This window comes from Scardinius erythrophthalmus (assembly GCF_964197995.2).
Source record: "Scardinius erythrophthalmus genome assembly, chromosome: 5".
Lineage (NCBI taxonomy): Eukaryota > Metazoa > Chordata > Actinopteri > Cypriniformes > Leuciscidae > Scardinius > Scardinius erythrophthalmus.
The window spans coordinates 14900548-15025019 of NC_138225.1; the positions used below are offsets into that span (position 1 = coordinate 14900548).

Sequence of the window (124472 nt, forward strand, 5' to 3'; positions counted from 1 at the left end):
TCCGGAAAGGACACCAAAGTCTCCGAAACAGACACCATCGTCTCTGGCATGGACACCAACGTCTCAGGAGGATATATAAATATATTCATTGTGCGCTAGTGACGACAGGAGAAAAAAAAACTTTCACCACCCACCGTCTCCAGCACAGACACCAAAGTCTCCGGCACGGACACCAAAGTTTAAACGTTTAAATGTAGGCTAAGTACTGAGTTTCAACTTACACAAATATCTAATGATACAAATGTAAAAACAAAACCAAACAAAAAAACCTTTAAGCCGTTCAAATGTTGACTTAAATGCTATAGGCCTATAGCTTATATGGACTGTGAACATATTTAGAAAGTTTGTGAACCCTGTTTTTTTTTTTCAGACAGTTTAATATAACTTTCAAAAAGTATATTAGCCCTATATATACACAGCTTATATTTCCAACAATGTAACATGCATTTAAGAGAAATACAAATGTTTCACATATAATGCTCTAAAGAACTGCATAGCATCATAAAACATTAATAAAATATTAAACATCAGCTATTGTACACTATATAATGAACGTTAAGGATAACATTCATAACAAAAACATTAAAGAAAAATTTATTCACATATTAAAGAGGAGGAAGAAAGAATAGAGAGGAAAAAAAGATAACAGAAAAGGGTATATGTGTATAGTCAAAATAAAAAAAGGAATTTAATTATTTGTAAATGTCCATAACTCTGGTTGCTTTATGACTTGAAAGACCTTGTAAGGTTTCATAATAAATCTTTATGTCAGCCTTAGATGATATTGGGTATCCGTTCAGAACATTTACATTTGTTTATGTGAAACTTACCAAGTATATTATAAGATTTAACATAAAAATGTGATTCTTGTCTATATCTTTTTTTTTGTCATAATAAAAAAATATATATTTTTCATTTTAATTCCACTGAACGTATTAAATAAATATTCCACATCAGTCCAAAAGAAACTAACATACATACAGTACATACATAAAGATCAGTTTTAGGCCTATATCTTTTTAGGTTTGTTGGATAAATTATTTTAAAGTATATTTCATTAACTTCTTTATTGATACAGTATTTGTTATTATAAGTCCAAATCAATCTCCAATTAATATTCTCAAAATGGTTATTCCAAAAGTATTTATTAGCTATGAAATGTTGCAGGGCAATGAATTAAACGTCTGAAAAAGGATTACTGCATTTGCTATAGTTAATTTGAAGACCTCCTTTTTAAATGTTGATTGCTATTTCACTGATGCCTTGCAAAAGTCTTAAAAAACCTCCTGGTTTTGCTTCAAATAATGCTAGCCTATATTCCCGAGGAGATATTGAAATATGGAATGTCTCTAAAAAATTCAGTATAATAAATAGCCCTCACCATTTATAATTTGTAAAAACATTGAAATATACATTTTTACCCAATTATTGTCATAGAACATTTATTTATTCTTATATATTTAACATTTTTATTATTCCATATTATGTTTTACATTTTTAACTGGATTAAACTTGATTAAACATTATATAAAGCATAAAGACAAACTGTATACCATTGCTTATCTTTATGCTTTATATAATGTTTATTCCAGTTCAACTTGAAAATCGTATTCGATCTCCAACAAAATCAAGTCATTCAACTCTCTCATTATAAGAATTACATAAAATATTTATATTTAAATAGTGAGGCTTTTCTTTCCATATGAAGTTGAATAAAGTGTAACCAATTATTTTAAACAAAAGATTTTGTTACATGATACATCAAATACTTCCGAAAGGACACAGCTTTGTTTTGCCAATCGTGACATCATCGCGATCGCTGACCTGAGCGCATGACTGTGACATCACTCCAGTGGTTTGGAGAAGCCGGAAGTGAATACGGGGAAATTACAACAAACAGAGCGAGGACAGTTACTGATCCACACGAATAGCTCGGGGGAATCAAACAAGACTGAAAACTATTCCCGTCTAATCTTCACACTTCATCAAGTGGAACCAGGATGTCGAACATGGAGAGTATCCTTGCGGACCGCGGGGGTCGGGCCCGATCCAGATTCACTTCACTATGGCTTGGACCGTAAACACTTCTAATTAAGAGTAATTTTTGGGTTGAACTCGGTCGTGGCAACATTTTGTTGTTTACGAATAGGTCGGGTCACATTCTAGCCGTAAAATCTAATCGCACTTTCGGGATTTCTGTTCGCGTCACTGAAGGTAGAAATTGAATTAGAGTGAATTTTGGTTTCTAGAGTAGAAAACGATTTAAAGTGATACGCTACATAAGTTGGTGAACTCACCGTGCTGTTTATATTTTTGTACGTTTATGAAGTTTCAAATGCTTATTTTGATAGTTTCGTGCTCTAAAACATCGTCAAATCCGCCCAGGTAGGACTGTGACGTAGAATTACGTAATGTCGCCACCTAACGTTATATGTATCTAGGTAAACTCTCAATCCAGCCGGTCAGACTAGTTTGTCAAGTTTCGAGACGATTTTGGTCAACATTGTTGTTTATATTCTATTGTAATCGGCTTTGTTACATTGTTTAGGCTTGTTTTGTGGCATTTTATTAAAGGTATCAGATAACTTTTACAGACATGATCAAATCTTTTCCTTGACTTTTGACTTCAGAGCAGTTGTTTAACCTCAAGTTTGCAGCTAAAGAACTTCAGCGGAGCTCCAAGAAATGCGACAAAGAAGAGAAAGCAGAGAAGGTCAAGGTCAAGAAGGTAAACAAACCATTGATATTGGCATTTGGAGACTCCATTCATAGGAAGTAACATTGACCTGTGCAATAGCATCTTCACCCAACAGCTTCGCTTGAACGCTGAAGTTTTCTGAGCTACTTTATGAGTATTATGTTTCTCTGTCTAGATATATCTGCATAGTAAAAAGTATTACTTTTTACTATGACTTAAATATACTTTTTACTATGACTTCTATTTGTTTTCTAATAAATAGACTTAAGTCGATATATATATATATATATGAAGAGTTCAGATGCAAAAGCCTCTAAATGCCATCTGAAATTTTCTTATCAAGCTTGTATATTTAAATTCAATAATTTCACTTAAATGGCAATGAGGGTTACCTATTAATTGTCATTTAAGTGAAATTACTGAACTTAAATATACAAGCTTGATAAAAATGATAATTTTATAAGAAAATTTCAGATGGCATTTAGAGGCTTTTGCATCTGAACTCTTCATATATACATTGTCAAAAAATTATACTAATCTAAATGTCAAAGTATATCCAAAAACACAATTGAGAATGTTGAGTCACATTAGATTGTACTTTATTATTTTAAAAGTAAATGTTCCATAATTACAGCACATTTAATCGGTCAACGTTGATGTGATGTTATGAAGCTCACTGCTTATGTTTTGGTTACTTTAGGCGATCCAGAAGGGCAATATGGAGGTTGCACGGATACATGCAGAAAACGCTATCCGCCAGAAGAACCAATCGGTGAACTTCCTTAGAATGAGCGCGAGAGTGGATGCAGTGGCTGCACGAGTACAGACGGCTGTCACCATGAACAAGGTACACAAATGGCTTTCTCCTTTTAAACTAGATACACTCAAGTAGTTATCCAAATATATTTAATGGTTAACTTTTGATTTTTATTCTCCAGGTCACCAAGTCTATGGCTGGGGTGGTGAAGGGCATGGATGCAACCCTGAAGAGCATGAACCTTGAGAAGGTGAGAGGGAGAGAGAGGAAGACTTCTCTTTGACATAAACAGTTGAAGTGCTTTGATTTGTCTTCTATATTTGGCTCTATGTTTATTCTCTTTGTTCTGATTCGTCAGATTTCAGGTCTGATGGATAAGTTTGAGCGTCAGTTTGAAACTCTGGACGTACAGACGGCTCAAATGGAGGACACGATGAGCAGCACCACAACACTGACCACACCACAGGTCATACATGCACTCACGTACTACAATGTCTGCACCGTAGGCCATAAATACACTGACGTAGTAGTTGTTTTGCCTTTACTGACACTGTGGTGTGTTTTAGGGTCAAGTCGATTCTCTGATGATGGAAATGGCGGATGAGGCCGGGTAAGAACATTTTAAATGCTGAAATTTGTTATTCTTGTTATGCTCACCAAGGCTGCATTTATTTGATTAAAATACATTTAATGTTGTGAAATATACATTTTATTACACTTTTATAATAACTTTTCTATTTGAATATATTGTAAAATGTAATGTATTCCTGTAATGGCAAAGCTGAATTTTCAGCATCATTACTCCCAGGGCTTGACATCAACTTTTTAGCTCACCAGCCACTGTGGCTAGTGGTTTTTCAAAGTTACTATCCACTCAGCATTTCGAATAGCATGAGGAACAACAGCCATATAGATATTTTTAATAATATCTCATAACTTGGCAGCAGGTTTATTAGGCTGCTGTCACTTTAAGACCTGACGCACGGATCCATTATACTGTTACACGTGTTTTCTTTCTCAACTACATTCACTTAAAATGTGAATACTCGCCAAGATCGATATTTTGGCATTATTTTGTGTCTATTTGACCGCTTAAGCGCAATAAGCAGTGGGGGAAAAAAAATCTATTTAGTACTGAGAGGCGGCTTTATGTACGCGTACTTTGGGTAGGAGCACAAAATCTGCGGGAATTAGTAAAATTATGCGCAAATTGTGCAATCCCACGCCAAAATCCAAGCTCTTTAACAGCAACAATATTCATCCGGAGCAAATTAAACGAGTGAGAGAGGGGAGGCGGGTTTGTGTGTCAACTCACTGTCGGAGAGATGAGAGCGTGAGAAAGCGCAGCTGGTTCATATATTTCAGTATCGATATGTTTAATAAATCGAGTTTTTTTACAACACTGCATTGCACTTAGTTTATTATTTTAGATGCCTTTGTAAAAGACTAAGATTGAAAAATGTGTATACTATATATAAAATTTTATAATAATGTTTTGCGTGTGTTAATGTCAAGCCCTGATTACTTCATGATCCTGCAGAAATCATTCTAATATGCTGATTTGGTGCTCACGAAACATTTCTTATTATTATCAATGTTGAAAACAGATATGCTTTTTGTGGAAACAAAGATACATTTCTTCAGGATTATTTGATGAACAAAATGGGAAAGAACAACAATTATTTTACATAACTTTTATACCATGATTAATGTCTTTACTGTCACTTATGATCAAATCAATGCATTCTTGCTGAATAAAAAAAAAAAAATATATATATATATATATATATATATATATATATATATATATATATATATATATATATGATTAAACTGAAAAAATGTCTTTAATTTAAGATTAAAACAAACAGTGTCTGTTCTTGTGTGTTTAGGCTGGACCTCAATATGGAGCTTCCTCAAGGTCAGTCAGGATCAGTGGGAACCAGCGTAGCATCTGCGGAACAGGTATTTAACACAAACATGAGTACAGACATGCTAACAAAAATATAACTGATATGTACTACAATGATTTTATCTTTCTCACCATAGGACGAGCTCTCTCAGAGACTGGCCAAACTCAGAGACCAGGTTTAAGGAAGAACCCGGTGTGTGTGTGTGAGAGAGAGATTGTGAATGTGCCAGTGTGTGAGAAACATATCCCCTGTTTACTGACCCCTGGAAATATCAGCCTCATTGTTTAATTGTTTAGTTCAGTTTATTCATTTGAGGGGTGTGTGCAGATGTTTGAGGGTGTGCAGCTTTCCTTATCCACTAGAACACACCAAAACCAAACTGTAATGACACGCTGGAAACTGAATTAGACAAAATTAGATTTGTTATTTGGTAACGCTGCCGTCATCAGGATTGTTCTGGGGTCCTGCTCTCACTCAGTCCATAATAATTGGTATAAAGATTATAATATTGCTTGCAACATTTCTTTGTAATATTCCTCATTTTATTTAAGATGTTTTAAATACTTGCTTGTCTCTCATATACATTTTATGCCAATGTAGCTACATTAACCTATACCAGCATTAGTATCAAACAGCTGTTGGGAAAAAATTGTGACATGTTTTTTTTCTTGCTGCACACGTTTTTGCCTCTGCTTCAATGGATTGTGGGAATTTGTACCGTAAAATGCATGTGATCAAGATGCAAGATGATTTGAATAAAATCTTTTCATTTTGTCCAAGGCAGTAAAATCCCCAGTATATCAGCCCTAAGTCTTTACAGAAACTCTGATCTTTTTCTGATGTGGTCTATCCGAAATGTATAAAACATTATAATAAACTTCCTTTGGCGATGTACATCTCAATCAGCTGGCTCAGATGAGAATATATATATGTTTGTGTGTATATAAATAAATATTTTGCAAATTTCTATGTTCTTGAATGTAAATAATTTATTCAATTCACATTTATTTGTATATTGGGAAAATCTTTTTTTCTTCAGAGAATCGGTGTCTGTTGGCATTATAATACTAGTTTTCAGACTTGTACAATGACTGTGATCGGCCTGTTGGGCCTAGAGTTACAACAGGATTGGGTTTTGATTGGTCCATTGGGCTCAAGATTTCGAAGAGTGATAGGTTTTGATTGGTCCGTTGGGTTCAGAGTTAGCAGAGCTGAGCAGCTGCTACTGATGCGCTGGCTCATGAGTCCAAGGAGAAATGTGCTGCTTAAAAACCAAAACCAATTTATATATTCATATAATTTCCCATTGGAGTCTTACCTGATTTTATGTGTGCCCACCTGGAGTCATTTAGATGACAGATCTGAGTGTTCTTCCCTCAAAAACAATATTTTATCATGAATTTTATTGAAGTAAGACAGAATAAAAAAAAATTCTGTCAAGTCAAACAAAAAGTTTAAAAAACATATAAATATCAGACATGTGATTAAAGAAATATTTGTACTTCTATAATTTAATTTGTAACATTCCAGGACCATAAAAGTGAACAGCTAGAAGGTGATTAAAGCTCTGAAAAATGTTTTAAAATTAGCATTCCCTATATATACATCCATATACATTTCCGCTTAAAAGTTTGGGGTAAAATTCTATATATAAAATTAATTAAAAAAGAATAATTATAATATACTTTACATGTATATATATGTATATAATTCATTTTTTAAGAAGATTTATATTTTCTCTTATACATCCACTTGCACTGTTCAAAAGTTTAGGGACAGTAGGGATTTTTTTTAAGAAATTAATATTTGTATTTTACGGAGCTCCTAAAGTCCCTTTAGGGCCTCTGTAGTATTTAGCAAGGATGCATGATATTGGTCAAAAATTACAAAAGATTTCAATCTTCAAATATATGCTGTTCTTTGAACTTTCTATTTATTAAAGAATCCTGAAATGTATCACAGTTTACAACTGTTCAGCTTTGCCATCACAGGAATAAATTACATTTGAAAATATTTTAAAATAGAAAACAGTTCTTGTAAATTGTAATAATATTTCACAATTCTGCTGTTTTACTGTATTTTTTATAGAATAAATGCATCCTTGGAAAGTATAACAGAGTTTTTTTACTGACCCCAAACTTTTGACCAGTAGTGTACATTATAACATGGTCATGAAAAAAGCTCATGTCCATTTTATTTGCAACTATACTGTTCATGCAAATGTCACTAATTTATGTGACCACAATAATTTTCTCCTCCCATTCTCTCCTGCCCTGCCCCTTCATACCCCGCCTTTTTTGCTGGAGTGTCTTTTACTCTAGAGATGAGAAAGACAGATGTATTGACTGATCATGGCATTATTCCATTTAAGCACAGGAAGAGAACTTTGCGTTTTTAGACTAGTATGAAGATCAGAAACACACTTTGTGTGTTTCTTGTTGAGTATAAGGATGTAATATGGACCACCATTCTAGATTTTTTTGGGATCCTGAAGAGGAGCAGCTGAAGGTGAGTCAGGGAATTTGTCTCACACATGCATGCAGGTTCATACATACATGTTTATAATATACAGATTTTTAATAACAATGAGGTACAACTGTTTAATTCTTTAATGTTATTTTGAATGATGTATAATAATATAATATTCACATATTCACTAATACATAATACATATTCACTATTATATTTATAATATGTTATATCATAATATTAATTGTGTGTGTGTGTGCATGTGCGTGTGATGTTTTTGGAAAATGTAACATTGCGAGTACTTTCTGAGATGGGTAGGGGTAGGGTTAGGGGATAGAATATACAGTTTGTACAGTATAAAAATCATTATGTCTATGGGATGTCCTCATAAAACATGAAAACCTAATGTGTGTGTCTGTGTCAGAGGAATGGTTGTTAGCAACCATGATTTCTCATGAGACATTAGCTCTGTGTGTTTGTCCTCTGGGAAGACAGTTGTGTGTCACTCTGTGTTCTGTGTTTCTTTAATGATGAGCCAATTACCAAAAACATTGTTAACATTCATCTAGACACGGCACTATCCATCCATCCGTCTGTTGAACCATCCATCCATCAGTCCCTAAAGCCGTTCCCTTATTAACCATGAGATCATCCTTCAGTTTAGATCTTGGGCTGTGGTTTTTAAATCTCCCCCTGTTGCATCTATGTCTTACGGTAATCTGAGGTGATTGTCATAGTGACCACATTCCCAGGCGAGAAGTGTTTGCTGATAACTCCCCTGACCTGCTGTCCCTCTGCATTTCATCCACAATGTCTTTGACATGTACTGCTGAGAAGTTTGAAGGGCTAAGTTGTACTGAAAATGGAATGTAATTTAATTTGTCAATAAAAATGAGTTAATTCTGACAAAACCTCACTTTGGGCACATTCAAATTTGGAAAAACAATCGAAAAATTTGATAAATATATTTTAAATTAATATAAATAAATAATTTATTATTTTTTAGATGCAGTGTTTTGTTTAAGGGTTAGCATTTAGTAATTTTCCCATGCTAACAGGGAAGGTTCTAAGAACCTTGTGAGAGTTCTCTCACAAACGTTCTTCCAGTAACATTATGTTTGTCCAAAGTTATCTGGTCTTAACATTATCAAAACATTAGCACAAAAATTGTTGTTTACACATTATTCAGGAAAGGGTTTTCTGAAACATTTATATTGGACATAGTTTTTAAACTTTACTACTTTTTTGAGATGGGTTAAAGAACATTGACTTCCCCATAATACTTGCAAAATGATGCAAAATTTGCATATAACAAGAAAAGAAAAGTTTTTAAAACATTTTAGAAACTGGGCGTTTTGAATGTTCTGAGAACGTTCAGAAATAACGTTTTCACAGCTTAACGAGAATGCTGGGAAAGCGTTCTTGGAACATATTTTTGAGAGCTGGGATTTATATAAAAAAAACATCCAACGTCCTCCAACTACCCTTACAAAAAATAAGTATTCAAGTTAATTTTATTACCCTACTTAAGTAAAGTTTTTGTAATACTAACATCACTGTAAGTGTACTCTTTCAATACTTGGGACTAAATTGGCTCACTTTTTATAAAAGTATACTTTTAAGTATAACCGTAGCCTAGTAAACTTTGAGTACACAACTAGTTTACAACTGAGTTTTTCATTTGTACTGCAACTATACTACAAGTGAACTTATACTGATGTAGTCAAATACTTGTAGCACATGTTTTAGAGAAGTAGCCTACATAAAATATACTTCTGAGAAGTACATAAAAAGTAGACTGAAAGAATACTTTTTTATTTTTTAGTTTAAAAGAAGTATACTATTACATTTTAATAAACTTCTTTTTCATAAGGGTAAGTGATCGTGTGTGTTTGTGTGTACAGTATGACGGGCCAGTCGGCCGTTGAGGGATCTCCCTGCTCTCATCGTCTCTCTGTGCAAACTCAAGAGGATGAGCAGGACCGAGCAGAGAGTGTGCTCAGCAGGTCGGTGATTTTGTGTTTGTGTGTGGTCTGTTTTCAGTCTATGCAAGGACCAAATTTCCTCACAATGATAGTAAAACCAATTTGGTGAGCTTGGTCCTCAGAAGTGTCACAAAAGGACGAAACACACTTTTCCAAACTGGTTTGATAATTACGTAAAGACCAAAAAATCCAAACTTGAGGGGTCAGTAAGATTTTTAAAAATGTTCTCGAAATAAGTATTGTATGTTCACCAAATACAGTAAAAACACTAATACTGTGAAATATTATTACAATTTAAAAGAACTGTTTTCTATTTGAGTACATTTTAAAATGTAATGCATTCGATGGCAAAGCAAAATTTTCACCAGCCATTTCTTCAGTCTTCAGTGTCACATGATCCTTCAGAAATCATTATAATGTGCTGATTTGGTGCTCAAGAAACATTTCTTATTATCAATGTTGAAAACAGTTTATTTTCTAATAACCATACATTTTTTTCAGGATTCTTTGATGAATAGAAAGCTCAAAAGCACAGCATTTATTTGAAATAGAATTCTTTGGTGTCACTTTTGATAAATTTAAAGCATCCTTGATGAAGGTATTAATACTATTAATTTCTTTCAAAAATAAAAATAAAATCTTACTTACCCCAAACCTTTGAGTGGTAGTGTAATACTTTTTTTGTTTTGTTTTTTTAAATCCACATCCTAAAGGGATAGTTCACCTAAAAATGAAAATGATGTCATCATATACTCAACCTCATGTTGTTCTAAACCTGTATGAATTTCTTTCTTCTGCTGAACACAAAAGACGACATTTTGAAGAATGTCTGTAACCAAACAGATGCTGATCCCCATTGACTTCCATAGTATGAAAAATAAAAATAGGCTACTAAGTCAACGGGGACCAGAAACTGTTTGGTTACAGACATTCTTCAAAATATCTTCTTTTGTGTTCAGCAGAAGAAAGAGATTCATACAGGTTTAAAATCCCTCTAAGTCATTTTTAGCATAAAACACTTCAAGAACAACAGAATTCTATTTGAGTTAACCATGATGGTATAAAACATGTGTGATTTCAACTCATTTCTCATTTCCTGCTCATATGTTCTGTCTTCATCCATTCGTTGCTCTCTCAGGTCTCAGTCTGCGTGTGACGACACCTCGTCTGAGCTGCAGCGAGTAGCTGCTCTAGAGCCCCAAGATACGCCATCAAGAAACTCCTTTAGAGGAAGAGGAGCTCTATCCAGGTTTAGGATCCATACAAATATGCACATACACATTCTCACATGTGCCACAGCAAGTCTGGATAAATATTTTCTCTCTTGTGTTGCCAGGTTGGTGACTCTGGTGGTGACTCTGAGAGACTGGGCACACAGGAGTCTGATAGAGGAAGAAGAGAGACCCGATTCCTTCCTAGAGAGATTCCGGGGACCCGAAGTACGAGCCCCACCCAGTCGAAGGAGCAACAACCAACCAGACGCCAATGGAAATACTAAGGAAAATACAAAGTAATGTGACACATTTCTTTTTCTTTGACTTATGGGCATGAAACCTAGTCTGCATACAGAGAGGATAAATTTGATTACATTTGTTACATGTGTGTGTTTTTTCCACAGGAAACAATGGGAGACATTTATAGTTTCTCCATCTGATGATATTTACTACTACTGGCTCTTCTTCATCGCCGCTGCTGTGCTCTATAACTGGGTTCTTCTTGTAGCCAGGTGTGACTTTTCACCTAGTCTTTCTTCTTTACATATTCATCACTATACCCTTTGTTAATGTGCTCCTGATAAACACAGTTCCCTGTGCTGGCGGTTTGTTTCTGGCGTAACTAATTGTTACGATGCACTGAGGCTCTTTCGTTACGCCTGTCACTCTTCCACAATGAGAACAGTCCTTTGAGACAACTGCTTGACTAACTGTACAGATGCGTGTGTCTGCAGGTTGTCTAAATATTTGTGGTTCTCATGTTCTTTCTCTTTCTGTCTTTGTGTGAATAGAGCATGTTTTGATCAGCTTCAGACTGAGAATCCTATTGTCTGGCTGGTTTTTGACTATATTTGTGACATTGTCTACATACTGGATTCATGTATGCGGCTAAGGACAGGTATAGACACACACATACTCAAAATTCCTGACTTGCACCAAATTTTAAAGTTAATTATCCCAATGACTGAATTCATGAAGTGCCTTCACTCATTACAGAAACACTATATGGAAATCATGTTATATATTATCATCACAAAATCTTGGCTAATTCCCTGAATTGAACCTATAACCTTGGCATTTCCTGCACCGTGCTTGACTGTATAAAGCTACAGGAGTGGTTTATATTTCTTTGTGGACAGCAAGTACAAAAATCAGTTCTGAACACAACCATATTAGTTGCATTTTATTTGTTGCATAACTAATTGTGCATAGTTTAAATTAATAAAATAAATAGCCGTATTAACTTTTAAAAGAAAACACTTCCCATATCTTTTGTTGTTGACCCCGTGTTTGTTCCATGAGATAGGCTGCAAAATCACAGTTATGATGTTGTTTATGTATTTACAAAGTCAGTTTTTCTATTCGGGCAAAGTCATATTAAAACATTTGCATATTTCATGTTAAAGGTAGGGTAGGTAGGATTTTTATAAAAAACTTTTTTTCAAATTTGTTTAAACTGTCTTTATATACCAATACATAATTAAAATGTAAGTGCTCTGAAAAAGAGAGTATAAAAATCGAATGACTGTAGACCTTTTAATCTGCAATAAACACAGCTCATTATTTCCATTCGGGACGAAACCATTGATTGGTTTGGGCGACTGTCACTCACTCTCGCAACCATGGCTACCACCCCTGTTGCTAGATCTGCCCATATGCGTGCGCACCCGTTTGATTTGAGGAGTGCAAGAGGCGCGGAACCTACGAAGAGTAAAATTATGGCAGAGAAAGAGCATTCAAAATTCAAAGCACCTGCATATGCAGTCAGCGAAGGCAAACAAGGCAAAAACTACTTCCTCGGACCCAGGTTGCCCGCACTCTTGAACGACCTCCTCTGCTTTGCCCTCGACCCCGGACCTGTCCTCGAACCGACGAAGCGGTACTTGTCTCCGGAGTGTAGTCCTCATTAGAGTCAACAATGTTTTCATCATGGAACCTCTTACATTGCAAAACACCGTATATGTTATGAATCTTACACGAAATTCACCTTCATCACAGTGTAACTGATGGTAATGGAAAAACGTGTATCAATGCAACCTGTTTTTAGCTTTGCCTTATAAATATAGCTTGTTACCTATAAATATAGCTTGTTACCGAATCAAACAAAGTAGGCTATATTTTAAACTTTACCAGTATCAATATGCTAGCTTGATAGTCTCAGGTTGCGCGTTCATGTGTTTTGGGGGCGTGGCTTTGGAAGGAGCTCAGAAGGGAGGGGGTGGAGTAAATGGAAATAATTTGCTGTGTTTACAACAGTCGTGAGAGGTCTACAGACACTCTATTTTTATACTCTCTTTTTCAGAGTACTTACATTTTAATTATGTATTGGTGTATAAAGACAGTTTAAACAAATTTGGAATGTTTTTTTTTTTTGAAAAATCCTACCTACCCTGCAAGTTATAAATTTCATTAATTTATAACCGTAATGAAATAAAAAATTCATCTATTTTCTAATTGCATGCTATTGATTTTATTGTAAACGTTTCATACATGCATGTTTTATTCTTTTTTTTTTAACGACAGACTTCTCTCTGGTGACATATGCCAGACTTCTCCAATAATTTTGTCTGCTTTAACCCCGCCCCTTTCTTACACATCTGCCTCCATCCATTAAAAAACTGACAGACAGAACCAATAGTCGGGGAGCCAAAGTCTCAAAAATGGGTTGAACCTGACATGGTCTGCCATACTTTTTATTTGTGTTTTTTCTGTTAACTTTGACCCTAAGAACCAATAATTGGAGGGTCTGCTCTGCCGGAAATATAGCGAAAAACAATTGTGGCAATTTTAGTGTAAGCACCCTTTATTTTTTATCAGAAAAATGTGAAAAAAAAACATTTTTTTCCTCAAATCCTCAGTGGGTTGGGTAGGCTGTCAATAAATGCATTCCAGATACACAGAACACGTGCTGACAACATCCACTGAAAAAAGAACTCTTAAAACACATTTCTACATGATTTTGCATCAATTTAATGCAAAAAAATAGGCGTTTTCTCACTTTTTTTCCAATATTTCCATCTTTACTTCATTGGCAATCAACTTTTCCCCCAAGTTATGACATCAGTCAATATGTCATTCTTTTCACCAAACAGAATACACATTCCACAGAAAAAATAAAAAAAATCCAACCAAAATCAATGGATCTGTGATGATTTCACTACTAGTTGATCAACAGGCTCAGAACCTCAATAGAATTTTAGGCTACTCTCAAAATTCCGAAAGACATGCTGGATATTTGACATCATGGCACACTTATGCACACACACATGATCTTAATAATATGAATGAGTTTGTTTGGAGCAACCAACCAACGGGAACCAACGGTTACCAACGGACTTCGAAGTTGCTCATCATTGTCTGTGGTAAGTGACTTAAGTGAACACCGGTAGGTCTGACCCAGCGTTTTGGGAAAAGAATGGTAATATGGATATTGTAATGGTAATTAACTGAAAGGACCATGCCAGTTTTCAAACAAGTATATTTCTGATGATTCCTCATCCCAAAAACTAAATCAAAATTTGCTGTCAAAATGAATATGCTGTAACCCACAGAAAGGATGATGTCTCATACAGACTTGACAATCAGCTGAAAGCCAGAGGGAATAGATCCCCCATTTTGATCGCCACTTATGACAGACAGAATGCAGTATGGGAAAAAGCAAACAAACTTGAAGATGAAGAGATACTACACAAGATTCATGGTCCTGATGGAAACAGGTGTACTGATATGATTGTTGAGGACTTCCGATACCACAAGGAATGCATGACCAACTAACCTGACAAAGCGTCTTCGTTCACAGGATAAGACTAGTACTGCCACCACTCCATATGATGCTGCACTGAACCAACTCATATCTCTGATAGATGAGCCCCTTTTTTAAAGTGAATGCCATATTCTTCGTTACAGCTTTGAGGGATGAATTCCGTAAATACTTGGAAAGCCATGGATTTCACAATGTTACCTCATATTGATGTTAGTCCTTGATTGCCTGATGACACCAGATGACACCATAGTCTCTTCCTACAACACTGCAAAGAGTGTTTTAACACTAACAAAAGTGTTCAAACACACAAAAAAGTGACTGGAAGGAGCTCCAGGACCAACGTAAGCAGGCCCTGAAGGAAACGAGAAGCCAGAACAGCTCAAGCCGGTGGAAGTTACCAGATGCCTGGAAGTATGACTGAAGACCCGTCACTGCAGCTAGAGATATCATACCTAGAGGCATCCCGAAGAGTGAGCTCTAACCTGTATAACCACCTGGCATGGATGATAACAGATGCATCTCCGGACTTAGGTGAGGACGGCCGGGTGAAAGTCAGTCCTAAGCAGCAAGAACAAATTCTCAACCTTGCCCAGGATGACCCCACACCAACAGTTAGTTTACCTCTACTGAAAACCCACCAACCAGCCATGGAATCTTCTCAGCCTTTTTAAACCAAGGAAAGCCACCTCAGTCTAAAAGATTGTCAAAAGAGTCGCTCCCCGGTTGGAGTTGAAACAGAGCCTAAGCTTCCTGTGTGTCTAGCAGAACCTCTTGACCACCTGAGCATCCTCTGGCATTAAGTGCATAGCTGCCCTACTGTACTATTGGAGGACCTGAAACCAAATTGTGCTGCTCCAACATGGAGTTCATTCCAAACATTTCTCATCCCAGATACCATCCCTGCAACTTTGATCAGCTATGGTCCCTTCTACCCAAAGTCACCAACAAACCCTGATGTGGTTCAACAGTCTGTTCAGTACTGCATGGATGTGTCGAGAAAACATGGTCAAGAGTATGCCATCATCACATGTGACCAAGCAATCTATGAGGTGGTTCTGAGTCTGCAAAAGAAGAACAAAGAGAAGTATGCCAAACTTATCTTGCGCATGGGTGGCTTCCATATTGCTCAGAATTTCCTTGGAGCCATTGGGCATTTGATGCAGTCCACTGATATCGAAGACATCATGGTCGAAGCTGATGTCTCCGTGGAACAGCAAACAAAATCATCAGCGGGAAAGACTACTAAGCAATGCTGCATGCCCACACTATGGTGTATGCAGCCATGTTTGCCCTACACTGGGAAGCATTTGCCAGACCTGGAGTACATGTGTGTGCTTAGCAACAATGTCCAGCTGCTCCTAGATGCCCTGTCAGAAGAGGATGTAGAGAAGGCAACTTATGCGTGTCTCGATGCAACTGCCGGATCCAGGCCGTATCCAGATCTGACGAAGGACTTTCGCCTGGACCCAATGACAACGCAGTGCTGAAGTGCCAACTAGTCTCTCCCTATGGAGGATCCCTTTACCACTCTACAGATAAAGTGTTGTCGGGAAAATTCGTTTCGCGTACCTACCCTGAAGTGACAAAATAAAATTCTGTATCAAAATTTATAAGGAAAGACCAGTACTTTGTTTAGGCTTGGTTTGTAGGGAATTACAAACCTGCGCACATATATTCAAATGCACATAACTATAGAACCAATTCTTAATGCGCATGTGAACGCCATCAGCATTTATCACAGGTTCGCGTTTAAAATCTGTGTAGAGAGAATGGTGTCGTCTTAGCGGCCCCTAATTTAATAACAAATGATCGTTGCGACGGAAGCGAATCAATCAAAACTAACTTTAGCTGGAAAATAAATTTATTAAAGAACCGCTATAAAGCCAAAACAATCTCTGTTACCTGAAATTATATGTTTATCTCTGTAAAGCTGCTTTGAAACAATCCACATTGTTAAAAGCATTAAATGAAGATGACTTGACTTGACTTGACCAACTGAAAAAGCTGACATGTTTGATGGCTGAGTTTGATGAAGCACGTACCTCACCTACCACAGAGCTATGGCTAATGTACATGGATATGGTGATGATTCTTAGACGGTTCATCCATGCCGAGCGTGCAGGTCTGTGGGAGGAACACCTGGCTGAAGTGGAAAAGATGTTACCATACCTTGTAGCTGCTGGCTACTACAAGTACATATCCTGCCTGGCCCACTACCTAGAAGCTATGAGAAGTTTGCCTACACTGGTGCCAAACGTCTTTAGGGAATTCAAGGATGGGAAGTTCATTGTACGTCAAACAGAAGGACGGTTCAATGGTGTCTGGACAGACATGGCACTTGAAAAAACCTACAACCGGGATGCCAAGACAAAACTCTTCACTGGCATCAGTCAGCAGCCAGCGGCCATGGAGGAATACTTGAAAGCTCTTCCAGTTCTGACAGCTGTGTCAGAGCAGACAAAGGCTATGGCACACCTGGATGCGGATGACACCAAACACCACGAGGACAAGGACAGCCAAGGTGCAAAGGAGGCAGAAGGTGTAAGGAAAATAACAGATATCATCAACAACCAGATGATCAATCCTTTCACATGTGAAGAACAGGAGCTGATCAACATTACAACAGGCCACAAAGCCACATCTGCTGACTTGATCTGCGCTCGTGAAAAAGGACTGGAGGCACAGGCTGCAGCAAGAAGAACAGACAGTGAGAAAGTAGCCCAAATTAAACTTTCAAACTTTGATGACTACCGCCGTCTGACAAAACTGTTGTAATGGTAGTAGATGCCATGGCGTTCATTCAACGTTACCAACATCTTGGGAGCAGCACCTTCCATGAACTGCAAGGAAAGTACCTGAGACAGCTCCTTGGAATCCTCCCAGACAAGTGTGACTGCATCCACTTTGTTGGTGATCGATATGATGTCTCCCCTGCTGAAAGTCTGAAAGGTGAGGAACGAGAGAAGAGGATGAAGACCTGCCCCAGCAAAATGAAGGAGTACAAGCCACATGATACTCTCCCTATACCTGAATGGAAAGGCTTCATTCACAATCTACTGAATAAAGCTAATCTGTTATACTGCATGGGGGAAGCATGGGCAGCTCAGAACAAGTCACTTCCTGCAGGATGCACACTTATTCTTGGTGGAATCTTTTGTGATCCTGGTCGCACTGTCCTCTTGTCAGTGGATTGTCAGGTTGAGCTTCCAGAATTTTCCTGTAAGAAACATGAAGATGCAGATACCAGGATGTTTGCTCACATCGCATACTCAGTACAAATTCTACACCACAAACGGGCTGTAGTGGTTGCAACTGACACAGATGTGATCATGATGTGCATGTACTACATCACACACATGGATGGGCTGCAGGAACTGTGGGTGAAGACGATGGATATCTTCCTACCTGTTCATGCCAGCACAGAAGCTCTGGCGGGGAAGTATGATGTTGCAGCTTCAGATCTATTCTATTTCTTGTGTGACACATTTCCATTGGGAGAACAGGGTTATGTTGAAATTAAAAAGATGCCTAGGTCATGATGCTTAATAATGTGGACATTAAAAACCATATATCCAGTTTTATATATGCCACAGACAATGATGAGCAGCTTCGAAGTCCGTTGGTAACCATTGGTTACCGTTGGTTGGTTGTTCCAAACAAACTCATTCATATTATTAAGATCATGTGTGTGTGTGCATAAGTGTGCCATGATGTCAAATATCCAGCATGTCTTTCGGAATTTTGAGAGTAGCCTAAAATTCTATTGAGGTTCTGAGCCTGTTGATCAACTAGTAGTGAAATCATCACAGATCCATTGATTTTGGTTGGATTTTTATTATTTTTTTCTGTGGAATGCGTATTCTGTTTGGTGAAAAGAATGACATATTGACTGATGTCATAACTTGAGGGAAAAGTTGATTGCCAATGAAGTAAAGATGAAAATACTGGAAAAAAGTGAAAAAACACCTAATTTTTTTTTGCATTAAATTAATGCAAAATCATGTAGAAATGTGTTTTAAGAGTTATTTTTTCAGTGGATGTTGTCAGCACATGTGTTCTGTGTATCTGGAATGCATTTATTGACAGCCTACCCAACCCACTGAGGATTTGAGGGAAAAAATATTTTTTCACATTTTTCTGATAAAAAATAAGGGGTGCTTACACAAAAATGGGCAAAAAAATTTTTCGCGATATTTCCGGCAGAGCAGACCCTCCAATTATTGGTTCTTAGGGTCAAAGTTAACAGAAAAAACACGAATAAAGCACTTTTGAGACTTTGGCTCCCTGACTACAAGTTCTCGTCCTACATTTTTTCTTTTCCGTTTCACTCAGATGTACAACACAATATGGAAGATTGATCTGTCACCACTTCAGTTTCATCAAGACTTTTTTTTATTTTCATTCAGCAACTTGGAAGCAGAACAATGTGCAGATTTTTGTATTCTTTGTGTTACTGAACGAACTATAAAGCATTTTTATGCTCTTCCAGGTTACCTGGAGCAAGGACTTCTGGTGAAGGACCTAGCGAAACTCAGAGACAGCTACATTCATACATTTCAGTTCAAAATGGACGTTATCTCCATCCTTCCCACGGACCTGGCGTACATCATCGTGGGCATCAACACACCACAGGTCCGCTTCAACCGCCTCCTGCGCTTCTCTCGTATGTTTGAGTTCTTTAATCGTACTGAGACGAGAACCAACTACCCAAACATCTTCCGCATCTGGAACTTAGTGCTCTACATTCTAGTTATTATCCACTGGAATGCCTGCATCTTCTATGCCATCTCAAAGTCACTTGGTTTTGGATCAGATCAATGGGTTTATCCCAACATCTCATCCACAGAGGAAGGAGGTCTGAGACGGAGTTACGTATACTGCTTCTACTGGTCCACACTGACGCTGACCACCATTGGAGAGATGCCACCACCCGTACGGGACGAGGAATATGTGTTCGTGGTGTTTGATTTTCTTGTCGGAGTGCTCATTTTTGCCACCATTGTGGGTAATGTGGGTTCTATGATTTCCAATATGAACGCCACACGGGCAGAGTTCCAGGGACGGATTGATGCTATTAAACATTACATGCACTTCCGCAAAGTCAGTCGCCATCTTGAGACACGTGTCATCAAATGGTTTGACTACCTGTGGACAAATCAGAAAGCGGTGGATGAGCAGGAAGTCTTAAAGAATCTTCCTGACAAGCTACGTGCAGAAATTGCCATCAACGTTCATTTATCTACTCTGAAGAAAGTTCGCATCTTTCAAGACTGTGAGGCCGGACTGTTAGTAGAACTGGTTTTAAAACTGCGCCCTCAAGTGTACAGTCCTGGCGACTACATTTGCCGAAAAGGAGACATTGGAAAAGAGATGTATATAATTAAAGAGGGAAAATTAGCAGTTGTTGCTGATGATGGGGTGACACAGTTTGCATTGCTAACAGCTGGAGGTTGTTTTGGTGAGATTAGCATTCTTAACATTCAGGGTAGTAAAATGGGAAACCGTCGGACAGCTAACATTCGTAGCATCGGCTACTCTGACCTCTTCTGCCTTTCAAAGGACGACCTAATGGAGGCCGTAACCGAATACCCAGACGCTCAGAAGGTTCTGGAAGAGCGTGGGAGGGAGATTCTGAGGAAGCAGGGGCTTCTGGATGAAAGCACCGCACAGGCAGGCTTGCTTGTCATGGATACAGATGAGAAGGTTAAACATCTGGAGGGCTCACTGGATGTTCTACAAGCACGTTTCGCACGGTTGCTCGGGGAGTTCACAGTGACTCAAAGCAGTCTGAAGCAAAGAATCACAGCGCTTGAGAGACAACTGTGTCATACAGGCCTTGGGCTTGTTTCAGATCAAGAGATGGACTTTGAGAGTAATGCTAACACACCACGAGCCAATTCAACTGCATAGATATGCGCATTTGCACCATGAAGATTGTGTGCCTCTATGTCACATGCAGGATTAGCCTATATTTCTAGATGCACATTTACAGTCACAAACATTTGCTTTTTCAAACATGTTCCAGCAGCCTCCAGCGTTTAGACTTGGTTTTTCAAGTATTTTTTCAGGAAAGACGGCATATTTAATTTTCCCTAAATGAAAATGTGTGAGAGATAGATGTAGTCCTTCAATATATCATCAGTGTTGTTATTGTTAACTATTTTTAATTGAAAAAAAGCTGAAAGAAAATATAAATTCTTCTATCCATCAATTCTCCAAACCACGTGTCCATGTAAAGACTATTAGGAAATGTAAAGAATATTAGGTAATTATAATTGTTTTAAATCAAATGAAAATGAGAAAAGTTGGCAACTAATTGAAATGAAAGTTGATGTAGCTATACTAAAATGACAAATTAAAACTGAAATATAAATGAATTAAAGATAAATTAATTAATAAAATTACAAATGCACTTAACAAAATTTAAATGAAAGCTAATTCAAAATATTAATATCAATTAATATTAATAAAGGCTCGTTTTCATTTGAGAAACATTTAATATGGCGCCCTATGTGAAAACAGTCCATACCAAGGACAAATGCTGCTGAGTCAAAATGTGTATTGATAGGCTACTTGTAACATATTGGGTCCATACATTAATTCGCTTTTTCGCAATAATCTAATGTAAGCAGAAAATAACCAAATGTATATTCTGCATTATTACTGTGATCAGAATGTATACTGTTTGCAACTCGCTCATTTCCGTGCAAAAATAAAGCTGACATTGCCCATCCTCAGTCGTCTCCACGTGTGGTTATGACGAAATCCTATGAAGTAATTACGTCATCACCTTACGTCAGTCACGGTCACAGCGTAGTTTCCGGTGCGCCATTTTAGGCTGCATGGCGCAAGTTCCACTGGGAAGATGGCGGGTGAAACTGGCTTGTGGTTCGTTTTTTCTTTTGGACAATTATAAGTTTTATGCCGATAATTGGTAAACGCATCTCTGCTGTTGGTTGTGCTAAATGCTCGGCGGTGTGTTGAACCACCGCGCGTGAGGAAGCGATGTCTACTGAAGTCCTGAGGTAAGGAAATTTTCTTTTCCACTGCTAACGTGCACACTGTTGTGTTTGTTAATATTCCTCGACAATACATCAATTAAATCCAGTCGCTGTTTGAATTAAATCTCTGCTCTTTAATCTCCCTTACATAAAGGAATGTTAGGTTTTACGTTTTGACTTTGCAGTTTTGGTCTAACGTTATCTGCACCAGCCGAACAAAGAGTCGGTGCTCCTCTGAGGAAGATCTATAAACCCTATTTAAGTCTTATTAAACGTAAACCTCACATATTCCTGTCAGACTGAAGCCTGAGATATGGTTATGTCTATTAGAAACTCTCTGTGGCTGTGTGTAGTGTGGTTTTAGGTTTATAAGGGCTATTCGGTGTATTTAAATGTATCATGAGGGATTCCAGCGGGAGGCAGTTGCCATGGAGATGAGCTGTGTCTTGTCTTTGCAGACCCAGGCCGGTGGCCGGTGGAGGAAGTAAGTTAGGTGAGCTGATTGGGAAGCTCCATGAGTACCTTTCGGCATCTACGGAAGACAAAAATGAACCTACTTTACCCGGACACTGGAATGGTGAGTACAGTAGGGAAAATATATTGCTCATTACAGTCACAACTGACCAGAACCAAAAATAAACTCATTAATGGAGCAGTTATAGTTCAATTTCTATCATGTCTCGTTGACAGGAACTACGGCCAAAGAATACCTGGAGCAGCAGGCTCTTGTCCAGACCGCAGAGGAGGTAGAGTGTTTCTAGAGTGCTGCAGGGATGAGATGATCTTCACAAATGAAAACAACTTGCATACCTAAGCCTAAATACAATTGTATCAGAAAGTTAAAGTTAGGCTATAAACGAACCTCACCACAGTCGCATGACTTTAACGTCACCACCTCTAAGCTTCAGATGACACTTTCCATCTTTATTTAAAAATCTACAATTTGGAAAGTTTAATTTAGAATAGTTTGCAAGAGCTCTAGTCTCATTTAGCCACAGGTTAGCAACTGCCTTTTTCAAGACACATAAAAACTTAAAGAAATCACAAGTGGGTTATTGGTGATGTATTTTATGTAGTAGAATAACGAAAATATCTTGAGCTTGTAGTAACCATAGATGTTATTTGATGCATTTAAACAAAAACCCATTGACTTTGGGATGATGGAACCAGAAGGTTAAAAATGCTAACTTGTTTCTGGGCTTTAGGTCCTGTGGCACTCTATTGTAAAGATTAACAAGAACTCTCATTGTAATTTAAGTTGGCTGAAATTTAGTTGAGATTTATTTGTTTTTAAAATGTTTTTTTCTTTTCAGCCCAGCGGTCCCTCAGAAGTGGGAATGTTTTCGTCGGCTCGTTCAAGAAGGTTTGTCAATTAAGGATGAACCACATCTGGAGACCCTTTGTGCACTGACTTGATTAACTCATTTGTAAACTGTTACTCTTACAGGAAACCGACTGTTGTCACCAAACACAGCGGGATAAACGAGTCGGACGCTTCGTCTGAGAGTGGAGCAGAGGATGTGATGTCTGTCCACTCCAACGACCATGACACTAACTTTCTACCCAAAGGTGCTACTCCCATTCTCGTATTCACTTGGCTGATTCAGATGATCATGCCTGTGTGATGTATTTTATGTTATGGTTTCTGTTATTGAATACATTAGGATATTGAGCCCCTTTATTATCTGACACAGGAACGGCGTTTGTGCTGCCAGAGCCGGTCTTTAATGAAGCTCGTGATGATTTCCGTGGTCCAGAATTCCGCAGTAGGCGTGTTTACAAGCAGCACAGAGATGGTGACAGACGCAGAGGTAAGAGAGAGGCACAACGTTAAGCTTTAAATAGGGCTGGCCGATATATATATATATTCTGGCGACAATGTGTGTATAGAGATTTTGCTGTATCATTTATTGAACTGCTTGAAGTTATTGACTTGTTAGATCAATAAAGAAACATGCAAAATGAGAAAACAAAGCATAGGACATGCTTAATGTTAAAAAGATTAAGTGTAATAAGTTGCAAAAAACTAAACAAAACAATGCTGTACTTGTGCTGTCTGACACCTGAAGCTGGAGCAAGTGCACAAAAAGCCGCCATTCAGAAAGCATGCTATCCTGAATTCAGTTCTCTTTCACAGCTTATTGCACTTCATTGATACAAATGAAATAACAGCACAATCTTGGTGAGAATTCACATAAACATGGTGCGTTGTCTCTTACTTGAGCGTAAATGGATAGGGAAGAATTTGGATGTGTCAGTACATTAGAACTGTGCACAGCAGTGTAATATACCTGCTTCCTGTGTCCTTAATGTTAATCAAACAGCAAAAGACAGAAAATCAATCACTCCTCTTTAGTGAATAACTTAAATGGGTGGTTGATTATGATTTCACTTTTCTACCTTTAGTTTGTGTGTAATGTTGCTGTTTGAGCACAAACAACATCTGCAAAGTTACCACGCTCAAAGTTCAAAGCTAAGGGAGATATTTTCTTTTAAAGAAATTGCTTTTCAAGGACTACAACAAATGGCTGGTAAGGACTACATGACATTCCTCCCGGGTTAGTGACATCACCAACCCTAAAATGTACATAAACCCCGCCCTCGGAACACGATTTATAGATCATCAATACAGAATATGCTAATCAATGACTAGGAGATAACTACACATAAGTTACATAAATTCGTCAACTAACCATTCAGGGATGTTGTCTACATGTTGTCACTTCTTCTTGAGTCTCTCTATCTTTCTGACTCCGGTTTGAACATAAAAGGCTAAACGTTTTTGAAATTTTCAGTGCATGCCTGTGTAAGGTAATCGAAGCTCCTAAGGACAAGAGCTCTTGTAGCTCCACCCCCCTGTGCTGTGAGCAGCAGCTCATTTGCATTTAAAGGGACAGACACAAAACGAATCGTTTTTGCTCACCCTCAAGAAGTGACCATTTTAACATGCTATATACAAATATCTGTGGGCTATTTTGAGCTAAAACTTCACATATACACTCTGGGGACATCAGAGATTTATTTTACATCTTGTGAAAAGGGCATTATTCCACCCCTTTAAGTGGCTTAAATAAGGGTTAAATGTGTATTTGTTTCATACACTGAAAGCACTGTTTGTTTGTTTTTTTGTTCATTGTATTTGTTCTTTTGTCGTTTGCATCTTTGATCTTTTTATTAACAAAGATAACTTAAAATAAATAATTCAGGGCTCAACACTAAAGATTTTTTTCTACTGGCCCAGTTTTTTTTGACCCATGTAACCTTGTATTGTAATAAATAAGGTTATGGCACCAAAATTTTAGATAATGATTTCATTTCACAATTTTGATAATACAGCAAAAACTGCTTGCCTAAAACGAAGATGGTTTTTAAACATCTAAATTACATGATGTGCCGATTAATTAATATATAAACAGAACTTTCGTTTTGGCAAACTATCCCCAAATAGGAAATTGTTTTTCAATTAAATTATTTAAATAAGTAACTAAAACCACCAGTAGGTGGTGGTAAATGTCTAGATAAGTAAGTTGAGTCATTCGTTTGATTTGTTTCAATGAAGCAGCGCTGTGCAGACTGCTCTGTGTTAGAGAAGCAGAGGTCTACTAAGGAGTACATGCATTTCCTGGAAAACCCTTTGGATGTTTTGACGGTTATCTCTTTCCGATAAAATGGTGTCCCGAGCGACTTCAACATGCTGTGTGTCAGAGACAATAATGTACATAATTGACTCTTATAAACATAGCTTTGGGAACTTGACCATAATCAAACTACATTTGATAAAAATTGCCTACCGTCTCAGTTGTTAAAAAGATTAAGGCAATTATCAGAGTAATTGATAAAAGACGTTACATTCTTACATGATTTGTTACATGTAATTTCTCCTTAGCAGAATTTGACTATATCATGACACATAAGGGTTTGGTTATATTGCCCACCCCAATCTTTAATTAATAATATCCCTTTATTAAATTAAAAATTTCAAACTGATGGTGATGCTTTTGTTATTGTTAGAGCTCCCGGGACAGAAGACTAACAGCCACCTCAAATCCTATCAGAGAGGTTCCCAAGCACCCAATCTCAAAACACTGTTTTGTAGCACACATAAAACAAAGAATTCAGTGTTCATGCCAGAAACAGTTTATCAGCTAAACTTGAAAGATAGTTTGTCACCCAATCTTACACAAAATAACTTTCCTCACAATGGGGAATTCAGACCATTTTCTGTGGCGCTTTTAGCTGTGTGTGTCAGGCTATGAGGGTAAACTCTTCTGATTTGTGTTTGTGTGTGTTAGGAGGATATGAGTTGGAGAGGGTAAACTGCACAGCGTGCGGTCAGCAGGTGAATCATTTCCAACGTGACTCAGTCTACAGACACCCTATGCTTAAAGTGCTTATTTGCAAGGTATGTAAATGTGAGCCTCTGCAGTAATCTGTGTAATGTTTGTTTATGCATATGAAAGTTAACAGGAGAGTTAAAATCAACGCTACTTTCTCATACCTGCATTGTTTTTAGAGCATGTTTGACAACTAGTGAAATCTTCCACAGAGTTTTATAAGAATCTGTTTGTTTTCTTGTAGAGTTGCTTTAAATATTATATGAGTGATGACATCAGCAAAGATTCAGAGGGGATGGACGAGCAATGCAGGTACGTTTGTGATTGTCAAAAAATTTAGTTTTTTTTTTGTCTAGAGAGAATTTTATAAAGCAGATTAGGATCATACATGATTAACTAATATGTGTGGGTTAATATCTCCTGTACCTTCATTTATAAAATGATACATTTATGATACATATATTTAGGATTTAAGAAAATGTGGCTTGTTTTAGCAAAACATCAGTTTTTTAGGATTTAAATCAGCATACATTCAATAAATACTGCTATGTATACATGGTTATTTTTCCTCCCCCTTTTTAAACAAATATTCTTTACAAATAAAATGTCATTAAAATAGCAAAAAAAAGTTTCTTAAAATAGACACTCTTCCTTTTGCTTTTCATTTTTTTCATCTGACCCACACATTTCTCAAGTTTAACCCTCTGGAGTCTGAGCGGTTTTCTGGGCCCTTGAGATGTTCTGACATGCCCTGACATTTGTGCTTTTTTCAGTTGCTTATAAACATATTAATGGCAAAGGTGTAAATTCACTCAATAAAGCACAAACAGGGCTACCATAATATGTGAGCCACGTGTATGTACATGTTTTAATTTTTGAGAGAATAATGTTTATGCGTGGATATTGAAAAAACTAAAAACTAAAATTTCTGAAATAAGGCCACAAAACACATAGTAAATATGTGTCAATAAGACTTTTGACCAATGGATGTCGTCGCCTATAGTTTTTTTCTTCAAAATTATGTGAAAATAGTCTTGCTTTATCGTTCAAATAAAACCATACATTGATTTAAATTGATGTAAAACAGGTTTTGCTTGGAAAGCCAATATGCGAGGGGGCGTGAACGAGGAGTGGTTTTCACCTGAATTACCACCCACTCTGCATAATGATGAGCCATTCACACAGGTGTGAAACTGGCTGAGCCACAATGCTTGGACAAAAGATATTTAGAAGAAGACTTATATTGACCATTTAAGATTTTGCTTACATCTATCTTGTACATATGTTGTGCTATTTTATTAAAAAGGTTACAATTACAACAATAATTACAATTTCAACAATATTTCAAGTGTACTCTTTCTTTGTAAAAAAAAAAAGAAAGATTATAGGCCTACATTTTATCTATGTATTCATTACTTTGAATATAGCCAACATTGGAACAGCTAACATCTTAGTTGATGACTTTATTTTTGACAAAAATATTAGGCTATTTTATATATAGAAATTGCTAAACAAAAGCTTATTTGACGAGGCAGTATATTCTACAGTAAGAACTGTACCCAAATCTACTAAACAAAATGTTGTCTTTCATATTTCGCCTGACTGTAAAGTTGTTTTCATGAAATATTAGGGCATATAAATGTTAATTTGCAGTTTACGTTGCTTATACAAATAGCCAACATTTTATTTCAACATATTTCAGTCGATTTTTACTCATCTCAGTATAGCAATACAGTTTGCTAAAACATCATCATTCGTTGACGATAGGCTTATTTACTTTAAATCCAGGAAAGTTGTTAATGAAAAAATTATTAAAATTAAGATACAATTGATACAAAACGAAATTCGTTTTAAAGAAAGGATTTGTACTTTCTGTTTTGAGGTCTCTGTGAAAGTTTGAAAGTCTTTTAGTGTTTTTTTTTTAGAGCTCGCGTCCATAATGGAGAAAAAAAACAGAGCGCATGCCGTTCATTCGTCAATAAACAGAAACCCGAGAAGGAAAAACTTACTAGTATTCCTCAGCTCCTATTCCTCGTATTCCTCATTATTCCTCACAGCGCTGCAAGACGGTGTAAGCAAGTAATGTTCTGAATAAACTTGTGTTTTGGTTTTCTCGAGCTGATGGGGGCGTTCACAGGATTGCGCGGATTACCTCAGCCATTTGCGTTTGAATAGCGTGCGCTCTCCGTGGGCGGAGTCACATTACATTTGAATTAGCTCTAATTAGGTCGACTGGAATCGCTCTCTTTTAATACAGATTTCACAAGATGAGAATATTTGTTTTTTATATAAATTACTTCATTTAAAAGAAGAGATTTCAAGCTTCATAAAGACATATATCACGTGTATGTGTGAGAAGTATTCACTGAGTTATGGTTCATTTTCGGACGCGTTTCAGAATGGACTACACGGACAGAGAGAAGGCAGAACTCGCTTCGTGTTTATTTTTCTTTATTTGTCGAAAAGCACAACACTATGTTTTTATTGTGAGTATACACAAAAATAATACACATTTAACAGAATCGATTGATGTATGGAACTCCTATGGAAAATCAAAGTCAACAGAGTATTCATGAGTTTCTTTTACACTGATAAAAAAAAAGCAAGCTGGTATCGCCGGCGATACCGTCGACCTCAGGGGGTTAAGAGATTCACTTGTGCAGAAGGCAGCCTAAGATTCACCATTATCATAGGTACATGATGATGAAAGTCAGAGCAGCTGACATCATCTCAATTAATAGATAGGGTTTGCAGTTGATGTATTCACTTATTTGTGGGTTTGTAAAACAAGTGCTCTAAATCCCTGTTCATTCAGGTGGTGTGCAGAGGGAGGCAGTCTGATTGGCTGTGATTACTGCAGTAACGCCTTCTGTAAGAAATGTGTCCTGCGTAACCTGGGGAGGAAGGAGCTGTCCACCATCCTGGAGGAGGAGAGGAAGTGGTACTGTTATGTGTGCAGTCCCGAGCCACTGGTGGAGCTGGTGTTGGCCTGCGACTCTGTTCTAGAGAGCTTGGAGCAGGCTCAAAAACGAGTCTCCCGTACCGACCCAAACTCGGTCAGGGGGAGGGCGAACAAGGGTCGTAGTGCGTCCTATCTGATGGGGGCTGGAGGTGGAACGGTGCCCTCTGCAGGCCTTTATCAGCGAATGCAGCGGTTTGTAGATGTCACAACATCTTTGAGTCATTCCTTCAAGGCAGTTGTTCAAAGTGAAAGAGAGGAGGATGGAAACCAAGAAGAGAAGATAGAGAGAATTGGGCAGTTACGGATGTTCCGCGCTGTACTGGATGATCTGCAAGCAGCCAACAGTGCATTACAGGTAAAAGAAGTTACCAGTTTTTACTAATTAAACTAAGAAGAATGCTTACAATAAAAGAACCATACAATTTTGATTAGGGATGCACAGATAAGCCGGTAATTATTATTTCCATGTGAAGACTGATAGCGATACTTGTCTGATTTTAAAATTAACAATTAAAAAAACACTAAAACCTAAAATCAATCATTTTAAATGCTAGTTTAAGTTGAATTTAGACATCTTATGTTAAACTATGGCAGATATAACATTTGACCAAAGATTTATTCTGAAATATTACAATTTAAAATAACTAATTTAAATGTAAATTATTCCTGTGATAGCAATGCTGAAATTGCAGTCGTTTCTCCAGTTTTCGGTGTCACTAAAATCATCTAATATGCTAATTTGGTGCTCAAGTAACTTTTCTTATCAATGTTTAAAACAGTTGTTGCTTCTAAATATATTTGTGGAAACCATAATACTTTTTTGCAGTTTGTTCATATGAATGTATTACAACAACATCTAATTTGTAATTGCAGGAAGCCCTGGACCATGAGCTGACTGGGCCCAAATGTGCCAGTAGAAGTGCTTTAGATAATAAATCAAAAGGGAGACGTAGACCGAAGAAGGCCATGTCATCACGGAGCCCTGGACTCACTAAAGAGCTGGTGGTCAAACTTACTCCCGTACCAGTCAGCCCACAGCCCATCAGCAGCAACTTTCCTTCTGTTGATCCATCACCTGACAGACAAAACGTAAACATTGGAGTGACTGATGGAACACTGGAAGAAAGTGAAGCAAAGGTGGAGATGGAGAAAGGGATCGAGATGGAGGGAATGACTGAGAGAGATCGACACGTGGAGAATTTTTGTGGTAATAATGAAGTGGAAGAGAAAGAGGAAGAGGAGGAGGAGGAAGAAGAGGAGGAGGAGGAGGAGGAGGAGGGTCAAACTGACCCAAAAAGTTTGTCTTTATCAGAGGAGAATAAACGTTCTCCACGTGTAAAAACCACACCGCGCCGTCGGCGGACAAACACAAACCCCTCTGCCGAGCATGCTGGTTTAGCTGAGGATGACTCTGATTCTGACGAGGTGCCTGAAGTGCTGCTCCAGACCGCTGCTGCCATGGCGAATAGTGAGGAAGAGGGTTTGGTAGGTAGCACTTGGGACGGGGATGAGGTAAACCAGCATGTCAGAAAGCAGCGGCTCTTTGGGCTGGTAAAAACCACCCCTCCCGACAGAGGCTCTCGTAAGCGGAATCTCAAGGAGAGATCTTCATCGTCCTCGTCATCCTCTTCTGCGTCTTCAAGGAGGGGCTCCCAAGACCAGGGGTCTGCGGTCAGAATGACCAGAGGAAGAGCCCACAAAGTTGCCAGGATGACAGGACAGAGCGGTAGTTCATCAAGTGAGGTGGGAGGACAGGAACTGGAGAGTGGTCCGAGCAGCGACTCCGACGATCAGAGGATCAAACCGCTGACAGAGGGCGTCACATTGCTGGGCTCTGGAAATTTCCAGCAGTCTTCCGGTAAGTTTGTGTGTGGGTGCAAAAAGTCAACATTTTCTTTATACAGTAATACCAGGAACATGTTTTTCTTAAGAAAAAAAAATGTAAACATAAAAGTGTTTGTAATCTAAATGTAAAAAATCTGACATGAAGAGAGCACTTTTCATAATCTGATCTTTTCATTTTTTTTTTCAGTTTCCATTTTGTTTTTTTATATTTCAGAAGCATTTTGTTTCTAATTTTAATCATTCTTATTATTCTCTGTCTATCGCTAGGTGATGAGATGGACATCCAGCCAGGTCCGTCTTTGTCTGTGGAGGACGATGATTTAGAAAATAGGTACGATTCTGACTACACCAGGGCCACACACACTTTCCCAGCACAGGCCTTCTCCACTGGACTCCGACTGTCCCAAACCCACTACAGCGAGAGCTTTGATCCAAATCTCATTTAAAAGCACGCAAGCTTCCCTTCCATTCACATGCACAGCCGCTAGACAGGGCTTTTGTACATGTCTCTCACCCAAACACGCTTTTTTGGCTCGATCAACACTGTCCGATTTTTATTTCCCCACAGTTTCTTCCACACGCAGTAGAGAGAATCTGTAGCCGTAGGCACACACCGCCCGTCAGTGGGGAAGCTCTGAGCCTGCACTGTCTAACGGAAGTCAGTGAATCATCTCCGGAGAAGCTCCTGTGTTTGAATTTTACTTCACTGACACAGACCATTGCATGTCTTTAGCAGAACTCCTGAAAGCCACACTGTCCTCTTTACTGTCTGTGCTGCTAATAAAGATTTTAAGAGGGTAGAAAGACTCTAAACCTCGGATCTGATGGATCCTGTGCTCAGTAAGACAGACAACTTCTTGTGTGTGTGTTTGTGTTTTAGGGCTCAGCTTCCCGGTTCTCACGCTGTAATGTTTTCGGTCAGTCAAAACAAAGGCTGTGTGGTTTGCTAACGGTAGGTGTTAGTTTCATATAACACTTTTGTTATTGACAGTAAAATGTCATTGTTGGTGGAATTCAAGTGAACACGTTTCTTAGGTAGAGTGAAACGCAGTCGTACAGTATTAGCATTTATGTTAAACGCGGTTGTGTTTGTTCTTTTTCAGGAGATTAATCCTGCGACAGACAACTGAATTTTCTACATTTAGGAGCTTAAACTGAAGATTTGTTTATCCCTTTGTCTGAACTGCCTTTGTTAAATAAGTTAACGTTGTTTTTTTTACGTTGTTACCTGCGGTTTTTTTTATTATTATTATTGGTCCAGTATTACATTTTCAAATCATTTACACAGAATTTATGTCCTCGTAAATTGGTGAGAAGGTCAAAAGTTTATCCTGTTAATGATTGTTCATTTTAGCAGAAGTTGATGGATGTCAGGGATTGGAAATTTGAGGGAACAGAAAACTTGACTCCAGCACGTTAAAGTTTTTGAGTTGGTGGTTTAAATGGTAGTTTAGATTGGAGCCATGGCCTCGCAGGTGGTGCATGCGCTCTAACTCATTGATTAATGGCAGACTTGTTATTTCCCCCTCGCTCCCACCCTTTTTTAATATTCATATAAATAAAATCGGTTAGAAGGCTGAACCAACCCAAATGTGAAACGATTGCTTTGGTTGACGTGGCTTCAGTTTGTGTTCAAATGTTCATGGGGCAGCAGCAGGTGGCAGTGATGATGCTCTTTCAGGCCCAACATGCAAACTGTAAGCTTGTGTGTAGTCAGTCGCTAAAAGCAGCGCGTGATCGAGTGTAGTCTTCACTCTCACATGAGTGGTTTCTGTGTGTTATTTGCATGGTTCTTATGGAGAGGCAATAAACACTTATTCTTTCTCTTGTTCTCTGTTCTTTCCCCGTTTCGTCTCTTTTTCTGTAGCTTAACAGGGTTCCCACGCATCCTGGAAAACCTGGAAAACTTTGAATTTTGTAATGCGATTTTCCAATAATGGAAAAATCATGGGAAATGTACCTCAGTATCTTGGAAAATGTGTTTACTGTAACCTTTTAATCAAACTGGTTCACCGTATCACTGACAACGTTTTCATAAAATGAAGAAATCCTGGAACCCATCGGGATTTGGAACTGGGGTCAGTTCTCATGTATTCTGGCATGAATGACATCGCAGAATCATATCGTTTTGTTTTTTCGTTTACGTTTGCCTGTGTATTGTCATGAGCAGGAATACGTCATAGTCTCTGCACACTCACCGTCATTTCTGTTCTCCGCACAGAAATCACTCATTGATATCAACTGACATTGATACCATACATATTTCAATACATTATTATTTCTATTATTATTTTCCAAAGGATAGTTACTATATCAGGTTCATTCGAGTGGACAGTTCGAATCTTCCGGAGGCTTCTTTTGTCACTCAAATGAAAGGCCAATTCACATTAGCTGTGCATATTGAACCATGCCAATAACCACGATACCTCAGTGGCTATGTTACCTGTAAACATTAAATGATTCACAAAAATATTTGTTTTGCTTAAGTGTGCCTGTAGAAAATATAATTATTAGATTTCTGAAGATTCTTCCAAAATTATAATCAAGATTAAATCCAGCGGAATCAGAATCTGTGGCATGCTGTCAATTACCATGGAAAACTAGCTTGACTCGTCTCCATAACCATTGAACATTACATGTTTAACATGACACTGGTGCTATCGAATCAGAATGTGACCAAATTCTGATTAATATCTTCTGTGTTTGTGTTAAGTGTTTCTTAACTCAGTCAATCAGATTTGAACGTTACAGTTCAAATGGCAAACATTTTTACTGGAGAATTCATGTAAAATAAACCTTTGTATTTCTGCCTTTAAACTCTCAAGCCTACAAAACTTCCATTGTAAGTGCAGTACTGCAAAAATGTTTTTTCATTTTTGCAATCTAATGGACGTCAACTTTAATTTTCTAAGGCAAACAACAGCAGGCCACAGATGTTGATTAAATATTAGAGATGTGCGTCACATAAAATGGCTTGAAGAAATATATATCTTGGACCAAGTGGGAACCCTGCCTGACCTTAACATGCATTAACATTAACATGCTTCTGATAATAATCAATTTTTTCACCCATCTTTCAAAGTGTTCTTTTTTCTGTTTGTTGTCTTTACTTTCTTGTAGAATCCTCTCACTTTCATTGGATTTCATTGCATTTCAAAAACCCTAAGAGCTCAAATATTTATTGCATGCTAATGTCCTTTTGTTTGGAAGTATTTATTACTGCTATTGTTTTATTAAAATGTTTTATGCAGAAACAGCCTTTTCGTTATTTTCACCAGAAAGAAGCATGCATTATTTTGCATCTGAGAAGAGAAAATGTAAATAACTGTGTAAGAACTGTATATGAATTGTAGTTGTAATAAAAGTTTATACCCCAGCCACAACAGCCTCTGTGCATTTTGTATTATATATATTTGGTTATTGTTATTTAGTTTTTGGGGGTGTTGCATTCAGTTTGTCATATTCAGAGGTTCAGAATGCCTCATCTACATTTCTTGTCTGACTTTTTACGTTTCACTCATAAATTAAGGGTTTTTATATTTGTGAAACTAACAGACCACTTTATAGCCCATTTGATATTTTTCATTGTTTAGTAACCTGTTATTTAAATGTTGGTATGTCCTTTATATTTACGTCCTTGCTAATTTAAATGAAAAAAAGAGAAAAGAATAGAAACTACTTCTGTTCTTCTGAATTGTTTCTGTGTAACAAAACATGCAATATTGCTACTATTTAAGTGCACTTTTGAGAAATTACAATGAAAGAGGTTGGAGGAAGATGCATTGTTTAATGAGTCTGAATCCATTGGTCACCCACCTCACATTTTGTCCCTCTTTTCTCTTCATCCCTTTTCTCTCTCTATTCTCTTTACTGCTTCATCCCATCATTTGTTTTATGAAGAATTGCGAGGCAGATTCTGCTGGCTCAGATCAGAGCTAACCTCTCTGATTCTGAGCTGGACGCCAGCTCAGATGAGCAATCAGAGAGCACGAGAGGAGAGGATGAGAAGGAGAAAAAGAAGAAGAGCAAGAGCGAAGCATCTGAGACAACAGATGAGGAAGGTGAGTGAAGGCCAATACCACTGGTACCATGGAGAACAGACCTTGCAACTACTTTTGCATCTTAATGTATATGGCATTTCTGATGAAAACAACAAACAGCATCTGAAACTGATTTAACTTCACTGTATTGTATGTAGCTTTACAACACTTTATAATATCTTTTATTAACATATGCAGCAGATCCTTCGAATACTTAAAATATTATTAGACGATATTCTTGTATTTTATTTTTGCGTGAACAAAAATAGTTTCTCTTCAGACAATGATGGCTCAGATTCCAGTGGGTCAAAGTCAGGGTCACGGCACCGCCACCGATTGTTGCGACATGGTCTTACCTTATCAGAGGGAGAAGCAAAAAGTCAAAAGCAAGGGGAGAAAAAGAAGAAGAAGAGTAAAAGAGAAGTCCAAGATTTAGGATGCGTTGTTGGTGAGTTAAACAGTTGCACAGGTTTTTTTTTTTTTACTCTTAAAAATAATGTAACGTTCTGATTATTTGTTCGGACCTGGTGTTATTTAGATTTTTTTCCATTTTAATCCTAGTGAGCAGCAGTGATGAAACGGTTGACTCTGCCCAATATGAGGACCTCAGCCTTTCAGAGTCTGAGGAAATAGGGTAAAGCTCAAGATATCATATTAATCAACCGGAGTCTGTAATGGACATCAAACACTTGAATAAAAAAGCACATTTTCAATTAGTACCTACCATTTTTTCCCAATGTATTCATTTTTGTAGGTCCCAGTCACCCACTCATAATGAGAAGCTTCAAAGTCCATCACGCACACCTGACAAGACCACCGCTGCTGATGTGTGTGTTTGTTCCTTCTATATCATAGATGCTGTGAATGTGGATTCTTCAATTATTTATTTATTTATTAATTTTATTTTTTTGGGGTGGTCGATATGTAGGATGATGTCTCTCCAACCACCGAGGAAAGTTTGAGGAGCACCCCTCGAGGGAGAAGGCAGATCAGACGGCTTCTAGAGGTGGGTCAGCTGGCCCGGGAGACACAGAGCGCTCTGAAAGAAGAGGAGGAGCGCAGGAAGAGATTAGCAGAGAGAGAAAAACAAAGACTGGAACGTGAAAGGAGAGAACGGGAAGAAGCAGACCCAGAGGTGATGAACTGCATAGTGTCTTATTATGTTACATTTTTAAATATTAAAGAGATTTAAGATATTGAAATTCTGTCCTCATTTACTCTTTTTCATGTCAAGATGTTGTGGGATTTTTATTTATTTATTTTGTCCATATAGTTTTGGGCAAAATATCTTTAATGTTCCACAAAAGAAAGTCATACAGGTTTTGATTGACATGAGGGTGATTTAAGTCATGACAGAATTTTCATTATTAACTATTCCTTCAGTGTTTTTTAATGTTCATTATTAATGACATGCTTTTAACCTGAATGATAAATTTAGTGTTTTGTCTATCATTTGTAAAAAAAAATTCTCCTCTCACCTACTTTAGGTCATCTTAGTTTCTGAGAGACAGGCCACACCATTGGTTCTTGAGCAAGATGATGTAACGCAAAAGCCTATGTTGCAAGTGCACATGGGCTTTCTGAATAAACTTAAACCACACCAGCGAGAGGGTGAGAAAATTTGCCTTTGTACAGTGTTAATACAGTAAGTTGCACGAGGCACATTAGATGATTCACAAAAAATATTTGTTTTAACATGGTTATTATTTATTTTGCTTAAGTGTGCCTGTAGAAAATATAATTATTTGATTTCTGAAGATTCTTCTTGCAAATATTGTAATAATACAGTGAGATATTTGTGTGAGCAAAAATCCTGCAACAGAGATCTGATCTCACCATCATCGAGTCAGTCTAGTATTGCATAAAGAGACAGCCTAAATCATGGGGTTAACCACTAATATTTGATGTAATGGTTTTGAAAAATACTAACATAGTCATTTGCGGGTGTGGGTCAGGAGTCAATATGCAGGAGTGGACTGTGGGTCAAATTGCCAAGGCAATTTTTATGTGTCAAATAATGTTCATTGTATTATTTTACTTACACATTTTATGCTTTTCAAATTTATTAACTCACCTCTGTCTGTCATTATGACATGTAATAACTGTGCAGTACAGGAGCTCTCCAAAACTCTTTTTTATTTTTTTTGTCTTCCTGGTGTATAATTTTATCCAATTATAAAGTCCATTGAAGAACTGTGGCAGACTCAAAAGGATAAATAAAAACATAGTTTTTTAATCAATTGAATGCATCCTTACTGAATAAAAGTATTAATTACTTCTTTTTTTTAAACAAACTTTTAAGGCTACATTAGAGGATATGCCCTATGACATTTTCCTAACGATTACAACAGTAGAAATTAGTCAGAACATGACTGTTTTTCATCTGTTTTAATATTCACATGCATTTATGAAGCAGCATGAACGAAATGAAAGCCAGTGATGTGACCTAGTGACAGTTTGTGGTGGAGATGGTTCATGTAGTGCATATGTATTTGTTGTTAGGTGTGCGGTTCATGTGGGACTGCTGTTGTGAGTCTGTTCAGAGTGTGAAGTCGTCTCCAGGCTCCGGATGTATTCTGGCCCATTGCATGGGCCTGGGCAAGACCTTTCAGGTAAGGGGCACATGAATATTCTCCTTTTCTTTGAAAAATCAGAAAGTGGAAGTTTCACAGACAGTATCTGTGTCTGTGTGTGTTTCAGGTCATCGTGTTCCTTCACACAGTGCTGTTGTGTAAAGAGTTGCCACTGAAGACGGCTCTGGTGGTGTGTCCTCTCAACACGGTGCTGAACTGGAAGAGTGAGTTTGACCAGTGGCAGAGGGGCTTAAGACCACACAGACTGAGGGTCGGTAGAATTATTTCACTTCTTGTGTTGATCAAGTAAAATAACTGTTTTCTATTTTAATGTATTTTAAAATGTAATTTATTCCTGTGATGGCAAAGCTGAATTTTCAGCATCATTACTCCAGTCTTCAGTGTCACATGATTCTTCAGAAAGAATTTGAATATGCTGATTTGGTTCTCAAGAAACATTTCTTATCAATGTTAAAAATGCTTGTGCTGCTTAATATTTTTGTGGAAACTGCGATATGTTCTTTGATGAATACAGAGTTCAAAAGAACAGCATTTATTTGAAATGGAAGTCTTTTGTAACATTATAAATGTTATTACTGTCACTTTTAATCTTTACTGTATAAAATAAGTTTCTTTAAAAAACAAAGATTTTACCCCAAACTTGAATGGAAGTGTAAGTTAGAAAGTTGCAGAACTAGCTAACATAGGGGCTTTTTTCAGATCTGAATCTCTCCTTATATGTGTTGCATTTATTCATCTTTAATTTTGTGTTTCTAATGTAAAGCTATCACATGACTTCAGAAGACTTGGAATAAAGCGCTCAAGCAATGTTTAGGCTTTTTAAACTACACATAATGTAACCCTTTTTTAACCCGAGGTTAAGGCCACTTTCAATCTGAACTTAAACATTGACAGTGCAAAAGGGATAATAAGGCTAACTCAGGGTTACATTAATCCAGGGATAAAATTAAAATTGTCATCATTTACTCACCCTCATGTTGTTCCAAACCTTTATGAGTTTCTTTCTTCTGTTGAACACAAAATATTTTTGAAGAATGTTGGTAAGACAGTTGACTGTAGCCATTGACTTCCATAGTAGGAAAAAAATACAATGGAAGACAAGTCAATGGGGTACATCAACTGTTTGGTTCCCAACATTCTTCAAAATATCATCTTTTATGTTCAACAGAAGACCGAAACTCATACAGGTTTGGAACAACTTGAGGGTGAGTAAATTATGTAAATTTGATGACATCATTTTTGAGTGAACTATCCCTTTAAGATCACTGACCTGGAATCACTGAACCTAGAAAAATCTGTTAAGAATAATCTTTTTTTGTGTTGCATAAAAAAAAAAAGTCTTGTTTTCTTGCCTGTTTGTTGAATATAGACTTTTGACCACATCACTGATATTTTTTTCTGATCATCTCTGCCTTTTTTCTTGGGTCTGCCTCACACAGGTGGCAGAGCTGGCTACGGTGAAGTCTTTGGCTGTTCGCGTTGAGCTGTTGACTGAATGGTTTAAGAATGGTGGCGTGATAATCATGGGTTATGAGGTTTTTCGTGTTCTGACGAACACAGATAGTGCAAAATACAGCAAACACAAAGAAAGCTTCCGCTCAATTCTCCTGGATCCGGGTAAATTCTTCTGAATAATCCATCTTCAAATACTGAGTACAGTTAAAATGTTTTTTAAATTATTTTAAAACCTGTGTGTGTTAGGCCCTGATCTGGTGGTGTGTGACGAGGGCCATGTCCTTAGGAATGCAGACTCCAGCATCTCAAAAGCCATGCGAGCTATACGTACACGTAGGAGAGTCATTTTGACGGGAACACCGCTTCAAAACAACCTCACTGAGTGTAATCACTTTTCATCTCCATTTCTATAAAAATCTGCTTGTGAAAAATTACTTATGTTTTTAATATTAAATTCAATCAATCTTTTTGAGGTTGTCTGACTTTAAAGGCAAAGTGTGTCAATTTTTTTGTTTATTGTTCTAGATCACTGCATGGTAAACTTCATTAAGGAGAACCTGCTGGGTTCTCTAAAGGAGTTCCGAAACCGTTTTATTAATCCAATCCAGAACGGCCAGTGCGCAGACTCCACCCCTGCTGATGTCAGACTGATGAAGAATAGATCGCACGTCCTCCATCAGATGATGTCAGGATTCATACAGGTGAAAGAGAGAGAATAAATAGAGCTAGAGGCTGTGGAAAAAAAGGCTAAATGTTTTGTATTTGATGATTTGTGTTTGTGTTGCAGAGGCGGGACTATGCAGTTTTGACGTCCTGTTTGCCACCCAAGCGCGAGTATGTGCTGTCAGTCCGGATGACACCTCTGCAGTGTCGGTTATACACACACTATCTGCAAAACTACAAAGGTCAGAGTCTCACAAGCACACACTAGAGCTGGACTAGTACTGTGACAGTAGAAAAGTGTCAACCTGTAGAGATAAAGCTAATATTTGTTATCATGGTATGGCTCATATTGAAATTCTATACTTGTTTTTTTTTTCTAAATAAATTCAAAATAAAACCCTAAAAACTAAAATCAGTCATTTAAAATGCTTAGTTTAAACATCATGGCATTATAATGTACCAAAATATATATTTTGAGATTTAACACTGTTATTAAATTGTTGTATAGATGAATTTTAAGTCAGTTTTAGATTGTGTAAAATATCATCTAAATGTAAAAATTGGATAAATGAGCAATTAATACAATTAAGATTAAATATCCAATATCGGCTGATATTTTAATCCAGTATTGCATAAAAATAGCCTTAGATACTAACATGGATTTAAAATTGCTATATGGGTGATGTGATAAAAACGTTTTTATTTTATTTTAATTTCAAACATTGTATTAATTTTGTCATACCATTTAATTCTAACACACACTGCGCTAAAAGACTGATAGCATGGAAATGATAACAGTGTCTTTATTTTAGGGCAAGGAGCAGGTGTGAACAGTTTGTTTCAGGATCTTCATGTTCTGAGTTTGATTTGGACTCATCCCTGGTGTCTTAAACTTGCTCAGCTGAGCAGGAATAAGGTATACACCCCCTCATCCAGATACACTACTGTTCAAAAGTTTGGGGCCAGTAAGATTTTTTTAATAAAGAAATTATTACTTTTATTCAGCAAGGTGGCATAAAATTGATCAAAAGACAGTTAAGACTTTCGCATTGTTAAAAATTGTATTTCAAACTAATTCTGTTCTTTTGAACTTTCTATTCATCAAAGAATCCTTAAAAAAAAATCTCAAATGTTAGGCTGCACAAGTGATTTCAACATTTATAGAAAATAAGAAACGTTTCTTGAGCAGCAAATCAGCATATTAGAATGATTTCTGAAGGATCATGTGACACTGAAGACTGGAGTAATGATGCTGAAAACTCAGCTTTGCCATCACAGAAGTAAATGACATTTTAAAATCTATTCAACTTATTAACAGTCTATTCAAAACTTATTTTAAATGATTATATTTCACAATGTTACTGTTTTTACTGTCGTTCTGATCAAATAAATGTAGCCTTGGTGAGAATGAGAAGATTTTGAATGGTAGTGTACATGCATCATGACTCCTTTTTACAAACATCCTATCAGTTGTCACTGATTTTTCTCCATCACCTTATATATTTCTGTGTGATGCAGGGGAAAGAGCAAGAGCCTGCTCCTGTCTTCACAGGGCTGGATGCAGGTTTGGAGAGAGATTCTCCTAAGCCAAATGGCTCTGAAAGGTATGTTGTGTCATATCAGATTTCAGTCTTTTCTATACCAATAATGTTTCTCATGCTTTTGTAAAATATCACACATTAATGCTAGAGTGACTTTGAATAGAAGAGTAATTTGAGAACATTTTGTTTTGGAAACAATTGGTAAATGAAAGACTGCTGCTTGAATGACACAATCACAACCGACCAGAACATATTTTATTTTATTTGTAATAAACAGTTATGTAGAACAGTTGAGAGATCTGCTAGAAGTCAAATTTTGCACAAGACCAGGTTTGCTCTGATGTTTCCACCATCTGTCTCATAGGAGAGATGCAAAGATCACAGGTTTAGTGGGTGATGGAGAGGGAGATACTGATCCAGTCTCCTCAGTCTGTGGGTCCAATCAAAAGCAAGATGTCACAAACAAACCCACAATGGAAATTCCTGGTGGGGAAGCTGGTACATGTACACTCTCTCTCTCTCTCTCTCTCTCTCTCTCTCTCTCTCTCTCTCTCTCTCTCTCTCTCTCTCTCTCTCTCTCTCTCTCTCTTTGAATCTGTCTCTCTTTGTCTGTATGTCTGTCTCACTTTTAGTGTCTCTGTCTATTGTTCAGGATTTATTATGGATAGCAGGACATCTGCGGACTGGTATCTGCCGTTTGTAACAGCAGCTGATGCCAAGGTGCTGGAGCATTCTGGGAAATTACAGTTGCTACTGGAGATTTTACACTGGGCAGAGGAGCTACAAGACAAAGTGTGAGGAACTCGTGCTTGAATAGAAGTAGCACTTGTTATAAGCTTTGTTTTGGTTCATATTCATATTTGGTTCATTGAAAGAAATCAAACAAGAATGCTTAAAATGGTGACAGTAAAAGTCACAGTAAAGACTGTTATAAAAACTTTCTATTTCAAATAAATGTTGTTCTTTTGAACTCTATTCATTCAAGAATCCTGAAAAACATATCACAATTTCCATACAAAAATTAAGCAGAACAACCATTTTAACATTGATTATAATTAGAAATAAGAAATGTTTCTTGAGCACCAAATCAGCTTAGTAGAATGATTTCTGAAGGATCATGTGACACTGAAGACTGGAGTAATTCAGCTTTGCCATTACAGGAATAAATTACATTTTTAAATAAATTAAAACAGAAATCACGTTAAATTGTAATATTTCACAATATTACTGTTTTTACTGTATTTTTAAACGATATTGTGGATTAAACGGTTGTGTGTTAAATGTTCAGAGTGACTAAGTTGGACACATGAATGAATGCTGTTTGCTTTTGTTCAGGTTGGTGTTCAGTCAATCTCTGATATCACTGGACCTTATTGAGAGTTTCCTCCTGTATGCAGATGAGACCAGCGGGAAGGAAGGGTGTCCATACAAGGGTAAAAACAGTTTCTACAGGGGATTGTCATTTGAGCTGTCATTTGTTCATTGTATACAATAGTGTTTTTTTGTGTGTGTATTGGCAGGAAAGAAATCGTGGGTAAAAAATAAAGATTATTATCGTTTGGACGGCAACACTAGTGCTTGTGCTCGCAAGAGATGGGCTCAAGAGTTTAACAACACTAAAAACATAAGGTACTGCACACAAAATGCTCATAAACATTACATTTAAGTTTTCTGGATTTCTTGTCCTGACTCTTGGTGTTTCCTCTGTGTCAGAGGGAGGTTGTTTCTGATCTCAACCCGTGCGGGGTCTCTAGGAATCAATCTGGTTGCTGCAAACCGAGTCGTGGTGTTTGACGCTTGCTGGAATCCATCATATGACATCCAGAGCATCTTCAGAGTCTATCGCTTTGGGCAGAAAAAAACTGTAGCTGTGTATCGTTTTCTGGCTCAGGTATGCACATAGAATCACACATACTTGGGCGGACTTCTCATATTTAAGAAATTTTTTTATTAAAATGATTTTATTAAAATTTATTAAAATGTTTCAGTAAACATTTTAATATTCTGAAATATTACAATTTGAAATAATTGTATTCTATTTTAATAAATTTTTTTTAAAAAAATGTATTCCTGTGAAAAAGAAAAAGTATTAGTTTCCACAAAAATGTTAAGCATAGCAGCACAGCTACTTTCAACATTGATAACAATAAAACAATCAGACAGTAATGATGCTGAAAATTCAGCTTTGCCATCACAGGAATATTACATTTTAAAACATAAATAGAATTTATTTTAAATTGTAATAATATTTTGCAATATTACTGTTTTTACTGTATTTTTATTCAAATAAATGCAGCATTGGTGAGCATAAGAGACTTCTTTCAAAAACATTAACTTTGTTATTATTATCATTAAATATTTCCAAACTTTTGACAGGTACTGTATATTTTATAATATTTTTATATATACATTTTTAATGTGTTTGTTCTTTTTTGTGTGTGTGTAGGGGACGATGGAACAGAACATTTATGAGCGGCAGGTTGCTAAGCAGTCTCTGTCCTCCCGTGTTCTGGACCAGCAGCAGATTCAGAGACACTTCACACACAGTCAGCTGAACGAGCTGTACCACTTCCAGCCAGACCTACGGCCCAGTAAACACACAGAAACGCCTGCGGTAAACACGCATACATGGACCTGCTGTTGTACAACACACAGATGTGGGTACGTGAGATAATTATGACCACAAGGCTTTATCTTCTTTTTGTCATCCTTTATCAGGATGAGGTGTTGGTCCGGCTGCTGCAGAGCTGTGAGCAGCTCATAGTAAGTTATCATGAGCACAACTCATTGTTAGACCACCGGGAGGAAGAGGAGCTGAGTGAGGAAGAGCGCAGAGCAGCCTGGGATGAATACCGTGCAGAAAAGAAGGTGCATACTGCTAGTCTGTGGTTTTAAACTGTGGTACAGAGTGCCCCCAGGTGGTACATCACAACCCTGGTAATTTACACTTTTAGAGCACGAATGTCCAATCCTGCTCCTGGTGGGCCACTGTCCTGCAGAGTTTAGCTCTGACCCCAATTAAAAACACCTGAACCAGCTATTCAAGGTCTTACCAGGCATCCTAGAAACTTCTAGGCAAAAATTTTATTTCTGTGCAAAAAAGAGAGTGACCAAAAACTGAGACAGCAATTATTGTGTTTTCTGTGAGCTTTATCTTCTTAAGGCAGTTTTAAAGATTGGGGTTGCCCAAACCTGGGTTACACGACCCTGACCTTTATGTGAAAATAAAAATTGTCTGTCACTAGCCTTCATTCTGCATGTCACATTTGTTCAACAGCTCAGTCATGATTTGTCTCTTTCAGGCCGCTGTACAGATCTCCAATGAAGCCGCCTCCAGACAAGCCAATCGGGATCTACAGGTACAGTTTAATCGCTAACATTTAAGGATTCTGTATTTGTGTGTGTATTAAACAGAAATTCTGCAGCTGTAGACTGCAGTACTAAAAATCTATCTCTTTCTCTCAGCAGGCTGTGGCTTTACGAAATGTTGGCTATACAACCAAGAGCGTTCCTCCAACTTCACTTGCTGTCAAACAAGGCAATGCCCAACATTCTGCTGCTTTGGATGTTTATAACAACCCCAACATCACCTTCCAGCTGCAACCCAAAGTGGTTTACTCCGTTTCAAAAGCAAATACATAGCCTGATATTGACTTGATATAACAAAGGTCCAAGATCTATTGCTTTTCGAACTACCTCAAAACCAGTATGAATATGCTGAAATGTATCTCCTTTTGGGCACAATGGGGTTCAGAAGCCTGTATACAAAAAGACAGTTGTTAAGTGTCTTTGCTAACACTTTTTATGTTTAAATATAAAGAAATTAGTTTTCAAAAGGTCTTAAAAGTCGGCTCAATCTGTCTTATGACGTGAGGATTGTTCTCTGTTCAACTGCTTTGTAGATGTAATAAGATAAAAGAAATAAAGATACACTTGCTTGATAGAAAAAAACCCACTTGCTTGCTGTGTCCTGTGCAGGCGCTGTTTCTCTTATTACTGTGCTTCATACCATGGACTGGTCACTCCAGTCACAGATGCTTCATAGACTCGCGTCTCACGCTGGTCTCGCGCCGGTCACCCTGATGCTTCTGCCCGCGTGTCTGCGCCGCTGCGCGCGGCTGCTATACTGGATCCCTGTTACGATCATTATCGTGGTTGTGATGTGGTCATACTACGCCTATGTCGTGCACTTCAGTTGGAGTGAGTAATATTTTTGCAAAATTATTAAAGTTAGTTTAATGACGCAGATTTCGTGGGATTAAAAGGCCATACGTGATATTAAAATGTTGAAGAGACCGAAGTTCATGTAACATTTTGTTTTAGCGTCTGTGTAACTCGGTGTTTTTTGTTGTTTCTCAACTTTTATAAGATGCTCCTGTATTTGACTGCTACAGATTAAGTATCACTTATCTGTTATTTAATGTCAGTTACAACTATATTGCTGAGGTGGGTTTTAAGACTATCTTAAATCATGGACGTCAATTTTATATATATATATATATATATATATATATATATATATATATATAAAAAATATGTAATGAATTTGAGTGCAAAATGCTAAACGAATAGAAAACATTTTAATTCAAAACGGCAATCAATCAATCAAAAAAAAAAAAAAAGTATAGATTGTGTGTGTATTAGTCAAACGACTGGTCGTTGTGGGTCCATTAGAAGTGCATTGGTGGTCAAGTATTGTAGTGATTTCAGCCTTGCAGCTCATGTCATATTGGTTAAATTGTGGCTGTTGCACTCCCCGGTCTCCCTCTTATTTTGGAAATTCATTGAGCACCAGTTATAAATCTAAATATTTAAAACTGTTCAGTAAAGTAGATATGGCATCAGATGTTATAACTGATGAATGACTCTGTTCATATTTGTGTGCCAGTCCTGCTTACCTGTGCAACGCAGAGAGGTATGAAATATTTGTGGTGTTATAAATAGTTATTGTGTGAAAATATGCAGTTCTAAAGTTTGAATGAACAAATTTGGCATTTGCTTCCTGCTATTTTGATTGATAATTGTATATGTACTTATTCTCTCAGTGGTGTTCCTTTGCCTGTTCCACGTGTGTTTTGGGATGTTCTCGTGGTCATTTTGGAAAGCAGTGTCTACTCCACCATCCTCTCCTTCTGTGGAGGTACAGTAGCATTAGAAATGTATAGTTCTTAACCAAAAAAAACATAACCAAAAAAAAAGTTCCTCCCCTGGACCTTCTGGAGAATGGACGTCTATGGCTTTTTGGAAATGGTACAATCGTGACGGCATGTTTTTTGTACACATCATAGAAAAGACTTTTGATGTACCTATCTTGGAGTACTATGTAAATACTATAGTATATAAATTAAGGACAATAGTATGACTATCTTATACCATTGCTGCAGGACTGTAACCACCATAGACATTGAGGGGGACAAGTCCCCCCAATAATCAGATATGGTCAAATTGTTATTAGGATAATAAAAAGTTTTAAAAGTTAACATTTTTAGGCTGGTCTGCCTTAGTGATCTAATAGCACTTGTCAGTGTCAAAATGATTGAGATGGCCAATCGAATCAAAGAAGGCAGGCTTTACTGACCACAGAAGCAGAACATGAATTACAGTGTGATTTAAAAAAAAAAAAAAAAAATTATTTGATAGAGTGCGATGTAAGTAGCTAAATATTTAATGTTTGACTTATTTTTTTACTATAGAAATGTTGAATGGCCAACAGTAATATTCAGTGATGCAAACTACTTGACTTTTATGCCAAATTGTACTGTTTGAATAAAAAAAATACAGGATTTCACATGATTCATGCAACTCATAATTAAACGTGACAAGACAAGGAAAAAAAATGTTCAAGACATGGTTACAGGCTTGCATCAATGTACTATAGTACACCTGCAGCCAGTACTTTCTTTGCAAGGGGAATTTAAACTCTTCACCATTTCTGCTGGCTTTAACCTCACAGTTAGAAGAGATGAGTAAACTTGGGCTCTTACGGGGGTCAGCCCATCCACTTGCAAGTTATTCAAGTCAGGCATGTCATATGTGACAAATGAGCGTAAAAGAAACCCCTCTCCCTCTCAGAGCACCGCTATCTAATTTACTAATTGTGTTTGTGTGTGCTTGGGTGTCTGTGTTCAGTTTCAGCTCTCCTCTTCAGACTCAATGCTCTTTGAGCAGGAACGTGGCGGTATGGAGAAGAGTCAGATTCTTCTGGAAATCTCCCAGAAGCTTCCAGTTCATACACGTACAGCAGCCGGAGGTCAGGAAACCTGTCAGTGCTATAATGGAGAGACATGACAATGTAAAGTAAATCAAATCTCCAAACTAAACTGGACCCGCTCCAAATGTAACTCGATTCACACTGAACCTGTAAACATTAACCTGCTCCATCAGCATCGTGTAATTGAGGGAAGACACTGAACTCTAGATTACTCTAGACACACTGAACCTGCAATTAGTGCATTTTGAATGGCTTTCAGTGAAAAGCATCTGCATCATGTTAGAAGGTTCACTGCATCAGTGTTCCCTTCACTGCTTTGTAGAGAGGGGAATCTGATGCCTGTACTGAATACTCAGCACTGTGGCAAAAGAAATTATATTCCAGGTCTGTGTCTTGGGTTTGCAGTCTGATTCACAAACAATGACTATTATGTGTCCGTTCTTTTTAGTGAATCAAAAAAAAAAAAAGAAAGAAATGCAGCTGTATCAGTGTAGCTCAGATCCTGAAACAAATGGCGCTTATTATACAAAAAGACAAGTTTCCATTTTAATCAATATCAAACGCTGCCTTCATTTTCAGCTTTAGTAGAGAGAGAATTTCTACCATATAGATGCAAAATGGAGATTAAAACTGAAATACACCCAAATTAATTGGAAATTTGGAATCAGATCTGTATCAATACCCAGTCCCACAACAGACTGACAAACAAAATTATGTTACTTGCTGAAAATCTGAACAATAATGATGCCGACTAACTGAACACAGTCATACTGAGTCATGCTGGTTTGGTGCAATGTAAGGATAAGAAAATTTTTAAATTCATTTTACTTTAATGCAAAGTAGACAATTTGACAAGTGATCAATAACACCAATGAAAAAAAAATGTAACTTAATCTTTTAAGTTTAACTTTAACTTAAATTTTTTTTTAATTGGTTTTGTTGGCTGTTGACAGCAAACAAAACCAATAAACAATTTTTTTTTTAAGAATAATAAAATAAATTCCAGCTCACTAACCAATCAATATGGTAACACTTTAGTTTAGGGTCCAATTCTCACAATTAACTAGTTGGTTATTGGCATGCATATTACTAGGATATTGGCTGTTTATTAGTACTTATAAAGCACATATTAATGCCTTAATCTGCATGACCATATTCTACATACTATAATTCACCCAATACCTAACTTAAAAACTACCTTACTAACTATTAATAAGCAGTAATTAGGAGTTTGAGGCAAAAGTCGTAGTTAATAGTTAGGTAACAGTGAGAATTGGAACCTAAAATGAAGTGTGACCTACAATATATATATATATATGCTCATATATCAAAAGCATATATATATATATATATATATATATATATATATATATATATATATATATAATATGCTTTTGATAGAAGTCCGAATCCTCCAAGATTTTTTGTTAACTAATCTAAAATGATCTTCTATTATAAGATATAAAACATAATGAAAACATAACAGTCTCTTATCAAAAAGGAATTCTATTTTCCTAAACGTTGGAGAAAATGTTATTTATTAATTTGATTGCTTGTGTGTGTGTGTTCATCTCAGCTATCAGGTTCTGTCATCACTGCCAATTGATAAAACCAGATCGCTGCCATCACTGTTCTGTCTGCCAAATGTAAGAATTGTTCTCTCTCTCTCCATTTCTGTGTGCGTATCAGTGCATCTCCCACTCATCTACACACTCTTCCCTTAATGAAAGGGAGAGACGCTGAAATGTGATCTGTGTGTGAGTGTGTGTGTGATAATTACAGGATGTTGTTGTAGCGCTTGGTCACATTTATTTGAGCGGACACAGTGAATCTTCTCAAATGAGTTTCAGCTCCGTGTCAATATCAGGTTCCCTGCCTTTGATTAAAGTCCAGGTCTGAGTGTCTGTGTGAGAGCGAGTGAGTGCAATGGAGAAAAAGAATGACTATGTGTGTTTGTGGAGATTTTGAATGTGTGTGTGTTTGTGTGTGTGTCTGATTACACTAGGGTTTTTATTATTATTTAATGAGAATAGTTCCTGTGGCCTGTGCACTTCACTCCTGCGGTCTGTCTCTCTCTCTCTTTTTGTAGGTGTGTACTGAAAATGGATCATCATTGCCCCTGGTTTGTAAACTAAATTAAAATTAACCCTATTTACTTTCTAAATTCTTGTTTCTGTTTATTGTGAATGACTTATTGGTGTATTTTATACTAAAGAATAAATAATCTTTGTAATCTATAGTTTAGTAATGGTTAATCAAAGTTAGTAACTTACCCTTCCTGTAAACATCTTTTATTTTCAGCTGTTGTTGCTTAGTCTGTGCAGGCTATTGGATTTTTGAAGACAAATAGCTACTTAGATATTTAATTAGCTTTCCTTGAGGAAGTAAAATGGTTATTTACGTACACTGACAAGACTTAACATGTTACATTTTGTTTAAATGAGTAATGTTGCCATTTTTAAAAAGTGACACTTATTCTCCTCTTCCGTGTGTATGTTGTGTGTTGTTGTGAGCATGTTCAGGCTGAATAACTGTATTGGGTTCTCCAACTATAAGTTCTTCATGCTCTTCCTCCTCTACTCGCTCCTGTACTGCCTCCTCATCGTTGCAACGGTTACACCGACCTTCATCCAACTGTGGCTGGTGGGTGACTCTTTTTTTTTAGCAAGATTTACATGCACTTTGAGTGGTAGTGAGTCTCAGCCTCATATGGCACGTCCACAGATTTTAAATATGAATGAAATATTATTAAAATATTTTAAATACACTCAGAATTTTACACACATTCTACAATTCTAATTAACTGGCAAAAGTACAAAGAAAAGAGTTTCAATGTTTTCACTGACCAAGTGAATTGTATTCTGTAAAGATGAACAAGTTTTGATTTTGATGGCTGCAACACACTCCAAAAATAAAAGTTAAAAGATGATCAAATATCCAAGTTAAACTTTTGAAACAGCCCACAATAAGCTGGTGAATTGGTAATAGCTGAAGGTATCTTGATTGGGTATAAAAGGAGCATCTCAGTCTTTGCTAGCAAAGATGTGTAATGGCTTACCACTCTGTGCCAAGTTCATGAGAGAACTGTCAAACAATTAAAAAAAAATCACATTTCAAAATCAAAGATTGCAAACAATTTGTCTTCCACCATCTACCATACATAATACTGTGAAAAGATTCTGGGAATCCAGAGTAATCTGAGGCTGTGTAGGGCAAGGAAAGAAAACCTCTGTTGGTTGTGCGTCACCTTCAAGCCCTCAGATGGCACTGCATGAGAAACTGTTAAATACAGCCACATGGGCTCGGGAGTACTTTGGAAAACTGTTTTCACACGGTCTGCTGCTGCATCAAGAAATGCTTGAATCTCTGTTACACAAGGAGAAATACATCAGTTCAATGCAGAGATGCTGGTGAGTTCTCTGGACCCGAGCTCATCTCAGATGGTCTAGAAGACTGTGGAAATGTGTGCTGTGGTTTGATGAGTCCATGTTTCAGCTTGTTTTTGGAAGAAACGGACATTGGGATCTCAGTCCCAAGGACAAAAGGGACCATCCAGACTTTCATCAGCAACAGGTGCAAAAGCAAACATCTGTCATGGTATGGAGGCGCATCAGTGCAAATGGCAGGGGTGACTTGCATGTGTGTGAAGGTATCACTGACGTGGAGGGGTATATTGGGATTGTACAAAGACATACACTGCCATCAAGATGACATCTTTCCTGGGAAGCAAGACAATACCAGGCCTTATTCAGCACATGCTTCATCAGAGTGGTTTCTAAACACCATAGAGTGGATGTGCCGGACAGTCCAGAAGATCTGTCTCTTATTGAAAATGTATGGCCCATCAAGAAAAGGAGAATCAGACAACGACGACCATGGACTGTTGCGCAGCTGTCTCGTATCAGGCGAGATTGGGCAAAAATTCCACTTGCAGAAGTTAGTATTCTCAGTTCCCGAACAATTAAAAAGTGAAATTAAAAGGAAAGGTGAAGTGACACAGTGGTAAACATGCCTCTGTCCCAACTTATTTGGAGTGTGTTTCAGCCATCAAAATCCAAATGTGTTTATATTTACAAAATACAATTAAGTTTATCAGTGAAAACATTGGAAATCTTTTCTTTGTACTTTTGTCAGAAAAATAAAGGTTAAAGAGAATTAACAAATCACAGATTCTTAATTTTATTGCATTTAACAAAATGTCCCAACTTTTCTGGAAATGTGGTTGTAATAAAGTGTATTGCTTAAGTCGCTTTGGATAAAAGTACCCACCACATGTGTAAATATAATTTAAGTGATTGTGAGTAAATTTGATATACAACGTACTTTTATCTTTTGCAGTATAATGAATTCTTATTTATATAATAATTTGGTAACACTTACAATAAGTTTTCATGTGTTAACATTAGATACTAGCCTGGTTAAAACCAGACCATTCTCAGTAGTAACTGAGTTATGGTCTGGCAAAGCTTCATTAATAACTCATTTCCAAAGGGGCGTCACCAACGGACGTCGCTCAAATGCCTCTGGGCGCAATTGGATAGGCCTGATCAGAGCGATCGTCATCGTGTAAAGCCATATCCTGCTGCGTCCCAATTCGCCTAAGTTACACTACGCCATAAAAGTATGTACTCTTTTTGTGAAGAAAAGGTATTTACTTTTGAATGTGTAGCAAAAAAGTAGGCAAGCTTTGGGACATACTACTTCGTCATCTTTGTCGGACGGATCTGTCGCGTGCATCCTGTCACGTAAACTGCCCTGTCAATCATCTTGTCACAGTTAAATTCCTCTATTAAATCTAATTTAATTTCCTACCGTTTCGGAGAGAATCTGCCAGTGGGTCTTTCATGGAGACTGTCCTCTCATGTGTTTGCAATTTTAATATAATAATGCATTTAAAAGTTGAACGGACGTCTCTCAAATGCCTCTGGGCGCAATTGGATAGACCTAAAACCAATCAGAGCGATCATCATTGTGTAAAGCCCGCCTCAACGTTTCTGATGGTGCCGCGATTTGGACGGATTAGAAATGGGCTTGAATGAGCTCTTTGCCATACATCTACAGGAATTTTTAAACTTAGTTGATGTTAATTTCTACATTTACTAACACATTTTTAAAATCAAAACTTGTATGTTAACATTAGTTAATTTGCTGTAAACAAACAATGAACTTTTTTTTTTTTTTAAGAAATGCTGTGAAAAGTATATTGCTCATTGTTAGTTCGTTAGCTTCTGCATTTACTAATATTAATGGGACCTCTCTCTCTCTTTCTCTCTCAGGGCAAACTGTTTGATAGTTGTGTTAAACTGCATGTCTTGTTCTTGACACTGGTGTCGGCCATGTTTGCGGTTACCCTCTGTTTTTTGCTCTTCTTCCACATCTGGCTGCTCGCCAGCAACAAAACTACTCTTGGTAAAACCTACATTTCACATATGCTCAGTATTCAAATGAGGTTTTGTAGACATCATAACATCTCTGGCTCTCTTTCTCTCAGAGTGGTTGTCAGTCCCCTTTTTTGCGGATGGACCAGGAAGTGAAGCATTTGATGTGGGTGTCAGGGCAAACTTCTTACAGGTGTTTGGAAAGAAAAAGAGACACTGGCCATTTCCAGTGTTTAGCAGGTCAGTATTTAGCAGTAATCACCATTGATGGCACACATAAACAGCCTTCAGATTATAAACACTATTTTTTTGCAGAATAATTAAAAAGTGACAGTGAAGCTTTTACAATGCAACAAAAGATTTCTATTTCAAATAATTTTTTTTTTCTATTAATAAAAGATTCCTGAAAAAATGCGCCACGGTTTCTACAAAATATCAAGCAGAACAATTGTTTCGATAATAAAAATGACTCTTCAGCACCAAATCAGCATAATAGAATGATTTCCAAAGGAAAGCTTTGCTATTACAGAAAAAAAAAACGATGTGTGTATAAATACAGTACTGTGCAAAAGTCTTTGGCATGTTAGTATTTTCAACAAATCAATTATTTTAAGCCAGTTATTTATATCTTTTGCTTTAGTGTGTCAGTAGGAAATATCAGTTTGCATTTCCAAACATTCCTTTTGCCATTAATTGTAATAATCCAGTGAGATTTTTGCATGCACAAGGAGTCTGACAACGGCTGGTATGATCTGATCTCACCATCTTAGAATCCATCTGTGATTACATGAAGAAATAGAAAAAACTGAGACAGACTAAATCTAGAAGGACTGTGGCAACGTCTCCAAGACCCTTGAAGAAACCGACCTGCAAAGCAACCTGAAAAACTATGTGCAAGTGTACCTGGGACAAAAGCTGTTTTAAACGCAAAGGGTGGTCACACTAAATATTGATTTGATTTAGTTAATAAAGGTTAATTAATAAATAAAATCTATTTATGGCATTCTTTTTGAAAGCATCCTCACTTTTCACAGTACTGTAGCTTTGCTGGTCGGTTTCTTCAATCCACTTGGAGGCATTGCTGCAATTTCTTCATGTATTTACAGACAGACTCAATGATGGTGAGAACAAATCTCTGTGTGGAGCATAACGGATTCTCACTGGATTATTACAAATAATGGCAAAAGGAATGTTTGGAAATGTAAACTGATATTTCCTACTGACACACTTCAGCAAAAGATATAAATAACTGGCTTAAAAGTCTAAGACTTTTGCACAGTGCGGTGTATATATATATATAGTATATGTATTTACTATAATAGAAAGCAGCTATTTTAAATTGCAATAATATTTCACAATATTACCGTTTTTTGTTTTTTTTTGATCAAATATACAGCCTTAGTGAGACTTAATTAAAATTGTATATTAATGCTTCCTGACTGTCATTTAAATTGCTGTTGGCAATACCACTCAAGCCTGGTCTTTCAGTAGTTAAGGGGGTTTTAGGCATTCTGCTTCGTTTTGCCTAAGTAAACTGCTCACTCATGATAAAATCACTGTAAGCACAGCCATGAGAATGAGAAACATGTCCCAATAATAACATTTTCCAGTTTTCAGATTAAAATGCCAGTATTGATGAATTTCAAAACTGCATTTCCTTGTTAAATACTGGCATTTCGCTGTTTAGTAAACAGACATTTAATTTAAGCCACCAGTCACAAACATTTAAGGGCCTGGTTTCACAGACAGGGTTTAAGATTAAGCCAGGATTAGGCCTTAGTTCAATTAGAACATTTAAGTAGCTTTTATAAATGTTCCTTAGAAGAAAACATCACTGGTGTGAATTTTGAGACAACAAATTGGCATTGACATTTTAAGATCAGTTATAACAGCTCAAACATGCATTTTAGTCTGGATTATCTTAAGCCTTGTCTGTGAAACCAGCCAAAGATGTGATTTCTTTTGATTTAATGCCACAGCACAGATGCCATAGCTTATGTTTACCAACTGTTTCTTTTATATCTATCACAGTCAAGGGGATGGACATTCATTCCCCTTGAGATGGCAGATGTCGTCTCGCAGTCCTTCAGTGATAAATGGAAATGGGCATTGTGTCATGGAAGGAACTGTGGGTAAGAAATATATTATCTGAATCATATTTCAAAATTTAACAAATTGGTTAATCAATCCAAGTCATGTTTCCCGGTATAGAGAGAGTCATCTAATTATGTGTCAGCACTGTAGTCGGAATGGTTTGGTAAATCTTTTATTTAGAGGGAGACTGAATTTATCCCAGTTCTCACGCTGTCTCTGAAGGTGATCTCCTCTCTGCTTCTGTCATTAACTTAAGTGTGCTATCACAAAGAGTAGGATTACGAACACACATCCTCTAAAATTCCCCCAGTAACTCTAAATAGCACTCTGAATAGTCTTTTTTTTTTATTCTCATAAGTAACTGGCAGTTTAGGAGAGAAACAAAAGGAATCTTCTGTTGTAATACAAAGGTTAGCTTTTTTTAATTTAGAATTTTGGGAAAAGGTTCAGACTCCAAGTGTATACTGCCCCCGTGAGGCCAATCTAGGGCTGCACAGGCTAATCGAAAATTCTGATTTGAGCCATTTGTATCATTCTGTTCTGCCATCAGTCTCACCCGAGGGGGTCTCCGTTGCCATAGCAGTGGATGACTAGAAGTAATGAAATTAGGTATGAGAAATGCTAGTTCTGCATTTTCAGCAGTGTTCAAATGAAACTAAATGAAATCCAAATAATAGAAACGTGTTTTTGTCTTTCTAGGTTAACGGAATGTGTTGTGTGACATTGTCACAGTGAGGTGATTTTAGAAAGATCTCAGTCACAGGTTAAGCTTACAGGAGTGGCGGCCGGCCCTCGGGGAGAACAAGGGGTGAGGGTGAACACCTGCCCGCATGCTCAGTTTTCACCTGGAACACTTCCTAAGGGAGCGATCGGGTCTCCGAAACCTCTTTTACTGATCAGGGTGTGAGAGAGCTTTATCAGGTGTCCTTGCTCAGCGATAATCTTTTAAATTCAATATTTTTGTGCTGAAATGTAGTGGTTTTTCTGTTGTAGGATTGGATTCTAGCTTTATGGTGACACTATTAAATAGTGTAATTGAATAACACATTTTATGAAAATAAAGGCAATTCATTTAATACAAAATATTTTTATTTGTAATTCTTTTATTTGCATCATTCTAGAACACAGTTTGTTTTAATCCTGGTGGTATCATGGAAAAGCACATGTTTTTGAAAGATCACTTGATCCATTTGCTCACATTAAACATGGATAAATACATAACCAATAAAAATACAGAGGCCAGCCCTGATCAACCAATCTCACACTCACAGACACTTGCTGTGGGGCTGGTCAGGCTTCAGATGAATCCAAGTGAACTCGTGTGGAATTGGTGGTTTGTCAGTCTGTGCCGAAATACCTCTGGCCGAAATGTGTCGGAGCGACAGCGTGAACTTCAGTTGTCAGTATTGTGATGTCAGGAAACTCCTGAACAATGGACCGTGCACCTGCACACACACACACACACATTGCACAATTTAAAAAATGGACTTACATGAGGAAAATCAAAAGTGACATTAAAGACATTTATAATCTTACAAAAGATTTCTATTTCAAATGCCTGCTGTTCTTTTGAACTTTTAATTAAAGCTGCAGTCCGTAGTTTTTCCTCTTTGTCGCCATCTCTGTTAGAAATCTGCAATTGCAGTTATTCGCGGAATTATCAACTTTACGTGGGTTGTGCCTCGGCACAGCACGGATGAATCCCAATGTTTTGAGGAAAGTGTGCGGCTGTCAGGCACCGCGCGGTGTGGAGACTGTCATTCGGAATCACAGATTCTACTCTTTGGAAGTATGACCAACATAAGAATTTTCACCGGAAAATGTCATCTGAACAAGTAAGTGACATCCACTTTTGTTCTGAACAACTAAGGGGAAAAAAGCATTGCAGTTAATCTGTAATATCTTTGTAATATTTTACTGTATTTTTTTATCAAATAAATGCAGCCTTGGTGAGCATAAAATGCTTATTCTAAAATCATCCTACTTGCCCAAAACTTTTGAATAGTAGAGTACATAATTTATCATTTATTAAATCAAGTTACCTTCATTTATATAGTACTTTTTACAATACAGATTGTTTCAAAGCAGCTTTACAGTGATAATAGTAAATGAATGCAACAAAGATTGTTTTGGCTGTACAGCAGCTCTAGAAGAAAGTCATTATCTAGCTTAAGTAAGTTTTTAATTGATTAATTTCCGTTGTAAAAATCATTAGTCATTAACTTAGGGACCGCTTACACACTGTTTTCAACTGAAAACAGAAAACTTTTATGCGTTCTGGCTGTTCATTTACACAACAAACAGCGTTTTGGTGTCCTGAGAACACAAACTTTGAAATGGGTTTTTGAAAACGAGTTTTACAAGCAGTACTGTTCTCATTCAAAACCGTGAACCTGCGCATGTGCACGGGCGCGTAGTCTGTCTTTACAAAGTGACATTGCCAATCACTTGTCTGGCATGCATTATACAGCGTTTTTAGTCGTTTCCGCGTATCGTGTGAACGGGAATCATTTTGATAACGTTTTCATCTGTACTGAGGAAAAATGTTAGTTGTGAAAAAAAAAAACTTTGCGTCGATGAGGCTTTCGCAGGGGATAGTCTAGATGACACGGTCTCTGCTGACACTTCAGGGCTGCGTTAAAAAGTTATTATAAATGACAGAATATTCCAAATATACAGCTAAGTTCAAATTGTTTCACAAATGTCCCTTGTTTGTATGTTATCAAGAGTGCTATTAACATGTACTAATATAGATAAATGCAGACATTTATGATGTGATTGGTTTGTAAATGAGAATACAAATCAAGTCTTCGCTGTGTTCGTGTCTTACCGTGTGGAGTGGAGAATAGACTCAGTAGTATGATATGTTTGGCCAGCAGGCCGTGTTCATTCAGCACCCGCACCGCTTCTATCACAGTGTTGCCTGTACCTGAACACATACAATAATAAATCGTCTCTTTAAATGCCATATTTGACATTTTTAAATCCAGATTTCCCCCCCAAAAAAAACTTTCAAATTCCACGTGGGCCGGCTTAATGCCTTGTTAGAGGTGAATTACTCACTGAGAATAGGGTACATGAGCAGAACTTTCCTTCTGCTGATGTCAGGAGGAAACTTTGCATAGTAAACTTTGGCCTTTTGTGTCTCCTCATCACTCTGGATCAGAATCTTCCCAATACGGATTGACCTGCAGCAATCTCTCAGGCCTTGCTCCATGGCCTCACCTGCTCACATTAACATATGCGTTTAAGTATAAAAGGCATGCACACTAAATAGGGCTGTTTTTTTTTTTCATCATGGCTGTGTGTGTATGACTTTGTGAGAAAGAAAGAGACTCACCACTCCTCATGATGCTAACCCCACAGTTTCCCTTTTCAAATTTCACACCCTCATATTTATGCCCTGCATAAGGAGTATAGAATGAAACTTTGAATTTGGACAAATTCAACAGCTGATGGCAGCAATGCCATGTTCATATGCAAAAGGAGGGGGGGTAATCACCATGGTAACAGGCTCACCTGTTGGTGTGGTTACAGTGCATTCACTGTACGGAAGCTGATTGAGACCCTCTTCCACCACTAATCTTATCTGAGAGCAAAACAAACAACCAATCAGAATAGGAAGTAGCAAACCAAATACAGAACATAAGAGTTGACCTACTAATTTGACAATACGAAAAGTTTGATTCTTTAATGAATATAGTCAAATAAAAAAAGCAATCAAGGAATGTGAAACGTAATTAATCAACGATACATTCACTTTGTGTTGATTGCAAAATTTCTTGTGTGAGCTGCCTTTATTTACAAGGTCTTTATAAGAATAATGGCTGGTTTAGTAGGATATAAGACAAGACCACAATTCTTTACCATTTTTTGGCGATGCTTACCAATCTATCGGCACAGAACACAAAATCACCTCTACTGGTAGTTCTGGGAGAGACAGAAGAAGAAAAGTCACTATGTGACAAACTATTGCAATACGTAACACATGTTGACTGATGTGCAACCAAATGACATGAGGCTATATCCCAGTTTATTCCATGGACATTTTAGATACATTCTGATAAGTTACAAGTTATGTTCCTGTACACATTAAATATATAGGTACAGATCTGGCCTATGGGGACACGCAATGTGCACTCAATCCGTTTGAAAGGCGGACTGGAGACTCACTTGTCCCGAATGATAGTCTGAAGTTCTCGTATTTGGTCATTTAATGGCAAGAGTTTCAGCTGAGGTCCTATTTGTCCCTGGATGTCGCTCATGGTTTGGTTTTCACACGGTTCCGTGTCATCTTGACGGGTCTCGGCAGCAGCGCTACTGCGGGCGAAGCGGACGTGCTTCGCGGCGTGTTCGGGGCTTTCACTGTTATTCAGCTGCTGATTATGGCACGGCATCTTTTCGATAAGATCCGTTTCCATAGGACTAAAACCACAAGAAGGAAACACTACACGAAACCACCTGGTCCACTTAAATGATGGCTGTTCTTTTCAACTGATGAGGTTTTCAGTGATCCACTATCTCGTCATGTCTATAGCTGAGCGGAGGAGACGCATGCTACATGACGCACGCTCCCGGGAACAACAACCTGACGTCATATCCCATGTTCACATGATTGGATAGAAATGATGCCAATCTAAATCTCACTGACATAAGGGGCGGGACACTGCGGCCCCCATTCAAGCAAGTGACTATTCACTTGCAGTGAATTTATAGGGTAATTACAAGGTAAAAGATAGCATTACATCAGGCAGCAGTGCAGAACATATGTTACATATTCCAGTAAATATTCATGTATGTCAAACATACAAAAACAGATATAACTAGTGTTAATAGTAAAGGGAGCGTTGTTGCAAGTTGTCTACACGAGAAATTAAGATAATTTTTATTTTCAATATGTAAGAAATGTTGGCTATAAAATTCATTCGAACATATTTATTTATTTGTTTGTTTAAATTAACTGCATTTGTAATATCAGTTTCGTAGATGAAGATTATTTGTTATTTTCACTATGAAGTAACTGGCTGCATGTGTGTAATACTACCACTGTCGTAAAGGTTATTTTTATTTTCAACTTGATGGATTTTTCTAAATTTTGGTTTTCAGATTTCCTCGCTGATATTTACTTATTTATTTAAAGTAACTGTGCATGTTATACCATCTTATAAATAAGCAGAAATAAACTAAATCTGCAGAGACCACTAGCTGGTGCTTGGAGCTTGTGAAACATCAGTACGCATGCGTGCGCCTCTGCACCTGTTCAGCAGTGCCGCGCGCTCCCGATTCCTCAGCGCGCCGCCGTGCAAAATATGGGGGCGCGCTCTTTATGGCAGCTCTCAAAAGAGGGGGAGCAGCAGCGCACGAGCGCGCCGTCGTTGTCAGGGACGGACGGGGTACAGCTGGGAAAAACACATACACACACACGCACACCCCCGTCTCCGTCATACACGCACATACGGCAAAAAAACAAAAGCGACCCTAAGGGAAGAGCGGAACGGGAGAGAGGGAGCATGCGGCGAGGAGCAGGGGCTGCTGCAGACCTTTGTTTGTTTCCTGGAAACCCTGGAGCGCGAGGAAATAAAATGGAGTGGTAGGGGCTCCGAGGCGCGAGAGGCGCGTCCACCTGCTGCTACCGGGAAGGCAGTCCGGGCTCGCGAGAGAGGGGAAACATGTTGAGACCACTGCATTGAAGTGGGTAACAAAAAAATAATAACAAAAAAACAACATATGACAACATTCCACGCGCCGAGCGATCAAACGGAGTCTTAAGAGCGGGCGGGACGTGCGGCCCGAGTGTAACGGGAGGTGAGTATGTGGGCTGTGCGTGTTTATGTGCGTGATGCGGTGAGCGGGCCAGTGTGACGCGCGTCAAACGCTGCAATGGGGAGAAATGGTGGAGCGAGTGTCAGCTGTCATGATGCGTCCATATTGCACAGGTGTGTGTGAGAGTGAGGGAGAAGAGGAGGAGGAATGGTTCTGTGTCCTGCGAAAGCTGAGTCGCAGGCCATCGTTTGAGGGGACAGAAAGCATTGGTGCTACGTGAGGCAAACACATACTCTCTCTCTCTCTTTCGCTCTTACACACCATCCCCCCTAAGCCAAGGCCACAGCTACATACGCATTCGTTCACACAGAGCAATAAACACGAGCGATGTTATGTGGCGACATTCTGTATGTGCCGTTTTACGCATTTTCATTTCCCCCCGCGTTTTGCTTGTGGTCGGTGCTCGGCGCCTGCGACCGATGCGGCATTTGGCGATGGGAGATGCAGAACAGCAGAGCGCGTATCATAGCGCACCAGGCCTTCAATAATTAAGGGTGGACTCAAACCTGTTACGTCTCTCTGAATAATGTAAATTCTCTTGGTTATCCGAGATGTTGAAAGCGTGCTCATCTTTCAGGCCCTTGATATAATCATGTTAGAGTATAGGACCTGTCTGTCACCGGATACCTGTCCTGGGAAGCTGTTATGGAAGTTTCTTTGATGCTGTCAAGCTGCACCGCACACGTACGGCTATAACCGAACCGAAGGTGTCTTGCACAACAACCACCCAAATCAATCAATCAATCAATCAATCAATCAATCGATCGACGAAACAATCAATCAGAATGGATGCATAGGTCTATTTGTTTTCCACACAGAAGCCAGACTTGCTGTGTTTAAACCTTCTACCTTGAGTTACTCAGTCAGTGTAGTAATGTTTTCATTTACATAAATGGATGGATGTTTGATATTTTGGTTGCTTGTCTGACAGATGACCAAGGACAGATTGCAGCAGATTTATCGATCTCTGAAAAAGATCTAACAAACTCACACCGACGTGGATTAGGGGTCTCTCTCTCTCTCTCTCTCTCTCTCTCTCTCTCTCTCTCTCTCTCTCTCTCCCCCCTGTAATTCCATTGTCTGTCTCTTGGGTGGATGTTGAAGCTGAATAAATATTAATTTCGTTTTTAATAAAAGCAGTTTGCAGACAGTGCCACTGCCCTGTTCTCTGTCTCTGTCTGCAATGCTGGCAAGAATGAGCCCAGCCATGCTGTTCTCAGAACAGCCCTGGGCTTTTTCTCATACTGGCACTGGTTTGGAAGGAGCAAATCCTAGATCATAGCCATTTCTAGATCCGGAAATGGTGTATAAATACATCAGAAATGGTGTTTTAGTGTATTACTCTGCGTGTTGTTGGAAATGGGTGTTATGGAATTTTTGCCTGATGATATTCTAAAATTATCCAGAGAATGTATTTATGGGGTATAAGACAAATGTGCTGTTGACAGTAACAGCTTATTGAAATAGTTGGGCCATAAACATTTTAAGGTAAATGTTCACGTATTTATGATCAGAAGCATGTTTTAATAACATTTGATAAATACATTTCTGAATTAGCTGTTATGTTTGTTGAACAATAGTAATTGAACAAACAGTAAATAGTAACAACAAATCAGTTATATGAATTCGAATTGAATGTATCTACTAAAGTTTCATATGGAATTCCAAGTGATAATGAAATTAGAATTTTTTTAATTAATTTTGTTTAAATTACATTATTTAAAGTGTATAAAAAAATATTGTAATTGGAGCAGCAAACCACTGAAATACACACAATGCCCACTCAACAGTTTCAAAACTCTTGTGCAATTCATAAATCTTCAATAGGTCAGTTCTGATTTCCTATATAAATTCACCTCATGGGAACACTTCAAACAGTGTACTAGAGATCAGCATTTCTCCCCAAAGCATATGCTGCTGTGTTATGTTTATTTATTTATTTTTTTAAATAAAAAGCTGCATGTCTTTTTACTTGCATATATGGCACACTATTCTGACACATGCACACACAGCCTGAGGCAAGAGATAGCACTCTTTCTTTTCTCTGTCTCTGCTGTTACAAAGCTCTTTCATTTCTTTCACATCCTCAAGAGTTGTACTTCACAGTGAAGGGCAATCAGAGGACAGAATGATGTAAAGCAATACAACTTACTGTAATCCTTGAGAGTAAAAGTGAGAGACCGGAACGGAAAACGGGACACAAATCAAGGAAGTACTAGAGAGAGAAGGCTGATTTGTAACTCATAGTTGGCATGTTAAATAAATAATTTCTCTTCTCAGTTCTCTGAATATAAGTTTTGAACATTGAATATTTTTTTCTGGACCTGAAGCTAAAATTCCCCTAAATTAACAAGTCATTCTTCATCATTTTAGCTGCTGATAAACTTAAAAGAATAGTTCACCCAGAAAAAGGAAAATACCATCATGTCTATTTAAATGTTTTGTATGACTTTGATGGAACACAAAAGAAGTTTATGAGATTTCCCTAGGTTTTCTTTTCTATTAATTGGCTAAGAACTGATGTTTTCTGACACTTTTTTTTATACACTTATAAAAATGTATACACTAATTTTCTGCATTTCACTTCTGGTCTAGCTAGAGTAATTTTATACTTTACACTTGCCATTGTGTAGTGCAAATAATGTTGGCTCTTATGACAAATTGATTGGGATATTCCTCATTTGTAAGTCACTGTGAATACAGAATACAGATAAAAGAATACATTAACACCATACTAAAATACCAAAAACCCTACTGGTTTATCGGTCAAATCTAGAGTTCTGAAAAGTGTGATTTTTTTTTTTTTTTTTTCAGACTTTAGTGCTGACAGATTTTAAAGATTGCATGGCTTCCACTATAGCCTTTACTGTGTGTGTCTTTGTGTTTCTACAGGCTGGACAGTGGTAATTATGTTAGTGAGAGAGAGATTCAGTTCAGATTGATGGATGTTCTACGGGAGTCTCGATTCTCAGGGGCAGATCACAGCCCCTGCCCAAGAGATGCCAGTGAAAATGGTAGGAGTTCCCACATGCATATAACATGCAGCATTTTAAGAACTATTATTGCACCTAATTTAAAAATCACATTGATTTCAGTGTAATATGTAATGCGTCTTTTATATCTATAAAATCTTTACAGATGTTTGTCAGGAAAAACTTGAATTTCACTTTAAAGATTTTTCTCACCCTCTTTTTGTTTTTGACTTTTTTAGAACCACATGACCCGTTGGCAGATGTGCCACATGATTTAAGGCGCTGTGATGACATCACTCCTGCAGTGCTGTCCCTGCCCTCCCTCTGTGGCCAGAGTCAGACCTCTGAAGGTCCCCTTAGCCCAGCTGACCTGCATGATGGGTCTGTCTCCAACACCACCTCTCTATCCTCTCTCTCTTCGTTCTCCTCTCTTTCCTCCCTCTCATCTCTCTCTTCTGTGCCCTGTTCCAAACCTGTGACGCCCTGGTCTGTGCCGCAGACCTGTGACAGGTCATCCCTCTCTAACATGGACTCCAGGGGCGGAGATTGCCTTAGCTGTCTGATCCCCAAAAATCAGACAGAACCGGAATCCTGTGAGTCCGTACTCGGCTTTGCCAGCATCAATTTGCAATGCCTTGGCCCCACCCCCAGCGCAGGTCGCTATGGTGACCAGGTCCTATCTGACCAGCTGCTCAGCGGCCCCGCCCATCCAGCTGTGACCAATGAGGGGGCTGAGGAAGGGAGGTCGATGCAGGAGAGCGAATCAGATGAGGATCCTGCATCCAGGAGCATATACGAAGGTCTTGGTGAGGAGGCGCAGGACTGGAGCTGTCTAGAGACACTCATCAGTGAAAGCCGTATGGAGCTCTTGGACTTATGCTCTCGCAGTGAACTTGCAGTCAATCTGTTCTGTGAAGAAGATGTGGAGAATTACATGTTTCAAGAGGAGGAGACAGCACTCAGTACTGACGTCTGCTCACTTAAGATACGCTACGAGTCCTATCAGGATGGAGTACAGGAGAGAAGTGAATCTGCCCTACAGGATGAATCTCAGCTAGGTTTCTTTCCCAGTTTACCTTGCAGTAGAAAGGAGGGGCCAAAAGAGAAAATGGACCAATCCATTGAGATTAAGGGTGATGACCATGTGACCCCCAGTATTAGCCCAGACAGTAACTTTCTTTTTGACCTCAGTAATTCTCCAGAAGATTCTGGTGAATTCAGTGATGACAGCTCTTGCACAGGCTCCCCAGACCACGCTCTCTCCCTTCGCCATGGCCGTTTGTCCAGAGAAAACTCTAGCTCCTCCAGCCAGCTAAGCTACCGCCTCCGAGCCAAGAGGAAGGTGGCCTACCGAGAAGACTACCTGTATGATGTGGACTCTATAGAAAGTGAGAAAAACGCAGAGAAACGAGATAAACAGCCTGCTGGGCTCAAGAAAGAGCGTGATGATGACTGGTGTCCGAAGAAGAGGAGGCGGTCCAATAGGAAGGACCCACCTGTCATTATAAAATACATAATCATTAATCGGTTTAAAGGCCAGAGGCACATGAGGGTGCGGCTGGGACGAGTCGACCCATCACCTTCTGTAGTCTGTTTGAGTCCAAATGCTCTGGTGCGCTATGAGAGACTTGCACCATTAAAAGCTTACTGGCAGAAAAGAGAAAAGGAGTTGCAGGAACAGAATAGATTGAAAGCTGCAGAAACAACCAAACGTCTCAATGGCTGCAAAAGACCGCCAAACACTACACCCAAACGCAAGCACAGGTTGGCCAGACTCAGGATCCAGCAGATCCATGCAGTACAGAATTCCCTCCCCAGCCAAACTATAGTGGTCCACGCCAACAATCAGCCAGAGGAGACTGAATCACTGAAAAGCACAGAGGAACCAAAAGATGACATTACCCCCATTAAGCACACTGCCAGGGCTAAAAGCAGAACACAGGAGAGAGAAGAAAGAAGAAAGGCAGGTAAAACAGGAAAGATAAAGAAGTTTAAAAGTGAAGCAAGACTCCGGTTGAAAAAGTTAAAAGACGCTGAGACACAGGGAGTCCCTGAAGCCTCTGAGATTGAGCAGTGCAGCCCATGTTTACCAGAAAACCTTAGTAACTCTTTAGAAGTTAATGTTGCAAATGAAACCTCCAGTAATGACCCTGAAAAATGCACTTTGACCCCAACAGCGCCAGGGACTAATGGAAACGCTGAACTCCTCCCGGGAGGATACCTGCAGACTCTTCTCGAAGCCTCTGAGTCATCGAGCACTGCTAACATCACTTATTTCCATCCAGGGCTGCAGAATCCCACCCTTCAGCCAGTCCAGAGCTGTGTTCTCTCTCCTCCCTCTGAATCAGAGCTGCCCCACTCTCCTTCACCTATGAACCACGGGCCCAACCACACGCATTATGCTGAGCCAAACCTTACTGAACCAACCCAGCCCATTTCATGGCCATCCCAACCATCTGCTGAACAGCTGCCCTTCTCCCCAGACATCCCAACCCAGTCGCCTATGATGCCATCAGGCTTTCCCACACCATTGCCTGTGTTAGCAGGGGATGGCACAAATGTCGCAGGGTATGGGCAAGTGTCTCTATCAGGGTGCAGGGTGTCATATGAAGAGTCCCAACCTGATGCTGATTATGGCTTGAGTCCGACTGGGTCTAGGAGTGACAGTGGTGTAGGGCGGCTGGTTAGCTTTAACTCCCTTGGGTCACTTTCTGCCACCTCTAGCAACTACAGCTCGCTCAGCCTAAGAGAGGGTGAAAGAGAGAGGGAAGAAGAGATCAGTGAGATCAACGATGGCTTCTTGCCACATTGCAGTCCACGGCTCATCCTACAGCAAAGTCTAGAGGAGGTTGCTCCGCTTCGAGAGTCCACTGACCTTCTGGATATCTCCAACTTTACCCCTGACAAGTTCCGTCATTCATCGCTATCTGAGATGTCCCCACCAGACACACCTAACTCTTCCCCACAGCTGCTGGGGAATTGTGGTAAAGTTGGAGAGTTCTCTGAGGCAGCAGAAGCAAATGTACAATGGAACTGTGGAGTTGTCCCGCAACTAAATGAAGATGGAAACCCACACCTCCTTCAGATACAGTCTTTCAACACAGAGGAGGAAGATGTAGGGCTAAGGGATCACAAAGGTTCTACGAAAAAGGGTGGGAAAAATGGACAAGGCACTAAAAAGACCAAAACTCCAAAAGCAGTAAAAGGAGAGAAAGTCAAGCTCCCACGTCAGGGTTCTCGTTCTGTGAAGAAGATCAAAGCCTTGCTAGAGGGAAAAGCAGCCAAATGTGGCGGAGGGTCAGGAAGTTGCGCTTCATCCCCCACCCCATCGCTTGGCTTGATTGGAGCTCAGGGGGAGTGGCCTATTACCGGGGGACTGTCGAACGATGACCAACGAGAATTCCAGGAACCATCAAACATCCTGTCCAATATAGTGTCTGGCATGGCTGAGGTACAGCGTTTTATGAGGGCCTCTGTGGAACCTCTTTGGGGGCCTTGCCTGTCACCAGGTCAACATGCCCTCCAGAGCCAGACACTGAAGATTCTGGGTAGTGCCGCTGACCTTAAAAAGCGGGGGGGTGCCTCAGGCGGAGGTCGAGGGAAGAAAGGGGCTGGGCGTGGTGGTAAAGCACTGCCTAAACTTCTCCCACCAGGCTTCTTTCCTACCCTTGGATTAGACTGCCTCCCACTTCCACACCGCCCAGCCCACAAAAAAATGTACCGTCACAAAAGCAGTGCTAAGTTTGCCCGTGAGGAACTCTTAGCGGGCAAAAGGGACATAAAAGGAGTAGCATTGACCGCTTTGGTAGAGAAACGGAGGTAATATTTTCTCTCTGCAATGTGCCCCTTCTCTTTCTCCGTTCCCTTCCCTCGCACCCTGCCAAATCCTCCTAAAATCCTTTCCACATTTCAGAGCTGCATGGCACCGACTTTACCCACAATCCTTTGCCTAGCCCACTGGAAGGCAGGCACATCCTGCATGTCAGCCCTGCTAAACTACCTACTAGACTGACTGAAGTCTCACTGTCATGGCTGCACCCTACTCACCATTGCTGCTTTGTTGCATTTTTACCTGACAAATTTTCAGTTGTTTTTAGTTGTGTTTTGTTTGTTTTACAAGAAGAAAAATGCCTTGAAAGTCTTTGGATTCTCTTTTAGTGTGGTGTTTATCTAAATATCAATATTTTGTCTTTTTGTTTTCCGTTGCAGCTATAACACTGTATGTGTTAAATCGGTGTCACAGCACCATGGTTTAAATCGAGCCCAGCGCCCTGCTCTGTCTCTCAGCAAATGGTTGCCTTCTGTTCAGGGGTCAAAGGTCATGTGTAGTATTCTGTGCTAAGAATCGTTTTCCCCTCGTTTCTGTGCCAACCCCTCAGAACACTGGGCTTTGACAAGCTAAAAGAAAGCGTCCTCACCAAGATGTGCGTTTTCTGAGGTTCTGAAATTCCGAAAGAGATTTTTTTTCATTGTTGTTTGTTTATAAGTTGTGAAAAGGGGGTTCATTCATCTGTTCTCCAGTGAATCTCCTCCTGCCAGTATCAAAATGCTGTTGTACACAAACATATGCACTATTTACAAAACAAGATTATATCAAACATGTTTAAATTAATGTGCCAAACTATGAACAATTAAATGTACAGACATTTTTATCTACATAAATATTTGCTGTTTTATAATGTGGCAGTGATTGAGGAGTGTGTGTGTGTGTGTGCGTGCGTGCTTGGGATGGGGGGAGTTGTTAATCTGAGATTCACTCCTGTTGCATCACATCTGTACAAACAGCGAGGAGTCATCTCAACAATCAAAAGAAAAATGTTGGTTCATTTTCTGTTTTACACTCTTGGCTAGTTCCAGTTTAGAGGCATGAAGTGAGAGATGCATGACAAGAATTGGTGGTAGGAAGCCGAAGTGCTATAATGGCAGAGAAATTCATTGGTTGCCTTTCATTCTGATATATTTCTGGATGGTAAAAGATCACTGTTCATCTATAACAAGGTAAGAAAATGATCATTCCTTCTCATAACAAGACACGTAATGCATTCTAAACCGGTTTACGTCCCCAAGTTTCCAATTTAGCTTTCAGTAAATATTTTCTCTGTACCTCTAATGAATTTTACACCCTTAAAACCAGATAAGAACAGGACCAAATATTGTTTGAAAGTTTTTCTAATTTGTTGCTAGTGATGTGCATGCATTTAAAACATATGAATATGTGCTGTGAATGCTGATCCCCTGTATTACTTTCTCTGACTAGCCTGACTTTTTTTTTTTCTTACCTGATCTCAAAACCATTGTTTTTCAATTGCTGTTGGAATGTTATTTGTTGTGTTATAAAAAGAGGGAAAGAAGCCAACTTGGTTACCCCCATGTACTGTTTACTACATTGCTGCAGGATTGTACAACTCCCTGGATCCCCTCTTTTGTGAATATGTATTTGAAAAGAAGGTTTTTTTTTGTTTTGTTTTTTTGTCTTAAGTTGTTCACTACATCGGGTTAGTTTGTGAACTGATCCTCCTATTTCAGAGTTCAATGGGTATTTGTGCAAATGCTGTTCACATTGCTGTGAATGAATTGAGGTTAAATTATTGGAGAAAATGTTGATGGACACAGGTGCAGATGATGAGTGACATTCCACAGCTGGTGGTGTGATTCAGTGAGCTCCTCTGAAAACTTCTTGACTTTAGGGTGAACTAATTAGAGCCTTCCCAGCCAAATCAGCCTCGCCAAGCAAAAAGCCAGGAAACATTAGCCGGGGAAAGTTTGTTGTCCATGTTTTCCCCGTGCTGAGTGAATGGAGATGTAACACAGTTGGTTCAGGTCCGTTGGCTCAGGGAACCCAACTGCATTCACATCTCTCATTCCCTCAGCCGTCCATCTCGACATAAACTCAAGCTGTTCTCAGCGGTGCCCCCTACTGTACTGTTTTTACATAGCCCTATTGTTGCTAAACCTGCAGGACATCTGTGATGCCAGTGCAGGGTGCTCTTGTTCATATTTTGAGAACAGAGTTTTACACCAGTGAAAACTTTATAGCACACATCCCCTGCACTTACTGTTCATATTTTTAAAAGTTCTTAAACAGTGTTATTCCCCTATAAGTGCATCATGTAAAGTTAAAACAGGAATATCAAAAACTTAATTGTGCCCTATTTATGAATGTATTATATTGTCATGTTGGAAGTATTTTTTTTTCTTCATGATTTATTTGACACTGCATTACTTGTAACTACTTTTGCCTTTTTTCATCATCAAGGAAGAAAAAAAAAAAAGAAACTCTTTCTACTGCCTGGTCTGTGTTCACCAGGTGGATTCTCAATGAAAAAAATGATGACCTGTATATTTTTCATTGTGCCAATTTGTAACATATTTTCTAAGTGTATATTTTTCTTAGAAAGTGATGTGAGGTCGTTCTTACTGTGGCTTTGTTCTTTTCCCTTTTCAGCAAGTGAGAAGGTTGCTAATTGCCATGTTTTCTTTCTTTCTTTTTCTTTCTCTCTCTCTTATTTGTTTTTTGTTTGTTTGTTTTAAAACCAAAAATTGAAAATATTATAAAAAATAAATAAAAAACTATTGTAAAGGAGAGAGAAGGAGAGCAAGCTGTGACTCTTTGTTGAGAGTTTTTGTAATTGGACCAATCTTGTTGTAAGAGTGTTGTGCTCTAGTAAAAAATATATATTAATTTAAAGATAAAAAAGAAACCATGAAAACAGACAGTGGAACAATAACACTAATTTGTGATCTCATTGCTGTTTTATAGATTTTCATGTAAATTATTCTAGTATTTTGTTTTTGTTGTATCTGTCACAAAAGTTGAAATATTTGTGATCAAGCCTGTATGGTGACAAATGTAATATTGGTAACTTGCTGAGTTTTGTAATCATGTTTATGGAATAAATATTAATTAAAAGAGCTTTTGATCACTTGTTTCAGTACAGTTTCATTTTTACTTGTAAAAATATGAACAAATCTGATTTAACTCAATTTGACAGTAGGGGTAAAATCTCTTCTGTCGAGTTATAAATATAAATATATCTCATTGTAAATCAGCTTTGATGGCAGTTTTTACTAACTACAGCATGCAGTTCAAGGGACACACTGCTTGTTACACCTCTTATACCACACGAGTGCACTATTAACTATGAAACCAGAGATTTTCCGTAGAAATCACTGAACTTAAAAACTAACAGAATTTACAATACAGAAATTATTTTCATCCTTGCAAATGATTTTTTATATTTCATCTGTTTGTAGGCTATGATACACAGGACAGGTTTAATAAAACAAGCCTTGATGACATAAGACTTACGACATTTCTATCTATATTAGGCTAATTAGCTGGTTTCTAATTGTATGTCATTTGTTAAGCTTTATAATATAGTTACATTAAGCTGAAACTGTAAACTGGAACATCATTAACGCGTGTTGCGCGCATCTGTCTGTTTAGTTGTCAGTCATCAAGCCCCTAGAAATGTATCCAATCATATCCCAGAAATTGACGAGCGCCACAGTTTATGGGTGTGTTTTTGCTTGAAGGGGGCGGGGCCACAAGGGCACATAGTACATTTGCTGCGTGGACGGACCCGAAATCAGATAACCGGTACCAAGGCCCTCTCTGCACTGCACTCACTTTATTGAGGTTAACATTGAATCAGAAGAGAATTTCACTTACAGTGTTTTGTAAAAAACACTGTACAGCACCCCGACACTATAGGCACCACGGATCAGCCAAGAATGCCAAATATAAAGATTTTTAGCGGCAGTTCGCATCCGGATCTGTCGCAGAAGATCGCGGACCGACTGGGACTCGAGCTGGGCAAAGTGGTCACCAAAAAATTCAGCAATCAGGAAACCTGGTGAGTTATTTTCAGTCAGAATTGATACTGAAACTATGCTTTCACGTAATGTTTTGGCTATGGTACACGGAATGGTAAACACATGGTAACCATGTTTTGTTTTTTTAGTTTGTAGTTTTCTGAATTGGAAGATGTCGTCTGGCGCAATGCACCTCAATCATGCAACAGACTCAGTTTCCCAGCATGCACCTGCATTAAGCATGTGACTCTAGGGCCGCTAATGCTAATTTTAAACGTCCTGTCTGGCCTCCTCTGCCACGTGAGGAGTCATACCGTTATTAATTGTGCCCTTTTGAAATGCAGCTGTATTATTATTATTTATCATTAATAGTTGTAATACTGCTGTACACATTAACACATAATTTAAAATAAAATAAAATACACAACTCTCATATGTAGACCTGAAAAATCATATTGGCTCTGCTGTCTGTTTATATAATTGACATTTAGCCCAAGATGAGTGGAAGGCTTGTGACCCTAAGATAAAATGTCTCTTACTCTTTATCTGCTCCTGACTTTTGATAAATGTAGCCAGGTTCTTGACGCAACAGTTTCAGTTTGTTTTTGCAATGGTTAACAGTCAAGACCAAATATCAGCTCGTATCAGATACTCCCCTTTAATCAGGCTGACAAATATAGATTTATTGTGTACTGTCTTTAGTGATTGAGACTCAGCCTTATCTGTGTTTTTGTCTGTTTTTTTGTGTGTAGTGTTGAGATAGGAGAGAGTGTGCGTGGAGAAGATGTATATATTGTCCAGAGTGGCTGTGGCGAAATAAACGACAATCTTATGGAGCTGTTGATCATGATCAATGCCTGTAAGATTGCGTCAGCATCCAGAGTCACCGCGGTCATTCCTTGCTTTCCCTACGCTCGGCAGGACAAGAAGGACAAGGTGGGGGTGAGAGAAACAGCTTGCTTATTAACATGTACACACAGTTGATCATACATTAATCACAACACTGTTGGTGGATCCATGTGGGCTACTTTCTGTAAGTCTTTCTTCTGTGGTGTCAGTGTGTGTTTCTTGTATTCTCCTTGTCTGGCCTCTTGGCAACTTATAAGGCATGGCTAATGATGCTTGCTCTTTTCCTGTTAATGTGTCTATAGTTAATGGTCGTGATTATACCTGTTTATGAGTGTGTGTTTAGTTACGAGTGAAAATTTTGTCTGGTAGAGTCGGGCTCCAATCTCAGCCAAGCTGGTCGCCAACATGCTGTCTGTAGCCGGAGCAGACCACATCATCACTATGGACCTACATGCATCTCAAATTCAGGTACACCCAGTAAAACGCCTTCCCTGTTCCCTACAGACTCAAAACAAACCCTTATCTCTCACGAACAGAGATCAGTGACATAACCCTACAGTCAGGCACATGTAAAACTGGGTGGGCATTACATTTTATAGTTTCGAGACTTGGACACAAAGTTTTTTTTTTTTTGCGTTTTTGCTCAAGGTATGATTTTAAGTCGATGTGTTTTTTTTTTTTCAGGGATTCTTTGACATCCCAGTTGATAACTTGTATGCTGAGCCAGCAGTCCTCAAATGGATAAAGGAAAACATCAATGAGTGGAAGAATTGCACCATTGTTTCTCCTGATGCCGGTGGAGCCAAGAGGTGTGTTTTTTCTATTTCCTCTCCTGCCTCGCTCTCAAAAACATCGGGTCTCGTTCAGTGACCCATGTGTATGCAGAAATATGTGTGATACCTGCGTACAAAGGGTTTCACAAACAAATAAATCATCATCCATCAATTGTTGTACCAAAAGTTTAGAATAACTTCACAATAAATGTAAAATCAACTGAAACCAGATAGGCAAAAATCACAGTCTCGGTGGTCTTATAAACGTTTTTATATGCATTTACATGTTTATATATTTATATTTATGTTTAGGGCCTAAAATTAACACTCGCCAAGCACCACATGTGAATAAAAATGTTGTTGGCGAGTGTGTGAAACAGTGTCAGTCGCCAGTTGGCCGGTAACATTTTTATGAATTCTAACAATGCAGTATTGTGAAAACATTAAAGGAGTAGTTCACTTTAAAATGAAAATTACCCCATTATTTACTCACTAGGTGTATGACTTTCTTCTTTCAGACAAATGTAATCGGAGTTATATTAATAAACACCCTGACGCTATAATGGCAGTGGATTGCAACCATCAGATTGAAGCTCAAAAAGTGCATCCATCCATTATAAAAGAGCTCCACATGGCTCCGGGGGGTTAATAAAGGCCCTCTGAAGCAAAGCGATGAGTTTGTGTAAGAAACATATTCATATTTAAAACTTAAGTAAAATAACTAGCTTCCGGCCAAACGAACATACGGATTGTACTTCAGTGTAAAGTGCAACTTATGCGAGTAATGTGACGTACTGCTGATATTTACGCTACGCCATGACGCACTACGTTACTTCTGACGTCATGAGTTGCGTAAGTTGCGCATCAGGGGCAAGTAGACTGCGTTTAGCCAGAAGCTAGAATTTTACTTGGTAGCGTGTAAAATATGAATATGTTTCTTACACAAACTCATCGCTTTGCTTCAGAGGGCCTTTATTAACCCCCCGGAGCCATGTGGAGCTCTTTTATAATGGATGGATGCACTTTTTGAGCTTCAATCTGATGGTTGCAATCCACTGCCATTATAATGCTTGCAAGCGTCAGGGTGTTTATTAATATAACTAGAAAGAAGAAAGTCACACACCTTGTCATATACTTGGTGTATAGTATAGGAAAGTCATATACATGGCTTGAGGGTGAGTAAATTATGGGGTAATTTTTATTTTAAAGTGAACAACGCTCAGGAAAGTTGACGGGCCAGTGATGCATCATCATGAAAGTTAAAGCATTGTCAAGTTATATAATCAAGCACAAGAAGACGTGAAAGGGAACTGAATTTGTTTCTCGAAGCACACGTCTCAGTGAGCGTGCGATACTGAATTGAGCTCTTTCACGCATCTTGCGCTTGAACAGACCTTTTCAAACAAAATTGTTGAAAGGTCCGTCTTGGCAAGTAAACATAGTCACTTATGTCTTAAGTCAGTGTGTGTATATATTATATTATATTATATTATATTATATTATATATAATAAACCTTTTTTCTTTTATGAGGAAAAAGTAAGTAAGGCCTAATAATATTTCCATGTTTGCTGAGTGACCAGAAGCTGTGTGGAAACACCACATATGGAAATGATTTGGGCGTGTTTTACACAAATTACTAACCGGGGGCGAGAGGTGGCGAATTCAGGATAATCCAACTTCATTAACATTCCAATAAGGTTAAGAACAAACGAGTGTCTGTATGCACGTGGTCTAAATTTGGACCACCATGTATAAATTAGAATAATTTACACAATTATCATTGAATGAGACCCATTCTCTTCCTCACTTATTTCTTTTCTTGTTTCACTGTCATTCTTGTCATTTAGATTTCCAGTTTGTTTAAAAAGTAAAAAAAAAAAAGAATGTATTTTGTGATCTTTTTAAGTATTGGATTGCAAATAATATGATTTAAAGCAACATAACCCTTTCAGGTTGTTAAACCTGGAGGATTCTAGTTCATAATGTTGATAAGGCTCTTTCAAGACGATGGACATGAGTGTGTTTTACTCTTTTTAGGTGTGGAGGGTGAGGAAATGTCAGGTTTTTTGTGTGTTTGTGTGTGAGTGTGTGATTTCTCTGCTAACAGTCGATGGCTTGGCCTAAACCTTTAGCTGTACAATATAGTGGTGGGCATTTTTTTCAAATCTGTTTGAAGCCTTTTAAAGCTTGGCTAATTTAATCACGCTGATTACATCATGTGATTTGTTTCTGGAGAAATGGACTGACTGCAGCGCCCCCTTTTGTAACAATTTAAGGCACTCGAGTGAGTGAGTGATCTTACACACACTGTGACTGGAGTTTGTACTTGTTTTTACTGACATTTGCGCATGTGGCCTATCTGTGATGTCTGTATATGATACTTGCAGAGAAGCCTGAATGCATCCATTGTCATTTCTCTCTGTTGTACAGAATGCTACCTAAGAATTGTGTGTTCATTTTATCAGAGTAACATCCATCGCTGACCGACTGAACGTGGACTTTGCCCTAATCCACAAGGAGCGGAAGAAGGCCAATGAGGTGGATCGTATGGTGCTGGTTGGGGACGTGAAGGACCGAGTGGCGATTTTAGTAGATGACATGGCGGACACGTGTGGGACAGTATGTCACGCGGCTGACAAGTGAGGACTCGCGTGATACACGATCACTTTCATGCTCAAACACATGCACATTCATGATTATCCTAGTAATCTGTCATGCCTCCATACAGGCCTGTCTGTTTTTTAACCGCATATGTGCGTCTCTGTCCTCTATCAGACTGGTGTCTGCAGGAGCCACTAAAGTCTACGCCATCTTGACTCACGGCATCTTCTCTGGGCCTGCCATTTCTCGGATCAACAATGCCAACTTTGAGGCCGTCGTGGTCACCAACACAATTCCACAGGAGGACAAAATCAAACACTGCAACAAGATTCAGGCACAGACATTTATCATATAAAAAACTGTTATGGTTTAGGGATGGGTAATAATTTCCAAATAATAACAATCAATTTAAATATCGATTCTTCAAGATCTATTTTTAAAAATAATTCAAACAAATGTTTCCGGTCACACAGTATTGTAATTATACATAATCACATGATTATGCAATAATTGTATAATATGTGTTTCAAAGTCAGAATCGAATCTCAAGCTTGTGAATCTGAATCAAATCAGTGATGATATGCAACTCTATTATGGTCTCACAATTTTACCATACATTTGTAATACATGTACACTATTGTTTAAAAGTTAGCTGAGGCTAGATTTTATTTGAGTAAAAATACAGTAAATCCAGGAATATTGTGAAATATTATTACAATTTTAAAATAAGTGTTTTCTATTTGAATATATTTTCAAATGTAATTTATTCCTGTGATGACAAAGATGAATTTTCAGCTTTACTCCAGTCTTCAGTGACAAATGATCCTTCAGAAATCATTCTAATATGCTGATTTGGTATTCAGGAAACATTTCTTATTAATATCAGTATATTTGCTATAAATGAATACTTATTACTATGAATGAATGTTGCCGCTGAATATTTTTAGTAAATTATTTTCATCATTTTTTTTTTTTTTTTTAATGAATATCGAAGAACAGCAATTTAATGCATCCTTGCTGAATTAAAGTATTAAATTCTTCCCAACAACAAACAAACATTTGACCGGTAGTGTAATCTGGTTTTAACTTCTGGAATATTATATCTGATTTGGTTGTTTTACTGTACAGATAGTATTTTTTTTAGTTGTTGTTCTTTACTCTGAGCATTCTGACTGATTTATTTTTCTCTCCCTCTCCAGGTGATCGACATTTCTATGATCCTGGCTGAAGCCATCAGGCGAACTCATAATGGGGAGTCGGTCTCATACCTGTTCAGCCACGTTCCTTTGTAACACGCACATACATGCAGACACACGCACACACACACGTCATCTCTTTACACGTCATGAGTGTACAGACTCGCATGATGGAGAACCATTGCTGGGTCTGTCACACGTAAGAGTCTCACATACGCGTCATTTAACTGAAGACATATCCTGGACAGTGAATGAAAAGAATGAAAGCTTTCCCCCTTTCTGCTGCATGTGCTGACTCCCCTTTTTTCCCCCCAAGAACATTGTGAAATGTAATAATTTGATACTTCTATCATCTTGATTTCCATCTACTATCCACTCATTGAATTTCACCCGTCACACTGTTGCATAAATGTTACTTGCATGTTTGTCTGTCTGTTATTTCCTAAGAAACCATTTAAAGCAACAATTAGACAAAAAAACTTGTAATTCTTATAATGGAAAATCTCCTGTAAAACTGGATTTTTTTTTGGTATTTTAACTCCAAGTTTACTGTTTAACTTAAGGTACGATGGACGTTTATGAGTTTTGTATCTTATTTTTGTTATAGAATATAATTACTAACATGTGGCAAGATTGGTAAAGAATAGAGATGGGTTAGGCCCCTTTAGATTGCCGTTGTTATGGCAGCTGGATTTTTTTCTTCCTTTTTGTTCCTCTTCTCAGGTTTTATTTTATTTTATTTACTTTATTGATTTTCATCTTTTCAGGGTCTTGATAGGGCAAAAGCCAAAATCTGAGTGGACAAATTAGGTCATTTAAAAAAAGAAAAAAAAGTTGTGGTTAGGATGTTTGTTCATGTTTACAGTTAGGCAGTGTTTTGGTTTGCTTGAACACAGATCTGGAAGTGCCCTTCAGATTGGGCTGAAAACACACACTCAAGTCCTATTAAGTGGCTACTGTGGAATTGGCCTGAACAATCAGCCTATTGAACCATATTTTCGTTGTTTCTTGCTTATGTCTGTGTGGGTCAGTGTGTTTGTTCTTTGAAGTATGTTTCTTTTTTCCCATGCTACTTAAGGGGTTAGTTCACCCCAAAAAATGAAATGTATGTTGTTACTTACTCACCCTCATGTCGTTCCAAACCCCTAAGACCTTCATTCGTATTTGGAACACAAATTAAGTTATTTTTGATGAAATCAGGGCTTTCTAACCCCCCTATCGACTGCAACTTTGACAATTTCAGGGCCCAGAGAGGTAGTGAAGACTTTGTTGAAATAGTCCATGTGACCACAGTGGTTCAACCTTAATTTTAATGAAGCAATGAGAATACTTTGAACGCCGGCTCCTGCATCAGCATCACATGTGTGTCGTGGTGCTCACGTAAACAGAAGAAAATGTTGAAAAATCATTTTTGTTTTGCTTTGTTGTTTTTTGTACACAAAGTATTCTCGTCATTTCATAATATTAAGGTTGAACCACTGTAGTCACATGGACTATTTTTACAATGTCTTCACTACCTTTCTGGGCCTGAAAGTGTCAATTACATTGCAGTCAATGGGGGGTCAGAAAGCTCTCGGATTTCATCAAAAATATCTTAATTTGTGTTCTGAATACGAACAAAGGTCTTATGGGTTTGGAACGACATGAGGGTGAGTCATTAACAACAGACATTTTCGTTTTTGGGTGAACTAACCCTTTAAACGAGCTCAGAGAATACACCTATCCTACAGCTTACACTGGAGAAGTATGTGAGATGGCAGAGCTTGATTTGATAGGTCTATGCCGTTTGCCTTAATGAAGGAAAAAAAATACTGACGACTGTATCTTGTCTGAATACAGAACAAGTAAAGCATTTCATGTATAAACTGCACACCTGCTTGCTTTTCCAATTATTATATAGGGTTGGGAGGGTTACTTTTAAAATGTATTCTGTTGCAGTTACAAATTACTTAATAAAAATGTATTCAGTAACGTAATCCAAGCACCACATTATGAAAGTAATGTAATCTGATTACTTTTGGATTCCTTTAAGGTCACATACAGTGAGGAAAATAAGTATTTGAACACCCTGCTATTTTGCAAGTTCTCCCACTTGGAAATCATGGAGGGGTCTGAAATTGTCATCGTAGGTGCATGTCCACTGTGAGAGACATAATCTAAAAAAAATAATCCAGAAATCACAATATATGATTTTTTAACTATTTATTTGTATGATACAGCAGCAAATAAGTATTTGAACACCTGTCTATCAGCTAGAATTCTGACCCTCAAAGACCTGTTAGTCTGCCTTTAAAATGTCCACCTCCACTCCATTTATTATCCTAAATTAGATGCACCTGTTTGAGGTCGTTAGCTGCATAAAGACACCTGTCCACCCCATACAATCAGTAAGAATCCAACTACTAACATGGCCAAGACCAAAGAGCTGTCCAAAGACACTAGAGACAAAATTGTACACCTCCACAAGGCTGGAAAGGGCTACGGGGAAATTGCCAAGCAGCTTGGTGAAAAAATGCAAGATCTCACCTCGTGGGGTCTCAATGATCCTAAGAAAGGTGAGAAATCAGCCCAGAACTACACGGGAGGAGCTGGTCAATGACATGAAAAGAGCTGGGACCACCGTTTCCAAGGTTACTGTTGGTAATACACTAAGACGTCACGGTTTGAAATCATGCATGGCACGGAAGGTTCACCTGCTTAAACCAGCACATGTCAAGGCCCGTCTTAAGTTTGCCAATGACCATTTGGATGATCCAGAGGAGTCCTGGGAGAAAGTCATGTGGTCAGATGAGACCAAAATAGAACTTTTTGGTCATAATTCCACTAAACGTGTTTGGAGGAAGAAGAATGATGAGTACCATCCCAAGAACACCAACCCTACTGTGAAGCATGGGGGTGGTAGCATCATGCTTTGGGGGTGTTTTTCTGCACATGGGACAGGGCGACTGCACTGTATTAAGGAGAGGATGACCGGGGCCATGTATTGCGAGATTTTGGGGAACAACCTCCTTCCCTCAGTTAGAGCATTGAAGATGGGTCAAGGCTGGGTCTTCCAACATGACAATGACCCGAAGCACACAGCCAGGATAACCAAGGAGTGGCTCTGTAAGAAGCATATCAAGGTTCTGGCGTGGCCTAGCCAGTCTCCAGACCTAAACCCAATAGAGAATCTTTGGAGGGAGCTCAAACTCTGTGTTTCTCAGTGACAGCCCAGAAACCTGACTGATCTAGAGAAGATCTGTGTGGAGGAGTGGGCCAAAATCCCTCCTGCAGTGTGTGCAAACCTGGTGAAAAACTACAGGAAACGTTTGACCTCTGTAATTGCAAACAAAGGCTACTGTACCAAATATTAACATTGATTTTCTCAGGTGTTCAAATACTTATTTGCAGCTGTATCATATAAATAAATAGTTAAATCATACATTGTGATTTCTGGATTTTTTTTTTTTTTTTAGATTGTCTCTCACAGTGGACATGCACCTACGATGACCATTTCAGACCCCTCCATGATTTCTAAGTGGGAGAACTTGCAAAATAGCAGGGTGTTCAAATACTTATTTTCCTCACTGTATATAAAGTCAGGTAAAAAGCAATCATCAAAGTAATTTTATTTAATCGTGTCTTGACATGATCACCATCTAGATTACAGAGCCCCAGGGCCTATATATAATTTATATAAAAGGCAACAGACATCTAGTGGCTACAGGTAGCCTATTACATATGGTTTTATTTTTAATTCTTTAACATGTACAAGGGGGAAAAAAAATACTTATAGATTGTACACAATATTTAAAAAAGTCTCCACCATCTACATATTCTACTTTAAAATACATGTTGATCAAGGCTGTTATCTTAGTTTCACTGACTGACCCTGTGCGTTCGGGAGTTTTGGTTAATTTGCCTCTAAAAACTTAGATACAACTGCGATCAAAAATGAATTATGGAATTTTAAATCACTAACAAACACTATATTTTAGCTAACATGATGTCCGTGCTATTAGTCGTACTGCCGTACGCTACCTTTGAATGTTTAAGTTGGATGTTGAGTCCTTTTTTGATAAAGAAAGCGTTTTCATAGCTGGAAGGCATTTGCGCTACACAACTAGCCTATGTATTTTCCTTTTTCCTCTTTGAAAACAAAATAACTGTGAAATGTCCAGACACGAAAACGGGGTTCCCCGCGGGAAGCATCGTAATTAATAACTTAACTGTGTCTCAACCTGCGTCTGAGGAGAATGGTTGTAGACAGTTAGGCTATTTGAACATAAATATTTAATTGGATATTTAAGCGTCATGTCCGTTGGCTACACGGAGCTCTAAAAGCAGTGCACACTAATGTAGACGTTTATAAACAGAAGTAGACATTTATAGACAAGTGCACTACACTGTAAAAAATGATTTTTTGGTTAAGTAAATACTACTGAAAAAAACCAATGTAATTTACATGAAAAAGTTAGTCCAGGCAATAATTAAAAAAACTAAGTAAATTCCATATCAGTACTTAATTCAAGCGAGTAGAAATGAAAGCGTACATATCTACTCAATAAAATTAAGTAAAAATTACTCAACTTTTCTGATACTGGGGTTCCCATCATGCACTGGACCTTGAATAATTAATGAGGTTCATTTTTCACTGTTTTCCAGCTGTATTTACACTGTTTTATCATTGCTTTTGTTTTCAGGATTAGTAATTTGCCATTTTGTGACATTTCAAGTAAATTTTCTGCTCAAAATGACACATTCAAACACAAAAATGATCCATCAAATGTTACCGTCATTGTGTATTGTCTACCAAGTATTGAGATACTGTATTTGCATTTACATGAGACTTAACATCTGACATGATGTAGTATAAATTACTTAGATAATCTAAGTAAAGCACATACTATAAATGATTGGTATAATTCAATATTATTGTTAGAGTGAAATGTAATGCAAAGGAAATTTCAACTGAATTGATGTTAATCGACCTTTTACTAGCCAAGTTAAATGACTTATTATCTTTGTTACTTTCACTTAACTAGGTTAAGTAAAGTTTACTTAATTACATATTCCAAGTAAATTTAACTTAAAGATTTCTAATTAAAGCTACTGATAAATATGTTTAGGTTTTACTTGGCAAACGTTGTAAATTTACTAGCATTTTCTGAGTGAAAAAAATTAGCAAGCTTTTTTCAAGTAATTCCTACTCCAAATTTTTTACAGTGTAGGTGGCGCATATAGGCTATACACGATATCAGTTGACAATATCAGCTAGGCTAGGGGAGACCGGGTATGGTTGTAACACTTTTTGCTTCAGTAACTATAACTCACTGAATTTTGTAGCTAGAGTTCTCAACATTTTATACAAAGTACCCACATGTGTTCACTACAAATGGCACCAAATTCAATCCTCTACAAAAATATCACAGACCTCGTGAGTTGGTGTCAAATACATGGTGTACCTTCGTTACAAGTCTCTGGGCCCACAAAGCCTGCACTCCAGGGTTACCGGCATTCATTTGTCAGCACTGTGACTCTGATTAAGAAGACACAAACACACACACACACAGAGAGAGATATTGTTTTTTGTTAGAAATTATAGTATGTTTATCAAGTATACTGTTAAATAAGTTTGTTCAAGTAGACACATTTACATACACACACACACACACACACACACACGCACAAGTTCAGACAGTCTGTTCCAGAGAGGGAGTGAGACATTGTTCTTTTATGTCAATAAACCTGTTTTTGAAGCATATGCAATTTCTAACAAAAAACAATATCTCTCTCTCTCTCTCTCTCTCTCTGTGTGTGTGTGTGTGTGTGTGTGTGTGTGTCTTCTTAATCAGAGTCACCATGCTGACAAATGAATGCCAGTAACCCTGGAGTGCAGGCTTTGTGGGCCCAGAGACTGCAATAGACATTCTGTAAAAATATTAAAATCAATCAGTTGTATGAAAGGGGATGGTTGTAACACTTTTTCAAGAAGTGTTACAACCCACCCCACCCCTGTCAGTCACTATTTAGCAAGCTGTATTAGCATACTGGTTTGAAATTAGCAGGGGAAAACTGCATCACATGTTGCCTAAGAAACTACATTTTAATCTAATATAAGTCAAACTATTTTATCTGCAATAGTTTAGATACTAGATAAAAATAGTATTGGTCAAAAAATTTACCTTTTTACCTCAAAATCATTTTTTTCTCTATAAATTCTGAATGTCAGACTTGACAACCACCATGCGTTATCAGGGAGGCAGTAGGTATATTGAAATGATCACATGACTCCTATCTTATCCCCAAGTGGTGGAAATGGTGGTGTTACAACTCTCCCCGTGTTACAACCATACCCGGTCTCTGCAAATTGCCTATGTTGCCTATCTCTCTACTGATATGTTTGGAAATATTTCCCGATATGAATCATGACCTATATGAATTTATTATCAATAAAATATAAAAAGTGGTTCGAGGTCTGGTTTACAGATCATGTCAGGCCCATTCTGGCTGACAGCCCACAGCAACCTTGATTTATTATTCACCTGTCACTCTCAGCAGAAACAACAATGAAAATAATAGTCATCAGTAATTAAGTAGCCTAATTGTAAGGAAAACCGATTTGCCAAATTAGCTTGTTTGTCAACGTTAAACAGAGCCTAATCCAAAAATATACCGACTAGTCACAAGCTCGGCGTCAAACTCGCGCTCTCCGTGGTGTGTCCTGTCGTTATCTCGCCGGCCGCACGATTGCGGGATAGGCTACTGTCTTATCTTAACGAGCAATGTTCCCACGGCTCGGGCTCAGTAGTGCAAGCTATCCTGTTATCATCCACTTGTCTTATTTATGGAAGCCTGTTTAGAAATGTGCACGAGTCACAGAGAACGCGCGTGCTTGGACACACTCATTAAATAGATCAAATAATATGTCTAGAGTTATCATTGAGGGGAATTTTGTTTTCTATCACCAACAAACAAAAACAAGCGGATTCGCACAGACAGAGAGAGAGAGAGAGAGAGAGAGAGAGAGAGAGAGAGAGAGAGAGAGAGAGAGAGGAGCGCTCGCCTTACCTCCTTTCGACCTCCTAAACTTTTAACCCCGAAGCGCGCGCAACCGTCGCGCGCAGTGATGTTGACTGACAAGCGCCGATTTTTTACCGCACAATTTGCACCCTGAGCATAAATTCTGCACCATAAATGTGAGTATAGTGAATTTCTCTTCTTACGCTTTTTAGGCTTATTTTTTTTTTTTTTTTTTTTGGGAAGCACATATAGGAACAAACAGATATATCACGGATAGGAGTTCGCGAAATGTGGTGTTTATTTTGTCGCCTTGTGTGAGTTTGGACATGGCGTGTCATGAGTGTGTGAATGAAAAAGGTGTGACGACATAGAAGGCATCCCGCTAATGGGAGACAGAGAAATCAGATGGAGAGACACGACAGAAGAAGGGACAGAGCTTGGTAAAGAGGTGTCTGAGAAAAGAAACTCAAAAATCAAAACGTTCTAAACGCTTTTGCCAACATTCTCATTTGTTTTCAAGGGGATAAAAATGCCTATTGGAGAAACTGCCTAACAAATCAGTGGGGACGAATTTTAAATCTGTTTCGGAATTAATTCACCAACGAAAAGCTCCTTATAACGATGAGGTAAGAGACGTAAAAAATCCATATAGGCCTATGCGCGAGAAAAATACAGGTTAAAGAGAAAATAAATGTAGCTAAGTATTTCTTCGGATAGAAATAAATTAAGATATTTTTTTTCTATAAAGCAGACTGCAAATCGAGATTTTCCAACAGTCGGTATAGCTACATAATATTATTTATAGCTAACGTTAAACGTTTTACATTATCAGCCAAAAAAGGTAGCTCTTATTCTGTCCTAAAATTCTAGCCTACAGATTTATCATCGAATGCAAGCTGAAAACCCGAAACTTTTTTTTTTTATCATGGCTAAATCAGTAGGCTAGCCTATCTAGCGTACTTAGGACATTTCACAAGAATTTAAAGAAATCAGCTGTTTTGAACACATTTTTTAAAGAACATTGTGAGTTTGTGTGGATTTATTTATTTGTTTGTTTATTTGTAATTAACATCTGGAGATCACCTGCTGATTTATTTATTTATTTTATTTTTTTAGCATTTTCCATTGCGCATCTTTTAGTTCGCCGTAGTTAACCTCAAACGGGGATATGGCGGATTTAGAGTTCGGATCTCTACAATCGTGTTCCGGCGGCGATTCTCCAGCGATGGAATTCGAGAACGATAAAGATTCCGGACATCACGGTCGGAGCAAAACCGGGTCGCCGCCACTGCAAACTCAGCCTTCCCAACAGGTCAGCCATGACTGCACGTGCAGCCTCCCCGAGTATGCAAGGCAATAATTCTGCTGTCACATTTTTTTTTTTTTTTACATTTTGTGATTATTATTATTATTGGTGGTGGTATTGTTGTTTATTTTAAGTGGAAATTGTTTATTGCACGTATGATATTCACTCCGCGGTTACAGCTAAAATGGAATAAATAATGTTTACAAAACAAATAGACATTTTTGTAGCATCACATTCATTAGGCTACATGAGTGTATTAGGCCTATTTATATTACGTGTATTTAGTAGGCTACGTAGTGTATTTAGATCGTTTGTTGTTGGGTGTCTTCAGAATTTACACGCATATATTTTTATTTTACTTTCAAATTCGATATTATTATTTCACAATTATCGTATGGACTAATTTAAAAAAACGTAAAAATTAATTACCAGACCGGAAACGCTTTCTTTTATTTAAATAATATATTATTATTATTATGTTTTAATATTTATTATTTTTATTTGTCAACATTTCCATCTCCCCCCTTTTTTTTCCCTCGTCGATGCAGGGTATGGAGGGAATCAAAGTTTATTTGCACGAGAGAGATCTGTGGGCGAAATTTCATGATGTCTCTACAGAGATGATCATTACCAAAGCTGGCCGGTGAGTGACACTTTGTCATCAAACTTTGTCATCATATTCAAACATGCTGGATGGATACCAGAAAATATTTGGTTTGATTTATTTCCAAAAAAATCCATTCCCTTTTTAATTAGAGTGGGCCACATTGAATAAAATTGAAATTGATAAACAAATAATGTCTTTAAATATATGTGATAGTTTCCGGGACTCTCATTAGCAACATAAATCTGCAGCTCATTAAAATTATTGCATTATTGCAAAAAAGAAAAAGCTCTTTCTTTACATGCAATGACTTCATGGATCATGAAAATGTTCCAGTGCTCAGAGACAATCAAGAAAATACTCCATTGTAACATTATTGTTGTATGTATGTATGTATGTATGTATGTATGCATGCATGCATTTATGTATTATTATTATTTGTTGTTAGCTCTCTATAATGCATCATTAATCTTTTACAGACGAATGTTTCCCAGCTACAAAGTGAAGGTAACAGGCCTAAATCCCAAAGCAAAATATATCTTACTGATGGACATTATTTCAGCCGACGAGCATCGGTATAAATTTGCAGATAACAAATGGTAAGAACTACAGTGAAATTCATACATTTTAATTTATGTAATTTGTCATATTAATATTCATAAATGAATAGAAGGGTCAACCTTTTTATGATGTTAGATGTTTCATTCTTTTACAACAATGCAAATGGGCATTTTATTAAAAAAAATGTTCAGAGTGGTGAGCATTTTAATTATTGTTGGGCATTGAGCTGTTGAGCATGACTGAATGAAAATGAGAGATTTAGCTAAATCAATGCGTGGGGGGAATGCAAAGAGAAAGGAATGCGTAGTGTAAATATGACTGAATAGAAAATGAACTGTGTTGTTGTTGTGAAATGATGCATGACTCATATAATTATGAGCTTTGGTTAGGTTGCATTGTTCAGTGAGTGGAGGATCCACACAGAGATGCTCTGAGACAGAAGCTCATTTTGCACCCTGAACTTTTAGAAACTTAGAATTGTGGAGCAGACAGAAAGTCCTCATCTTCTTTAATGTTGACTAACCCGTTCCTATCTCCTCTGCAGGTCCATCAGTGGTAAAGCTGAGCCGGCGATTCCAGGCCGACTGTATGTGCACCCAGACTCACCGGCTTCCGGAGCTCATTGGATGAGACAGCTCGTCTCTTTCCAGAAACTCAAACTCACCAACAACCACCTGGACCCTTTCGGACATGTAAGTAATGATGTCAATCAGATTGAATTGGTTATTTCATTTGCTCCCCACAGGTTTACACCTCAGTTTCTTAACCAGTGGGTTAACCAGGAAATCTCTTCCTGTTATTTGCTGCAGATCATTTTAAATTCCATGCATAAATACCAACCTCGCCTGCACATCGTGAAGGCAGACGAGAGGAACAGCTTTGGCTCCAGCAACACAAGTTTCTGCACACACTCCTTTCCTGAGACGACTTTCATCGCTGTGACTTCCTACCAGAACCACACAGTAAGCAGCAGGAGTCCTATGATCGTAAATAAACGGATAGATTTGCATAAAGTGTTCATCTTAAATCCTCGTTTATTTTCAGATCACTCAGCTGAAGATTGAGAATAATCCATTCGCTAAAGGTTTCCGTGGAAATGACGATGTCGAATTGCATCGCGTGTCCCGTACGCCAAGGTGGAGCGCACGTATTTTAAACACATCAATACGTATTCATGTCCACACGCAGATGTATTTTACTTTAGTAGATCATGTCAGCACCATAACAGTAATGATGAATCATTAATGTTCTGTATTTTTCTTTCTTTCAGTTTTCTTGTATGTATGGGCCTGCATGTCATTGTGTGTCGCATCTCGTAGCCACTGATGTTGTTTTAGACACACAGAGAATATGGTGTACTTTAACTAGCAGGGTTTGGGAACAAAAGTCAAAGCTTTCTGTTGAATGTTGACAGTATTGAATGTGACACACAAGAGAGGGATATTTATAGTGTAACAATATTAAGAGCAGAGCGGCACAACACACTGTCACACAGAAAGGTCACTGAAGGGCTAATGTGTGTGTGTCTGAATAAATGCGTTTTTGAGAGAGAGAGAGAGAGAAAACCGAGAGAAAGAGGAATGGGTCAGATTGGAAAGGGGGTATAGAGAAGATTTTTAGCTACTGTAATTGTCTCTTAGCTTAGAAATTTAATTAGAAACGATCAGTACTGTGCAAATGATATCCCTTACCCTCGCCGCCCCACCATGCCAATGCAAATCATGAGACTGCTCTCTCTCTCTTTTAACACCCTGATCTATCAACCCTAGTGCCAGTGTTTTGTGACTCCTCCCCTAAAAGTACCATAATTCACTTGGATATATCCTGGAAATATCCTTTTGAGGTTTTCCTCTAATCATCATTTTCTCAAATATTGTATTTGGTCTCTGCTGTAGGAATCAGTGTGTCTGATGCCTTTTTTTTTCCACAGTAAGGAGTATCCACTTGTACCACGTAGCACTGCAAGGCAACGTGTAGCTCCACCCTCTCCTGACTGTCTCTCTCGGTCAGAATACACTGTGACACAAAAACCCAGTCCAGGCTACACCTGCTCCGACACTTCAGGTATAGTCCAAAACAAAGAGTTTGTATTTTTGTGTTATAATATTTTGATTAAAGGTAAGTTTTATTTACTCAAATGTAGTTTTGTTATAGTGGCTCCAATAAATGATTTTAGCAGTGCCTTATACCTCTCTAAATTACTTTAAAATGTACTAATTTAATAAGTCATAATTTGATTTTATAAATTTTAATATTTATTATTTGTACTTATTATTTGTTACTTATACTTATTATTTAATATTTGTACTTTTATTTTGTACGTTCTTGTGTTGCTTCGGAATTGTTGTGTTTTTTTTAAACAATGTTCAGGTAGGCCTTTTCAGAAAAGCCCTTTATTTAGAGCTTTGTACAATCCAGATTGTTTTACACTGCTGCTTTACACTGGTTAACAGGAAAAAGATAGCAAATAGCAAACAGTCACCATCCAGGTCAAATAAGTTCAGTGTTGATTCAGTTCGGTTCAATAACTGTAAAGTTCATCAATTATGGAATGAATTCAATTCATCTATAAAGCAGCTCTGGAGAAAATCCAGCTCAGTTCAGTTCTCGTCCGATAGAGTCAGTACAGTCAAGTCAGTAATATTACTGAATATTAAGTGTCCCCAACTAAGCAAGCTAAAAGTAACCATTATAAAATGTTACGACTGTTATGATTTGTTAGGTGTAAATGAATGAATGTAATTTCCTTTATACTTTTTAATTTGATGTATGTGACCTACGTTAGCCTTCGAAATGAGAAAACATTTATTTCATGCGCGCAAAAAAAGAGAATAAAAACAGCCTGTGCTGTGATGTCTGATTCAAACAGGTTATTTTTAATGAGTCAGTCAAAAATGTTCACGAAGCTACGATATTGCTTGTGAGTTGAGGTTTGAATCGGGGAATGCAATGTGCTAATTTCTGCACTAAATTGATCTAATTTTGAGCCATATTAAATTATTATGGGATCTCCTTCAAAGCTTTTAGAATCTTTGCTTTTTTTATTTCTGTATTTATCAAATGAACATTTTAATGACAGTATATTTTTTAACAAAAAAAAAAAAAACAGAAAATAGTAAGATTTTTGTTGAAGTGATTGGTTTGAACAAGTATTATGCAAAACATATTACTTTAGATATTTTTTTTTTATTATTATTTATTTAACTTAGTGTAATTGAGCTCCTAAATATTTTATTTTAGGAGCCAACATTGTCCTTTTCATTTTTGCTGTCTAGACTCTATTCTGTATGCAGCAGAGAGCACTCAGTAAACTTTTTTTTGCCATCCTGGATGCATGTTATTATTAATTCAAAAGGTCAGTGGCCGTCTCCTAAGTTAGCAGCAACCAACTATATAAACCCAAAACAATGAACTACTCTTTTAAAGCAGAAATGCACATTTCAGCTCTTATTTGCCATGTCTTTACTGGAATGATTGAATCAGGGGTTTTTTTTCTGCAGGTGATCACACCCTCACTGAAGCCCCACACGCTCATGACCCCACCTACCAGCTCTTCGCCTACCAGCTCTCGCCCTGCAGTATGGACACGGCACAGCACCAGCCTTGCATGTACGGAAGCTCTCAGGTGGGCATGGAGGACCTCAGGTGGGCGTCTTATACAGACAGTACAACTTACCAGAGCTTTTCTTCTGCTAAAGAAATGGGTGGGACTTTTGGTCCCACCACTGACCTCTCTCAGGAACTGTATCCACAATACACCTGTGAGGTGGGTGTCCAGTCACACTGCATGATGACTGATCTATCGCTTTATGCTTGCAGTCGATCATTCAGCCAAAACCAACAACCAAACAGCTGGTGTGGGGGCAGTTGAGCAAGTGTGTGTGTGTGTGTGTGTGTGTGTGTGTGTGTGTTTGTTTGTGTAAAAGGGAGAAAAGGTCTGTGAATAATTGTGATAACTTGCTCATAACATCCTGAAATCACACATTTGCATCTGTTTTGCTCCACAGATTCTGTGTTGTTGGGAATCGGGTCTGGCAGATTAAAAATGGTACATTTTACAGTTCTGCTATATCACCAAAATAAATAATAACAATAAAATTTGACATCAAAATTAACATTATCTGCAGTGTAGTAACAAGCAAGTATTTAATTTATTGATATAAATATTTGTATATATTTTATATAGACTGTTTTATAATATTTAATACTTTCTCATGATTTCTGTCATTAGCTTAAGTAAAAGTAAAATTAATTAATTAAAAATAAAGTTTCCAATTATAACCAAACAGAGTATTATAGCATGCATATATACAGTATGTATATATATACAGTGTGTATATATATATATATATGAATGAAAAACTTTGTTTATATATATATATATATATTGACAAAGTTTTTCATGTTCACATTCACTGTGGAGCAAGTGGAAACTAATGGGATTTCAGGATAAAAAAATTCATTTAATACTGAAAAAAAAAAACATTTAATTTCCTCTTATCCCGAACACAGTGATGGACGTTTGCATGTCCCTTGCATCTTCAGTGATGTGTGTGAGATTTTGTGTACCTTTGTATCTCATCAAATATCTCTTCTAGTAAAGATGTGTGAATCTCTGTTACCATTACCGCAGAAAAAAAATCATCAAGATACATCTACAGGAAATAAAAAAGAAAAAAAGTTAAGGAGGTGGGTTGTTTCACTGTGGCCAGTATTTGTGAAGATTTAGAGAGAATCCTCTCTTTTACTATTTCACTTGGGAAATGCTGATGTACAAGCACTAACAAACCAAAAATGCAAAAGACTCTTAAATATCCACTTGAACACGCTCATGGGCTAGCTTCAGATGGGGGTCCTTTATTTTGTTAATTCTAACTCTATAATGAAGAAAAAAGGGAATGCTGGGTACTGCACGTGTCACAGTCTGTTAAGGGAGCAGTGATGTTACCAATCCTGCCATGGCCCAAGGCAAGAGAGACGGAGAGGAGGGGCATCAGCTGGACATTTATTTATAGACACAACATGCTATAAGAATTTCATTAGTGAAATAGGCTAATTTAAAAGAGTTTTTAATGTTGTGAAATTCATGTTCCAATTATTTATAATGATGAACTATTTATTGATTTTTGTTTGCTGATATTTATTTGTAAAGCATTTTTTGAATTCATTGCGAGTGGTTTACCCAGAAAAATGTAGAGTTTCCGTGTTTTGTGAAGGTGTTTTCTGAAACTTGTTTGAATATGAGGCTGAAATAAAATGGTAATCCACAACCATGTATTTTGTGTTTAATCTAGAGCCTATGTCTTGAAATGTACTTCATTCATAGATTTTGATGTTTTGAATGTGTATGTTTGCATGCCGGTATGACAACAGCAGTGTGTGTGTGTGTGTGGGGGGGGGATTTGATCATCTTAAATCATCTTAAAAACATTCTATAAATCATATTAAGTGATGTTTGGGTTGGGGGAGGGTTTTTGGTGTGGTGAGGGTTGGGGGATCAAATATACAGCTTGTACAATATAAAAATCATTACGTCTATAGAACATGCAAACCCAACATGTGTGTGTTTCTGTGCCTTAGAGGTGTAGTTTTACACCTCATGTAAGAGTTCGAGCTGTTGCAGGGAAACAGAGAGAGATAGAGAGAGAGAGAGAGAGAGAGAGAGAGAGAGAGAGAGAGAGAGAGAGAGAGAGAGAATTTGTCTTCACAGGAATGACTGGAAGGTTCTTTAGGGCAAAACAGTTTATCATGAAAAGACCAGGGAATTTCTTGTGCATTTCAACAACAATTTCTACTTGGAGGAAAATAATTCAGCACTTTTCTATGTCATTGGATTATATGGTTGACATTTGAAAGGCCTATTACTATTATTATTATTATTATTATTATTATAGGTTTTGTGAACAAACAACACTGCACTGTATTCAGAGAGCTAAATTTATAACTAAATCTCAGATCAAATTTGGAACATCCCAACAAATTTTTAGGGATGTAAAAAAGCAATGTTTAAGTACACAGAATACAAGAATATGAACTGAATAATATGCCTGCTATCAGAATTCCCCTGTCTCATCTCAGCAGAACTGTTTAGTGTGGCAGATATAAAATCTGAACTCAAATCAAGTCTTTGAAGAGCCTCTGACCCTGACTGGATTTCCTGGCTCAGCTAAGCACTTATTTACTGCTAATTAAGTGATCTGAGCTCATTTTCCCAATCCTAATGGCATCATCCAGCTCCTCCAGGAAACACGCCGCTGCCCCCAGTACACTCTGGCACACGCACACACTCCAATAAGGGCCCTTTTACCTCCCTAACATTAGCTTGTAATGCTATTAACCCGTTCATCGTTAAGATGCCCACTTAAGCAAAATGCGAAAGCGAAAGATACCCATTTAACGGAATTTATTGCGGAATGGGAAGAGATCGAAAAGCGTACATCTTAATGTTAATGCTGAGTTGTTAGGAGTGCAGCTCACAACTAATGTATTCATAATTGTGTCTTCTTGTTCCTCATTTCCAGCTTTGACCTGAAGAATCTAATGTTGAATGTGTTGTCAGCTGGTAGGCCTATAAATGTTTAATGTTTAATCATAATTAATTCAGATTTTTTTTTTAAAGAAATTAATAGTTTTTTCAACAAGGATACATTAAATTGATCAAAAGTGACAGTAAATACATTGATAATGCTTTAAAAGATTTCTCTTTCAAATAAAGGCTGTTTTTTTCTTAACTTTCTAAATCATCATCATAGCAATAAATTACATTCTAAAATATATTAAAATAGAAAAGTTATTTTAAATCGTAACAACATTTCACAATATTACTATTTGCTGTATTTTTCATCAAATAAATGCAGCCTTGGTGAGCATACAGGACTATGACAAAAACATCATACATTCTTACAGACCCCAAAATTTTGAAAAGTGTAGAGCAGCATAATGAAGTTACTCATAATTCACTCTCAGAAAAAAAGGTACAAAAGCTGTCACCGGGACAGTACCCTTCAAAAGGGTTCTAATATGTACCATTTAGGTACTAATATGTACACTTTTGGAATTAATATGTACACTTTTGGTACCATTATGTACCTTTGAGGGACTAATATGCACTCTTTAGGTACAAAGGTGTACCTTTTGAAAAGGTACTGCCACAGTGACAGCTTTTGTACCTTTTTTTCCTGAGTGTTCAATTCACATTTTTTCAGTAAGTTTGATTAGGTTAAAGGCACAACCTGTAACTTTCTTGCTTTAAAAATAGCAAAAATCACTATATCTATGTTATATATTTTTTTTAGTTGTGTACTTACATTATCCCGACTGTTTCCAACAACTTTTAAATCATGAGAAATTTGTAATTTAATTCGAGAAACGTCCCGTTTCTTTATTTCCGTTTTGTCGCCGCCAATGCCGTCATATCCGCGTTGTCCCTGGTTTCTGCTCGTGCTGCCATGGCAACCAGAGCCGTCTGATAGTAACCAAAGCGAATGATATGGACAAATTTGTAGTTCGCAATGTCTATTTGCACGCTGTTGTTATTTCGTTCAAACATTATGGACCATGGCAAGCAGACTTTGGATAAAAAAAGGAGCACTAAAACGAGAATCAATATCAGCGCGGTGTTTTCGAGATGCCGAGAGCTCCCATAGACAGTACCTATATAAATGAGAGCTCCACGTCCGAGACTTCGACCGCTCCTACATGTACTTTATTAAACAGGTGAGCACATTTACATAAAACTAATCAATGTTTTATAGTTCAACAATGATAAAATGTCAGAATATGATCTGTATGTTATTCTAATGTTGATCTAGCTTACTGCTTGTCTCATACAGACAAACTAACACATACATTTCAACACATTCAAATGCAGTTTAGTGTGCTAGTGTAATGTTAGACCAAGTGAAACAGCGCTGCGTTACCTCACAAGTTTAATTTGTCTAATAAACTGACCTGTGAGTAGTAATTCTGCGTGTAGTTCGATCGAATGAAATGTCCATATTCCTTTTATATCCGCGGGACTCGCGTCGCGTTTGGAGCTGATAGCTGTCTCTTAGCAATCCCGAACTGCTTCATATCACAGTCATGATAAAAGCATCGATGTATTCAGTCATCCATAAACATTATTAGATCGGTCGGCTTGACGTTGACGACAAGATCCATAATTCTTAGCAAATGTTGCGTCATCAATCTACGCCTTTGTTATTGTAAATAGGTTAGCGACCCCTAGTGGCGAAAAAATGCCATACTGTACGTTGAGGTTGATGGCAAGAGAGGAGGCACTGTGACTTAACTGAATTTAAAACAAGAATTTTCTTTAACCTTAGGATTATAGTGAAAATATAGAAAAAATTCTGAGGTTTTTAAAAGTATTTTTATTAAATAAAGTCTTAAATATTTAAAGATGATGTGTTATAGCATTAAAATATAAACATTTATTTTTTTACATTAATTCTTTATTTAAACTAAAATATTCCTCTAGATTTTTTAATACTGTTTTTCAATATTTATGCCAATAAACCTGTACTAAACTTGATAGAGAGGCAGAATGTAGTCAGCAGTTGTCAATAATCAGTAAATACCAGCAGCAAAGAGATTCAGAGTGGGTCAGTGCATCCATGTATCTGATGCTTAGTGGACCAGAAAACACTCATATGGAAGCCCCTCCCCCAACAGTTCATCCCAAGAAGACTGTTCCCTATGGAGACCTCATAATCCTCAAAGTCAAAGCCTGTAGCCAAACACAGACAGAAAAGACCTGAGCAGATCCTCAAAAACAATACATCGTTAATAGATCATAAACTAACACAAAAAGCAGTATGTACTCATTTAATCTGCTCAAATAATATAATTTCTGTAGTGCGTTACTGATAATGTATAGAATAATTTAGATTTTTAAGAAATTAATAATTAAAATATATTTAATCCTCTAAAGAATTGTCCATTTGACCATGTTTTTTTCTCTTATTTTTAATTTTTTTAATTTACTGATTACTGTGTTTGATTTCTGTAATGATCATGAATGCACAAATGATTCCCAGGCAAACAAGAGTGAGTGAAAAGAGTTGGACTGATGCACAACACACTGTCGATGTGGGGGTGAATACCCCCCTTAGCGCACCCCACCTCCGAATGTTCTGGGGCAGTGTGCTTCGGCAGCAAGGAGCCACTGTCACTCTCCATTAGCAAGAAAGCCCTAATCCCTCCCATGCAAAACTGCCATAATGATATCACTAACCACGAGTGGCACCGCCGGTCATGCAGTGTCTGCGTATGTGTGTGTATGTGAGCGAGACCTAATGTCCAAAGCTTGACCTTTCACAAACACTTGTTTCACTAATCTGAAACTTTTTTTAAATGCCTTCCTACATCTTTTGTGTCTATTTGAATATGGTTTGAGCAAAATGAGATGTTTGGCCTCCTACATGACCTCAAAGAGAATATTGTTTTTGAATGTATATATAGGCGATATTGATAGCCTACTTTGCACGTGATGTCAGTTGTACTGGCTGGCGGGCAAGAACGTCATTCTCTAGCAACGAAAACCAGTAAACTAATCACGGATCTTGCCAGGACGTTGCCAGTTTTAATATACAAAAGTTGGTGTTTTGAGGTGTACACGACATGTCAGATAGTTGTTGTGCGATTGGTTGCACTAACCGCGTTTGTTGCCCGCCAGATATCACGTGACTGCAAAGTATCTATACCAGAGTATACTCACTCACTTACTAGGTAAACCCTGCAGTCCCGGGAATCTAGGATGGACCCCCTTTTGTCTTTGGAACTGCTTTAATTTTTGTGGCACATATTCAACAAGGTGCTGGAAACATTCCTCAGAGATTTTGGTCCATGTTAACATGATAGCATCACGCATTTGCTGGAGATTTGTCGGCTGCACATCCATGATGCAAATCTCTCATTCCACCACATCACAAAGATGCTCTAATGGATTGAGATCTGGTGACTATGGAGGCCATTTGAGAATAGTGAACTCATTGTCATGTTCAAGAAACCAGTTTGAGATGAGCTTTGTCACACGGTGTGTTATCCTGCTGGAAGTAGCAATCAGAAGATGGGTAAACTGTGGTCATAGAGGGATGGACATGGTCTGCAACAATGATGACTGTGGCATTTAAACGATGCGTAATATGCTAAGAGTCTAAGAGGTCTAAAGTATACCAAGAAAATATCCACCACCAGCAGTCTGAACCATCGTTACAAGGCTTTCATGTCATCCATGCTTTCATGTTATTTACGCCAAATTCTTACCCTACCATCTGAATGACTTTCTAAATGTTTTTGAATAGTATTGTATCACAGTTTCCACAATATTAAGAAAAAAAAAGTTTCAACATTGATAATAATAATTTTTTTAAGCCCCAAATCAGCATATTAGAATGATTTCTGAAGGATCATGTGACACTAAAGACTGGAGTAATGATGCTAAAAAATTAACTTTGCCATCACAGGAATGAATTACATTTTAAAATATATTAAAACGTTTCAATTGTAATAGTATTTCAAGTGTTTTTACTTTATTTCTGATCAAATAAATGCAGCCTTGGTGAGCCAAGGAAAGAGACTTGGAAAGAGACTTCTTTCAAAAAACATAAAAAAAAAAAAAACATCCAAAAGGTTTGAAATAGCACGAGGGCCTGTAAATGATGACAGAATTAAAAAATTTAGCTAAACTATCGCTTTAATTCAACCTGTAGCTGTTCGGTCTTTATGAGCATTAGTCTCCCCCTCTCCTCTTTTTCCCTCTCTCTCACTCTCTCACCCCAGTGTTCTTGTTCGATATTGTTTACTACCCATAAGCAAGTCTCTTTTTGCAACACTAAACGGTGCATTACAACTATCAAACAAACAAACAAATGCTCCCTGACCCCGGCTCAGCGGGACAGCTGTGGTGTCTCATCACTTATCACAAATGCTAAGTGAGGGTAAACATCATCCTGAACATTGAGTGGCTCTCCTGCTCACTCACTCACCTCTGTTATGCTTTTGAATAATGAATTTCGCCTGCGCTTGTTCAGTGTTCGATCATGTGTGAACACAACAGAGAGACACACAGAAACCTGATGCCTCCTTAATTTACTGAACAGCATGCTGATATGTGGGGTTGTGTGTTTTTTTTTTTCTTTCTGAGATTTGAGGTCAGGGATAAGGTCAAATAATGGGCTAAATATGGGATCCCTGGCTTGATGGAGGACTGTTCAGGGAACCCCACTGTTTAACGTCTTCCGAAAATAATTTTAGTTGAACTTGTTTTTTGTTCTAAAGCTGAGAAATAAATAAATGCCTGCTGTGAGGAAAAAATAGTTTCTTGTCTTTTCAGCATTTGGACATTTACATGGGTGTTAAAATCATTTCCTCTAATTCCACACTAAGACAACAGAAGCGTTCGTGGCCTTAATGCATTAGGAGAGAAGGTGACAGGAGACAGAAGCATGTTTATTAAAGATAAATGAAGGTCTGGACACACGCACGAAAACAAAAGGAATAAAAAAACACATAAAAACACTTAACGTATTTGAATTTATCTTATCAAGTCCATTAAGCATAGTAAAAAAGAGGGAATTTTCATGTTCTCGCATTGTTATTCCAGTGGAATTATTCATTAAATATCGAAAAAATATATTAAATTCTAATGATGTAGACAAAAAAGTGCATTTTGGCACGCTTTGAACCAAAGAAGACATTTAACAGGCTTGTGTATAAAAATTCCTCATAAATGTTTATAGCTTATACATTTGATAGCGCTTCAGTGCGCAGGGGGAGACCGGGGGCAATTGTGACACACTTAATTCCTCCAATCAGGAACAAGCTAGAGTGATGACACTTAATCTGCACATGATCAGTAGGATTTTCTCTCTGCCTGTGGAAAAGGATCACGAACCCCAGAAGTTTTCAACATAATAGCCTACACAATTTTGAGTTACGTAAGTTACTTTTTAGATGAACACTATTTTTTGTTATTGTATTTTTCTAAAGTTTAGATGACTTTGAATTTAAACGTACATACATTTTATGTAAAATAAAAAAAAGGAAAAAGAAAATATGAACAACCTATGCTATTACCCAGCAAACATCCTGGTGCTGTGGGTAAGTGTGGGTTTTCTGTGGGACAGTGTGGGCAAAGGCAAATCCTTTGGGGCCCCATGTGGGCAAGCCCACAGAAAACCCACACAGGCCCCCAGTGGGTTGTGGGGGCCCATAGCAGTTTTGCCCGTTTCGGCCCCCATGAGGATTTACTGTGGGTAACCCTCTCTATATATAGGTGTAGCTAGCATATAAGATTTGATCATGGCTGCAACATTGGGGGCAAATGTAACATTGTGTCACATGGCCCAGTGGAAGCACCTTGTTTGTCTGTGTTGACATACTTTTCTGTTAGAAAATGAATATATTTATACAGTAGGAATAAATATAAGACTTATTTATCAATGTTACAGTTACCCCCAAACACTGTTACAATCGCCCCCAGCAAGGCGGAAACTGTAACACTCTGACTTCTTGCATTTAATTTAATATTATAGTCTTGTCCTTATTAGTGAAAATATATCAATTGTATTGTTAATTGGTGCTCCTATATTTGTTTCTTGTTGAGTTACAAAGGAAAATGTAAAAAATGGTAGAATTGCCCCTGGTCTCCTCATATTTAAGATGATTATGTAACGTTACTGATCCATACACCAAAACCGTTGTAGGAGATCTATATGATGTACAGTTAGTGTTAATAAAATGATTCACTCAGCAACTGCAACATTATTCATGTAGAAGCCAAGCCCAAACTTTAAGCCCCTGAGCTGTTATCCTGTGGGTTAAAGGAAAATTTGACGCACTTTTATCTTATTTGATGAATGAAAGTCCAAGTCGTATTTACAGTAAAAACCATGGGTTCAGTTTATTTCCATCCATCGCCATTGTTTTCCAGACAAACTTCATTACACGTGTGTGACTTTGTACTGGTATAATATGGTGTGGATGTGGATGTGATCAAAAACTGTTTGTGCTTCCGGGTAACATCTAAGGAACCAAAGATTGATTCCTATTTATACTAAGAGCGCTAATTGGCTCTCTATTATTATTCACACCAAAGTATTATCAGCACCAATCTTCACTAAATGCATTTTTTATTTTTAAATGCCTGTTTAAAAATGATCTAATGTCTAATCACGACGTGTGATGGGTTTTTTTATGTATTAAATAAATTTAGGCTAATTTAATTAAATAAAATTTATTTTCTTCTCTTCAGTAATAACAAAGTTGGAATATTAATCTGACACTAGAGGGCAATAGAGGAAAACGCTTTCCTTTTTGTTGCCGTGGAAACGACACACGCGGAAAAAGTTTGTCCAGAAAGCTTTTTTGTGGGACTTAAAAGATGAATTTGGAGGATTACTTTAAGTTGGTTTTCAAAGAACGACTCTCATTGTAAGTATATCTAATTTATTATTACACCACAAATCTTGTTTTTCTATCCGTTATGGCCATTGAGATTCAGAGTCGTTGAAGTGCAATTAACTGTAGTCAAAGCTTTGTCTGGGCGGATAAAGATGGTGAATTGCATGTAACTTACTCAGAGATTGTTCAACCCTTTAGAAATAAGGCCGAGCAGAAGGATTTGACGGATATGAGTACAAACGTAATGCAACTTTTGGAGGTGCGCGAGGAGTGCGCGAGCGTGACCACAGCACTGGAAGCGCAGAAAGAGGTGGTCGTATGAAAAAAATCAAATAAACTACTGTATTTACATTTTCGCTGTTTCAGTTTGAATGAGTGCAATGTTTTCGTGCTCCATCTTGTGTGTGCTTTTGTCAGGAGATGCAGATGAAGCGGGAGAGTTTAAGAGAGAGAGGCAAAAACATGAAGAAAGAGGAGGAGAAGCTGAAGAAATCCATAATGAAATATAACAAGTTTTTGCAAGTAAAACAACATTCTAAAACAACTAATTTGATATGAATGATTAAGTAAACTGACTTTTTGGAAACCTTTTTTGTGTTTTTCTTTCCCTTAAGGAAAATGATGCCAGGCGGTTGCGTGCCATAAAGAAAGCAGAGGCAGAGAGAGCTCAAATAAGACTGAAAGAACTGGAGATTCAGAAGCTAAAGACGGAGAATGAAACCCTGCAGGCGCGTAAAGAGCTTCTGGAGGAACGTGTCAGAAAAGCCATGTGCTACCAAGAGTTCCTGGAAAGAGCTGTAAAAATGTCCGGAAAGGTAGGCATTAAATAACTAGGTCGCTTGCTGTTGTTGTGTCTGGAATGGGGAGAGGTACTGAAACAACTCAGAGAAACTGTCAAGCTGTCTGGACTCACCTGCCTCATTTGACTGACGAGTGAGACTTTTCACACTTTGAGAGTCTGAACTAAAGACTATGTAGGGCAGAGATGGTCTACTTGTACATTTATGAATTGCAACGCCAGGGTTCCTGCAGGGCATTTAAAAGTCTTAAAAGTCGAAATATTCAATACTGTGATAAAAGTTTCCACTAGCAGTAGCTCTGGGTAACACAGTGGCAAACACAACTGCAAAGGTGCAAGATTTGCTCCATCAGAAAAACTGAAGGCTGTGGGGTCTTCACAGTCGGCACCTCCACCTGAGATGTTGGGCTACTGATAAAACAGGCCCTTATGTTAACTCCCACTATTATGTATAAAAAGGAAGAACACTGCTCTGGTGTGGAATTATTACTTTGTTTTTGAAATGCCAGTAGGATGGTGGATGAACAGTAGAATGAAAAACATAATGACTATCTGTCATTTGATCAGTCACATTACATCCAGTTATTCATGTTAGATTTGAACTTTTATTAATCACTGTTACATGTTTTAAGATGTTACATGTTATGTGTTTAGTATTTGTATATTTGCTTTTATAATATTATGAATTTTGATAATGGGTACGTTTGTTCTTTATGTGAATACAGTATTAATGTACATTTCTTCTTAAAAAATCTTACATTTGATTTAAAAAAATGTGCAGCACCCCTGAATGCTCAATATGGCAACTGTAAACACTGGAGGAATGATAACTCTTTGTTTATTCCTAAGCGCACCCAGCCGCTATGTCATCAGCTTGACTTTGTTAAAATGTTTTTTCACTCATCAGCTGGAAAAAAAAAAAACGTTCTGAAAGTGATTCTTAAGATATTGTTTCTCTGTGCCTTTATTATTATAGTTGTGGTGTGGACTCTGCTATTCTTTTATATTTAGAACAATATTTAGAACTATATCTTTATCATTATCATAATAGTAATCGTCCTTGGTGTGAACAGGCCTTTATTCTGTGTGGTTGGATTTTCTGTTTTCTGAATGAGGCAGATAGGGTAACAAGAAAATATCTGCATAAAGATACTACTAGTTTTTTTTAAATATTTGAAGACAAAACATGCATTTTTTGAAAGTTTTTTTATTATATTTGAATATTGTATAGTAATGTTACACTTTTTCTTCCCCCCCCCCATTTTTCTCATGACATTTGAGTTTGAGAATATTGGTCAAGTCATTGGCCGTCTTCAAGCACTCCGGTCCATTCACAAGGAACTTCTGGCAAACCAGACTGCGTTAGAGAAAGAGAGAGAGAGGACAAAGCGGGAACTGACACAATACATAAATAAACAGCAAACTGTTCTCCTGCACTGTAACAACCAACTACACCAGCAACAGACGCAGCTAGACAGCATACGCTTAGAAGCATACAAATGGGTAAAAACATACACACACACATTTACAGAGAGTGAGTGTGTTAACGTACATACTGTACACAAAAAGACACCAGATGTCACTGTGGCACCTCTGTCTTTTGTATCGTTCTCCCAAGATTACAGATTATTCATGTATTCTACAGGAATTAAAACTGAAGCACTTCCGTTCCACTGCAGCAAAAGAGATTCTCTATTTTGCTCAGCTAAAGACCACGATCCATAACATTTATCAAATGATCACACATCACAACAGAAGAGTCTCTGTGGACTCTGAGGACACCTTCAAGCAGTTGGAAATGGTGAATAATGTTTTGTTTGGTTTGTTCGTTGTTTTTTTTTTTTTTATTAAAATGAGGTACAGTAAAGTCATCACAGCAATGTGTGATCAAATGCAGCATGCAAAATGATGTTTCACAACTGCTGTGTTGAATAACTCTCTTTTTTTCTCCAGATTCAGAACTATTTTCAGTTTATGGGAGCTCTAGTAGATGATGATCTAAAGTCCAACATTATGACAATGCCGAATCGAACTGAAGAAAATGACTGAGGAGATTAAGACCCAAGCTCTGAGGATGTACAGTATATCAACTGAAAATGACCAGATGTGCCTAAGCTAAATACGAATCATCATCTGATCACCCTTTTGACAGGATTATGCACTGGGGTGGGGAGGGGCAGCAGGGATACTGTATGGAGATTACAAGGATGATTCATTTTAAGGGTTTTCCCTTTTAATTAATCAGTGAAATATTATCAAAGCATATTGCCCTCTTATTTCTACGGAAGCTTGTTTCCGCCACTGAATAAAACAATAAAAAAAGGTAATTGCGACTTTTTATCTCCCATTCTGACTTTCTTTCCCCCACAATTGCGAGTTTACATCTCACAATTCTGACTTTATTCTCAGAATTGTGATATAAACTGACAATTCTGAGAAATAAAGTCGCAATTCTGAGAAATAAAGTCAAAATTTAAAGATATAAACTTGCGAGAAAAATTGCAGAATTGGACTTTATAATTATAATGACAAATGAAAACAATGGGTGTTCTGAAATCTGCTCAAAATATCAAACATATCTGAGTGGCCTACATACAAAAATCTGGGTAAAAGTATGTCAAAAGATGAATGTGAACACTTCTGAATGCTTCATGAGTCTCAGTCACAGTGGGCGTTATTGATTTTATTTATCTAATAACATAGTAATAATGGTGATTATCTTGCACTGTGCGTTAGTTTCTAGTTCTCTCTCTCATTTTTTTTTTTTACCCTTTCCTTTCTTTCCTTTCTTGGGCTTTGCGCTGGCCTTCGTGGCCTTGCGCACACAGAAGCCTCTCCAGTGGGCCTGAATGATAGTAGCAGCTTGGCTCTGCATCTCTCTTTCTTTTTCCTGCTGTTTCCTCTTGTCCTGAGCCTCCTGTCGCTCCTTCATAATCTGGGAGTACTCCAGGTTCAAAACTGCAAAAAGTTCCTCCAGCCCTGTCAGCTCTGTCTTATCTTTCTCGTGCATGCTCGTAATTTCCTCCAACTCTGTCTAGACACACATATACATGTATAAAATCAAATACATGTATTCATAAAGACAACATACATTTAAATATTAAAATACATTCACACTGATACATTGAATGTTTTTAATGCAATTCATGTACAATACTGTTCAAAAGTTTGGATTTTAAAAATACATAAAAATACAGCCATATTGTATTACAATTTAAAATATCTATTATCTATTTTATTGTATAATTTTTTTTTTTAAATGAGCCCAAAACTTTTGAACGGTATCTGCAAATACATACGCAAATGATATTGCATCAAACATCAATTAAAGCCATATTAGATTAATGTCTACCTGTTTCTCTCCCATTTCAGCATCGTATTTCTGGATCAAGTTCTCTATCTCTGTTTCTACCTTGTCTTTTTTCTGCAAATCAAAAATCAGTAACATTACAACAAACTAATCACTATACGCATGCTTCCTGTTTCATTAACTGGATGAGCCACGAGTGTGCACACCTTTCGTAGTTCCAGTTCGCTCTCTTTGTTTGCTGAAATCACATTATTGAACTGAGCTGTCAGGTGATTGGCCTCCTGCTGCATACGAGCGATCTTCCCCTCTGAAGTTTTCTTTTCTGATTGGAACTGTTTCTCAGCGTCCTGCTGAGTTCGGACAACAGACTCTTCCAAACCCTTTTCCATCTGATGCAGTGAGCTCCTCAGCTGGTGCACTTTATTATTCAACATGGAGATCTAATTAGGAGTGAAAGCCAGACAGAGAAAGAAAAGGGTGAAAAATAACATAGTTTGGAGAACTCATTCATCTGTCAAGATTCTGTCATCTAACTAATCACAAAAAAAAGAAGAAAAAAATTCTCCTTATGGTGCTTCTCACCTTTGTATCCTTGGCTTTTATTGCCATTGCAACCTCTTTGTCCAGTGAGTCTATCACTGCCTGGTTGGCAGAGTCACGTAGACTGACTTCCAGCATCATCTCTCTGCGTTCTCTCTCCTCCGTAGGGGTTGTGAGGAGCCTCTCCAAAACGACCTCCCTCAACTCGCACAGGCCATCTCTCAGTTTCTGAGACCCCATCTCTCCCCCTGTGTTAGGTTGTATCTGTTTTAGCACCTCCCTTGTGGTCGGAGTTGCCCTAAATAGCCGCACAATGTTACGAAAGGAATCCTGAATTGCTTTTGCAGATTTGGCTAGTTGATCCTTTTGTTCAAGACTCCCATCAAGCACCATAGCTTGGTACTTTTCTTCAAGTCTGTGATGCTCTTTCAGGGCCCTCACCACCTCCTCTCCCAGGCTCGGGGAAAGAGCTTCTGGACCGTTCATCAAAGTGCGGGAAAGAGTTTCTGGACAGTTCATCAAAGTGCGTAAAAGAGAGGCTATCTCCATCTTATCAATGCACTCATCTAGTACCCCTAAAATGAGCTTTGCTTCCCGAGATGATAGAGTCTTCATGGAGGGATTGATGGTCTTTAAGAGGTCTCTCTTAGTTTTGTTTGGAATGCTGGCTGCATCTGATAGTCTCTCTTCAGGAGGGAGATCATCTAATTTTGAGCTCATCATTAGAGGTCTCTTTGATTGAGTAAGGGAGAGAAAACTATTCACACACCAAATAAACAGACAATAGATCATCTTTGGTGAAACATTACTAACAATATTGATTTTAAAAACATTTAAAACAAGATTTGAAAGACATTTAAATACAGAAGGTATAAGTTTCCACAAAGTTGAAATGCAATTCATACAAAAAATACCTAAGTACACAAATGTTTTCATTTCAATGATAAAAACAGTTCTGAATTAAAATTCATTTTAATATGTAATACGTCACCGTGCTATTCTTTTTGGTCGAAATCCGTATTCACTTCATTAGAGTCAAACTCAAACTCTGTTGTTGTTTATACCAGTTGCCGTGACAACCGGCGTTGGCATGACATTCTTATCTTTAACCCCTCCACGCCATTCAGTGACTTCCCACTCGACTCCAACAAAGAACAAAATTAGAAATCTCACTCACCGTTTAATTATACACGTGTATGAAAGAAAATTCATAAACCTCATATTATCAATGAATGAATTAAACATTTTGGCACAAGGAACATTTTCAAATAGTGACTTTTATTGTGACATTTCAGCTGTTTTATCTCTGCGATCAAAAACGACACTGTCGTAAAAAGACGTAACGTCAGATCTTCCTGCTTGACGGCGTCGGTTCTTTTATTTATAATGTTAAAAACGCGATTAAATCGCATTTTTCTCCGTTATAAAGTTAAATTAGTTTATTACTAATTTAGAAAGCAGCTATATACCTTGCGCTTGCGATGGTATTTTAATAACAGCCGACGATAATGACGTAAACAGACAGGCTCTGTTAGTTTTTAATTCTGATTTGTTTAACTTAGACGTCTGTTAAAGTTAAATTAAAACACATTTTAGCATAAACGCGCTCAGTTGGGTGTTTGGGGACAATAAAGCGGTTTCTGTAACTCGTGTCGTGTAGCCCAAGTTTCTCTGCAGCAGTGAAAGGTTAGTTGGTTGATCATAGAGACTCCGTGTCCCCTAAAACCCGCGGTCCTCTCGCCGTTCTGCGGGATGGCGGACGGGGACGACGATGTGCCGTTGATTCTGACCTGGGACGATGCGACCAGCGGGCTGCTGGAGGAAGACGAGAGTGAGTATATGTGTCTTGTGCAGTATTGTTCGGTCACCTGTATTTACCTGAGCTTTGCTGGTGGTAGGGCAGGACTGCGTTCAGATCTTTAACCGGCTTTCAGCCTTCTTGTAAAGATCTGTCACCGGTTCGGTGTGCAGCATCCTTCATGAATTCTGTCTAACCTTACGGCCTCTATCTCCTTGGTTTAGTCTGAGCTGTCAGATACTGTAGAGCATTGAGTTTAAAACTTTTTCATTCCAAGGTCCGCAAATGTAATGCAAATATAGCCTAAATCCTGGCGAAGTAGCTGCATATTTTCTAGTAGGCTATAAAGAGAAGTATTTTAAGCGTGATATTTTATAGACAACATCAATCGCTTTGATCTCTCTGTTAACAACTAGTGAAGTCAATAGAACAATAGACCTATAATCACCATTTATAAAATTCTCTGAATTGTCTACAGACTCCCTATAGTTCCCTAGTGTCCCAGGCAGAGCCGACATTTGACAACTTCTGCTGTTGGGTGTCAGTTAATTATCAGTGATTAGCACTCTTACAGACATGTTGCTTATTAGACTTCGCTGAGATATTACAGGCCCAGCTGTTCTACATGAAACCTGCTGATCTTTAACCCCCAGACTTCCATCATGTGACAGAGGATAGCAAAGATGGCCATTTATATAGTGTGAGTTCCAAACACTGACTCTAGAGGGCTCGGCAGTCAAACCTTTTCGTCGTTGTTGACTGCATTATTGACATTGCTAATGCGCTGAGAGATGATTTGTAGGCCTTCTGCATAGGTTTTAATAGAGCTAAAGCATGGTTGTTTTCCCCCCACGCCGCTTTATAAAAGCTTTTCTATTGTTGAATTTAATTTCATCAGTGTGTGCCAGCTGTCATCAGTGGCGGATCTTGTTATAGAGGGGCTTGAGAGTGCTAGACTTAATCATGATGTCATCACACCAAATATCTTTTATGTTCATGTGAAAATAATAATTGCACCCGCAACTTGTATTTTGTAAAAAAAAAAAGATTTTCATATATTGTTGACAATCCAGTGTTTACTTGGAAGTGACCAAATTATCTACTACATTCAGATATACAGATATCAGTAGTATTTATTCATCAAAACACACAAAAAAATATGTTTATGAAGTAAATCAAGCTGAGTTAAGGCTACTATGTGCCCGCTCAAAATCTTAAGAAGCAATTTGGCATAAAAGCCAGACTAAATTATGCCTGCTCTCACCCAGCTCAGCCCCTAGAATCAAAGTTGTAATTTTGGTGTAAATGCATTTATGCCACCTCTGAGCAGCATTAAACCTTAGACTTAGGCCACTTTGAAAGTGCTTCTGTGACACATTTGCACTTTGCAGTGTAAATTTAAGGAAAATAATCTAATTAAAAGGGTACTTTACACAGCAGAGTTAAATATGCACTGTGTCTGCTTAATTCTGTGTAAAGACCAGACAATGCTGCATAAGTATACAGTTGAAATTGCTTTGTAAATGGATTTATGCCACTTCTGAGCAGCATTAAAAAGTCTATGTAAAGACACCTAAATGACACCACATCTGTGACACCTTCGCAGTGTAAATCTGGCATAAGTGTTCAGCGCTGTAGTAAGAATCATTTATAGATTGAGAGACTTTTGGTGTAAGTGGTTTAAAATCACTGGTGAGATGCTGCACTCTAGTGCTATTGTGTGGTATTGCATTTTGGTGAAAACATTAACAAACATTATGTGAATCAGTTACCAATAGACTATTTCTGTTCTGTAATTCTTTTGGGGAAGGACACTGTTAAGTACTTTCACTTTAAGAGTGAAGTATTCCCAACCCCAACGATCATGTGTTCAAGTGTCCAATGCAGCAGCATACCAGCTTTTGTACATCACACACACACAGACAGAGGAGTTAAAATGCTGTGTCAGCCTATGGCAAATACAACGGTGTTTGTGGCCCCCTCTCCACTCCCATCCGGCACACACACAGTCCATGGCCTTGTGTCAAAACTGTGTGGGAGTGATGAGAGCTGGACGCGTGAATATTTTGAGGACCCGAATGGAAATTGTAGCACTCTTTTTGGGATTTGACATGTTCCTTTAGTTAGCCAAGAAAATTCTTCATTAAGAAAAAAACAACGTAAGGACACATTCTGTCTTTTTGGTTCCTGAACAGCTGTCTCTGAATTTATGAGGAAAGAAGCTGACGTGAATATCAGATGCCTTCTCTTCCTCATTCTGCCTCAAAATGTTTGTCAGTGTCATGGTGAAGATTGTTTGGATATTTTAAATCTCTGATCTTTAGTTCCGCTTTGTTTCTTTGTGTTTGAAGGAAATCTGGAACTGGACTGAAAAGAAAACTGCTATCAGTGCTGTCTCTCTTGTTCGCTCTTGCTCTGCCAGGAACTTATTGATCTGACAGACACAGAGCAAAACCCACACTGTTGTTGTCACGTGCGTACTCCATAAGAGCTGTTTACAATGAACTTATCGGCAACTCATTCAATCAGCTTGTGTTTGGTCAAACTAAAAGCTCTTACTGTTTGTGATTTAATCGGTAAGGCCAGGCATATTTACCAGGCTATGGCCTGACAGATCGTTTAAAAGCGTGTTAGTGGATTAATGTTATATTCATTGCTTACAGAGAAGCAATGGTAAGTATAAATCGAAAAAATGAATTGAAACGTTTTACTTCCCTCTGAGTCAAATGAGGCTCTCAGCTTGGTAGATTTGTTCAAAGGATTGCTGCGTTTCTGAGCTTGGAGAAAAAAAGGACTAAAATGGACACTGTATATAGAGGATGTAGCACTGGAAACAGAAGATGACACGGAAGAGAGGAGGCTATGACAGAGAGACTGAAACCGAGCTGATGGGGTTGGCTGGAAAAGGGACTAGTGTCGGACAAAGCAACTCCAAGATTCTGAAGGACATTCTCACTGTGTTTGGGACTGATGCTTAAGAAAATCCACTGGACTATCTATTCAACTGCTGGGTTACACTGTGATCTCTGAACCATCAACAGCGTCTCCTTCCCACATATCCTCTGAAAGAGAGGGGAAAAGTGCAGAGTGGAATCCTTTTGGAATATCTAGCTATTTGGGATTCAGCTGTCCAGTCAGTGTTTTGGGAAGCAGCTCTGTAGTGCATTTGTTCACATTTTATTCACATTTGAATTTTTTCAGTATTTGATTGTCTTTGAATATTTAAATCTTGTTGATGTTATTGAAAGCAGCCCTAATCTAATTCTTCACTTTTCTGTAAAATTGTCTAATCAAATTTTTTTTTCATAAGCAAAACTTTGTGGGATCCTCATTTGTGGATATTTTTTTTATGTTTTGCCAGCAAAAGATTTTTTTGTGTAATCTATTTAGTTATTTTTAGCATAGAAACAAATTATTAGCAATTGTTTTTCGTCTTTCTTAACAAACGTTACAATCAAATGAATGTATGAAGGTGCAGAGAGAGATGTTTAGAGTTTTAAAGTAGCGTTTGGCCTGATTTGACTTGACTTGAGTTTTCCTGGAATCCGTGTCGTCTTTGGAGGAATCGTGAGCATAACCACTAGATTCTGTTCTGCTTTCGGACCGCTGGCCACCGCAGCTGGCACAATGAAACTCGCATGTTCGAGTCCATTGTTTATAATTAACCCTTGCAGTGCTAAAACTGCTTGACCAGTGACATGCTCTCTGTCTGACTACTGGGACGTGGGGCCGATCACACGGGCTGCTATGGAAATCAGTAGTATGGTTGACAACATGACCGGACTAACACATGATAGGCCAGTCCAAACATCCTCCTTCTGCCAGCAGTTTCCATCTGTCGGTATGCTATTGAAATGTGTTGATCAACTGGCTTAAAACCTCCTCTACCTACCTAGAAGTTAATGCTTATTTTATATTGAGAAATCATTTTTACTATATATTTTTTTCTTTCTCTACACAGATGGGGCAGGAAATTATGATGTTGTGAATAATGTTGTCATACCGACCCCAGGAGCACCAGACCCCAGAGCCCAGAATTCTTTGCGGCAGAGTTGGGAAATGAACTACCAGGAAGCAGCAATATACCTGCAGGTCATCTTTTGAACACCCAATGAAGCACCTAAATGAACGCAGATGATCACAAACACACACTCAGGGCTAATAATAATTCTCCCATTTGTCTGTGTTTGTCCTCAGGAGGGAGAGAATAATGACAAGTTTTTCACTCATCCGCGAAGTGCCCACGCGCTCAGCGCCTACCTGTTTGCTCACAATCACCTTTTCTATGTGATGGAGCTGCTGACTGCGGTGTTACTCATGCTACTGTCCCTCTCAGAGGCCCCTGCCGTCCCCTTCCTCCGCTTGGATGTCTATGTATGTGACTTCTACTTGCACTGTGTGCATACACTACCATTTTAAAGTTTGGGGTCGGTAAGACTTGAATAGAGAAATGAATTCGTTATTTAGCAAGGATGCATTAAATTGATCAGAAGGGACAGTAAAGACTTGTACATTGTTACAAAATGATTCTATTTCAAATAAATGCTTTTATTTAGAAATTTATATTAATTGAAGAATCCAGAATTGTTTTTCATTTTCTGCTAAAATATTAATCGGCACAACCGTTTTCAAAACTGATACTAATAAGAAATGTTTCTTGACCACCAAATCAGCAGACTGGAGTAATAACTGCTAAAAAATCAGCTTTGCCTTCACAAGAATACAGAAATTACATTTTGAAATATATTAAAGCAGGAAATGGATATTTTAAGTTATAATAAAAATAAAATGTAATAATATTTCACAATATTATGCTTTTTACTGTATTTTTATTTCAAATAAATGCAGCCTTGGTGAGCATAAGACACTTCTTTGGAAAAACATTCAAAAATCTTACAGAGAGAGTACCCACCCCAAACTCTTGAAAGGTAGTGTATGTGTGTAAAGCCATACTGGGACAGGACTTGTTTCTCATTTGGACGTCTCTAAAAATAGATTTGCATGACACCTCACTGATAAAACTCATGCATTCGGATGGCGATTTCTTTTTTTTCTATTCTATGAACCAACAGGCTGCTCACATGGTCGTATGATTGACTGCTGTAAATAAAATGCTTGGAATAAGAATAAATTCATATTTATTTTAATAATAGTAATATCCTATTTATTATTTGGTTATTTAAATATGTTTGAAAATAGACGCGCTATAGCTGGATTTTTTTTCTGTAATGCATTTTATCTCTCAAAATGATGGATGTCATTTAAAAAAAACAGCAGTTAATTCGGCGGGGGATTTTTACGTGGGTTTTGGATGAAAAACAGACATTCTGGATTCGGACGGCAATAAAATCACAGACTAGTCCCTGTAAATGTTGAACATACCTTACGTCCCCATCGGAAACAATTACCATCCAGACAGGGCTTATGCCTTTGTAATTTTTTTTTGTATGCTTGTGGATTTCGATTATATGAATAAGACTTTAAAAGTGTGTATTTTTGTTCCTGTCAGATTCACGCGACACTGGAGTTATTGGCATTGGCGTTGGTGGCATTTGAGTTGGGTATGAAGCTCCGATGGCTTGGCTTTCACACCTTTATAAAGCATAAAAGGACCATGGTGAAGGTGTGTGGATTTTGTAATAGACTATGTTCATTTAAAATGGTTTATGTTTTCCTCTTTGAATCGGGATGCATCGTAGATTCGTATTCACAGAAGTTCAGCTCAAGAATCCTGTTATCCTCTCTTGATTTGTGTGCTTTTCAGACATGTGTCCTGTTTCTTCAATTCATCGAGGCCATTGTGGTCTTAGTCCGGCAGACATCTCACCTGCGTGTGACGAGAGCCCTGCGACCGATCTTTTTGGTGGACTGCCGTTACTGTGGAGCCGTTCGCAGGCATATTATTATTATTATTATGTTTTATAATAATTTCTAAATGATCATTATTAAATTAAAAGTTTACTACTAGTAATAATAAAACATTGTTTGTTAAACATTGGTGTTTTTTATGCGGTTGCTGTTTCTGAGATCTTATAAAAGCAATAAGCTGCTTGAGGTTGTGTGTTACACCGATTTTGCCTAAAATCAACTTTTAGGAAAATTACTGTATAGCATGTGCTTGACCGGATACATTGTAGTTATATTCTGACGCTCTATCTCTGTTTCTGTCCTCCCTCAGAAACCTGAGGCAGATATTTCAGTCTCTTCCTCCCTTCATTGATATTCTTCTGCTGTTGCTTTTCTTCATGGTCATCTTTGCCATCCTGGGATTTTGCTTGTTCTCAGCCAACCCAGCTGACCCGGTTAGTGCATCACAGTCACACACTCACCTGTGTGTTCCAGATGTTTCTCTCTCTCTCACATACATAAAAACTCTCCCTGAGACCGGATGACTTCTCTTTCTCTCTACAGTATTTTAGCACACTTGAGAACAGCATTGTGAGTTTGTTCGTCCTTCTGACCACTGCAAAGTAAGTATGTAGCCTCACTGTGGGGCACACATCCTGGCTAAGATAACATGACTCTGAGTCTCAGTGGGGTTGTTTCATGTCTTCCTGTAACTGAGCTAGTAATACAAATGTTACCAGTTCAAACCCCTGGAGTTTTTTTTAACTAGAGAATTTTTCAGATCCCCTTGAGCAATGTTCTTAACCCCAGGTTGCTACAGTCAGACTGTCACTGTTAAAAATGTAGTAATAGTCAGTTTCAATAAGAAAGTGTTTGCTAAATGATTCATAGTAAACTATCCATCTACAAAGACCTCAGAGTCTTTAGTAGATTTACAAGTTTTTCCATCTTTTTTCTTCACTAGTTTTCCAGATGTGATGATGCCAGCATATTCCAAGAATCGTTGGTCATGCATTTTCTTCATTGTGTATCTGTCCATCGAGCTCTACTTCATCATGAATTTGGTCAGTAATGAACAACATCACATCTGTTTGTTATTATGTATAATTTTTTTGGAAATGGTCTTTTAGGGCAGTGTGAACTAGCCTTTACCCTGAGTTTGCTATTCTTTTTTGCCTCTCAGCTTCTGGCAGTAGTTTTTGACACCTTTAATGGAGTCGAGAAGATGAAATTTAAATCTCTGCTTTTACACAAGCGATCTGCCATCGAGCATGCCTTCCAGCTGCTGCTTAGTCGGCAGGTGAGATTTATACAGATAACGCTATTTCCCTCTCTTGTTTTTTTATGACTGTTTTTTAGCCTTGTGTACTTGGTGAAGAAAGTGAATGTGATAAATCTGCATGTGTGTCTTTTATTTAGAGGCCAGATGGAGTGTCTTTGAAGCAGTTTGATGGACTGATGCGATTCTATCGTCCACGAATGACTGCACGGGATCGTTTTCTCACATTCAAAGCCCTCAACTATTCAGACACAACCATGCTTAGGTACACACACACACTCATACTCAAACACGAGTGCATACGCTCACATTCTTTTGATTATTTTAACAGATGATGAGTTTTTAAGGTGTATTTGTGCTTGCGTTTTAGTCTCCAGGACTTTTATAAGTTTTATGAAGTGATTGGGCTCAAATGGAAGGTCAGATTTCACACACCGTCACATGATGATTTTACTCCCAGTGTGTATGTTAAACCCTCTTGAGCCAGAACATTGTGTGTGTGTGTGTGTGTGTGTGTGTGTGTGTGTGTGTGTGTGTGTGTGTGTGTGTGTCTGTGTGTGTGTTTGTTGCAGGCTCGACGGAGTGGGGAGTACTGGTTTGATGATCTTCCTCGCACAGCATTCCTCATTTTCAAAGGTTTTTAATTAGTCAATTTGTATTAGTTACAGTATTTTACACTTTAAAGATCTGCTCAGAATGATCAGGTACATTTATGATTAGTTGGCATCAAATATTTTTCTTTCATAACACTCTTTATGATCATTATTCTTTTTTTTTAACAGGAATGAATTTACTTGTGAAATCTAAAGCTTTTCAATATGCAATGTGTAAGTTATATTTCTTAAATATTTTGTTGTATGCTCTACCCATTTAGATATTAACATGCAATACCTGATCAAAATATATACTCCTTTAAACCCATTAGCTTCTGGGTTAATAGAAAAATTTGTATTTTAAAAATTCAAATTGGTCTGATATTCTCCTAGTACCTCTTATATTATTATATACTGTACCGTTCAAAAGTTTGGGGTCTCTTATGCTCACCAAGGCTGCATTTATTTGACCAAAGATATAGTAAAACAGTATTGTGAAATATTTATATATTGTGAAATTTAAAAGAACCATTTTCTATTTTAAATGTAATTTATTCCTTTGATGGCAATGCTGTATTTTTATTCTAATATGATGATTTGTTGCTCAAATTGAAAGAACAGCATTTATTTGAAATAGATATTTTTTGTAACAATGTAAATGTCTTTACTCTAACTTTTGATCAATTTAATGCATCCTTGCTTAATAAAAGTATTAATTTAGTTGAAAAAAAAATAGTCTTACAGACACCAAACTTTTAAATTGTAGTAGTGTCTTGCGCCTGCACTATATTCATTCCAATATTTCTAATAATACTGTCTGTTTTTCATTATTGACCTGTAACAGATCTGGTAGTAGCAATTAATGGCATCTGGATCCTAGTGGAGACAAACATGGTAAATGGTAAGATCTGCTTGAGTAATGTAATGTAACAGTAGGACATGCAGTGCAGCTGTGTTGCAGTTCTAGATAATTCTATGAATTCACCATTCAGAAACGCTTGTAAACAGAGGAAACAGTTTTCTCTGTGTGAACCCAATTGAATTTGGCTCTCAGGGAGCTCTTCTCTCCCCACAGATGGTGTCTCATGGACTCATGTTGTCCCCTTGAGTTACATTATTTTCCTTACAAGTAAGTGGAAATTGTTTAAAATGAAATCAAATGTAAATGTCTTAATGACTATGCGTACCATTTATGATTTTTTTTTTTTTTATCCCCGGCTGATGTGTCTGTGGAATGAAGTTTATGGAATTGAGGTCTTGTTGAAGATCACAGGCCTTGGTCCAATGACATATTTCAGCTCAGGATGGAACCTGTAGGTACACACACGTACATTCATATAAGCACTAACGCACACACACACATGCCTCATTGCTGGGTGTGTGCTTCTATTTCCAGCTTTGATTTCTCAGTAACAGTATTTGCCTTTCTGGGATTGATTGCTCTGGCCTTTGACATGGAGCCGTTCTACTTCATTGTGGTGTTGAGACCTCTTCAGCTCCTCCGGTGTGTGTACTTATTTTTGTGTTTTGACGTCTTTTGGTTTGCATATAGTTGTAGTTATTCATTTGATTTTTGTCTCCCAGAAGTGTGAGACTGAATTGAAAACCTGAAATTCAAAATCGAAACCTAATTCAAACCTCTCAATAAACAAAAATGTTTTAGGCTTGACATTTTTATGTATTCAACTTTCACTCAAATTGTTATCCTGGTAATGTAATTTGTGCATTATATTAAAAACCAATCAGTTTAGAAAAATGCCACATTTTTACCCCACTGTAGTGTAATAACTTTTTTAAGATGTGTCTTTAACTCTGTCATTTTGTGTGGATCATTAAATATCTTTTTTATAATTTATATTTTCATCAGTCATAGCTGATATAGATAGAAACAGATAGTTTCATCGTTTTTTTTTTTTTTTTTCTTGTCAAGGTTGTTTAAAATTAAACAGCGCTATCGGAATGTTCTGGACACAATGTTTGAACTGTTCCCGCGTATGGCCAGGTACAGAAATAATAATCCATTTCAGCTCATTACTCACAGATGAAGGATCTTCTCTCATAACACTCTCTCTGTCTCTGTAGTCTAGGTCTGACTCTGATTATCTTCTATTATTCTTTTGCCATCGTTGGAATGGAGTTTTTTGCTGAGGTTGTTTATCCGAACTGCTGCAAGTAAGTCCCTTTAATCATCACCTTTTGCAAAAATCAAAACCGACTGAACATCACCTTGAACTTATGCAGTTTCTAAATGTAAGATGATCTACTGCTGTCCTGTTACATAATGAAAGAATAGTTCACCTCGAAATAAAATCATTTACTCAGCCTCGTGTTTTTTCAAGTGCGGTGTGTGCAACACAAAAGAAGACATTTTAAAGAATGTTTATGAAAGTACAACGTGATCAGTGGATGTCAAGCTACAAAAACGATTCTCATTGAATAGTGGTGTGTTTAATGGTATGTTCTCTGTCTCTCAAAGGAATAGCACAGTTGCTGACTCGTATCGCCAGATAAATGTGACCATTGGCAACCGAACCGTGCTGGAAGAGGGATATTACTATCTCAATAACTTTAATAACATCCTAAGCAGCTTTGGTATGTGCGACACTCACAAATACACACTCCGTCTCACTTCAGTATATAGCTTTGTGTAATTTGAGTTTTTTTCTCTGCCGTGTTTCAGTCACTCTATTTGAGCTAACAGTGGTGAACAACTGGTACATCACAATGGTGAGTGTAAATGCACAAAAACACCTGCTGTTTATTGGAATTAAATGTCAGTCAGCAGATTGTTGTGTATCTCCCCATGTCATTGTAAACAATGAACATTACATTGTTTAAAAGTGTTGTTTTAAATGTGAAGTAATGCTAACATCTCTAAGTGTTTGTGCAGTGTGTGTGTTTGTAGCAGAAGCCTATGGATCCTATGAACCAGTCAGTAAATGAGCATCTGTCTGTCATTTGTAGTTATTGAACCCTTTGAATCCTGTTTTCACAGGAAGGTGTGACATCAGAAACTACTCACTGGACTCGCCTTTATTTCATGACCTTTTACATTGTCACCATGGTAAGGGATTGTGTATGTCAGTAAATCAGGGTTATTATTCCTAACTAAAACTAACAAATTTCAAATAAACTTTCAAATAACAGAAATTCTTTTCATATTTTTAGTTAAAATGAAATAAAATAGAAGAAAAACTAACGAAAATTAGAATAGTTGCCTTGAATTTCTACCTTTTTTTTTTTTTTTAACTAAAGCTGAACAAAAAATAAAATGGCTAAAAATAAATAAACCAAAATAGTAATCTTAAAAAAAAAATCACCAAAGCTAATAAAAACATCTAAAAATTTAAATAAAATAAAAATTGATATAAAGAATAAAATTAATATTAATAAAAACTGTAATAGTGTATACATAATACTAAAATAATACTGCTGGAAATAATGTGTATATGATTTGTTTTTCACATGAAGATTTTAGATTGAAATGTATAAGGAACAGTGTACACTTTAAGGGGGAGGGGTTTCTTTTAATTATTTAAAAAAACAATGCATGTCATGTAGTTGCTGAATTAATATTAGACAAAAAGTGCATGTTTAATGCTCATGCAATTATAGAATTATGTTGTTTGAAATGATTTTAGAATGTTATTAAACTATAGAATGTCACACTACTGTAATCAGGTACCCATTTATGTATGTGTTATAACCTGATTTAGTGATCTTGATATTTTTCACAGCTCTGTGTTGTTTTGAGTGTAAATGCCTGTGTGATTATGTGATGCAGGTAGTCATGACGATAATCGTGGCCTTCATACTGGATGCATTCGTCTTCAGGATGAACTACAGTCGGAAGAACAGAGAGCCGCTGGACGACCCAGAAGGTTCTGAATGAGTCCTGTTCATCCAATGACAATGAGTGTGACTGGGACCTATTTCACTGAGATCTAATACTGAGAATGTGTGTGTGTGTGTGTAATAGATGAAAAGGGGATTGTATTTGACACAGAGGTGTCTCAGACTGAAGCTCTACAGATTCTGGACTTGTATAAACACACACTGGGCGTCACCAACCTAAGCTCACTGCAGGACATGTGTGTGGCTCTGGAGCGAAGCGGGGTGAGCACATGCACACATGTACACGCAGTCTATGTTTAGAGCATCGAATTGAGTTTTTTCATTAGACTGATTGAACACTAATGGATCATTTTGTCTTTGCTCACAGCACTCCTCATTAGTATTTCAGGGTCGAAGGTCACGTACCAAGAGTGACCTCAGCATGAAGATGTATGAGGAGGAGATTCAGGTACTTAAACCACACATATAGAAACGCACTTTTGAATTTGCATAAATGTAGCGTGGTCATAAAAAGTGATGTGTTAACCAGATTTCTTACTTTAAAGGGGTGATGAACTGAGAAATCAAATTTTCCTTGAGCTTTTGACATATAAGAGATCATCATACTATAATAATATCCTGTAAGTTTCAGAACTGAAAACTACCTTGTTAGTCCAATAAAAGCTTTTATAGACATCAGGCTCAGCAAACGACTCATTTTTCAAAGTGGGGAACAATGACGTCAAAGAGGATAAAACACCGCCTCCACAAAAGAAGATCAACGCCTACTTCAACACGGCCTGTTTAGCCCCGCCCACCGATTCGCCCAAACATGCTAAATAACATAGGACGACCTGATGATTGCTAAACCGGATCGAGCTACTTCCAAGCAATAAACATGCGGTTTACAAAATATTGTGCAGCGCCTGTTTGTGGAAGAAGACAGTCTGCATTAAGCTTCCTTAGGATTCCAGCATGGTTAAACTTTATTAAATCAGTGAGTCGATCACAATTTCCCGACACGGATCTGCCAGCAACATGTAAGTAACCATGTGTACTCTAATGCCTGATCTGCGATCAGTGATTTCTGATGTGTAATTATTCAAGTTCAGATATCTTTCTCTTAAAATCGTTCAATACTGTTTATGCATCAGTGACTAAACGATCAACTTCACATAATTTCTCGTAGTATTATGAAAATAATCTTTTTTAAACTGTTATTAAATTAACGTACAGAAAGCGATCAAAGAACGATCCCTTTCCATTCGCCCAAGCTGTCAATCAAACAGCACAGCGCGAGCCGCGAGAGCTTATCTGGACACTTACCAAACTCGTGATGAAATAATGACACTGTTACACTACACAACGAAGCTCTTACTGTGTATTCACATCGTGTTTGCATTGTGATTTGGTGTAAGCATTTGTGAGAGTGCAAAAATTGCGTTGCAATGATAAGATCTTTATTCACGCGATCAACAGACTGTCTGTCATCTGCTCAGTGCTCATCATGCTGCAACCTTTCATGTGATGGAATAGATTTAAATATAATGCTTTAAACGATACTTTTCACGATTTGTTATCTCGATAGCTGTAATAGTAAAAACGAAGTAAAAGTTTTCGAGAGAGTTCATGTAATACTAGCTATTTCATATGCAAGCATGTCAGCCAATCACAGCAGTGGGCGATTGCACTGCAGTCTCACAGCAGACACGCCCCTTAAAACGGAGCGTTCAAATCTGAGGCAGAAATCAGGCTTGGAAAAATGGCTTTTATTTATAAATTATGACAATTTTTGATGTAAAAATCATACTAACATTATAAGGGCACCCCAGGCAACATTATAAAATAATAAAACAATCCAGTTCATGACCCCTTTAATTTTAACCTTTTATTGAAAGTTTTATGTAAAGCACTCCCAAACGGTTCTCTTATTGGATCAGAAAATTAAATCATGAAAGTTTGAAATTGTAATTGTAATATATCAGTCAGCTATTTATAGAAGGATATGCCCAAGTGGAAACTTGGAAAGCCTACCTAAATGTATTTAAATGAATCTGTCATGAAAAAATAAATGAAAATCATGTTCTGTTGTGCTAAGCTATACTGTGATGTATTTGGCTCAGAATGACCCCCCTTTTTTAAAAACAGACATTTCCAGATAGGCATGGGTATGTTTGTGTAAAGTGGTTGTTTCTTTTTGTCTGCAGGAATGGTACGAGGAATATTCCAGAACAAACCTTCAGCCTGATGAGACATTCCACAGAGAACTGGACAGCCCTGAAGCCAATGCCTCAAACAGCATTAACTAACACACCCTCTGAACACTGCACCAGCGTTACTTAACACACTCACTCATACCTCTGAGGGACCGTAAGACCGTCTTCCTCCCAGCGATGGAAAGCACAGGTGTTCCCCTTGACCACTACATTCTCCCTCTTTCCACATGGAGACCCACAGAACTCCTTTACTTAAAGCCTTATTTCCCAAAAAAACCTTAAGGTTCCATGGCCAATCAGGGAACCTTGCAGGCCAATCATGTGACATGCACTAGGTCCAGGAACCTTCTTTTTTTCTTCCATAAAAATGCACCTCATGACATTTGCCTTTTGATGGGTAGATCCTGAATGATTCAGACTCTCTCATGGATTTGACAAATGGAGCACAGTGATTGAATGTTTCTGTGGGAGATGAATCGGAACTGAATGTGAGGATTTTAGCACTAAGTGTCTTTCTTCACAGTCTGAGGTATTGCTTAACCAACAGATAAAAGATTATAGTAATAAACTAATGCTGTTTTTAAACTAAAGCTGCTTTTTGCTGGAACCTTTGGACCTATAGAGAGGCTTATTATTTTGTTGTTATATATAAATATATACAAGCAGATTAAACATATGTCAGATGCAGTTAAAGGATTAGTTCACCCAAAAATGAAAATTCTGTCATGTCGTTCCAAACCTGTAAAAGTTTCGTTCATCGTCGGAACACAAAAATATTTTGACACAGAATTTAAAATTTTGGGTGAACTAATAACCCTTTAAGAGTCAAGCATTTAAAAATTTTTTTTAATACATGCACTTATTCACTCAATATGGACTGGTTTCCCAGAAGTGTTCATTTTGGACTGATAAATGTTAGAAACCCAGCCCTGGACCTTTCAGTACATTCAAACCACATATAAAAAAATATTTTATGTCCTTTGTTTGGCGTCAGTATTGTTTTAGGCATGAATGAGAGTAATTTTACAGACCAGTTCAGATAAAATCTAGTCAAAATCACACTTTTTATTCCACCTACAGTCTGATTCTTTTGTCTTTCCAGAGTAAATACAAATGTTTAGAAATCCAAATTTTCTTTTGTGTAAAACCATAGGTGACAAAGGGAAACCATTTAGCCTTACTTATGGTTTTTTGCACAGTACTTCAAAACTGTTATTTATTTATTTACATTGACTTAAACAAATGTTCATGTAAATCTCTCTTGTTTGCTGTACTATTTTATGTTTTATTAGTTATTTTTTATGCTTTTAACAGGGTGAATGCATGCAAATCCTCATATATCATTGTTTACTCTAATGTCTAGAGCATCTGACCTGGAGTAAATCATTAATGTGTTTACGAGGGTCAGTGATTTCATCCCAGTTGGTTGTTTATTTTGCACTGTAGGATGTGCAGCCATGATGTTCCAAACACAAGGGGACATGATGTATGTGTGACATCAAACCACACCAGCTCCTCTAATACTGTAGGATTTACCTGTGTTTCAGTTCTCTGTTCTTGTACCTTTGTAAATGTATAACAATGACAGGTCTAGTAAATGATACATTTTAATGAAACCTTTTTTTTTCTTTTTTATAATTGCTTTTATATGTATTATGTGAGTTGGCTCGTCTTTGTAATTGTTATCATGTTTAATTTCATTCAGACTAAAAAAACAATGTATATTTTTACATTAATATGCTTTAGTCTAATGAAATCGTACTAATCCGTGTTTTTTTTTTTTTTTTTTTTTTGCGAAATAGAACATTCTCATGGGCAATAATAGGCTAGTCATTTCGCGTAAGGGCGAATATTTCCCAACGGAAATTTCGCAACTAACGTTAGTTCGAGCGAATTCGCAGCGTGGAAAGTGACTTGAGTGAGCTTCATACACTATTGATTTCACTCATGTGACTATCTTAACAAACATAAAAATGCGATTTTATATTTACCAAAAATAATTTCCTTGGGCGTTTTGCACATGTTCTGAAATACATGCTCCGATTTTTCATGTATATTTATATTTCTATATTTCGACAAACATAGGCTACATGTAGCTCGACTATGCAAAACTCGCTGCATTATATTTTGCGCTTGTAAAAGTAGGCTACTTGAGTCTCTCTCTCTCTCTCTCTCTGCATCTTCCCTGAGAACAACAGCAGGTACAGCAGCTTTCGATGAATACAGATGTAGGCCTACGTGTACGCAATTAAAAGTTTAACATGATTGTCTCAGAGTACTGATACTGAGGCAACTGACAGTTATTCCCGTCATTTAATCTACAAATTTGACATTGACAGTTGCAGTCTTCCACAACGACTTGCTTTTCTATAGCTTTATTTCGCACGCGTTATCTCTACCCGACTGACTGATTTATGAATGTTTGTTTGTTATAGGACAGCAGGAGGCAGTAGAAAGTCCGGGCCATCATAGAGCAGGGAACTTCTGTTCGTCCTGTTTAATTACCGGTCTCTGTCTCTGTGTGATGTGTGTAGGATAATTATCTTATTTTCCTCCGTTTGTCAACACCTTTGAACCATTTAATCCCCTCTTCCCTGATGATTCAGTGACAGTAGGGTAGGCCATAGACATAATATACATAGACGCCCTATTGGCCGCTTTGGAACGTTGCTGCGATACGTCAACGCGTCCGCCATTTTGTGGAGGGCAAGACTGCGCTGTAATCAAATGCAAGTAAACTGCTGAGCTGCGGTTTTTCTGTATAAAAACCAAAAAAAATTACATTTATCAACCGATTTCAGTGGTTTGTATGTGGTGTACAAAAAAAGTTCCATCTGTAGTTAGTTAAACTCTCGATAGTTAGACTTATATATTATTATTATTTTTTTTAATAAGGAATGGCCAAAGCTCTGGCTTGTCATGTATTTAGCTTTTCATTCTTGGATAAGAATTGTGAACACCCCCATACTGAGATATAATTTAATTTTCACATTAAATTAAATAAAGTTTTCTTATTGTGGGAAAAGCATATTCTGTCATTGACCCGATTTTAGCAATAACAAAGATAACTGATGGATCCTTTATGGTAATATGATATGGTACAACTACAGTGCAATGCAAATAGTAAATATAAGATAAAGTGAGAGGTAGGCTAATAGTAAATAGTTTAGTCAATAAAATAAACAAACAGTATACAGTAAATAAAATAGTAATGAAAAGTATAATTATATAATATCATAAGTACTAATATAATAATAATAATAATAATAATAATATATTGATAATAGCATATAGTTTATGTATACTTTAATAATAGCAATATGAAATATCAATTACAGAATATAGACAATAAAAAATAATAGGTTAAATAGTTACTATGAATAGTAAAATAATTTGACAGCATAACTATAATAGATTGATAATTGTAAGTGGTATATTATTATAATAACAATAATAAATAATGTAAATTTATACATTTTAAAATATTATTACATAGGCTATATAAAATAAAAAATGACGCAACCCTGTCTCTTTTTGTTAAATTTCAGTTTTTAAAAGGTATAAGAAGCTATACAAATCAAGAAATAAAGTAAACGATCCAGTCAAACATACAGCAGGCTACACTGTTATAATAGCCTAAATATATTAAGTTATGAAACTTCACTTTGCCCTCAGCCAAAACAATCTGCCAAGGAACAAATTATAGATCAATGAAACCAAAGATCGCCCGTTAGATAAACACAAGACGAATTATTCTCACTAGACTGACAGCGACTAACGTCAGAACTCAGAAGCGGTGTACGACAGGCACTATAGCCGAGGCAAGGCTGTTCTCGGCGGGGTACATGAGCGCTGAGCGCCCGCGGGGATCGCTGGATCTCACAACTCCGAAACCGTCAGATAACATTTTTAAAAAGGCGCTATCTTTATAAATAAACCACAGATTTGAGCTTTAAACAACTACATTGTCGACTGAAAAACTCTTAAAACTACATTTCGTGACACAATAACAGCAGTATTTTTAAATTTCGTGGCCTTTCTCCTCTGAAAATAAAAATAGTAAATGAAATGCAACCAGAAACAAATTTTCAGTTTTGCTTGAGAAAGGTAATTCCCTGAGACCTGTTTTCAATTGTGTGGCGATTTGTAAAGCCCCAAGCAGCACAAGAAATAGGCATTTTTCTCAATTCTCGTTATGAGAGGTATGGGAAAGTTGCCCTCCGCAGTATGGCGGCGCCGTTGACGTACGATCCAGCGGCCAATAGGGCGTCTATGTATATTATGTCTATGGGGTAGGCTACCTATTTTCCGGAAGTTCTGTGATGATGTCAGACATTCAGTTGAGCGTATCAAATGTTGGAATTGACTTCCACCGTTATTGTTCTACATGTCAATTACTTTACGCTTACGTACCCCATAAAGAGATACGAAA

The 124472-nt window shown here is 37.7% G+C and overlaps 11 protein-coding genes across 19 annotated transcripts; 9 read left to right on the forward strand and 2 right to left on the reverse strand.

Moving 5' to 3' along the window:
• The first annotated feature begins 1826 nt into the window (after nt 1-1826).
• Nucleotides 1827-6335, forward strand: chmp1b (charged multivesicular body protein 1B). The gene is made up of 8 exons (XM_081364891.1): nt 1827-2016; nt 2631-2728; nt 3399-3545; nt 3637-3705; nt 3814-3921; nt 4022-4065; nt 5348-5420; nt 5505-6335. Exons 1-8 carry the CDS (start codon nt 2001-2003, stop codon nt 5547-5549), a joined length of 600 nt encoding a protein of 199 aa, XP_081221017.1. The 5' UTR covers nt 1827-2000; the 3' UTR covers nt 5550-6335.
• Nucleotides 6336-9742: 3407 nt separating this feature from the next.
• On the forward strand, nt 9743-20709 carry cnga2b (cyclic nucleotide gated channel subunit alpha 2b; the record flags this gene model as incomplete). Its single annotated transcript, XM_081364732.1, has 6 exons — nt 9743-9843; nt 10961-11071; nt 11159-11332; nt 11441-11548; nt 11828-11934; nt 19289-20709. The coding sequence occupies 6 exons, from the start codon at nt 9743-9745 to the stop codon at nt 20707-20709; spliced, it is 2022 nt and encodes a 673-aa protein (XP_081220858.1).
• An 861-nt stretch (nt 20710-21570) lies between these two features.
• Nucleotides 21571-45179, forward strand: atrxl (ATRX chromatin remodeler, like). 2 transcript variants are annotated; one of them, XM_081365866.1, is made up of 34 exons: nt 21571-21824; nt 22259-22377; nt 22491-22546; nt 23114-23163; nt 23248-23369; nt 23495-23611; nt 26093-26202; nt 26379-26446; nt 28950-29451; nt 29970-30954; nt 31209-31272; nt 34842-35002; nt 35262-35429; nt 35543-35615; nt 35736-35808; nt 35910-36116; nt 36469-36592; nt 37484-37593; nt 37682-37825; nt 39015-39192; nt 39277-39414; nt 39556-39731; nt 39818-39935; nt 40506-40609; nt 41212-41297; nt 41599-41732; nt 41887-42028; nt 42570-42667; nt 42755-42863; nt 42948-43125; nt 43681-43848; nt 43953-44102; nt 44537-44593; nt 44703-45179. In XM_081365866.1, the coding sequence occupies exons 1-34, from the start codon at nt 21805-21807 to the stop codon at nt 44874-44876; spliced, it is 5283 nt and encodes a 1760-aa protein (XP_081221992.1). In that variant the 5' UTR covers nt 21571-21804; the 3' UTR covers nt 44877-45179. The 2 variants fall into 2 exon arrangements, with proteins under 2 accessions (XP_081221992.1, XP_081221991.1); XM_081365865.1 differs by having other exon boundaries at nt 44700-45178.
• A 137-nt stretch (nt 45180-45316) lies between these two features.
• Nucleotides 45317-55511, forward strand: zdhhc15a (zDHHC palmitoyltransferase 15a; the record flags this gene model as incomplete). Its single annotated transcript, XM_081364733.1, has 11 exons — nt 45317-45434; nt 46123-46149; nt 46280-46374; nt 47364-47484; nt 49022-49091; nt 49535-49567; nt 49968-50088; nt 52722-52854; nt 52937-53063; nt 54855-54955; nt 55468-55511. The coding sequence occupies 11 exons, from the start codon at nt 45317-45319 to the stop codon at nt 55509-55511; spliced, it is 990 nt and encodes a 329-aa protein (XP_081220859.1).
• Nucleotides 55512-55991: 480 nt separating this feature from the next.
• On the reverse strand, nt 55992-59600 carry uprt (uracil phosphoribosyltransferase (FUR1) homolog). Its single transcript, XM_081365777.1, has 7 exons — nt 59091-59600; nt 58805-58847; nt 58437-58506; nt 58258-58320; nt 57981-58142; nt 57748-57846; nt 55992-56362 (listed from the first exon to the last, which is right to left on the reverse strand). The coding sequence occupies exons 1-7, from the start codon at nt 59336-59338 to the stop codon at nt 56256-56258; spliced, it is 792 nt and encodes a 263-aa protein (XP_081221903.1). The 5' UTR covers nt 59339-59600; the 3' UTR covers nt 55992-56255.
• Nucleotides 59601-60206: 606 nt separating this feature from the next.
• Nucleotides 60207-70628, forward strand: nexmifa (neurite extension and migration factor a). Its single transcript, XM_081366211.1, has 4 exons — nt 60207-60722; nt 63633-63754; nt 63952-67531; nt 67922-70628. The coding sequence occupies exons 2-4, from the start codon at nt 63682-63684 to the stop codon at nt 68052-68054; spliced, it is 3786 nt and encodes a 1261-aa protein (XP_081222337.1). The 5' UTR covers nt 60207-60722; nt 63633-63681; the 3' UTR covers nt 68055-70628.
• A 616-nt stretch (nt 70629-71244) lies between these two features.
• Nucleotides 71245-78817, forward strand: prps1a (phosphoribosyl pyrophosphate synthetase 1A). 4 transcript variants are annotated; one of them, XM_081365971.1, is made up of 7 exons: nt 71245-71568; nt 72280-72469; nt 72746-72844; nt 73061-73185; nt 75616-75789; nt 75926-76085; nt 76951-78817. In XM_081365971.1, the coding sequence occupies exons 1-7, from the start codon at nt 71447-71449 to the stop codon at nt 77041-77043; spliced, it is 963 nt and encodes a 320-aa protein (XP_081222097.1). In that variant the 5' UTR covers nt 71245-71446; the 3' UTR covers nt 77044-78817. The 4 variants fall into 4 exon arrangements, with proteins under 4 accessions (XP_081222097.1, XP_081222098.1, XP_081222099.1 ...); XM_081365972.1 differs by having other exon boundaries at nt 72280-72463; XM_081365973.1 differs by having other exon boundaries at nt 71248-71568; nt 72280-72463; nt 73061-73189.
• Nucleotides 78818-83827: 5010 nt separating this feature from the next.
• On the forward strand, nt 83828-90496 carry tbx5b (T-box transcription factor 5b; the record flags this gene model as incomplete). 3 transcript variants are annotated; one of them, XM_081365981.1, is made up of 10 exons in its annotated part: nt 83828-84125; nt 85066-85261; nt 85804-85898; nt 86339-86458; nt 86965-87112; nt 87230-87382; nt 87465-87556; nt 88351-88484; nt 89921-90045; nt 90428-90496. In XM_081365981.1, the coding sequence occupies 9 exons, from the start codon at nt 85118-85120 to the stop codon at nt 90461-90463; spliced, it is 1047 nt and encodes a 348-aa protein (XP_081222107.1). The 3 variants fall into 3 exon arrangements, with proteins under 3 accessions (XP_081222107.1, XP_081222108.1, XP_081222106.1); XM_081365982.1 differs by lacking the exon at nt 83828-84125 and adding an exon at nt 84376-84575; XM_081365980.1 differs by lacking the exons at nt 83828-84125; nt 90428-90496 and having other exon boundaries at nt 85118-85261; nt 89921-90291.
• A 9214-nt stretch (nt 90497-99710) lies between these two features.
• cfap73 (cilia and flagella associated protein 73) lies at nt 99711-102955 on the forward strand. The gene is made up of 7 exons (XM_081366944.1): nt 99711-99854; nt 100023-100134; nt 100242-100346; nt 100439-100639; nt 101905-102126; nt 102269-102424; nt 102577-102955. The coding sequence occupies exons 1-7, from the start codon at nt 99805-99807 to the stop codon at nt 102670-102672; spliced, it is 942 nt and encodes a 313-aa protein (XP_081223070.1). The 5' UTR covers nt 99711-99804; the 3' UTR covers nt 102673-102955.
• Nucleotides 102956-103292: 337 nt separating this feature from the next.
• On the reverse strand, nt 103293-106814 carry drc10 (dynein regulatory complex subunit 10; the record flags this gene model as incomplete). 2 transcript variants are annotated; one of them, XM_081366773.1, is made up of 5 exons in its annotated part: nt 106352-106814; nt 104516-106288; nt 104140-104373; nt 103976-104047; nt 103293-103657 (listed from the first exon to the last, which is right to left on the reverse strand). In XM_081366773.1, exons 2-5 carry the CDS (start codon nt 105407-105409, stop codon nt 103376-103378), a joined length of 1482 nt encoding a protein of 493 aa, XP_081222899.1. In that variant the 5' UTR covers nt 105410-106288; nt 106352-106814. The 2 variants fall into 2 exon arrangements, with proteins under 2 accessions (XP_081222899.1, XP_081222898.1); XM_081366772.1 differs by lacking the exon at nt 106352-106814 and having other exon boundaries at nt 103376-103657; nt 104516-105205; nt 105465-105547.
• On the forward strand, nt 106173-121656 carry tpcn1 (two pore segment channel 1). Of its 2 annotated transcripts, none has more exons than XM_081366771.1 (26): nt 106173-106304; nt 110233-110363; nt 110469-110645; nt 111781-111894; nt 112036-112166; nt 112450-112573; nt 112683-112741; nt 113083-113182; nt 113302-113418; nt 113538-113662; nt 113768-113816; nt 113970-114033; nt 114180-114224; nt 114835-114891; nt 115066-115119; nt 115231-115303; nt 115387-115494; nt 115921-115992; nt 116073-116162; nt 116467-116582; nt 116671-116717; nt 116986-117054; nt 117775-117871; nt 117970-118106; nt 118213-118293; nt 120032-121656. In XM_081366771.1, the coding sequence occupies exons 1-26, from the start codon at nt 106226-106228 to the stop codon at nt 120131-120133; spliced, it is 2418 nt and encodes an 805-aa protein (XP_081222897.1). In that variant the 5' UTR covers nt 106173-106225; the 3' UTR covers nt 120134-121656. The 2 variants fall into 2 exon arrangements, with proteins under 2 accessions (XP_081222897.1, XP_081222896.1); XM_081366770.1 differs by lacking the exon at nt 106173-106304 and adding an exon at nt 109897-110112.
• The last annotated feature ends 2816 nt before the right edge of the window (nt 121657-124472 follow it).

Excerpts from the sequence above, each read along its gene's own strand:
- chmp1b (XM_081364891.1), top strand. Across the intron at positions 3,706-3,813 it reads AGAGCATGAACCTTGAGAAG|ATTTCAGGTCTGATGGATAA; the intron begins GTGAGAGGGAGA and ends CTGATTCGTCAG. Across the intron at positions 5,421-5,504 it reads GCGTAGCATCTGCGGAACAG|GACGAGCTCTCTCAGAGACT; the intron begins GTATTTAACACA and ends TTCTCACCATAG.
- atrxl (XM_081365865.1), top strand. The coding sequence starts at position 21,805 with ATGTCTACTGAAGTCCTGAG. Across the intron at positions 41,733-41,886 it reads AATTCCTGGTGGGGAAGCTG|GATTTATTATGGATAGCAGG; the intron begins GTACATGTACAC and ends TCTATTGTTCAG. Across the intron at positions 44,594-44,699 it reads AAGCCAATCGGGATCTACAG|CAGGCTGTGGCTTTACGAAA; the intron begins GTACAGTTTAAT and ends TCTTTCTCTCAG.
- uprt (XM_081365777.1), bottom strand. The coding sequence starts at position 59,338 with ATGGAAACGGATCTTATCGAAAAGATGCCGTGCCATAATCAGCAGCTG. Across the intron at positions 58,321-58,436 it reads CACTGTAACCACACCAACAG|GGCATAAATATGAGGGTGTG; the intron begins GTGAGCCTGTTA and ends CTCCTTATGCAG. Across the intron at positions 58,143-58,257 it reads GGTTAGCATCATGAGGAGTG|GTGAGGCCATGGAGCAAGGC; the intron begins GTGAGTCTCTTT and ends TAATGTGAGCAG.
- nexmifa (XM_081366211.1), top strand. The coding sequence starts at position 63,682 with ATGGATGTTCTACGGGAGTCTCGATTCTCAGGGGCAGATCACAGCCCC. Across the intron at positions 63,755-63,951 it reads AAGAGATGCCAGTGAAAATG|AACCACATGACCCGTTGGCA; the intron begins GTAGGAGTTCCC and ends TGACTTTTTTAG. Across the intron at positions 67,532-67,921 it reads GCTTTGGTAGAGAAACGGAG|CTATAACACTGTATGTGTTA; the intron begins GTAATATTTTCT and ends TTTCCGTTGCAG.
- prps1a (XM_081365971.1), top strand. The coding sequence starts at position 71,447 with ATGCCAAATATAAAGATTTTTAGCGGCAGTTCGCATCCGGATCTGTCG. Across the intron at positions 72,470-72,745 it reads ACAAGAAGGACAAGGTGGGG|AGTCGGGCTCCAATCTCAGC; the intron begins GTGAGAGAAACA and ends TTTGTCTGGTAG. Across the intron at positions 73,186-75,615 it reads GATGCCGGTGGAGCCAAGAG|AGTAACATCCATCGCTGACC; the intron begins GTGTGTTTTTTC and ends TCATTTTATCAG.
- cfap73 (XM_081366944.1), top strand. The coding sequence starts at position 99,805 with ATGAATTTGGAGGATTACTTTAAGTTGGTTTTCAAAGAACGACTCTCA. Across the intron at positions 100,135-100,241 it reads CACTGGAAGCGCAGAAAGAG|GAGATGCAGATGAAGCGGGA; the intron begins GTGGTCGTATGA and ends TGCTTTTGTCAG. Across the intron at positions 100,640-101,904 it reads CTGTAAAAATGTCCGGAAAG|TTTGAGAATATTGGTCAAGT; the intron begins GTAGGCATTAAA and ends ATGACATTTGAG.
- tpcn1 (XM_081366770.1), top strand. The coding sequence starts at position 110,019 with ATGGAAATCAGTAGTATGGTTGACAACATGACCGGACTAACACATGAT. Across the intron at positions 115,993-116,072 it reads CTGTTCCCGCGTATGGCCAG|TCTAGGTCTGACTCTGATTA; the intron begins GTACAGAAATAA and ends CTGTCTCTGTAG. Across the intron at positions 118,294-120,031 it reads TGTATGAGGAGGAGATTCAG|GAATGGTACGAGGAATATTC; the intron begins GTACTTAAACCA and ends TTTTGTCTGCAG.